The 144179-nt window shown below is 38.7% G+C and overlaps 1 protein-coding gene across 1 annotated transcript; it reads right to left on the bottom strand.

Moving 5' to 3' along the window:
- Positions 1-64730: 64730 nt before the first annotated feature.
- ZNF804B (zinc finger protein 804B) lies at positions 64731-139410 on the bottom strand. Its single transcript, XM_037386419.1, has 4 exons — positions 139306-139410; positions 101134-101277; positions 74876-75006; positions 64731-72100 (listed from the first exon to the last, which is right to left on the bottom strand). Exons 1-4 carry the CDS (start codon positions 139312-139314, stop codon positions 68410-68412), a joined length of 3975 nt encoding a protein of 1324 aa, XP_037242316.1. The 5' UTR covers positions 139315-139410; the 3' UTR covers positions 64731-68409.
- Between the last annotated feature and the right edge of the window lie 4769 nt (positions 139411-144179).

Raw genomic sequence — 144179 nt, 5'->3', positions numbered from 1 at the left:
AGTAGTAACAGTTCTGGTTACTCACGGGGAGCACAGTCGCTCACCAGGCAGGTAAGGAAGCAGGGGAGGAGGATGGGCAGAGGCAGAAGGAATCTGGTGAACGTGTGTGAAGTTGTTTAACACTTTATTCCTTACAGCTACCACCCCACCCCTCTGCCCAAAGTAGTGCTACTCCAGCAGGCTCAGCAAGAACAAGGTGTCTCTGACCCTGCAGCTTCCCTAGTCCAGCCTGGCATCCTTTGTAGCCTCTTTAGTTCATCATTCCCCATATTGGAATAAAAGTCCTATAGAGAACATGTAAGCAAATACATGAACACAGATGGATGTAGATCCCCTCTGCTGCCTGCCCCTGGGGTCAGCAGCCAGCTTCTGGCAGAGGTGAGGCAGATATCTAAGGACAGGAGCATCTGCAAGCATTGCAGCCTGTTTGCAAGAGGATGCCTGTATCCCTCCAATGTAGGTTGCCTTGAGGCCAGAGGGGTTTTTTAAGCTTACACAGGTTTTTCCTAGACTTATTTGCATTGTTTTAGCTGTATATCAAGGGCAGTAACATGTATTTGCTATTAAAATCACCTGACTCATACCAGAATCATTCTTACTTGGGCTAAGTAGTGACTTACCCACCAGTTATTTAAGAAAATGATTTTCAGGACAGCATGCTATTCAGAAAACATGCCTCATTCTATCTGGAATTCATTCAGTTTCTTCTGGGACCTAGAAAGAAATCATCGTTTTTCCATTCTTTCCTTTTTTTTTTTCTTCAGAACTTCCAGTGTTGTGTTTGAGGCATATGTGTTACAATTCCACAAGGCTTAACAGAATCTCTTCAGTGATGTTTCCTTCTAATAGAGACTGTTCAGTAACAAAATATGTATCTCATTCAGTATAAATGGCAGAGATAACAGGTGACATTTGTATCCATTCAATTAAAAAAATAACATTTAACATGCAGTGGTTTTTGTTTCTCTATTTGGTGTTAGAATAATGCTTTATTAGTCTACCATCAAACTCTTACCTTTTAATGTTTTCCCCTCCATGTACTTTACAAATAAACATAACATAGCTCTACTTATGTAATCTTCTCCTTCTCCCATGAGAAAGCAACAAACTGATACTTTTATTTATTTTTTTACACAGGCTGAGGATTTTAAATGGCTACTGGCAGGAAGTATCTGAGGATCTCTGCTACTGCACTGAAATCTAAGGAGAGCTCTGCAGACAGGAATTTTCTCAGGTTTCAACCTCTTTTGATTTTGCTAGGGAAGAGATTCTAAAAAGGACAAGATGCAAAGTAAATTATCCTCAGGCCATACTGCCATTTTTGGAAGAGTGTAAAAAAAGATGTGGTCAGCTGCTGATCTTGGACCCAAACCCTTCACTGAGAAGGGAAAGGTATTCCCAGAGAGAACTGTCGCATCCAGTACAAGCCAAACCTGGGATTTTTCCTGAGAAGGCCTGATTTCTGGGAGGAAAAATCCCACGGAAGTGAGTAAAATTTGCGTCAAAGGGCTAGTGGTTTGGTTGACATCTTGCAGGGACTGGCTGTGGGACAACAGATTGTATCACGAGAGACCTGAAAACTGTTTCCACGTGATTTAATGTCTTGCAAAAATAATTGATTAACCATAGAAAAGGCATAGGGTATTGCTCTGTATTAACTGTTTGGCTTATGCCAGTGTTAGAATGAAATGGGAGATAGCTGCAAAACATATCCACAGACCCTTGCCTAAATATTTGCATTTCTGTGGTCCTTCTCTGCATGTAACTGTTGATAAACAGAATCAAACTCTGGGGACGGCTGGCTCTTACATTGAAGCGGGATGAGTAATTTATAAGACTTTGGTGTCTGTTCTTATGAGATCTATGTCAGAATTAATTGCTTTAATTGCTAAACCAACATACTGCTAGCTCCTCTGGTGACTGTAAAGGCAATTTTCTAGTCCTACAGGTGATCACGTTGTGACTGATCCACTGGGATAAGCGAAGAACATAAGGCTTTTCAAAAACATTTGTTCGCTATATTATGTTGCAACGCCTGTCACGAGTATATGGTCATTCACACAAACTCCTCGCAAACTCTAGCAGCAAACCATCCTAAGACTATTTTCTTTATGCCACTCCTTTCCTACGTGCGTGTATCAAGTAAATGTTAGCTGCCCTTGCTACTGCTAATGAATAAGGTACAGAATTTTCAAGACATCACTGGGAAATGGAGTGCATGAGTTCTTTTCTTCCTTTGGCTAAGAAAGCTATAGATGCTGTCTTTCTTTAATAAATATATAGGTAGATAAATAAATAAATAAAAAGTAGTAGCAGCAGGATCCTGAACAGTTCTGCACAAGTAATCTGACTTGACATTTTGTAGCTCGTGCAGTGTCTTTTAGCTCAGTGACCTTTGCTGGAAAAGTGGAGAAAAAAGGAGAGGTGGGGCCTGATCCAGTACCCACAGAGGGCAAATTAGAGCTTTCTTTTATTTCCTATATGTTTTGACTGGGGCCACATCTAGAGATGTAAATGGGAATGCAGGACTTCATGTCAGCCTGACTTTATGAAGTGCATGACAACTTAGAGAGATCAGCCTGACTCCAAAAGAGTCTAACCACAAAAAAAAAAAAAAATCTATTATCACAGCTAATGTCAGGGAGGGAAACAACTCTGAGAAAGTGCACATAGAGGAGGAACCAAAATGTCCTTCATGGATGTGCACTGAGATTCAACAACATAAGCAAGAAACGAGTTTGGCCTGAGTTAGTGAACAAATCGAAATTCTCCTGTCTAGAAAGGAAAATCTTTACAATTCTCAAGACACAGACCCATAAATCACTCCCTTGTAAGTGTTATTGTTTTCTCAAATTACTTAATAAAGGAGGTTTATTACTATGCTGACATACTATGCAGTATGTCAATATCCATGGGTTAGTATTTCCTGCTCTATATACTGGTCCAGTAAAGTAAGAGTTAGATGTGAATGGAAGTCAGTGTTCTCTGTTTAAAATGTATGATTCAGTAAAGTGAGACCCAGCTGATCTGGCTGCTGTGTGTTGACAAATAGTTGTTCTCATGAAGCAGGTGAACTGAGCAGGCTGTACTTTTCATAAAAATTAAAGAGCCCCTGTCTGGCATCATGGATAGCTGGAAATGCTGCTTTGGTTTCCACATCTGGGTGTACAGTTACATCTACTGCTATTACTTGCTGTTTTGTGGAGAGGGCCCCTTGGGATTCTCCGTTGTCTCTTACGATGCAGCTAGCCAGTGCTTTGGCATGTATGCCTCCAACTGTACATAACTCCTGCAAATGAGTGCGAAAAAGTGCGGGGCTTGTAAGACGGTGCAAAAGATTTTAATTTGCTTTCTCTGACAACTTTAACTACCAGAAGATGCAGATGGCTTTACCGTTGCTCCAAAGCAGATCCAGTGACAGTAATGGCCTTTGATGACACTGTTGCTGGTGACCCAGTCCTGTTTGGTGCTGGTGACTTGCGTGCTCTTCTAAATACTTTCAACTTCCATGGAAACTAGAGAGAATCGATGTATTAAAGTCTAGATAATTTAAATTTCCTTGTATTCATTAAGGGAAGACATTATTTTAAACTAAACTAAAAGCATTTGTTCAGTGCAAGAAAATTTTAGTTTGTATTATAGACAGCAACAGTGGATCCTCATGCAAATTTGAGTGCAAACCTCATATTAACTGTATGTCTTGTTTAAACACTCTGGAAAGGCAAATTTTGTCTAAGTTGCACTTGCTCTGCTTTTCCCACCTCTATGGTATCTAATGAAGTGTTTGAATTGCAGCTGACCTGAGGAGAGAAAATCTTTCTCTGTCCACATGCCACTTCCCTTGACTCTCACCACAGATAATATTTTCCTTCATCACCTGGTTTAACTGGTCACATTACTGCTCTGTAGCCTCCTCCTGTAAAATGCCCTGAGTCATTTTAGAACCAGCCTTTCTCAGTGTTCTTTTGTTTCTTAATTAAAAAATAGCCAAACAGTCCAACCTGAAACCATTTTGGAGAAAATGTAGATAGAAACCATATGGAAAATTATAGTGGGAGACTTGAGGTTAGGAAAATGCTGTTGGTAACAAGTGTTATCCTGTATAACCTGGATCTTCTGCATTCAGGATGGTTTACTGTCTGTGTCCTCAGGAAAATTGTCCCTCAGCAATGCCCCTACAGGAATTAGCATAAATTAGCATGTTCCTTTAGATATATTCCTGTCTCAAAAGTGAATTTAACACTTGCAAAAGGACATGGATCAACAGCTCTTGGATCCAAGCCTATACATTTCTGAAAGAAATACAGGATCCATGAACCAGAGGTGCCAGCTTCTTGCTTTCCTAAGAAATCACTCTACGAAAGAGGAATCAGTCCTGAGGGTGGGAGGGAATGTTGCCCTTGCCCACTGAGATCCAATCTTCTCTTGACACCCTCATTAATAAAAATGAAGCATCGCCCACTGCACCATGGCTACAGCTGTCAGTTATCACCAGAGATGTTTTTCCTACCCAGGATTACCATTCCTCCCTTATATATTAGTAGTAGCATACTTTTGTGCGATACTAGCTAAAGAATCAATTTAATCCATTTTAGCACAGCCTAAAATATTACCAATATCTGCTGTAAAAATTCAGAGGAGAGAAAGTATGAACTCTTCCTTACAGCTTCTCTTTCAGTATCTTCAATTCCTGGCCTCATTGTGGTCACAGGAATCTATTTAAATGTAGCTCACCTACAGAGAAGATTGCTCTGTCCATAGTAAGTACACTTTGCTGTTCAATTGGTAGTTTCCATCAGATTACCCTTTTTTCTACTCTTAAAGTGGTTGTGGATATTTTGGGTTTGGTGTTTTTTTTTTTGTTGTTTGTTTGTTTTGTTTGCTTGTTTATTTTGGGTTTTTTTGGGGTTTTTTTTGTTTGGTTTGATTGTTTGGGTTTCTTTTTTTGGTTTAACCACTTGGACCAGAGCTTTATAGCCACATCAGAAGCTTTAGGGAAAACACCTTTTCCAGCTTGCAGCACCGTATAACTTTACACCTGGTTACATGGTAAACCACGTGTTTTACATGTAAACCTCATATATATATTATTTTTATTTTTATTTTTTTCCACAGTTTCCTTAGGCAGTCAGATTTGATGCTCTTTATACAGAAGGCTTTTTACTACTTGGCTTTGGGATTTTCGTATCAGCTGTTATTAAAATGGTGTGGAAAATTGCACAGACAAATGTCTGCCTTGGATAATTGTCTGGTTGCCATATCACTGAGCACTTAAAGGCTTCAAAGTGTTTATTTTTATAACACCCCTGTGGGATGGGGGAGTGTTGTAATGCCATTTGTGAGGTGTGGGGCTGCAGAAGAAGCAAGCTGCATGTCTGCTGGTGGGGGACATTGCTCCACAGCATGGCCCCTGTGTGTTTGGCAGCCTGGCTGGAGCACACTACGCCTTTCATTCAGCCAGTGTGATAGGGTTTTCTTCCCACAAAAGGAACAAACCAATCTATTTTAATTCCTGCATTGTATAGTCCTGGGATGTGGCCAACATGTATGCCCAAGCCTGGGAGCTCTGCAGCAATCCCATGTCTACCAGTTTGCATGTGGTTTAAGTGACTTGCTGAAGATGATACAGGAAATGTGAAGCAAAGTAAGTAGACCATGAGCTATGGGCACGTGATTCAGACTGAGATGCACTACAGTATCACAGATGCCTGTGTGGAGTTGACAGGTACAACACGAAGTCTGCAAGAAACCTCATCCTTTCTGGTGCAGCAGCTGGAGGCAAGTGTCAAGTAGTTATTTAGCAAATTCATTCTAACCTAGGATTCAGTTAGGTCCAGTTGGAAAGCTTTGAGATGTTTAGGTTTCATCTGCCCTACACCATCAAGTAGCCGATGAATAGGTATAGTGTCTTTAATAGCATGATACCATTCAAACCCAAACTGAAATGTTCCTGCCTGTCTTGTTACTTTAAATGGTGTTCCAGCAGATCTGGAACTCCAGCTAAGGAATTAAAAACCAGTTGCAGAATTAAAAATATTAATAGCACCTGCTTTATCACTACACACACATTGGAGGGAGCTATGAACTTTGACTGGCATCTTCAAGTGTCTGGCACATTACTGCATTTTGCATATTCAGCAATAAACCTCACTGAATCATAGAACAGCCCAGGTTGGAAGGGACCCCAAAAGTCATCTGGTCCAACATTTCCTGGGAAAGGCAGCTTAGATGACATTGTCCAGTGTCTTGTCCAACTGCATCTTGAAAACCTCCAGAGATGGGGACTCTACCATGTCCTTGGGGAGGTTGCTCCAGTGACAAATTGTTCTCAAAAAAGAAAAAATGTATTTCTTATATTGAGATGAAACCTCTCCCAGTGCAACAAGCGTACCTGTTATCCCTTGTCTTCTTTTGTGGGTCCTCATGAAGAGAAAGCCTCTGTCCTCTTTGTAACCACCCGTTAGGTACCAGAAAACTGTGATGAGGTTCCCCCTGAGCCTCCTTTTCCCCAGGGAGAAAAGACCTAATGCCTTCAGTGTTTCCTCATGTTCTCCATCTCCTTGATCATCTTCGTGGCCCTCCTTTGGGCTTTCTCTAGTCTGTCTGCATCTTTTTTGAATTGTGGGGACCAGAACAGGACACAGTACTCCTGGTACAGCCTGACAAGTGCTGGGTAGAGTGGAATGATCACATCTATATCCCTGCTAGTAACACCCCTGCAGATGCAGCCCAGGATCCAATTTGCCTTTGCTGCTGCAGTGGTGCGCTGCTGACTCATGCTCAGCTCGTTGTCCACCAGGACCCCCAGGTCCCTTTCAGCAAGGCTGATCCACACAGATCCTAGCCTGTACTGGGCTCTTTTGTTATCTTGTCCCAGGTGCAAGACTTTATTAATCTTCATAATGTTCTTGCTAGCCCTCCAGGTCATTTTATTCAGCAATAAACTTTTTCACCAGGCTGTCAGTGAGATGCTTATACAAAAGCATCCACATATTTTGTGAAGGCAGAAAAATGCACCCCGTTATCTACTGCTTGAATCTTTCCATTTGTCTTTGCAATGCACTCAGAGCTCCAGGGCATGGTTTTGATAAATAATTAAGGTCTAATCCTGGAAATGTTTTGTGTGTGGAGCTGCCATTTAAATCGATGGGTGTTCTGAGCATAGGGAACTTGCCCTAGTGGGCCCTTAATCTTGCAGTAAACCTGAGAGGCATCTGTTTTGCAACTGAGTGTTTGGTGGAATAATGAAAGCATGTGTACTGAGATTTTATTTTTCATCATTCTTTGCAATGAGGAAGGACACCGCAGTGTTTATATCCAACATCAGTGCAATGTAGGAAACAAGAGTAGGTTTCTGGAGATACTTATCTTCTTCAGTTTATAAAAAAGTCACTCTTGACTATCAATCATTATTAATTTTTTCACCAATTAGTACATGAAAGACATCTCAACAGTCATTAAAATACTTATAATCATCATTGCATTATCTTATGATTCTATGAGTCTGCTTACATTCATATAAGTGATCAGAGTAACTTTTATTTTCTCTGTCAGTAAAAAAGCCAGAGATAAAACGGCGAGAAATTCAAGGCAGCTCTTAAGTATAAATGACTGAGGTAACTAATGAAAAACAAACATGATGGATGGTGTAATAACAGAAGAAAAAGCTTATTGAGAAACACTGGCGTTCTGAAAATTCTGTATGAAAAAAGTGTTTTTCACTGCCAATATCTGAGTGAGTTCTTTGAAATTGCTAGCTATTTTATCATCATTATTATAAGACCTTTTAAAACAAAATAGTAGCTGAGCTTAAAGGTCAAGAACCATAAATAGATGAGACCTTCCTTTAGATATACTGTCTGCATTTGAAACCAAGTTTTTTAGGTGGGTTTTTTTTTGCAATGCAAGTTTGAGTTAATCTCTCCTTTTTTTATCCTGCTTATTTACGAAGCAAAAGATTTTATGTGTCTCAGTGGGCTGAAAGCAGATTATTAAAAAGCCAGATCTATACTATCCTAAACTGAAGTACTGCCTTTGCTTGCTATTTTTTAAAATGTGCTGTGGGGAGTTCTCCATATTTTATTTTTCTCATCACAGAAAAGCTGCAATAATAGTGTGCAGCCCAGCCCCGGCAGCGAGAACCCGCTGTGCGGTGCGGAGCCCAGCAGCCCACCCCAGCAGCCCCACATGGCTGCGGCCAGGTGAGGCACATCTGGGTCCACTGTGCCTGCCTAGGGACTTGGTGTCTGCTTCTGATCTGAGCTCTGTGAAGCGATGGATCAGAGGCTGATACCTGAGTCTTGTTGTTTGTTTGAGACCCACAGTGTGCCCTACTTTGAACATCATTCTTTTCTGCACTGGGTCTGCCTGTCATGGACCACAGACCTGATCCCAGGGATGTGTCCTGTCTTCCTGTCCCGTACCTGGACAGGGCAGCAGCAAAGTCACTCTGGCTCCTCTCTCTCCCGCTCTCCTTAAGGGGAAGCATAGGTGTATGAGCATTTGAACTCTGGGGTGTAAACTGGCTGTTTAATAGCCTTTTTAAAGCTCAGTTTACCTATTTTATCTTCCTTTCCCCTTCTCTTTTCAGTTAGTGAAAGTTAGGGAAAAGCTTGGCAGGGTATGAAATGTTGTAGAATTAAATACTGTGATATATACAAGAATTCTTGTATGAATTCCCTCTTTTTAAATCACTGAAGCCATTCTGCTATAAAAATACTTCTGGTTTGTAAATATTGATAAAACTGTATTTCTAATATGTGAATAGAAGTTTAGTTGGACAAATTAAACAAAATGTCCCTGTGTGAATAAAATTTATTTTCACAGAACACAGTGTTTGAGGCCAGCTTCCATGTAACAGCCTTTTGAAAATCTTCTTTAACTTCAAAGGAGAGCCAGGGAGCAGCAGATACCAAATCCAGAATACATTTTTCCTCTAAATTGTAAGGATGCTGTCCAGATTGCATTCATTAAATTATTTGCATGACTATACGGCTTAATTTTCTTACTTGCTTCCAGATCTGTGCATGGTTGTGATCTGATCCTCACAAACTTATAGACATCACACTTCCAGTCATTCCGCTAAGGGGAATGGGCTTGGTCCTTACAGAACAAGCCAAAGCTTATTGCAGTGAAGTATAACCATGGCTGCTGTGTGATTTCAGTCCTCTGATCTCATTGCTTTCCTGCATAGGGCAAGTACCTGAAGGTTGCTTTAAACTGGGTCAACCACTGGGACACGGGAAGGATTTTCTGGGAGAACTTCTCCAGACTGAAGGTGAGACAGGAACACGGAGGTAGGACTGGATCTTTGCTGTGGAAACAACCTTTCTCACCGGATGACATCCATCATTGGCCGGATCTACCAGATGTAAAATTAGAATAGCTGGGTAGGTTGACAGAACACAATGCAATTCCAGAACCATTGACAGGAAACATGGATATGCCAGTATGCTCTTAAGACAAGGTGACTGGTCTTAATTTATCTTTTTTCTCTTTCTTGTGTTTTTTTTTATAACAAAGAGATGTGATGCTTCTAATTGAAAATGTGCTGAAAAGATTTGGAAATGCTGGCACTCAGAAGGCAGTGGGGCTCCTTTTCCCCAGCCAGCTTTCTCTCCCCTCCCCTTCCCCCTCAAGGATTTTAGCCTGGATGTTTCTGGTCTGGGATGGGGGATGTACTAGAAAATAGGCCAAGCAAAACACAACTGGGCAAAGCTTGCAGCTGGATAATAGGAAGGTTTGAGAAAATGATAAAGCCCATGAAAATCACGCAAATATTGAAATTTTAAATAAAAGCCAACAAAGTCTTTTAGCAAATAGTGAAAGGAAATAATAGTACTGCTGCCTAAGCTGAAATAAGAGAAGAACTTTGTGCTTCACTTTGTGTTATATTAATGTTGCTTTTGGATCAGCAAGAAGCTGAAGGTCTGATTTTTACCCTGAAATGGGTTGTTAATAGTGGAGAATATCAGTTGCAGCCCTGCCTGATGTTAGTGGAATAACTGCTGAGGTGTACACCGTAAGCTACTGGAGAGAAGCAATCTGTACAGGGTAAGCACCAGTGCTTCTGGTTTTAGCTTGATGAAGATCACTAATCTATCTGCTGAATGAAAAGACTTTCAAATTTAAAAGCCCTGAACAGTTCTTGTGTCTTGGACTTGTGGAAAGCTTCCTTTAAAAATGGAAAGTGGCTTTCAATTTTTCATAGATTCTGCTAAGGTAAAAATCCTAAAAGAATGAAATAGAAGTTACAGTACACTTCTCCAGAAGGACACAGGACAATTTGTATTTCTTTTCTAAACCAAGCAGGTGCCAAAGGACAATATTCTTGTTGATATATCACTGTTATTATCTGGTTTGTTATAGAACGTGTCTTTTAAAATTAAAATTATGATGCTATGTTAGCACAAGTAAATTAATTATTGAGATTATCAGTTTCAACTATTGATGAAGGAGTTCTAGTTTTGAGATATGATATGACTTATCATTAAAATTAAGTATTGGAGTATTTTAGCCAAAACAGTGTGTGAGTTTAAACATTAAAAGAAGGGAAGAGGTTTTTTGCTTTGTTGGTTTGACTTTGTTTTCTTCCACTGCCTTCTAAAGGACATGTTTTAATGCAGATTCTTGAAAAAATTCTAAGGCTGTACACACAGAACATGATGCTGTCCTTTGCCCTTAGCTGGGTCTTCAAATACAGCCTGGAACACTACTGTGGTTTTTAAGAGCCACCAGCATGTGGTTTGTTTCAGAAATATGAATAATAGTTTTTCTATTGCTAAATTCAATCTCTTGATTAATAGAAGCCAGCTGGATCAAAAACACAAAAAGGGAAGCAGGCAAATAGCCCTCAGTTTGCTTGACCTTGTCTTCTAAAGATGCCTTAAGCTGTGGGTATCTATATTGAGATTTCTTTCCTGTATGCCAATTCATCTTCCATTTTGTTTTAATTGAACTTTTTAAGTGTTGGTGCAATAGAGCAACCTAATAGCAAAGAGAAAGGTTAATACAGATATTTTGTACATGGTCTATGAGAAATAATCAAATTATTTACAGAAAAGAAACTCAGTTGAATAAAAGATGCTACTTAAACTGTGGGAAAGCAATAAATATCAGCTAGAAAATACAGATAATAGTATCATATTTGCATCTATTGCCTTCATTAATGAAGTACGTCTAGAATCTTATAAATTAAGATCTTTTTGCAGACCATCATTTATCAACTTTCTTCAGCCTTTCTTTCTGCCTGAAATAGGAGTACACTGTATTGGATATGATATTACATAGCAAAAGGAAGAAATTGCAAAAGCTTAAAAGAAAAGATATTTTATGATTAATGGTATGCTGGCCTGACATTCTGAATTAAACGCAATGCTCTATGACACCCCCTCCCCCTTTTTTTTTTAATTTCTTTGTGGTGAAAGTTTTTGTAAATAACATTAATTTCCTGTAATGTGGGTTGAGTAGGAGGTGGAAGAAACTCTTCCATTAAAAGTCATATGTTTTGAGTCTTGCTTTCAGAACTGAAATTACTCAACAACTGTAATGACAATTGAAATCCATTAATGAAGAAATTTCCTGAGACAGCTTCTGTTTACTAGCTGTGGATGGAAAGCATGAACACCTGTGAAATAATTTGGGGTCTGGATTTAATGGCCTGAGCTCACATTACAAAACCATCATCTTGTCTTCTGGTTTTAACATTCATCTATTCTCTTTTTTTCTGATAACATCTTTGGGCTAGCCCTGTGCCAAGAGGCCCTGGAAGTGCCAATTCCCAGGAGCAAGCTCAGGGAATGATTAGAGGAGAGGAAAGCCCAAGGCATTATTTATAGTTAGTCTCACCTTCTCTGCTTTATTGATAAGAAGCTTTATCCAAGACTTTGGATTAAAACTCACACTCCCTAGACATAAATAAATGTCATTTTATTGTTGTTTTTTTTTTTTTTTTTTTGCCAAAGAGCAGTGTAAGGTACCAAACCAGCACGCTCTGACCTGCTGCCTGACCTGCAGCTTGCTGTAACAGTGAGGCCACTGCAATTGCTGCTGTGCTGGCCCTGCTCCCCCTGCCTTACAGGGAGGAGGAGCAGCAGCACAAGGGTTCATCTCCTGCTGTTCCTTGCTGGTTTTGGTGATACCTAGCACCTGCTTATGAATCTCCACCACTTAAGTGCCAGACCTGCACTAAACAGCTATTTGCACTGTGATTGTGCTGCTTTGACCATTGGTATCACTCTCTGGCAAACCTTCTGTCTCTAGGGCGACCTACCACCAAACCTTAAGGGCCTGCTGGTCACCGACTAGCTACAGAGAAACCCAGGAACACCAGGGTCCCAGAGCTCTGGTGTTGCTCTGACGGGATACCACAACTTGCACTCCAGCTCACTCCATCTATTTATGTCTCCTACGTCTTGGGCCAGGCTCCATCAGAACACTGTAGTGCAGTTTTGACTGGGGTTTTGGCATTCTCCTTGAAGAGTGCCAAGCTGCACCTCCAAGAACTCTCTGCACCTTCCAGTCTCAGGCCTTGCTGAAGGAATCCACCACCTACAGAAGGTAAGTCTGCATTGCAGCCTCTCCTTCCTTAGGTACCTCTGAGACAACGGCAGAGGCTTCCTTTTTCCTTGTTCTTATATGATGTGTCTTCCGCAGTAATTTCAGCCTGTGACTTGCAGTATACCTGACTGTCCTCCTCACAGACATTAAAAAAAAAGAAAAAAAAGTGTTGTGTAATGCTCCTGAAGACAGGCCATTTGTCTCTTTGCTCTGCGCAGGTCAGCAGCTTATGAATGTGTGCCAGATCAGTGCAGGCAGTTGTGCTCCAGAGCTCTTTATTTATCCCAGTCACTGACCAGCTGTGTTATACGCATCTTCTTTTGCTAATATGCTTCTTCTCAGCGTGAGAGTCAAGCTTGTTCCTCTAGAAACTGGCAAGAAAAAGAGAAACCAGCTGGCACTGGGGGAGGAGGGGAAACACATCAAATGCCATTTTAGCCTGTGCAATGGCAGTAGTAGATGAAGGGAGTTAAGTAAAACGCTGGAATGACAATGAGGAAAGTTGAGGGGAGGCAGGAAACTAGCAAGAGTTAGAAAACAAGTGGAATGGGGACAGCGATTGGACAGGAGAGGAAGGCAGGACAAAAATATAGGATGTATTAGGACTGAGTGTATAATTAGAGAACAGAGAAATGGCAAATAGGAAAAGTTACAGGTTAAAGAAAAATATTAGAAAACGAAAAGAGACAAAATGGGAGAGTAGGGAAAATGATTAAGTGAGACTAGAATTACTCAGTTCACATTATTCATGGTTCAGTGTATTTTTTTTCTGTTGTCCTGTTGATATTGTAACAGTGCAGTAATTAGTTTTGGAAAGTATTATCTAGGCAGGAATAAAAGAAGCTGTTAACTAATTGCATCAGACAGGACTGAAGAACAGCTTTCTCCAGAACAATACAATTCTGTTGAAATCTAGTGTTTCATGGGACTGCTCTGATGGTAGAATGAGAATGCCTAATGTTTCACTTTGACAGTGTTGAAATATTTATATCAATTTGATCTGATTTACTTAGTAAAGATAACATATTCTCTTTAACATTTTAATACATAAGTTTAAGTGAAAAGAACCAGAGTGCTGAAGTCTGAGATACTTTGATAATATTGAAATGAAACACTTTGTTAATTAATTTAATTCTTCTGAGATGTTTATTAATCTTCAGTTTTTTACTGAACAACATGAAATTTCAGAATTCTTTCTGGAATGTAAGAACTGATTCCAAATAATGTTCAGAAATAACTTTTAATATCTGCTTAGCTAGTTGATTTAAAAATTAGTAAGAGCTCAGTTTCTTAAACACTGGAGTAATAGCTTATAAATCAGAATGAGCTGGCAACAATTCTCTAGTCGAGTCCTTTTTGTAATAAAATGTCACTCAAGCAGTTCTTGTTCTAACAAAAGCCTAGTGCTTATAATGTAATTTAATATGGCAACACCACTATAAATTATGTTACATTGACCCTTGTAATTGCATTCTGTGTTACACATTTGTGCCTTGTTGCCAATCCAAATGGAGTTTCCCTCAATCTTTAGCCACTGTGTTTTGTTCTGGTGTTATCTGTTACGTTGAAAAGTATTCTGTTCTTGATGTCAGTCTTACAGACTGGGACTATGTCATCGTTTAATCTTCCCTTTGTTAAACTAAATAGACTGAGATCCTTGGCTTTTCTGTTATCAATAATTTCAGCTTTCTCCTAAAAGCTGTTCTTGCTATTCTTTCTATTTCATTGGACCTTTTCTGAATTACAGACATCAGAGCACTTGCTATCTTAGTAGCAAATTTCATAATACTCAATATTCTTGTGTCTACATTTGTGAGGTGATGATCAGCCTGTGGGGCTAATTTTGCACTGACAACACTTGCAGCTCAGGTTCAGCTGTTGCCTCCACATCAGCTTCAGATCCTACCTAGATTCCTACTTTTTGTTTACTAATAAAATTATTCACAGACGTTTATTCGTTTTGGTTTTTCTCTGTGATATGAAATTTCAGAATTCCTTGTGTAATAAAAGAACTGATTCCAAATAATCTGAAAAAATAACTTTTAATACCTGCTTAGCTAGTTGATTCAAAAATTTTTGAAAGCCTGGTTTCTTAAACACTGGAGTAATAGATTGTGAGTATGAAAGAGCTGGCTACAGTCTTCTGCTGAATCTTTTATACAGTTAAATGCTTTTATTATATACCAGCATATGATTGTATTTACCTGAACAAAATCTCCCATTTGATGCCTGTTTCTCCAGTCTCTCTTCATATTTAATGATAGAAAATTCCACTTGATTTTTCTTCCATCCAGACAGACGTATTTGAATATGTCTAAGCAAGCTGTTTCCCCCATTCTTTAAACGCCTTAAGTTTCTGCACAATCGTCCAGTCTTCATCAGACAAAGCCTTTCTGACTTCATAGCTGACACTGCTCTGAGCAGAAGATTGGAGCAGATGTCCTACTGTGGTCCCTTCCAGCCTATACAATCTTATAATGCTATGATTTTCTTCCTAGTAAGCAGAAGAAAAGAACAAATTGCCTCCTACAGCCTTCATGCCTGATAGTAATTCACAACTATACTTTGACATCAACTCATCAGGTTTTAATCCATTTAATGTTTGGCCTGTTGATTTTGTATTCCCCTAATTTCTTGATCAAAACATTTGCATGATACCAAATCACATGCCCTAGAGAGGCTTTAGATATCATTGCTGTTCATTCTACCAGCCAAATTTATAATCTCATCAAAACCTCTCAAGATGCACCAGCCTTCCTAACAGTGAGCTTTTAAACAGAGTCATAGATGACTAAAATTAATGTTTTAGCAGAGCCAGTAGAGAACTCAAGAGACTTATCTTGGATTTATTGAGTGGTTAATGGTTCTTTCTCATTCCACTCTGTAACATCCCCAAATTATGCTTTAAGTCTTTGCCATGAGAACAGCAATTTGAAAGATGATGGCAAAATGACCAAGCTTATTTTTCAACAGTCTCTTTCTCTTTCTTACTGCCATCTAGTTTTTGGGTTCATAAGCAGCAAAAAAGCTGTTGTTCCTTGTATTACATTTAAAAAAAAACAACATTACTTGTCCTCTACTGAGATAATGAACTCTGGCTGATTGAAATAAAAAACCCCTTCCTTTCACCTTCTGAAAAAGGGCAGGGTCTGAGAGAGTTTTTGTTTCAATAGTTTGACTTGCTCATGAAAAACATTTGTAAATGACTGTTATATAAGTGCTCAAAGCTTATTTTATGCATTACAATGCTATTTTTTTTATTAATATATAACCTACAGTTATATTTTAAATAAATCAGTTACCTGTATTACTTAGTCAGACTCACCAATTGTGTTTTATGCAGAATATTCAGTCTGCTAAATTGCACTGATATGATATACCATTACAGTTGTGTAAGAACATCATAAAAAGATCACAAGGAAAACAAGAAAGAAATGTGGGAGGAGAGCTGAAAAAGGAGAGCACAATTTGCATCTGGGTAAGAGAAAATGATTATAAAATGATAGCTAACTCTTACTCAAGTCCTGGATAAATGAGGATGAGTTTAGAAGGCTTTTGTTACTGTGAGGGCAGCAGTCTAGGGGGATGTTCCATCTTATCTGTTGGCAATGCAGCAGGGGACTACAAGAAAAAGCTATGAGATTTACATGTAGCAGGAGAAAGAGACATCTCAGAGCTGAATTACTGATCCTCACCTGCCATACTCCTGGCAACTATCTGTCTGTTAATAAGCCTCTGCATGGAGTCCATCGCCCTACCATTAGCTGCCTTAAAGACTGCAGTTTGCTAATGCATTCCCTCTGCACTCAAAAGGCAGAGGCACAGGTACCTGTGCAACTTAATTTCCACCCATTTTAGAAAGTACTGGATGTGTCAGTCACCCTTTGCTGTCAAGGGAGTCTAGACTTAGATTAGATTCTTGACGCTTCTGACTTCAGGTAACCTATATAAGTGCATCTATGGTAAGATTGGCTGTGTTGACAAATGAAAGTTAGACCCAAGTAGGAAATTACTGTTGGCAGTCTGTGACAATTATATCCGTGTTTTTCTGACACTGACTGATACTTTAGCCATGACACGTTAAGCAGCACAGAAGAAATGGCACAGCTATGCACGAGGATACGCGTGATTTGTTTCTCAAACGCGGCTTCCCCAAAGTTTCTGGTTGTACGAGGATGTGCACCATAGGACATCAAACACACTCCTTTCTCTGTGTGGTTGTTCAGATGAAATACAAGCCAAAGAGCAGGCTAAATGGTTCTGATACAACATAACAAAGCACTGCGCATTAAGTGATTATGGTATGTTTGTCTGCCTGACTGCCTAAGGAGAATAACTCAGCATGGGTCAGACCCTCAGCTGACACAGTGGTGCGGATCCACTGAAACAGAAAGGAGGCTGTAACTATAAATATTTTGCCAGTTCCGAGTAACTGAGATGAAAAATAATATAGCAGAGGCTCTCCTCTACTAATTCATTCTTCTTTCTGCATGTACCACCTCTAGTGAACTCCAGGCATATTTAATTATGTTACCATATGCTGCCCTTCTCAATAGACATTCTTTTAATAACTCAAGATTGTTCATGAATAATTTAAGACTGGTGGGGTGGGGTGGGTGAAGCAGAGAAGGTTGGTTTTTTGCTTGTCTTCAAGCAAGCCCCTCAGCAGTCTCGAGAGCCACTCTTCACCAGCGATGCTCATTGCTTCATATCTAGTCCTGTTCCTACCCCCTCCCTCAACACACCTCTCTGTTTTAAAGTTGCTGTCAAAACAGTTTGAAGCAGGCTGCAAACAGCAGGTAGGGGCTATCGTGCCTTCTTTACCAAATTAAATTGTGGATCACAATCTTATCTAGCTTTATGCTTTTTCTGTGGTCAACAGTAGAAGAGTTTAGGTCAAAAGCAAGATGGTTTAGGACAGGGGTCCTCAAACTACGTCCCGCGGGCTGGATGCGGCCCCCCAGGGTCCTCAATCCGGCCCCTGGTATTTACAGAACACCCCCCCCCCCCCCCCCCCCCCCCAGGGGCTGGGGGGGGGGAACCAAGCAGCCGCAGATGACTGCCTGACACTGCGTCTGCGCGCCAGCCCCCTGGTTAAAAAGTTTGAGTACCCCTGGTTTAGGAGGACAGTTTATCCCACCCTCCCTCAGGTGTCTAAGACCAGTACAATGGGTTAAGGTGAGTCTATCTGAAATCATGAAAAAAGCCAAGGTGATCAGCTTGGATTAGGCAAGGTTTGGATTTTAGGAACAATCAAAAGGAAATAAAGTAGAAGGGGAAAAGTTGTTCTAATTTAAAAAAAATAAAATTAAATGTTTAGAAGTGTTGATTTGTTGCAATAATCCTGGCCCGATACAACTGCTACAATGACACCTAAACTAGAACCCTAACCTGCAGGTGGGTAAGTGTGGATGAGCAGAATCCCAGAACAACTGACTTAAAACAAGCAGCGCAATTAGTACCACGGGCTCTGGCCTGCCTCTGCAGAAGTATATATGCTTTGATAGGCTGTGTTTTAGAAACAAAATTTCTTAGTCAGCTCAGCAGTTTTTCAGCTCAAGTCTCGCTGGCTGAAGAGGCCAGGAGCAGAAAAGTTTTATTTGTGATTCAATAAATGACTAGATGCATGGAGGTTCATACATCTATAGACAAAGGTGGTGACATTTCTATTTAACTGCTGGTGTTTGGGGTAACATTGAGGATGCGTAATTGGCAGGTGTAGCAGAAAACAGCCAGCTCTTTTTTCCAAAGTCAGGATAACTGCTGTGCCTAATGCCTGATGATTCTTGCTGCAGTAAGGATGAGGGAGTTTTGATAAAAATTTTCTGTTGGAGGTTGGGAAATATTCTACTGCCTTAAATCAGACAGAAGATAAGGAGCTACCTCTAGAAAAAGAATACAGTTGTTTTACCAATAAGGAAACAGATTTATTTTGGAAGGAACAGTAAATGAGATTTTTTTTTTATCTCAGTTCTTTGAGGTTCCGAGATATTTTGCCTGGTTTTATTTTTAAATGCTTCCTCATGTTGCAATGTCAGTGGGGAGTGTGTTTTGTTCTTTCAATTTTGCTGAGTTCGCATGATGCCGCTCCTTTTACTAATGCTGTAATGTCAGCTCAACTCTATTAATAGCCATTGTGTATTAAACCACTTTGCCACCTGGCATCTTTCTTTCACAGCATCCATTGCTTGCAACAAAGCAGTCAGCTAATTTTTCTCTGTGTCTGGCACAGCAGAAGATTTGGTAGGAGCTGGTCTGACAGAGCAATGATTGATGACCATAATCGTCCCTGTCTGGATGGAAAGTGTATCACCTACCAATTTGTTCTGTTCCTGCCAGCTAGAAAAGCAAACTAACGAAACAGCTGAAATGCCCCTGACATGGCAGCAAACCTTTGCACCAAGTATCAGAATGGTTTGACACCTATTTGCTACCTGAATAAAGAAACCCAAGCTTCTTCATTATTTAGCTACAAACTAGCCAGGTTGTAAGTTAATTTTGCTCTCAAGAGCATCTGAGCAGGCAGGAAATGTAAGCAGACCAAAGGAATTAATCCGGCAGCACTGGAACAGCATGTTCCTCACATCTCGAAATACCAATTCATGTTCGAAGCCTGGGGAAGACACAACTTTAAAACAGGGAGAATACCCTTCAAACTCTTCTGTTCTTCACACTTATTTCATATTCTCAATACATACAGTTTGCCTTGAGACAAACAGTTATAAGGTGACCAAATATTTGAACTTGGAAATAAGAATTTCTCTGTGTTGTCACTCTACAGTTGGAGTATGAGGACAGCAAGATGATGTAGGAAGACAGGACAAGCAACCTCATGAGGCAATTGGGAGAATTATTACTGCAGTCCTGTGCAAATAAAAACATACTGGAGTCACTGTAAGGTTCCTCAGCAGCTGAAGTGTCTCTATTCTGCAAGGACCAAAGCTGATAATTTCTCACCCTGTTATCAAAGAGCAGCACCACATTCAAGGGGCTGCAGGTTCGCTATCAATGTTGCAAGCTCTCATGATTTTATCAAGAATTTTCTCATACTCAGCGGTCTTCTAAAAACTTCTGAAGCCAAGTGATAACATGCCAGTCTCGAATTTAATTTTCACTGTCACAATGTTTTTATTCCTTCTGACTGGGAAAAGAGTTTGAAATTGGGAGTCCTGAAGGACTGATGGTAGCTGTTTTAATTGTTGGTTGTTTTAAAGAACATCTCATAATACCTTCAAAGGTGACTTGCAGTTTTGTTTAGTCCCTAGCTTTAAATGCTTCCTTTTGACAGTTCCAGGTGAGGTGAGGTGTGTCAGATGAACAGCATTATGGGCACTTTGCCCAGGGAGGAAACACATCTGTGGAAAGAGTAGCTGCACAGAATACATAAAAATCAGTGTTCCTTTTGAAATCTAAACATGGCTGCATTTAGTTTGGGATGGCTTTTGAAGGTCAAATGGGTTCATGAGCACTGACAAAAACTAAAACATAAAAAAAAACCCTTATAGTTTTTGTATAATATAACTTACAATGACTGTTTCAGAAGATTAAAGTGTAGCACTAGGTCTGGTAGTATACTGTGTTCATGTACCTTGTTCAGTGAAAATTTACTTGCATAAGCTCTTATTTTCCTTTTTATATTTGGGGGTGACCTATTTCAAATTAAAGTCTTCCATAGATGCTGCATAACATATTGCAAATCCCCCATGCTGTGACAGTCTGGACAGTTCCCAGGCACTGTGCAGGTTTTCCTGTCAAAGCAGCAAGATTTTATGGTCTTTTCCAGTGAAGGTTCTTGAAGCCATTGAACACAGATACATTCTCTGTCCAGGAAATTTGCTACAGGATAACCTATTTTCTCTGAAGCAGAGAGACATCTTCAAAATCTGTCTTTCTTTATCCAGCTGATCCATTTTAATTCTACCCTTTTGCAGAAATTTCTTCCTGTTACTGGACTGATTTGGGTTATTTGCATTGTTGATCACCTGGGATTGTACTGCCATTTAGACTTCATGCTTACTTTTTTATTGATTATTTTGTGAAGCTGGAAAAAGTACTTCACTATTTAGAGATATTTCCTGCAATCCTTGTTGATTCTTGTTCAAGACAAGGAGTAACTATGAACTGTCCTGCTGCTTTTTATCTGGTGGAGGAACCATTACCTTAATGCACAGATTCTAGCCAGGTATGCCAGTCCAACAGAAAATTCTTGCAGCACAAAGTGCAAAGTTGTGTGGAAATTATTTTTGTCACCCTTATTCTCTGTGTTTGCTTGCTTTTCTTTTGTATCTTTTTTTCCAGTCTGTTTTTTGGCCATGGTCCTGAGGTCATCTCGTTTTCTTTGCTGCAGGATGCTGCTTCACCTTTGGCTTCTTTTCCAGAATCCTTTCATGATTTCTTTTCCTAAAACAAATTTGTTCAAGGAATGTAATGAAATCTAGTTTTGTTGAATTCTCTCCTGTTTCAGGTGATGATTGTGTTGCTTTAAGAATGGAGCCAGGGCTCCATGTAAAAGTAGATATTAGCTATGTAGACATTTCCCTCTCAAATTTGATTTTCAAGGAATTCACAGGGTGATAACAGACCCGAGCCCAAACTGGAAAGGAAATACATACATAGAAACTTAGGGTCCTCAACAACGCCTGTAGCCTCCTCCTACATGGCTGTTCGAACCAACGCTCAGAATTACGAAGCCCCTGCTCAGGCTGCCAGCCCTGTAGGTGGGTTTCAGTGGCTGGGCTGTTCTGAGTGGCTGCCTTGTGGACTGTGACTGCCTGAGTCATTTGGGGATGTTTGGAAGCAGGGCAACAAGAAAGAGTATACTAACCAGTACTGAGTGAATTGTAAGTTTTAAAATGAGGCAAAAGAAGGGATGGATCCCTGCCCAAACCCATGGGTGAATGCCTTTCTGTCCCAACTGCAGGCAGATTTTTCTCTGCTGTTGGGAATAGGAAGTACACTCATCTTGTTTTTGAAATAAACTAACCAACCAGCCTGACACAACCAAGCACTTGGCACTTCAGAAAATGGCAGGCAACTGAGACAGGCTTTTGCAATGGGAAATGTCCAGCCACATGGAGAGAAGCGCTCTCTTTCCTCCCACATGGCCTGGTAACTGAACGAAGCTCTTGTAACTGTTACCTCTGATATCAGCATCCCAGTGAGCTCACCACATGGGAGGGAAGCTGGTGGCCTTCTCATCTGACTTGGATTGCCTAAGTAAAATCTAGGTGTCTGTCCTGAGTTACACAGGCTTCCTCTGTGGTCACCAGTGATACACAGGCACTCCACACCGGGTGAGAGACAGATGATTACACTCAGATAGGTAGCTGTCTGTCTCTGATAACTCTACGGGGAGCAGAGTTAACTAGATTGACTGTCCAGCTTAGACTAGGCAATTAGCTTTTAGCCAGCCCATAACGTTGTGCAATTAATCCTGTATAGAATGTTTAGAGCTGGCCAGTGCAGCCTTGTAGCACAGGAGACACGAGAAAGAGCACTGTTACATTCAAAATGGAATTTACTTTCTTTACATTTGTGTTCTCCTTACATTATGTAAACAGAAGTATAAAGGAATTGCCAATTTATTTTACTTTTTCCTAAGGAATAACTTCAGCTCTGATCATAGTCAAAGAACAGACAAAACTGCAATTTTTTTGCTGATTGCATGTTTTTGCCTTTGCAAACTCACACCTCCAGTAAGCTCAAATCAGCACCACCCTTTGTCTTCATAAGACTAAATATTTGCTGTGATGTTAGAAAAATAACTAAGTAAATTAGACCTACAATGCTATTTGGGGACACCTGTCGTGATATAATACATGTTTGTACGTGTTTCTGGTAAGTAAAAACATAATGGATTTGCTTGAAGTCACTCTATGTGCAGTTTGCAGCTGACACAAAGCTTACTTGCATTGTTTATTGATTGTTACCAAAACAACACTGAAGAACAACATTTTGCACTGTTTACTTTATGTTTGATACTGCTGTACATGGTATGTCACCGACTATTTGTACAATTCAACGTGGCACGTATGACGAGCTGTGAGGAAACTGGGAAAAAAAATGAATCCACCTCAGGCTGAGTTAAACAGATAAGAGTAGGTTTGTTTTTTTCGAGTTGAATTCCAGTCAGAATAGGGTCATATTGTGGTTTACTGATGCTGAATCCTTTTGACTGAATAACATATTTTTAACATGACTGAAGGGAGCCACACCTTGCAAAACATAGCAGTTTATCTTCATATTCCCAAATTATGGTTTAAAGGATAACAGGTAGAAATAGTTGATGCTGGGTGAAACACACAGGCTGTCTCCAGGAGGCAAGAGGACTTATGAAGCCCAGTGCAAAGGTCTTTCAATACATGGCTTGCTGCATGCTGTCTCAGAAATAAGCTCAGCTAGCTCACATGGGTTGGAGGCTCTGGCTCCTCCTGTAGCTCTGCTGCGCCTTCACTAGTGACACTGAACTTGAAGTCCAGCAGGGCACAACCTTTGTCTGCAAGCCCCTCAGGTGACTGGTGCTTTCTTGACAAGACTACCAGCATGCTATGTTGTGGCTTGGGACAGGATGCAACAAAACCTAAACATTTGCAGGTTCTTTCAAACAAATGAGATTTTTAAGTTGAAGACGTAGCTTTTAAATTATTGTGTTTTTGAAATTAAACAACAGTGTTTGTGAGACCAAGGGAGTCTTAGAATCTTTGGGATGTTCAATTTTCCATAAGAAAATAGCAGATTTGAGGAACAGTTTGCTTAGAAAAATTTTTTAGTCCAGGACATAAGAATAATTCCAAAAATATCTTCAATCTTCTAGGGGAAAGTGGATTTTTCTCTGAAATTTTGACAAATCGCACATATACATGAGTTTCTGTATACGTTTGCATTTCCTCCATGAGCTCTGTTCTTCTCTGCAGTCATTCACAGGCACAGATTTACAGTTTGGGCAAGGGTGAGTTCATCTTCCAATAACTGGCCTAGCATGTACTCTTCCTTATTGCTCTGATTTCAGCGAAGTGGCCGTAGTTCCCCTACATCTAGTTCACAGTGGTTTCTGTCCCCATCTTCAGGCTGTGGGACTGCAGCTCATCGAACAATATCTTTTGATGGGGACAGGTTCTTTCATCAATTCTTCTTTGATAGAAGAGCTAGACAGGGTCAGGGCTGGCAATACCTTTTTTTGCTAGTTTTTAGAAATCCTGTTCTGGGAGGATCTGTGGAGTTCCCAGAAGGCTGCCTGTGTTCATGCCATACTGATTTAGTTAAAGGAAGATAAAACCATTTCACTTTATAAGTGTAAGGAGCTTTAAAGGTCTATCATATTAATTTCAAATATTTCTATGTTTTTACCTATTTTGCCTTATTTTTCTTTGTTTTTCATTTCCTTGATGTGTCCAGGTGAATATAATATCAAAACCTCTCTTCATACTGTGATGTTTTCTGCAGTCTCACTCTGATAAGGAGCTTTGCCTATTGTTGCACACCTACAGCACTGACTTAGTTTTGGATAAACAGTTGGTTCCTTCTTATCACCCCTTTTGAACTAAAGCTAATGAAATATAGTTGAGCCTACCTGTATATGTGAAAGTCCATTATTCACACCTGCAGATGCATTTTTTTCCTCTCCTACATGCTTAGATTGTTGTTTTCTTCAGACTATGGAAAGGACAATAAGGAGTTATGACACCCCAGGGCAGGGGTAGCTTCATGTAGCAGAAGTCAAAACTGAGAGCCATGGAATTTAGATTAGAAGCTTTTACAGAGGTGAGGAATTTCCCTTTTCTTAACACTGGGATAAATTTATTTAAAAGAAAAATTCTAATAATATTGTAGTACTGTTAATTTCTGGGACAGTTTTATTATGTCAAAGGATAATCTATTTTGGTTTCTACTCAGTTACAGTTGATGAATAGAGTAATAAAACACCCATCCTTGCCTAAACATGAGTAAATCTGATCCTTCCTGAACTGATATAGCCCATCTGTTAAAGACTGTCTTGCTCAAGGTGTATCAGTAGTATGTAAGGTTTCTGCTACTTTTTAGCATTTAAACTGTATCACCAAGAAATATAAGCAATATCTGAGCAAACAGTTATTTCTTAAAATATTCTAGCTACTGACTCTCTTGATCAAGTGAAGAATTGCTCTTCCACTTTTCACATTATTGCACTCTTCATTTGACTACTAGTGGGTGGATATTTCAAACAGAATCTTTTTGATTATGAGAGTGTAGGTGATATATTATTTTCTCATTTCCAAATAATCTCCCCATTAGAGAAAGTGTGAGTGGTAAATGACGAGTTTCTCCTTCGGGTGTCCGCTGTGTACATACAGCAAGTTTCCCAGGCAATGCTCATTGGTATTTGTAAATGATCTGTTCTCCATCTGAGAGCTTTAAGTACTGGATGCAGCTGCTCATGCTTTGCCCCATTTGTAAATAGTTTTAAATATGCATGATCATTTCTGACAGATTGCTTTACTTGCAGGATTTATGATTTTTTTGACTTCTCTCTTATAATAATTCACCACAGCGTTTCCTGCACCTTCCTTTCCAAATAAACAGAAAAGCAGCACATTACGAGAGCCAGGATTTTAGAACGAACAGTCGGAAAGTGTAAAATCATGGAATGTCAGTAATTCTTATGTTTAGACTACTAATCACTTACCCCCCAGGAGTACTTTCCCCTCTCCTCCTTATTCAATATGCCATATGTCAGCAATTAACAGTGAGTCAAATTACAGCTCAACACTGTTTTGCTCATGCAGTTAGTGGAGTAGGCAAGAACCAAACTTAATCCAACAAATATTCATAAGTGTAATGCAAAGGGCAAATGGAAATTGGCTACAAAATTATAGATGGTGAAATGTCAATGTTATAAATTATTTTAGCTTCAGCATTCTGGGAGGCAAGGAGGAGTTTAGTATATAATAAAAGTTTTCTAAAATTCTTTGTGTTTTGACAAAAATCTGTGAATATATTTGAGACCCAAAAAGCACTGACTGGAATTGGGACCCCATATAGTGCTGATGACATTCGTATGAAATTCAGACAGATGACTCCGAAGACATGGTCCATTTTGACCTTCACGGTGCCACGTTCAAGGCATGGTACGCTGAATGTGACATACAGAAGAGAGGCAGGGGATAACCAGGGTTATATATGCTTGTTTCTAATGTAAAGGACAGGTGCAGACTGCTGTAGCTGCATGAGAACAGCTCAGACCACAAGAGAGTTCTGCTGGACTCCGTCCAAGGAGCAGGTCCCACCTCACTCCAGTTCAGGATTTCCTAGCGGTTTCCGAGTTCTCTGCAGATTTTTCAAATGTGTGTGCGCGTGTTCCTGTGTGCATTAAATCATTTCTCTTGGACTGTTCAAAAGCTGAAAGATGAAGTGTCACAGTGCAACTAATGCTGGAATGATTTAGAGAAGTAGTGATAACAATGAGCACTAGTGATAGGCATAGGAGTTCCCAGCAGAAGCTTAGTATTTTATGTGATTACTCAGTTTTACACAAAATTCAGAATTAAAAGAATATTAGTCATTATTCTTCCCATCTTAATTTCAGAAAGCCTAATCTTTACCGAATCAATATTTATTACTGTAGCTTGTTATCATCAAAGTAAAATGTGACTCATGACCCTTACAGAGTAGATTTTGATTTTTTTTATGTCTCTCAAAGCTTCTCTTTGGACTGAGATTTTCCTCTATTATTTGACATGTTATATAATTGACATTCGTAAGAAAAAAACCTGACAAGCCAAGAAATACTGTAAATGCATTTCAAGCTTATCTATGGCTGGTCCATCTACAATCTTTTACAGAAGATTATATTTCAGCCTCTCTGCTTATTTTGTCTTCAGGAACTAGGACCAATACTATATTTTCTAATATGAACTTATTTCCAGGTCACCAGCTTGGTTTCTTAGATAGCAATCTAAGAACCATCACATAGATAACATCACGTTCATCAAGTGTTATCTCAAGTTTTTTCAATTTATTTATAAACCACTTACAATCCTAAGTGAGTGATTTTATACATTTCATCCATTGTATTCTGAATTATATCTAACTTTGTATTTCTATCTCCCAAATTTTCAGTAAGTATATTTCCTATGCCTGAATCCATTAAAAGAAATAAAGAAACAAGATTAGAAAAAAAAGCATATAGCTGTACATGTTTAAGAAGCTCTCCACGTATAATTTTTCAAAACTGATGAGATGTAATATTTTGGATACAGTAGCATTTGCGGGACTATTTTCTGATACAACTGGATCTCCTGCGGATATATGATACTCTTAAAATCTGCATTTACATCCCAGTTGTGATCAGAGCCAGTGTGTTAACTTGCTGTATTTATTTGAACATTTACTAACAAATACCATCTTTTCACTAGTAGACATTGTGATTTACAGTTTCACTGCTAGGCATTCTGCACCCAGGTCCTGTCAGGTTTTCACAATGTTGGCAGAACGTGTCTATCATACTTCTATATGCAGCTTTAACTTGTGTACGGTATGTCCTCTGATAGTGTCTAGAAGTTTCTGTTACAGTAAAGGTCACTGTTAGATGCTGCACTAACCAAAAGCCAAAGGACAAGATCCTCTCCTAAAGCCATTCTTTCCTGGTTTAAGGCAACAGGTGGGTGCAAAAGAGAGCTGGGAGGATCAAGGAGCAGATAATATAGAAAGGATGGCAGGCAGCACTCCCTGTTTATCAGACATCCAGCTGTTTTCAAGTCTTGTAAGCATCATTCAAAGGACAGTTTCAGGGAATGATTTGAGAGAACAAAGTAATTTTGTGGATGTTTGTAGGGAGCTCAAAGGTGCCAAAAAACTTTCTAAGTGTAGGATGGAACTGGCTGACTGGCAATGGGGGTTGACATTGCAGTGGTTGGTGGATGGAACTGAGGAGTAAGATAAAGCTAAGTAAAGCTGAGTTATTTTTAGTGCAGAATGAGTAGAAGGTAGGTCATTAGAGAATGGCTACAAGATGGGACAATAACCGAAGTAGTGGGTTAAAATGAGCTCTTTTGCTACATTGTTTTATATTAGTTTATAACTGTATTTCAGCTACAGGTGTCTTGAAAGAGTGAGCCATTAAGATTTAGAAAAAGTTTTGGTGTAAAGTTGTAAGGAAAGGGTGAAGAAAAGAAAACGACCAGGTTATCTGTCAATAGCAAGATGAAAGTGCTGTCAAAAGAAAGAAGTAAGGCCAGGAGGCTTTTGGAGAGAAAGTTAAATATTTGGATTCCTTGTCAGCAGATACCTGGATGGTTTGGAGCGATAGCTCATCTGGACACAGGGGTCACTTCTTAAGCAAAAAAACAGACCTGTAATGGATCTTTCTCCTGTCTTTTCACCCCACAGAGCTGGATAGAGAAAAGCACAGTCTTAGGAATAACACATTGAGGAAATGATTAAAGGAGCTGAAGGAACTTGAGGACATGTACAGGTGGAAGAAACTGTAAGAGGATCAAGTGCTTTGGGGAGGTTTATAGTCATCACTACCTACAGTCAGACAGACAGAAAGAAATAGGAATAGAACAATAGAACATTAATAACTTCTTCCTAGCCAAAGCCAGTCTTAATATTCTTAAAAAAACCAAAAGAACCACACACACCAAACCCACCAAAATCCAGCAACATTTTAGCAAGTAATATGCATTGGAAATATTTTGGAGATGGAATGTCCATTCCCAAGGCATCACGTGAATGAACAGAGGCACAGACAGGTGCTACTATAGATTAAATCAATGAGGGTGAAAAAAACCACAGGAGAGAAAACTATTAGAGGTGGTAGAAATCACAGAATTCAGTCTGCAGGTCAGAGGAAATGGAGCCAGCAGGGAAATGCAGTGGAAGAAGAAATAGTGAATGAGAAATGAATGAGTAGCAGGCAGACATGATTTAAGAAAACAAAATAAAACAACTAGAAATACATGAATAAAGAAGAACTTTGTAATAAATTAATCATGTGAGATGCAGTTAAGTGAAAAAGGGTGAACATCCAGGGAGAATAATAATTTTTGTGGTTTGTATTTCAGAAGGGAAATCAAACAAGATTGTGTTGGCTTTATCCTTTCTTCTTCCCTCTCTTCCTCTCTCCCTCCTCTCTCATTTAGCATTTCTCCTTGCCTTTTTCCACTTCCTCATGAAATTCCATTTTCTAGCCAACCTTATCATGTGATTCAATGAAAATACAGTCCCTACATATAATCTCAGGCTGGAAGAAGTAGAAGCTTAGTGATGAGTGAGCTACTGACATTTGAAGACAACTGAATAACTCAGTCCTACAGAAGCAGCTTCAACTGAAAGTTACAACTTTATATATCAAACAGATTTAAGGTAAAAAGTTGTATTAATATGAGAACTGCCAACAGTAATTTGATTCCTTCTTGCTGCCGATTAGGAACAAATATGAAAACATTCTAAAATACAAAATGAGCTCTTTTTTGGTGAGAGAATAGCAATTACATCTCATCAAGGCACCTTAACAGAAAATGTTTCCTGCATTGTTTTCTCCTTTCGAGACTGAAGACTGGGATATATCTTTCCACATTGGTGTTTTTGATGCAGGTGATTTGTCTCCCTGGGCACTTTGAACACCACCTGCTTGGGCTTAAAAAAAAAGAAAAGAAAAGATTTTGGGAATGATTAGGATTCTATTGTGCTTTCTTTTAGAACAGGGAAGTTGAAAAGTTTAACTGACAAAGTATTTAATCATTACATATTCATAGACATCTTTCAAGCTTTAAAACTGCCATAATAGAGAAATGATAATTCAAGGCCCATCAGAGGAACCTATTTTTGATCTATAGTGCTTCACTTTTTCTTTTTTTGTCCCCCCTTACACCCCTGATCTTAATGATCTCAAATGAAAGTAGTCAGAAGATTGCTTTTAAATTTGGTATCAACTTGTTAACCACAGGGATATACAACAGAAGATAAACAGAAACATATTTTCTGTGCATGATAAAAAGCCACTTTGCTAAACTGCCTCTGCTCTACATGAACTTCATGAGTTTCATGAAATTCAACAAAGAGGAATGTCAAGTTTTGCACATGGGAAGGAATAAACCCACACACCAGTTCTGGCTGGGGCCAGCCACCTGAAAAGCAGCTTTGTGGAAGAGGCCCCAGGGGTCCTGGCGGGACATAAAGTTGAACATGAGCAAGTAACATGCCTTTGCATCAAAGAAAGCCAACAGCCTCCTGGGCTGCATTAGGAAAAGCATCACTAGCAGTCAAGGAAGGTGATCCTTCCCATCTGCTCAGCACTGGTGAAACACACCTGGAGTGCTGGCTCCAGTTCTGGACTACTCAGTACCAGAAAGACACGGACACACCGGAACAAGTTCAGCAAAGGGTTGCCGAGATGATCAAGCGACTGGAGCATCTGACATATGAGAAGAAGGTGAGAGGTCAGGGACTGTTCAGCATGGCAAAGAGGAGAGAAGAAAAGGCTCAGGGGGGTCTTAACAATCTGTATAAATACCTGATGGAGGACCATAAAGAAGACAAAGACAAGCTCTTCTCAGTGGTGCCCAGTGACAGGACAAGAGGCAACAGTCACAAACTGAAACAAAGCAGAATGGTGAAATAGAAGACGAAACATTTTTGACTGTGAAGATGATCAAACACTGGCACATGCTTCCCAGAGAAGCAGGAGAGTCTCCATTCTTAGACATATTCAAAACCTGTCTGGACACAATCCTGGGCAACCAGCTCCAGTTGAAACTACTTGAGCAGAGGGTTGTACTAGTCAGTCTCCAGAGACACCTTCTAACCTCAACCGTTCTGTGCTTCTATGATTTCATGTTGTATTTTCTTTTAATAAAATACACAAAGCTTTCTCCCAATAAACATCTGGTTTTCTGGATGGGCATGTGTTTAAATTGTAATTCAAGAAGCTGTATCATGTGTCTGGAGAAAAGGTCCTTTCATTGGGTAAAAATAAATACCAGCTTTGGCTGCAGACCTGATATATGAACCTTGATTCGTGAGATGCTTTTGAGCATCTTTCGTGAGAAGATTTGAGAGACTGGATTTCGTTCAGATAAAGAGGGAAAACATACAGCAATAAGGAAGCTTACAAGTTTTCATAAGATATAAATTTTTGCAATAAGTCCATTGCAGAGGTGGAGTCAGGGAAAAGTAGGGCAAAGAAAGCCCTTATAAAGCTGACATTAATGGTTGTTGCTGTACTTAACATTCTGGTAAAGAAACTGATCTCTGTACAAAAAATGTGAAACTGTATATGGGTAGCTTATTCCATAGAAATATCTAAAACTGTAACCTTTTTCTGTGTGCTTTTCAGAGAGAGCTGGGTTTTTTTTTCCTCCTAGAGAGTTTACAGGTTTCTTTTAAACTAAAATCGTTTCCCTCAGCCTCACTATTAAAAGAACTTGTGATACATAATACACTACTAAGGCACTTGAACTGATTGTATGAGGAAGCTTAGTAAATAAAACACTGTTTAACTGAGGAACTGTCTCCATTTTTCACATTAAAGTTCTTCAGGTACCTGTGTATGCTCAGAACTAACACAGTCCTGTCATGACTCAGTGATTAATACATATCTTGGAAATGTTAAGATCAATAAAACCAGCACTTTTAGAGCACATGTATCAGATCAGACCACTCTAGTAAGAATGAGGTGACCCTTACATGTTTTAAAGATGTATTTATGGCAATTAGCAATTAAAGGCCTGCTTGAGCTTGAATTAGTACTTAGAACATTGTTTTCAAGAGGCACTAATGACCTTAACTTCTGCGAATTTGTTTTATGCACTTTGAAACAGTTTATCCTACTAGCCCCTGTGAAATTCTGTGGCAATTCGCTGGCAATGAGTTCCTAATTTAGATAAGAACTATATTTTTAATATGAATCTATTATAAATGTGCTATCCAATGATTTCACAATGGCTGATTTCTGTTGCAGCACTCTCCAAACTACCAAGCTGCAGCAAGGTCTTTTACCACCTCATACCAACACACTCTTCATGCCAGTCCCTCTGCTGCCTTCTCTTCTTGCCTCATCCCAGGCATGCATTCTCTCTTCTCTTGCTTCATCCTCAGCTGCTCCCTCTTCATTGGCTCTCAACCCCTTAACAGAACCAGCCACAGCTGCACCTTATCTACATTGGCCAACCCACCGCTGTCTATTATCAATGCTAATTAACCCAGCTTCATTCCTCCACACTCCCCCCCCCCCTTTTTTTTTTTTTAACATTTCATACCTCATGTTTTTACCAACCATCACAAACCTTTTAGAAAAACTTTTCATACAATTTGGATAACTTGTCCCTGAACTCATATTCCTTCTTCACTTTTATCTTGGGCTTTTCATCTTCTGCAAGTTGTTCACCTTTCTTCTTATCTACTTTCTTAGCATCTGGGATTTTGATTTCTTCAGAGGGCAGTTCTGATGAACTTATAGTGCCTTGCCCTTTCATCTCTTGGGTCTCACTAGACAGTAACCTGAGGAAGCTTTCAGCAGCAACAGATCTAGAATACAGCACTAACATCATTCTGTGTTCTGAAAAACTTCTTAACATCTTTGTGCTCACCCATTTCTTCTTTACTTGGAGACACCTTCAACAAGCACATAAACGCTGGCAAAAATACCACCAGGCTGAGCAGCAGCATCGCTCACAGTACCGCACTGCTCCCACTCCTTCCCCCAGCACTGTCTAGCCAGACCAGCTCTGGACCCACAGCCGCTGTGGGCTGCTACCACATCTGGCCGTATACTCCACTGCTATTGCCTGTTACTCTCAGTCTCTTAGCTCCACAGCAGTCAGGCTTCCTTCTCTTTGATCCCAATGGCTCACCTTTACCGGTGCCTGAGCCAGATCCCCAGGCTTTTCCCACCTATCTCAACATGGTCTAGATCACAGGCTATCCCCACCTGCCTCTGCTACATTAGGTCACTACCATTAGTATTCAAAACTTCAAACATCCCTTAGCACAGCCATCACCGCTATCACTGCTCATTACACTCAGCCTCATAATCTGAAGGTCCTCACATGGGGCACCAGTTGTCATGGCACTCTCCAAACCATCCAGCTGCAACAAGGTCTTCTACCATCTCATACCAACACAATCTTCATGCCAGTCCCTCTGCTGCCTTCTCTTCTTGCCTCATCCCAGGCATGCATTCTCTCTTCTTTTGCTTCTTCCTCGGCTGCTCCCTCTTCGTTGGCTCTCAACCACTTAACAGAACCAGCCACAGCTGCACCTTATCTACATCGGCCAACCCACCGCCCCTGAAGCCAGCCCACAGCTGTATATTGTCAATGCTAATTAACCCAGCTTCATTCCTCTACAGATTTCTGTTTCTTCCAGGTACTCTGAGAAACAATAAATGTCCTCCCTAAAATTCCTAATTTTATCAAGCAACATCATATCCCCTTCACTGGCTTTTTAAAGCCATTTACAGTCTCATCAAGTCTGGAATGTATTCCACATATCTGATAGCGTTTGTTGTCTTTCTCTGTCCTTTTCTAACTCCACTATAAAGTTTTTAAAAAAGGTTTGCCAAGAACTTCATGCAACATTTAAGATGTAGGCACATTGTGTATTTATGCAGTAACATGATGCTTTTTGTTTCATTCTCTATGCATTTCTTAATCATTCCTACTCTTCTATTTACCAGCCACTGAGCATGTAATTAATGAGGGTAGATTTCAGAAAACAAAAATTTTAGGATTTATTTTGTGACTAGTAATAGCTAATTTAGAGGCCAGCCTTGTGCAAACAAGGTTATTTCACACTGGAGATACCAGTTAATAAATCTGCTGATAAACTCAGACAACCCTTCACAGGCTCTGATGATCAACTCATACAGCCCAAGTTTCAGACTAGACCTGTGTTCTAATTTCTCTTCATTTACTTATTTTCTACTGTTAAAAATAATCTATGAAAGGACCTTCCCAATTTCTCTATGGAAATATAGTTACTTTACACCTTCTTGTAGGATTCAGAATGTGAGAAATGATCATGTTTTTTCTTTGCCAGAGGAAGGTCAAACCCAGATTTCCCATTCCTCAGAGGAAGTATGTTAAAGTACAAGACTGTGTCTTAAGTCAGTCTCATTTTGCATGAAATTGCTAAAGGTTTTTCACATCCAAAACCACTGCCTAAGTAAGAACCAAGGTGACCATGAGTCCAAGATGCTAGGGCAAGAAACTGCAGTTGTGCGAGATACACAAATAAGTGCTTGCATTTCTGTTTTACAGTCATTTTGTAAAAAGCAACAATCATAGAAAAGGAATGACTGGAGAAGAAAGCTTTATCTGGCAGGTTAGAAAGTTTCTCCCTCCTCCTTTCTTCTTTGGCTTCCTACCTTGCTCTCTTGGACTGAGTATCTCCTCTCTATTTCCTATGTGGAATTCTAATTTTCCCTTCCTTGTGTTTCTTTGAATAATACTAGTTTTGTTGTCCTTAACTGGCTCATTCTTACTAGTCTTAGACTTCTTTAAAAAAAATCACATTTTTAAAGAAGGATAGTAAAATTGCAGAAATCAAGTGTCATTAGAAGATTCTGTTGTACAGAATCTCATCAACCTTCAAGCGTTTGGTCTGTTATTTCATTTTCATGAAGACTGTGCTCATGATTACATGTGGGGCAAATCTGGAAGATAGAATGCTTCCTCTAAGCTGTCTTCCTTACGCCAGCTTTGGTGTAGAGGAATGAAGCTGGGTTAATTAGCATTGATAAGAGACAACTGTGGGCTGGCTTCAAGGGCGGTGGGTTGGCTGATGTAGATAAGGTGCAGCTGTGGCTGGTTCTGTTAAGATGTTGGGCAGCTAACAAAGAGAGAGCAGCCGAGGAAGAAGCAAGAGGAGAGAGAACACATGTCCTGGGTGAGATGAGACGAGACAAGGAGGAGGCAGCAGAGGGACTGGCATGAAGAGTGTGCTGGTATGAGGTGGTAAAACACCTTGTTGCAGCTGGATAGTTTGGAGAGTGCTGTGACACTTTGGTGGTACTTGCAGTCACAGGGGCACAGAACTGGGTGTGTCCTTATTGCTATCAACATTTGCAGAGTACCATCCAGTTCCTTGCTAGAATGACAGCAAATGGTCATGAAAGAATTTGGCTGGAAACTGATAGGATGCTTTTACCTATTATTACACTCAGGTTTTAGATGAGGTATCTAATGGGAGAGGAGGAGCTAAATCTGTTTTTTAAGAATAAACTTCACAACATTTTGAGATAGGAAACATGAAATGGGTCTAGTGAAAGTAGGGGACTGAATTAATTGGGTTTGGATGCAGAGCATAGGCACCTTTGAGTCGATCATCTCACTCAGAAAATGAAGTACCAGGGAGTACACCATATGGATGACTGTAGCACACATAGGAAACATATCTTTTCATTACTGAAATACCTTCTGTCAGCACCGAGGTCAAAGCCTTACGAACCTTTTCTTGTGAAAGATGTATTTTGATTCTTTTTCCTTATGAGAGTTTATGCTCCAGTCACTTAGGAGACTTTACATACTGGAGACAGCTGCAGTACCTGATGACATTAATCCTGCTGTACTGTTCTATTCCCAGTGGTATGAGCAATGGATTGTCTGCTGAGATTTCAGATTGAGATGTAGTGACATGTGTTACTTCTGTGACTGCAGTGACCCAGTGAGCAGTAACAAAAGGATTTTCCAGTTACAAGCATTTTGACGTATTTCAGTTTGCAGAAGTAATTTAGAGAAATGCAGCAGCCAGTTAATTGAGCTATCCCACTTTGTTATTGAGATAATAAACTAATTTTTATTAATAAGCTGTTATTTTGCAATATAAGATTAAAAAATGCATAATGTGCTGATTCATTTGATGCATCATGTGAAGGCATCTTGACATTAGTAAGAAAAATTTCTCCTTTTTCTTCCTATATGACCAAATAGCTTGTCATAAAGCTTTGTTGAAAAAAATTGTTGTAAATTTTGTAATGTCCCTATAGAAAAAAAAGTCACAAAATGTTTGAATGTATGTAACAACTGAAGGACAGATGAGAGCATAGACCATCTAGGCTGGCATTCTGTCTCCAATAATGACCAATACCAGATGCTTCAGAGCAGATGAATGAACATATTGGACAATCAAAGAAGAGAAATGTTTTTGCTGAGTAGGTTTCTCCCTAACCTTACACAATTTTTATTGGCTTTGTCTCACAGTGGGAAATTTATATATCCATTCAGTTCTTTTGGTGGTTTTTTTTTTTGTCAGTGTAAGTGAATTATCTTTCCATCTGTGGAAACATTCTAGTCTTTGGGAGATCTTGATAACCTTAAAATCTTAATGCTGTATATGGCAAGAAGTCAGACAGGCCAATTGTTTGCATAGGTCAGTTTTGTTCTGTGGGGAGGAAAAAAAGAAGCATTCTTCCTAGCAGCATTTCCAATTTGGTTTGGCTCCATCCCCATTAACTTTAAATTGTATGGAACATTTTTGAAAAACTCATGAGAAAACTAGCTTTGAAATTAGTATTTTGGTACAAGTATGTTCTCTTTTTTTTTTTTTTTCAGGAAAGTGAATGATTCTGTATATTTTCAGTGTTTTCCAGTCTAGCAAAGTAAGTGTTTTAGTGTTTTGTGAGTGTCTAGTATAATTACTCAGGTCCATTGCTTCAATAGGTTAGGATAAAATGAAGTATTTTCCCTTGAAATCTTGCCTGACAGTTTCTGCTGGTGTTAACCACATTGTAAAAACCTTTCTGTGGAATATTTTTTGGAACTACATTTTCGTGACACTTGAGTTATAGGTATCACTCTGTTCAATTTACCTCTCCGAAGTCTGACAGATCACCAGCATCATCCTGGCTTCAAGTCATTTAAAGTATGCAAACTGGTTTTGTTCTCTTCTGTAAAAAAAATACTAAAAGGAGGGGCTGGCAGATGTGGTTGTTTCAATTCATGATCATCCTGATACATGTACTGCCTTACCTAGCTTTATATGGGTGTGTAGCTTGAAATGTCAATTGTACAGAGAGGACCAGTCAAGGAAGGAATTTGTACAGCTCCACTCTGATAATTGCTGACAGAGTGGCTTGAAGGACACTCATAGCTTTGGCTACACAACCTCACCTGTTTTTCCAATGTACAGATAGAATCTCTTAACAAAAATGCTGAATTTCACAGGGTAGAAGCCTAGGAGCTTTTTCTGTCCTGGGTAATTCAAAAACTAATATATTTTCTGTCCTACTGCCTGCTAATGCAATTAAATAAGTTCTTTCTTTGTTCTTAGTTTGATTCCAAGTTTCATCCTTCATATGATCTTTGATTGCTTTTTCAATAGATTTTATTTGCCAAAGTACAATTCTGTTATGGAAGCAGAAAATAGTGAAAATCGCCTGCAACATATGCATGGCCCTACTCAGCTGAGCAGAGCCCAGGCTCCTAGTAAAAACTTGCCCTGCGGATGATCTCTTTCTGTTGTAAAGGACACTGTGCAGTGACACCCAGAGAGGACTGTGGCAGGAAGAGTAACTATTTTTTTGGATTGGTTTACATCAGATTGTTAAAAGTCTGTAGGGCTTCTGGGCATGATGAGATGAGTATTTTGGCAAATGAAGGACTCAGCAGGTGTAAATCAGCACACAGCTCACTCCAGCTGACAACGTAGTATAACTACTCTAGCACTATATGGGGGAACTAATTTCCCTTGGAGTAATGATTGTGTTTCCATGCATAAATACTACAACTCAGAAAATTTGAAACCTTTAAAAGCATCATTCCTTGGGACTAAGTCCTCAGATAACCTGCCCAATCACACAGCACTATCAGAGGCAGAGGTAGAAGGGAGCCTCTGCTTGACCAGAGTTCCAGTTCACGGTGAAATCAAAGCAGAAGACCTGCTGGATGAAAGTCAGCTTTCTGTTACATTTACTCTTGTATCTCCTGCACACTTCTGCTGAATCATAGGGGCTTTTACTTATACCCCAGGAGTCACTCACGCAGTATTTTGGAAAAAATCCTTTTCACAAGCAAGGGAATGTTTGGAAATACTATACTGTCATAAACCAGAGGCGAAGTTTCAACAGGGACTTCAAATGCATGCTTATTACCCTATGTACAGTTTAAAGCATAATATTGTTATATATTTTTTTCTGAAAGCTGATGAGTATTTGATTTTTTTTTTCCTTGTTTATCATTTTACTGCTGCTTGGGTTGAAAGTCTGTTACTTCCTTCAAAGCTATTCAAATTCATGATTTTATGACATGCTTTACTTCATAGGGCCTCTTTTTACTAGTTTCCTAACACAATCCTCCTAGAATCAGTCTGATGAAAAACTTCTTGGATATAACTTTCCAAGAAGTAGTTTTCTGGTTTATCAAATTGAAACAAAAGTACAAGTGAAATAATAATAACAAATAAAAGCTTACACAATAAAATTAAATAAAACTAATCCCCAAAGCAATATAAGTGCAGCCTAAGTGAAGGGATTTAATCACAGTTACTTTGCTTGTATTTCTATTAGATCTACCCAGATTCTTACAAGCAATACACTGACAAACTTAGGGGTGTTTGGATGGAGGAAAGCTCAGCTGAAGCATCCAGACACACTCTGTGTGGAACAGCTTGGAGATACTAATTTCCCAAGAGTGGTTGGGATAAAACCTCCTCGCAGAAATGAGCTCAAAGCCTGTTGCCTCATCAGTGCTGTCACTTCTCTCCTTCCCCCTCTCATCATCCCTTAACCAAAGCTTAGGAACATTATATTCAGGTGTGATAACGTCACAACCACCATTTGATGAACGCTTGTGAAATCTATTCTCTTCAAACAAACCATGTCCACCCAGAAATTGTATGCATGTGAATAAGATATAACCTTCTGGTCATTCAAGTACACCACGAGTATTTTGTCCCAGAAGGAGGTCAGATAACCACATGGTCAGTGGTTTCCATCCTTTCTTGTCATGCACTTTATAGCTAGACAGAAGCAGTGACAGTTGGGACAAGGAAGAGGTTGCACAGAGATGTTGTGCTGTCTGTCTACAGAGGTTTTCAAGACTGGACTGGATAAACCCAGAGCGGCCTGGTCTGATCTCATACCTGACCCTGCTTTGAGCAGGAGTTTGAACTAGAGGCCTCCTTATAGCCCCTTCCAGCTTGAATTATCTGGTGATCTTGTGAAACTGCCCCAACCATAGGTAGCTCAAGGATTCCTTTATTTGCCAACCTGACAGCCACAGATGTTGCCTTGGCAGTGCTCCCACTGGCCTGTGAATGTGAAGGGGAGCCCAGCTGTGCAGTTTGCGGTTGTGAGGGACAGTCTGGAAGGACAACCCCATCATCAGGGCAGGAGGAACCATGGCAGCTCTGTGTGGTACCTGGGAAGCAAAGAGACTCCGTAGCACCTATGGTTGTGTGCCTTTGCTTTGTTCTCATCTATTTGCTTAGCACAACATTTCTCTTTACTTATTTGAGAACCTTTCACCTGCATTGTATGCATTATTTGACAGACTACAATAAAGGGAATGTTTTATTGACCACTTGAGAGCACTTGAGGCCTGAAATGGAGGGCAGAAGGCTATTAAACTTAATTCATGTTTACTGTAACAACAACATTTTCAGCTGTTTTTTTAACTGTATTTCTCTGAACCATCAGCACCAGGGCACCCCTAAGAAAAGGTCTTTAAAAATACTTCTATTCTGAGTGGACTCTGAAGAGTTTTGCATTGTTCCTTGCCAGCTTTCTTGCAGTGCCCAGTGACCAAGCTTATCCTTGAAAACATGGGTGGTCTCTTGGAAGATAATGCCTCACTATAGACTCTGCACATTCTGAGTTCATCCCAGGAGGAAGACTGGCTTTTTACATATTTCAGTTATACCATTAGGGGTGCATAGAAAGAGGCTCTGCCATTGCTTTGGCCAGATGAGGGGGAAAAAAAGGCCCACAACACAAAAAGATTTTCTTTGCTTTTCCTGAGTAATTGATGCTTTCGACAAAAGGTGACAGGACAATCTGGCATCTGGTAGTGGCTAACAAAGTAAGTTGGCTATAAGGCCTGAGGGCAAATGTGGGAGATGATTGCTTGAGGTGGAAAAGAAATACGACTTTGGAAAGGGGTCGAAGACTTAAGTGTCTTAGGTGAGCCAAAAGCAGAGATTTAAATAATAGAAGTACTTGGGTACTAGGCAATCTTGCCAAAGTAGGCACAGAAGGCCTCATTCATAGCCTTTCTTCCCTGCTGTCTCTAGCGATGGGCCAGGCAGGGGCTTGGCAGCGTCCAGCCTGGATGGATCACTTGGACTGTCAGGATAACCTTCTCCTTTGCATGGACTGGTAAATACACAGCAAGCCATGATGAGCCTGACAACATTTTCTAACCTGGTATCAGCCTCAGCTTCTTGATGAAAACCTAATAAAGCAAAGCTACTAAAGAGGTCTGGTGGGAATAATGGACGCAGGTGAACCCCTAAGGGCAGGAATTCATATGTTTACATATGAATCATACAACCCAACTGTAGAGGAATGAAGGCAGTGGGTTGATTAGCATTGATAACATGCAGCTGTGGCCTTGCCTGAGAGGCAGTGGGTTGGTTGACATGGATGATGTGCAGCTGTAGCTTGCTCCTGCTAAGTGGTTACAAAGCCCTGAGGATCGTGGCAGAGGGGGTTAGATGGAGGAGGAACAGTGTGGGCTGACCTCTGGAGGAAGGAGCTACAGCACAGATGACAGAATCTGACCAACGGTAAAGCCTTGTTGCAGCCTGCTAGGTTGTTTGTGCTGCAACAGTTGGTGCCCTGTGTGAGGCTGGCTGAGTTGGACTCCAACTACAACACCCAACAGCTCCATTTACCATGGCATCAAAAGTGATTATGCATCATAATAAGTTCATATTATAGCTGATGATGATGATGAATGAAGCATGTGAATAAGTGCTGTGCCAGCAGCGTATTGGTTTCCCTGCATGGAGAGCACCTGTGAGGCCCCTCAGGTGCTTAACCTTTTGGTCAAAAGCATGGGAGACATGGGAGGGGAGGCCCAGCTTGGGAAGAGGACAAGCAGATGAAACACATGATCCAGGAAACGTGATAACCCAGAAGCAAAACTAGACATATTTTGGATGTTTGACTTCTCCAGAGAGAACACCGATTTTCTTTAGAAAGAAAAGGAAAAAGTGTTTCCCTTGGATATAATTTTGTCAAAACACTTTTCAGTCAGCCCATCACAGGTGTGAGACCTCAGTTTGCTGTTATGCTTTCTTATTACAAAGAATGGTGGAAAACCAGCTTCTCTTCCACAAGAATATTGAAGCGTTTGAGGTACTGTTTCATTTCAAAACAGAGTAATTGCTGTTTTTCACAAGATGGAATAACATGCTTCAGGAACGTATAGCATCTCCTCTTTCTGCCAGGTCTTCAGGCTGCTGGCATTGCTGCTAGTCAGAGCCCACCTCTAGGAAGGACAAAACAAATTCCCAGTAAATGCCCAGACTCCCAGAAAGGCTGAATGAGTGATGGGAAGCCCCACCTGTTCCCCTTTCTGGGCAGGGAAAACCCTGTGTCCAGGAGTACCCGGTAGTCCTGAAGTCAGGTGAGTGGCTTTGGGGCTGTGGGCTTGGGACCACTCAGCGATGACACAGCTAAAGAGCACCTGGCAGCTCTGAGCCTCTCAGCCTTGTTTCTGGGATGGGCTCGGTACCAACCTGCCTCAGAGCCCCCCAGCAAGTAGGGGAGGGACAGGAAGCCCACTAGTGAGGCAGGACATGATGCTGCCTGACCAGCACCTACATCTTCACTGACCAGTGCATACAGGATAAGCCATCAGGCTGGCAATGGCATTTCTGAGCTAAGAAACTTTGATTTTGTCAGAATGTTTATGGCTTTCTTTCCCCACTGATATTATTAAAAGAGAGATGTGGAAGCTTATGATGGAACTTTGTCAAAGCATTATTAAAGGATTTCATTTTTTCAAGGAAAATAATTTCCAAAAGGATGGACTTATTTTTGTCACATAGTAATCATTCACCAGCACTGAGGGTATATCTATATGGTAACATGCAGGACTGTGTGGAAGCTGTTACTGAAACCAGTATAGTCCCATTACAGGGGAAGTCTACCTGGCTAATTGTCAGTTTACTTACATGCACATGGGCAAGACGGTGTGCTTCATGCACACTCTGTGTAGAGAGCTCCTGTGTGGCTCTGGCCAAGAACAATTTCTAAGATATTAGCTGAGGGAAGAGAGAGAGTGAGGCTGAACAGTTTAACCACAGGGCATCACAGATTGTACAAGGATGCATTTTTTCCCAATGGAGTGAGAGGAATTTCAATGGCTCCCTAAGACAAGAGTGGAAAACAGCCCATATGGACTTTATACCACATTGTGTCAGGTTGGAGGAAGCAGAAACTGGGAAAAATGATGGGTTTGTCATCTTCTTCATCACTTGCAGCTTGTCATCCTTTAGCTGTGAAGTTCTCATTTCTGTGACCTTTTGCCCAAGGAGTTTTAATCAGCTGACATGGTTAGCTGCTGTGGCTTAAGCAGGTATGCCTGTGTCTTTAATAATGCAGGGCAGGTTTGTATTGGCATGGGGGAGAGAAGGACTTCTATGTGTAATTCCTTATTCCAGAGGATTTTAAAGAAAATGAGGTTCCATGAATTAGGCTAGATTATCACCATAAAGTTTGCAGCAAAGCTATGGACAATCCTGACTTTTGAGAATGGTTCCAAGAAAAAAACTGCAGTAATTTCTAGTGTGCATAATGGCAGAGTGTACTACAGAGTCCTTCAAGGGATACTTGTGTGAGAAGGTGCTGATAGTAAATGTGCCAGTTTCTTCCAGAGAGATGTTCCTGTCAATAACAGGTGCTGCTGCTAGCAAATTTCATTTCTTTTTTTCCCCATCAAACACAAACCAGAAAACGTGTAAACTATAGCTAGACAGAAGCAGTGACTTCTATTAGGAGAGTACTCAGGTTAGCTAACTCCCACACCCAAGATTGTTCTGGAAGGCTTACATTTCTGACAATGTGAATCTTAATGGATTTGGTTGCTGAAATCGAAGTAAAGGTAAAGCAAGTTTTCTTATCAGCAACAGCAGTAGATGATAAAGGTCTGAAAAACATGAAGGCTGAAACTGTGTACACTAAAATCAGCAAAAGCCTTCACTCATTTCACTTCTACAGGCCATCCTACTAACATTGCATCTGTCAAAATATTACATTTCTTGCAGAAAATATTAATTACAAAATAAGCAAGCACAAATAAATCTGGAAGCATATAATTAAAGTTGTGGTCTATTTCTTTACTGATGTAATTTTAATTTCTCATTCTTACTCCTAACTAACAAGTAACCTCTCAGTTTTAATCTCTTTAACTTTGGTCTTTTTACTCCAAAATGGAAATAGTTCTGTAGCTGTATGCAGCTGGTATACATGTTATCAGATGTGTATTAACTTTCTTCAGATAGCTATAAATCAAAATACCTGAGAGCTCTGTATTTTTTCACATAATGCGATTTATTATGGGCAGGGAAAAAGAAATGATATAGAGAGAATCCATGTTGGATTCCCAACAGGGTGTTATAACTTTCATACCAGTGTATATAATTCACTGGAAATTTTTATTTTTCTGTGCTGGAAAGCAGCCAGAACTTGTATGCTTTGTTGAATAATGTGCTCTGATTCTATACTTTCAATGTATGATTTCTGGTGAAAAGAATGAGCGTTTGCCATTGGTATGCCAGAAATATAAAACCCATGTTCATGTGTGGGGAAGATAATGGAGGAGAACTCGGAGAACAAACCTGAGACTTTGGGGAACAGAAATGGAGGAAGGGGGGAAGCTCATGGTAGGGAAGGAGAAGCTGGATGGTGAGCGGTGGCAGGGTGAGAAGGCAAAGCGAAGCGGTGGAGCAGGAGTGGCTCAGCAGGGGCCAGGGCAGAGCTCTGAGCCAGGTCCCAGAGAGGAAGGGGCAGGGCAGCAGGGACTGGACTTGGTGGCAGATGTGCAATGGTCTATGCCCACTTGTACGGGGTCTAAATGTGTCATTAGAGGCCTCAGCATAACACATCTGGTGTCCTGACATTCCTTTCCCTCTGAGGGCTAGCTGTTCTCACCTTCACACTGATACAGCTGGGCAGGAATTTGTTTGTCTATGGCATACCAAAGCTGGTGTTATTTCTCTGGTTATGACATAGTAAATCTTGCCCTTAAGTAAAAGGTCTTAATAAGGGAAAACCTTTAATCCGGTGTGGCACTGTTTTTTTGAAGGGATAAAAAGATGCTCTTCCTATACAAAGTATGTATTTTTATGTATTTCTGTCCGCCTGGCATTGGAAACAGTGAAATTGCATGCAGGCACGAACACTCATGGCCATTTTCTCCTGCCATTAATAGGGGACTGGAAATCTTGGGTCTGTGGGAAAATTAGTTAGCTGAAGAAACATTCTGGTAAGAAGGCTTTGAGAGCAAACTGGCATGAATCATTGCTGCTGCAACCTTCCCACAGCATAAAAAGGACTTTTTTCCATCCAGAACATATATTTTTTAACAAAAGTCCCTAATGGGAAGTTGGGAAATAGGAAGCTGGGAAGCAGACTCAGTCACCATTCTCTGCATGCAGTTTCATGTTTTTGTGGTTATTCCACTTGCATTTGCTGTCTTGCAAAGAAAATATATACCTCCCTAGTGACAACTAATGGAGATTCTCCATTTAGCCCAGTTGGGAAGTTTCAGTGCTTCAGGAGCTAATGATCGCAAGTTAGCTCTACTGAGTGCAGCTTAGCAGGTTATTTTTTCATTGTCTATAGAGAGTCTGGATCATTACAGAAGCATGAACCACTGTATAATGCTAGCTAATAATTGATTTTTCTGTTCATTTGAGGGGAAAAAATAGACTCAAAGAGACTATAAAACTTCCTGATTTTTATTCTTCTGAAACAACCCCTCCCACCAAACATTTAATCTTACAGGAGATTATTAACTGATTATGGAGAGAGAAGAGCATTCAAAAATAGCCTAAAGGAATCACAAGATTCAAAAGGTGGGGTGGCTGGTGACAAAAAGTGAACCTTAAAGTACCTGCTATAGGTGGTCAAGGAGACTTGAGCTGCAGAAATGGTAGCAAGGGTAGAAGCGTGTCTATTTGTTTGGTGGCTCAGTGATAAAGCCACAGTGTGCAGAAGTAGAAGACGGCGATTCACCGGCCTCTCAGAAAGGCTGAATCAACACCAGCTGCCTGCAGCGGCATTGGAGGGCTCTGCTCAGTGCGTACAGGGCAGATCACAGCATAGTGCCAGAAGCTGGGAACTCGGATTAAAAGGTACTCTGCCCTGCTCAAAGCAAGGGTTTAAGCAAAACATTCATTAATTTTTAATACTTTTCAAAGAAACTGGTTAAATTAAGAAAAAAAGTGGAAAGTCAGAGGTATAATGGGTCCTAACTTGAACAGTGGGGGTTTGGGAATCTGTTGAGACCTCTCTAAACCCGGAGTTCTGAGTGATTTAAAGACAGTGAACACAGCTATTGGCTATCATTGACAGATTAAACCGTTTAAATGTCATGGGAAGGTATTCTGAAAAAATTTAATTCAGGAATGGGATAGAATATGAGTTATTGAAGTCTTTGTTTTGAGGAAACAAAACATCATGGGCAGAACATGACTTCTTTTGTGTTTAAATTAGAAAATATCAAGAAAAGTTAGAAAAAACTTAGAACAAACCACATTTCGCATTATTTTGTTTTAAACATATTGTAACATTTGATGTTATATTGTAAAATGTTTCAGGTTTGAGAAAATATTATTTTCCAATGAAAAAATTAATCTAACAAAAATGTTTGCAAGTTATTTATTAAATAAGGCTTAAATGAAGAGAATAAGCCTTTATGCCTCTTTCTTCATGAGAGGAAAACAGAACATAAAAGAAGGTAATCACTATACTCTATTTATCATATGTAACCAAAAACATAGTGTTTACACTAGAGTATGTAGGAATAGTTAGTGTCCATAACAAAAATAGATACTGACCAAAACAATTAAAAAAGTTTTTTAGTCAGTAAATCATTTTGTGTAACTTCACCTGAGAGGAATTGAATCAAGGGATAGTTTAGAACTGGCTGCTCATTGCTAATTTGTTTGACAGGCTGCATCCAAATTTGGTTTTAGTTTCTATTCTCACATGACAAAACCTTGTTTCTGAATTTTTGATTCCATTTGTGTAAAATAATTTGGTTGCGTACTGCCTGTTTATCTCAATAAAGCAATGAAGGTTGCTGATCAGGGTGGGTTATGAAGAGTCTCTGCTGACAGAGTAATTTTTCATATTGAACAGCCATTTGGGGGGAAAAAAAGGAAAGAGAAAAAGCAACTTTAATGGCTTGCAATGTAACTAGAATTCCCTGTTCCTTTGCTAGTTTATAGTTGGTAAATAGCTTCCAGAAACTCATTCCCTTTGGTCTAATTCCATTGCTTCTCTAGCTAATAAAAACGTTTGCCGAAACAGCAGAGGTTGTAATCCCTGCTCTCTTAGTTCTTCACTTGATGCTGTCTCTTACAGTTCCTAATATTTGTAATTATAGCAGAATTGTTTGTGTTTCAATAGTTAAAGATTTTTTTATTGTTATTTTGATAGCATAATCATTTTCCAAGGTTTACAGTGTGGCTGTCCACCTTTCCTCACACTGGAATATTGGCCCCATAACTTCTAAATGGGGTTTAGAATGAATAGGTTACTTTTCATTTTATATTGCTGGTTAGAGCTAGCTGATCACATGCTTTTAGTACAACTTCATATATAGTTATATTTTTATCTGTAAAGAAGGCTCAGATCTGTCCCGTGGAGCACTCTTCTGACAGCTGGGGTTTGGGCAGAGCATGATTCCCTCCAAGCCCTATCCGTTAGCTCTTTGCAGAGAGAGCAGATGAAAGATCTGCACGAGCTAATGATACCTAGGTTAAATATTTCCCCATAGTAGTAGGAAAACCTTCTGTTCACTTGGATACCTTCCTGCCTGTGAGCTCCAGATCTGTCCCCAGACTTATCTTTTCTGGTGCACAACTGGATATGAATATGTGTACTTTTTTTAATCTCCTGTCCTCTCCCATCTTAAGAACCTTATAACAATAGTCATGATGTCTCCTAAACAGACTTTTCTGTCTTGCCTGATTATTTTCTCACAATATTTCTCTCAGTGTCTTTCAGCTGAAAGACGTTTTGTTTTTCCCAGTTCGAAGAAAAGATTCCAGGTCTGTGATATGCCTTTCTTACATAGCACAAGTAATTGCTCATTTTCACAGAGGTTCAGCTGATATTTGCTGCTGTGGGATTCCTTGACACCACCTACTAGCACCACCACCACCGCCATTACTTTTAATGTTATTGTGCAATTAAAATATTATTTGCAGTTTCCCAGCTAAACTTTTTAGCCATTGTTTTATACCACTGTCACAGCAGTGGTCTTGAATCCCTGACTGACCCACCATTTTTTTTCATACCTACTGTCATTTCTCCCTTTGTTAGCACATCAAAGGCAGAGACTCCTTTTTAAATAACTTTTCTGACACATGGTAGGCCAGTATTTGAAGAGATTATAGAGGTTCTTAAAATGCAGTTTGATCTATAGGACTGTGCTTGACAATCCTTATGTTCTTTGAGATTTATTAATATTTTCATTTTCTATTTGATTGCCTTCATTGGATATTCCAACTGACCATATTGAAATGCATTCTCACAAATCAAAGAAAGCAAGAAAAATAAAGCTGCTGTGTGCCCACTGCAACAGAACAGGAGTTAAGGATGGGATGAGACCTATCCTAGATTTAGGAATGTAACTAATGGCCTATTGGATTAGACCTTGATCCACCCTTAAGAGCGCTCTACCTCCAACAGCTGCACAAGGAGATTTATTCTAGATATGTCATGAGAGTCTGGCCACTATGTGGTACCTTCCCCTTGCACTCCACCAACTTCTAATTTAAAGGGAAAAAAAAACAACCCCCAAAAAAACAAAAAAACAAAAAAAAAAAAAAAGAAAAAAAGCAGAACTTTTCACTTTCCAGACTGCTGTGAGTGTTAAATTTTACATTGCTGGAGTTATAAAAACAGCAAACCCCACCATCATTCCTGTAGCTCTACTCCAGAGCATGTCTTTTATGTGAAACCACAAAGTTAAAATAAGGAAAGCACTGAAAGCAAAATAAAATGCTTTTGAATACTTAGCATTTTTCTACATAATCTTCAATATTGCTTAATGTTTCAAAACTTCCCTTTATGACATTGCATCTAATCATGAGCATCGTTGACTGGAAAATTATTATTTTCAGATTCGCTGACAGTGTCGTCAGTGCCTGAACTTTGCCGCCTTCAATATGTAGCAAAAGCAATTGAAGGGGCTTTGTGAGTCTTGGTAAATATATTCTATTCTCTCCCGGCATACATTAGCTGCTTCAGAAAAGTTATTACTTGTCTGTGCCTTTGCTGACAGTACCTAGGGGCCTTATCCTGGTCAGGCTCTGCTGCAGTACATGATTTTGGCTTCACTCTGTACCTGCAGCTCTCAGTAAGATGCCTGCGCTGGTTTTCAGTGGTGCAAAATTTCTATGCATACCTCCCTGTGTCACTGGCACACCTTAAACCATGCTGTTTCAGATTATGTCTGTACAAATAACCAGTGAGAAACCTGAGAAGCCATGGGCCGGAGAACTTGCTTCATAAAAGATGGGTGATATAGACAGGCAGGAGTGGGAATTTTACCATACACCAGTCAGCTGGATGTGCTGTGGTTAAAAATCCTTATTTTAAACATGTTCCATATTGGGATTTTGTATTGACAACTTGAACAAAACATTTGTCTTTCTCAGCCTTTCCAGAGTTTCAGGCCTCCTGCAGATTTCCTTGCTTGCTGGCGGGAGAGTGGAAGCTGCCTGATGTTGACTCAGTTTGCAAATTTCAAATAGCTGGTGACTCAAAAGACAAGCTATTCACACCCCCATACTAAAACTCTACCCTTTCCAATGATAATATCTGTAAACTGAAGTGAGATAGCATATTTATACCATTCCAGAAAAAAGTTTGATATCTTCTGTTACCCAGTTGTCTTTGGAAGAATCATTATTTGGCTAATACTAGCTGTACCTTAGAAGAGTCTATTTTTCAAATATTTTATCTGATGAATTTCAAAGGCTGCCTCATAAGTTATCTGATGATTTTCCTTGATCATATCACAGCTTGGTGGAATCTGTGTTGCAAAAAGAAGTCATGTATGGAGAACCAAAGGGATGCTCGCTTAGAAAGTATAAATCCTTTCCCCAATTTTCTAGCTAGAGGAAGAACAAATATCCCTGATTATCACCTATGTGAAACGAAGAGCTTGGCCTGTGGAGGGCAAGAGAAAGGCAAGACAATTACAGCTCCATTTTGAATCAAAATACTTGCTTTTTTAGCTTTAGTCTTCTGATACTGTCATATTTTTATTGAATTAAAACTCAGAAAAGAATGAGGCAAGGAAGACTTCTAAAGTGGGTGACAACTATGTTAGATCCACAATGAAGAACCACCTGTTCTTGACCTCACATGGTGGAGATCCATGGCTTCCAAGTTTTGGAGTCATCTGGGTAAGAAAGAGGTAAGAAAGAATAGTAGAGTACAGGGAAAATAATAAATATGTGCTTTCTTGATTGTGTTAAACTACTGCAATTGTCACCTAGTTAAACCAATTTTCTAGTGTTGTATTTGTGTTTTCACAATGTCTAGGACATTGAGAAATGCCATTTAACTTTAATAAATTCATAATTTTATTGTGCTCTGCAGCAAGTCTTAACTGACTCTTCGAGATTCCTCGTCAGTTCCCTATGGATGATTATTTGGCTGGCTGTTATCTACTCTCAGTCCATACTGAATTTTAAAACAATAAAAATCGTACAAGGTTGGCAAGTCTTTTATAAGGGAAGTATTTCTATAATCAGGGTTAACTCAATAGACATACTGCCCATCCTTATTAATTCTCATGCTTACTCCGAAGCATGATTCAGCATCATACTATAGGAGCAAACTACAAGAATTTAAACAGCACTCCATCAATCTGTAGAAGAAAGTGACATAAGCCAATATAGCTGTGTGTACAGTAGATAAAACTAACCATCTCTGGAGATTTCTATTTAGGGAAACAATTATGTGCACTGAATAACCCTATACTTCCACAAAGCCTTTAGAGAAAACTTGCTGTTAGTTTGGAGGACAGGCTCTGGTGAAGGCTATTGCCATCAAATTTAGCTTGTCACTGTATTGATTAAGGTGAGATTATTTTTGCCCTTGATGTCAGATTTTTTATATTATAAAAATCTTTAGTACAGCACATAGTGTCTGTAGAAGAAAGTGATTCCCAGCCCCCACCCCCAGATCATTTCCATCCTGTTTATAAAAGGTGGTGGTCTGCATTTTTGCTATGCTTGAAAATACAGTGAACAAAATCAGAAATAAGAGCATGTCTAAATGCCTATCTTAGCTGAGAAGGGAGACTGGGAAGCTGACAATTACTAACCTGACCATAATAGGCTCGCTTAGTCTGCAATTTCCTTTGTGGGTTTAGTGTCTCACATAATCATTGCAGATAATATCAAATACTAATTAGCATTTGAGCAGATTTGGGGTTAATTTTCATCTCACATATATTGATATAGCTCTATTGACTATAATAATGCATTCATTCATATCAGTTGACTGGCAATTTCTCTTCTCTGTATTTGCTGTCACCGCCATCAACGTACTTCGGAGTGGGAAAAGGTAAGGGAAGAACTGCAACTAAAGCAGTAGGTAAAGAGGAAAAAAATACTTTAAAAGCATAATGGCAACCTGTCCCCTCAACCTCAATCAAAGATCTGGCAGTTGCAGGAACCTGATTAGCAGTGATACGAGGAAAATACAGCTGTCCGTTCCTGGTCTGCAGGTGTTGCAGTAGGTAATCTATTGTCAGACAGCCAGTGTTTTGAATGAAAGTAATCATCTCCTGTAGGGGAAAAAAAAAAAAAAAAAAAAGAAAAAAAAAGTGTTATCCATGTTGTTATAATAGCAATTTCCCATCTGTAAAAAGCTGGACACTTGGAGAATACCATTATAACACTGAGTTTCTGACTCCATGGTTATTAGATTTCCCTTTTTTTGCTTCCACTTGATGTCCGGTGCCTTCCACGTTATCTAGTTAATTCCATCTTCAGATGCCACGTACTTCGAGTGTTTCAGCTCCTGAGCACACTAGACAAGACACCTGGCCTTTGAGCAGACTGTTACAGTGAAGTGAGAGAACCTGCTCTGTTACCCCGGTGGCGGTGAGCCCTGAAGTGACAGTGCTCAGTCTGTCATAGCCCAGAGGACAGAGCATCAGTGCAGTAGAAAAGAGGAAGTTTTCACGAAAACCAAACTGATCTAAAACTGAATGAATGAGGGTTAGTCATACATGAAATATGTTGTACCTGGCAACTTCAGAAACAACATCTTGGAAAGCTAGAAGGCAACAGCATGTAGCAAATGTGCCACTTAGGTTCATTTCCAGGTAGCTGTCTGTATATGTAATTCTTTAGTCTCAAGCTTGCAGGCAGCACACCTCTAGCCGTTTAGGGTAGAAAGGCTCACTGGACATTTACTCTCTGTACTTCCACCCCCTCTTGCAGCATTGTGTGAAATTAACTGGAGGTGTGAGCAGCCACTGTGTCTAGAAGACCACATGCCTCTCGTCCTTGCCACAGCCATAAAAAGTAATGAAGGATTCAATGAAAAGTAATGCAATGATAGTAAAAGTCAGGAGACAGTCTACACATCATGGAATCGTTTCTTTCTGTCTTCCTTTATTTCACTAGGTTATTAATGCTATAGCTGAAAGGTGACCACCAAAATACCATTAACTATTTCAATGGTGAATAAAGCATCAAAACCCAGGAAGTTAATGAGTATTGCGAAGATTTGCAAAGTCCATTCTCTTTTAATATATCCAAGGCTTTAGAGGATAACTTACTCATTGGCCTTGTTTTACTCTGATTTGTACTATCCAGATACGTTCATCAGGTGATGGATGGTCACTGCTTCTTTGTGGTGTGGTTATTTACACAGTTTTCACTGTATCTGTGTTCCCTATTGAGAGTAAAACTCCATCTGTGAGAAACAGATACATAATGCAATAAAGGGCAGGTATTTTTGATACTTGTAAGTTCCAGCTGATTTTATTGATCCCAGCCTTGACCTCCATCTTGGCTGTGTACTTTGTCTCAAGAATATAATTACAGCTTTATTTCTGGAAGTCTCATTCCAAAGTGATCTTCCCACACACACACTTGACGTAATTACTTAAAAGGTAATTTGGTATTTCAGGTTGTCCTTAGAGTCTTTGCTAGGTACCCCCATAACCCCCACAGATTCTTCTGTAAAAAAATAATTGTCCTAAAAGTACATCCTGCAACATTTTGGCTTTGTCTAAATATTTGCTTGTGTTTCTTAGTAGTGGAATATTGTAGATGTTTAGTAATAACAAATATTTGCTTCATTAGGAAGGAGACGGCACATCTCTATGGCTCAATGGCATATTAATAATGATTCTTCTAATGATTCCTGGTGTAACAGTACATGTTGTAGTTTTACTTCTGTAATACCTACACATCAGCAAAAGTGCTAATAATTATCTAGCTTGGTTAACTGAGACAGGTAAACTGTACTACTCAGAATGAACAACAGTCTGTGTGGTTGTTTTTAATAGCCATATAATAGAAATAAACCTTTTTCTTTCCTGACATGTAATATGATTGCTCCTGGTAGGTTTGATCTGTTATCTAGGAATGTCTACTGTAAATGTCCAGTTCTTCAGAGCAGTTTTCAAGTGAATTCTTAAACTACCTTTTGAGTCAATACCTTAAACTACCCCTCCAAATGGAGAAATAACTGATTCAGAAATCAAGAGATAGCATTTTCATTTTCCTTCAGCGTGACCAAAGGGGTTGTAGGAACTGTGTTGCCACTGTCCACTGAAGTAGAAGAGACAGCTCTGACCTGTGTACTATGGCCATATCCCAGAAAGTCTTGCAGCTTTGGCCAGATTCCTGTGAATTCGGTCTGTGGCATTTTGTTCTGTAATAAGCCGTTTTCTAGGAAACAGGAAAACTGTATGAACACAAACATACAGAAAGCTGTCAAAGTGACCATCCACATTCAAAGACAGATGTTGGTGGGACCTTGAAGAGATATTTTCTCACTGATTTTCTTAATACTCTTTTCCTCACTACCTTCAAGGCTATGCTACATATGTGTAAAATTAAACATTCTGTGATTACTGCATGCTTGTCTGAAGCACTATCAGTGAGCCTAAATAAAAATGCCAGCTTGAATCATATTATGTGGTGCCATCCTACAGGTACAGCACACTTCAGTGTGACACAGAACAGCTCAATGCACTGCTATACTAGCTAAATAAGGAAACAGAAACAACCCATAATTTCATACAATGTACCATTGGTGGGAAAGGAATTACAACAGAAAAAATATTTTTATTACTCCTCTTTTTCAAGAAATAAGTTTTTATTTTGTCTCTCTGCTCATCCTTTTGTTTTAAGGGATATACCCCACCCAGTGAATTGTTTTTTCCAGGAGATGGTAGAATGGATCAGAATAAACTGAAAGCAGCAAGATTATCCTCCCATCTATCAAATCAAGAGTGCAGGTATGAGAAAAGCAGAAGCCCCAAACTAGGGTGGTGTGGCTGGGTGGGCTGCTGATGCAAGACAAGAAATGGGACGCCTGAGTGTCCAGACACCAGTGCTTGATAGGAGTTCCTGTGATCTTTCTACTACCATGCCAGGCATCTTCTTGCTTATATACACCACTGCCTTTGCAATACCTGGTTGTCTGTTCCATTGCTACAGCCATGAAGATGTCTCTAGAGAAGACAGTTTAATCCTTGAGAGACCTTGTGTCTGGTGTCATACTCTTTTGGTGGAAAAGAGAATGAAAAGACATAGCAAAATGTAATAAGGTAGTGGAATCAGAAGTAAGGGAGAGATGGTTCAGAGTTTAAAATAGAAGACAGGGACACTGAGATCAGGAAAATGGGATAAAATCAGGTTTTACAGCTGAAATAATGGAAGGGATTGTTTCCTTGAACAAAGTTGCTTACTTAAAACCCCATAGACTGTTAATTTTAACTTTCAGTGCATTTGTATGTGTTAGGTTTAAAAAAATATAAGAAGTGCCTTGGGTGAAACTTCAGTTCATATGTAAAATCTGAAACTATGAAAGGAAGTCAGAAGTACCATCAAGACATTACCTCTGTGAAGTGTTTACATTTCTATTCTCTGCTGCTTGGGAGCCATCCTCAGTAGTTCACAGAACATAACAAAATCTCAACTCAAACCATTCTATGATTCTATGATTATACAAAAACAATTACGTGATAGCCCTGTGCCATTCATTTGAGCCCAATTCCATGCAGTAAACCTAGGGATTATATTACCAGTCTTGGTCTTCCACAGATCTCAGAGTATTGATATTTTGAGGAAATGAACCTGAGGTCCTGTGTTTTGAAATGGGTTAACAGGATAATTTCCAGGTTCCTAATGCAGAGACATGTAAATATGCTGATTTCTAAAGAAATGTTCAAGCAATAGGTGTGTAACAGAGTCCATGTAATTTCCCTGAAATTACACTTGTGACTCCGGAGAATGTAAGCACTCACAAATTTCACTGTTCACAGTATACATATGTATATTAATATATATGTATGTGTGTGTATATATATATATGTTCACAGAGGTATCTGTGTCAGGGACCTTAAAGACCATGTAGTTGCAACCCCTCTGCTGTGGGCAGGGACACCTTCCACTAGGCCAAGTTGCTCAAAGCCCCATCCAGCCTGGCCTTGAACATTTTCAGGGATGTGGCATCCATAACTTCTTTGGGTAACCTGTTCCAGTGTCTCACTACCCTTAAAGTAAAGAATTTCTTCCAAATATTTAATCTAAATCTATCCTCTTTTAGTTTAAAACCATAGCCCCTTGTCCTGTTGCTACAGGCCTTACTAAAAAGTCTGTCCCTATCTTTCTTATAAGCCACCTTTAAGGACTGAAAGGAAAGTTTTAAGGACTACAATGGGAAAGAGCAGTTTTGTATACAATGAACGCCCTGCATTTCCTCTGTACATTTCCAGCAGTACAAGTCCTTATTTGGAGATATATAGATGGCTCTGTGGTGTAATATATTCTCTGAGCACATTTCAATGAATTGTTGGGTCCTAATGGGAGCTACCTGAGAAATTGTAATCTTCAGGCACTAACTGTAATGGCTCGGCAGTTTATGCTTTGAAGATATCTACAGATAACTGCTATACCCAACCACTGGCATAATGCGTCCCCTGTATAGTATATGAAGGTTCTCTCCACCATCACCACCGTCTACTACAGTTGTAATCAGTTTATAAGCAGCTCTGTAGGTTGCTTAAATGGCTTTTTATTACACCAGTGTCACAGTTTAAAGGTTAAACCTCTATATAGCTCTCAGAGTAACATTTTCAAGTCAGAAAATGAGACTGAATGAGTCCATGCAGTAGAAAGTCTGTACAGAAAGAATAGCATCTCCCATAAAGCACAGACTTTATGGCAACCAGCCCTGATGTTGGAATTCCCATGGAAGAGCCATGGGAATCTATGTGGATGTGAGAGCTGTCCTGCCCTTAGATAGTGTCTCCATGCTCATTTAAGCACATCTTAAATTAAAAAAAAAAACAACAACAAAAACAAACAAAAAACTAAACAAACCCCCAAAACATTAAAGAGGGTTAAAATGAGCCATCTTTCTTTTGAAGGGCAATTTGCTTTCATAGTCTGCTTGATTATCCCCATGCTTTGTTTTTCTCAGCTGGGCCAGGCTCATCCTTTAAAGCCTTTTCCCATGCAAGCAGAGCACTGCAGGTGCCCATCTTAGAACATTCCTCTTGTTGGCTGCAGCCTAGGAGCTTTCCCTAGCTTCCCCTGCCGCTGCGTGATCTCACTCCCAGGCCTTCTGCTCCCTTGGGGCCTGCCTGTGCCTTCACATTTCTAAAACCATCTATTCCCCAGCGAAGGTTATGAGACATCATAGCAGGTCTTTGTTTCTCTTTATTCCCTGGGGTCTGAAATACGTCAGAAAGAGTACAGAGTTGACCAACTTGAATCAATAAGTGTCCTTTGCAGTGCTGTTTGGACCATGGATTTCTTCTGCATTGATGATTCATGAAAGAAGACCATGATACATCACTGTGTTAGGTCTATTTATGAATATCATGTTATGGCACATCTTTTGCTCAAAGTTTGTAGCAGATGCTTTAATGGTTTGTCAGAGAGTAAAGACCCTGATCTGAATAATATTATTTTCTGTGGTAATTGCATCTTATCAAAAGGAGACTCTTTGAATGCTCTCTTTTCTGCCTGTCATTTTCTTTCTGTGGTTATCGTTTTATCTACATTTCTTACGACAGATTTTTTTGGACTTGCATGAAGGATAGTCCCACACATTTCTTTGACAAAACCGTTTGAAATGTTCCATTGCTGCATCTTTCATTCATCTCTTGCAGCTAAAGCTGATGAAAACCAGATATTGTATTTACTGTTTATGTGGCATACAGGATACTAATGACTGACTGTTTAATACCAGCTAAGAGCAAACTAGCACTGAAAGTCAACCAATCTGATGATGAGGAAAGTATCTCTCTGCATAGGGAGAAAGAAGAGAAATGTAAAACTTAAAAGCAAGAAATTAATCTAGAACTGTGTGCAAACATATGTGAGAACTTAATTGAATTATCATTTGAGCTGAGTGAAAAATTTGAAGAAAATAACCTATTTAAATTTATCCTTTTTCATTTCATAGACTGGTCATGAGCTGCTTAAAAATATACTTGTAATCATGTATTATTCAAAAAATATTTTGGTGAATAATCCTAGACAACTCCTGTAAAGCACGGGAGCTAAACCTGCCCGTATTTGAAATGTCAGCCCTCTTTTGACTTCACTCAGGGCAGGCAATTAACAGGCATCTCTCTAGAAATAGCTGAAAATAAAGGTCTGTTTTGGTTTCCACCTTGTTTTTTTCATCTGCTCCTTAAGCAGAAGTAGTACCTCTATCATGATGAATCGGTTTAGCTGTAATGATTCCAGCTTTGAATTTCAAAAACCTTTCAAATGTTCAAAACATAGCAATACGTATCTTACACTGATGTTTGAACTCTAAAATGTATCTCGTGCTGCCATGTAAGCATGTGGCAGGAGGATTCTTGCACGCTGCATGTAATGAGTTGATCTTGCATCATTTCCATAACACAGAGCGCTTTCATTAGCAGATCTGGCCACGCAATGTGTCGTGTGAGCACTGGGGTGTATCTGTCACACATATACAGGAGGCACGACTGTGCTTTGGCTTCTGGTCTGGAAAACTCTAAGCACGGGGTTATGAAGGTAGAGAGAAGCAGACACAAATACCGGGGCAGCTTGTTGGCCATTGTGCCTTTCAGTCTTTGCACAGTGGCAGGGGTGTATGGTAATGTACCACTGAGCTTCTGGAGCCCACTGGTCTTGCTGACCAAGCTTATAAGAAGCCAGTAGCACAGAATCAGAGAGCGTAAAGTTGAGCCAGCATTTGACCCAATGTTAAGTTTCTCCCTAAGTACCTACACGCTTAGACCTGAAAATTGTTCAGCAGGAGTGTTAGACAGTGATTTTATTCTTGGATTTGTGAAGGCCAAAGAAATTCTAAGGAAAAGTTAAGTGTTTTTCTAACAGGAACTGACAGACAGGACTGTGATATGATTTTCATGTAATGCTTTTAGTTTTCCAAGCTGCCAAGGAGACTTTCTCAGCCTGAACCTGTCTGATCATGCTGATCATGTCTGTATCCACTCTAAGTTTCTAAAGCCAATTTCCTGACAAATCCTTGAGAAATCTTCCAAAAAAAAATCAAGTTACATATTAACCCATGTATTCTAACCTAAAGGTCAAAAAGCCTTTCAAATGTATTGCCCACAATGGGAATTAAGTGGCTAAATCTCTCTGCTGCACTTTGAAAATATACCCTTAGCAATAGTCCTACTCTTTCTCTGCTTCCAACTGCAGATGAGTGAACTTAGAAAGAAAAGATGAGAACATCTTTAATCCAAGAACATCTTTAATCCAAGTATTTATTGAATTAGCAACAGGGGAAAAAACTATATCATTCTCAGTGTTCATTTTGCAAGGTTTGCCAGCACCAGGATGATCCAATCGTGCAGAGAGGAAGGATTTGTGTTGCACCGGCAATAGGAATTTTACAGCACAATTAAAGTGTTTATGTATTTTACAGTTTTAGAAGGATTTTAAGGTTAGCATTAATATATATTTGTGGTATTGAGACACGCTGAGAATTTATAGTTCCTTTTTTATTAAGGAGACACTTTTTGGTTTGGATTTTTTCCCCCCTAAATGTATGTGCTGATTCTGAGTCATGAGCAGTCTATAGTGCCTGGAAATGCTATACCATGAGGCATATTTCTGAGCCTAGAGATTTCAAGAGTGGTCTTTCCAGTAATTATATGAAACATATCTAGACTTATAGCTAGGAGACTGTTTACTGATGCTCTGCAGTGTATTCTCCATATCATCTTCTATGGACTGCTGGTCTACCCAGGTGGAGGAGCTGCTTCTTGTCCTGTGGAACTGCTGCTTTAGCTACCACAAATGTTCTTCTGTGGGGAATTTGGTAATTAATTCCTCATAACTACTAAGATGTCAGTGCTCCAGCAAAGGCATTCTACCTCAGCTTAACTTTGTCAGGAAGAACAAGGTAAAGGTCTCTTTTGAAAGGCACGACAATTTCTTGGGACACTGATGCATCAAACACATTATGAAATACAATGGAAATTATTTTCCTAAATTTTTATTTCCAGTTTTTCACTCCCTGGCTATGTCCTAGAAAAAACATTGCTGTTATCTCTCTAGAAAAAAATGCTAATGTTAAGCATTAACATTTTTTCCACTTAACAGATTTTTAATTCACAATTTAGATTACATTTCACCAAGTGTACAAATTTCTTGAGATTCAAACAGAGCTGTGACTCATTTCCTCTGTTCATAAATCTGAATGAACCAATTTCACCAGGCTGAAGTGTTTCATGCTGTTTGCTTATCCTTGCTCAAGACCAGCCCATAACCTGCTGTTTCAAATGTCCCTGATGCAGGAATGAGTAGATCAAGCAGAGTAAGAACTGGTCAAACACTTACTCAGTAGCTAAATGCATCCTTGTGTACTGTTTGAAACACTGGTACAGTTATTTGTTACTATCTGACCCTCTTTGTCTTAGGACTGGACTGGGAGCAGATATGGAAAAACAAATATTTTTGCAAAAGTTACAGCCTACCATGTGTAAAAAAATCCCACCAGGAATTTTTGTCTTAGTTCTATTGACATCACTATCACAGTGGCTCATCTGAGGTTTTGAGCTTGCAAACCTCTCTAGCTTTATTCATCATGAATCTAACCTTTCCTTGGTGTCCTCTGCATCTTCTGGAATTAACATACCCTTTCCTCCAAGTGTCACAAATCTGACATTGCTCTTCAGACTTTATACATGCCCTCTCTCTTACCTTTATCATTCACAAGCAGACCTTGTGCTCTTGTGCTTCTTTATGCTGTCCCATTTTGGCACACTCACCAGCCCTCAGCATCTGAGAATCTCTTGTGATAAGCTAGTGGGGGCTGGCAACATTGAGATGAAAGAAAAAATTATTTTCAACTCATAAACTCTGATCATAACCCATACTAAGATCCATTATTATACTTCACTCTGACCCATATAATTTCCAATAAAAATCATACAAGAAGTGCTTATTTAATACATTACTTAAGAAAAAAACAAAACAAAACAAAACACCAAAACCAGGGAATTTAGCATTTGAAAGAATAGTCACAGAACAGAACTAAAAGGGGGAGACTCATGGTAGGAAAGCTTATTGCTAAGGATTAAACCCATAATATGTCAGCAGTACATACCAGTCCTGTAATTACAGGTGATATTAATAAAAGCATTAAGTATTTTAAGTCACAGAGACCTTTCAAGAGATTACTAGCAAACTAAAAACTAGACCAAGGATGATCATCTCACTTAATTGATGGGTGGTGGTGGTGGTGGTGTGTGTGTTCCCAGCCATTTTCCTCAAGTGTTGCAGGGAGCGGGAGAGAGAGAAATATAACATGGCTCTGAAAACTCTCCTGTATACTTCAGGTATGTGTTACATGCAATGGATAAGACAAAAAATCCAGTCCTGTGTGAGCAGGAAACTTGTCCCAGCTGACAACTAGCAACTTAACAGATACTGTTAAGTTTTCTCTTAATATGTTTAAAATCTTAAAATTTGGATACCCATTCCTGGATCTGGATGTCTCTATGTGGAACCTAAACTGACAGGATCAACATTTAAGCAGAAGGGACTAGCTGCGTCTCCATCCTCAGGCCCATAGGTGCTCCAGCCCTCTGAAGAAAGCAAACTCACTTGAAAAACTCACTCTCAAGAAGTCTGGAATATTTTCAGAGAAATACTGACATTAACAGGGAGCAACACTTCTAGTGTTTTCATTTTCTTGGATGAAGGTAGGACTTTCCACTTCATAGCAAGCGGACCACTGACAGATAAGCATTTCCTCAGCAATTTACACTTCCTAAGCATGAGGGACAGGGGTGGAAAAGACTGTTTTGGGAACTCTGTAGTATTTCACCTGCGACGATATGCAACAGTTGATTAAAGATGTTTCATACCTGTTTCATAAAGATGTTTCATACATCTTTCCTTTGATTTACACACAGAATTCTATCTCGGGGTATAAGTTTCTGTTAGACGCAGTTGTGTGCCCTTAAGAAGACACACGGCTCCTTCCCATTGTGCACACACATAGCTATTTCTGTTCAGTTCTGTGGGGTTTCTCTCTGGGGCTGGCAGAGAACAGTTAGCCCATAAAAAGAAAGCAAATTATAATTCAATTATTTTTGTATTGAACATATTGCTTTATATAGAAATACTTGGTTTACAGCTGTCTGAGACTAACATTCCATTCACAATGATTTATTTATTAATGTTGCTGATTTGCACACATACACCATTTGGAGTACACAGAACAGATTTATATATAAAACTGATAATTACATTTAATTCATTGATTTGCAAATAACAAATGTATTTGGTCTAAAAAGTGTATTTGTTCATAAGAATGAAATACTGATTTTTGTGTGTAATATAAGTTTTAGATGTGCACTTGAGTAGAGGCAGCAGAACTGCTTACACTGCTTAGTGGAAGTCTATCAAGCTTTTCAACCTTATCTTTATTTTGAGGGGTTTATAGCTAGGTCATAAAAAATGAGTTTGGGCTGAGTCTTCTTTTAAGACAGTCACATATCTACTGCTTGACATCTCAGTCAAGAGCACTTTTAAGCACATTCACAAAACACATAGGTCACTATTAAGCAGTAGATGCTTAGAATAAATACCCATTACTGTAACTGTAGATTTATTTCTGTCTATAATTTCTGCAATTCACTATTTGGCTTCTTCTGTGTTTTCAGTTAAAGAAAATAATGTGTTTATTAAAGAATAATAAAAAAACATTTTAAAAGTGCTGTGCGCTTTATAGACAAGCAAGGTGTTAAGTTAAGGCTCAGCCTGATGGTCCTGAAGACAGAGAGAGTATTTCCATGACCTGAAATGTTAATGAGTAAATGCCCTTCAGCCCTGGGGCAGAGAAACATTCAAGCACATCACAATGGTGTGTTCCAATCTCGGCAAGGCAGCAGTGCAGTTCACTGACTTGCAGATTCCTATTATCCCCACGCACATTGTTATCATTGTGCCTAGTGTCTAGAAAGAGGAAGAGGCAATGAGCTGCATTCCAAGCAATTCTTTATATTTCTGTATAAAGTTTATATTAAGATGCCTGCTTTGCATAATAAGGTTATGCAGTGAAGTGAAATACTTCCCACCAGGCTGTAGGCTGGTGTTGCAGGAGGACACAAGTACTCAAACATCACCTCTGGAGAAAATTGGCCTGTTATGTTTCCAGCCTCCCTTTCTGTGTTGTTCTCTCTCTTTTCCTGTCCTGGCTCAGTCTCATTCCCCTCTTTGGCTCTGCTGATGTGACTGATTGAGGGAGTAAACAGTGAAACAGAACACAGGAGGGAGAGGGAGAGGGAAGGGAAGGGAAGGAAAGGAAAATGGAAAAGGGAAGCGAAGCGAAGCGAAGCGAAGCGAAGAGAAGAGAAGAGAAGAGAAGAGAAGAGAAGAGAAGAGAAGAGAAGAGAAGAGAAGAGAAGAGAAGAGAAGCAGCAAAAAACGCTGCAATGTGGGGGTTGAAACCAATGCCTGGTTGTTGAGGAGGGGATGGAAAATCTTTAAATTAGCCTTGTGTGCCTGGATCCTGAGTGGGTTGTTTGCAACCAGGTAAACTATTAGATTACTTCTGGATGCAGGAGTTGAATGCACCATTAGCAAGTTTGCCGATGATACCAAACGAGGAGTGCTGTTGTCTTGAGGGACAGGAGGCCTTGCAGAGGGATCTAGATAGATTGGAGCATTGGGCTATGATTAATGGGACGAAATTTAATAAGTCCAAATGCTGGATTCTGCACCTAGGATGGAGTAATGCCGGGCACAAGTATAAACTGGGGGAGAAGTGGCTGGAGATGGGCTGTGCAGAGAGGGACCCGGGGGCCTGGCTGGCAGCTGGGTGTCAGTCACCGGTGTGCCCTGGCAGCCGAGGGGCAGCCTGCGCCCCGGGGGCAGCGCACAGAGCGCAGCCAGCCCTCAGAGGTGCTGGTCCCGCTGCCTTCAGCCTTGGCGCGGCCTCACCTGGAGCGCTGTGCGCAGCTCGGGGCCCACGGTTTGCCAGGGGTGTGAAGGACCTTGAATGTGTCCGGAGGAGCGTGTGAAAGGGCTGGGAAGAATGTCCTGTGAGGAGCAGCTGTCTAGTGTGCAGGAAAGGGGGCTGAGGGGCAACGCCATCGCTCACTACAGCTTCCTGGGGAGGAGAGGGGAGAGAGAAATGTTGAGATTTTCTCCCTGGGATCCAGTGAGAGGATGCGAGGGAATGGTTCAAAGCTGCACCAGGGGAGGTTTAGACTGGGACATTAGGAAGCATTTCTTTACTGAGAGGGTGGTCAGACACTGGAACAGGCTTCCTAGAGAGGTGGTCGATGCCCCAAGCCTGTCACTGTTTAAAAGACATTTGAAGAATGCCCTTAATAATGTGCTTTAACTTGGTCAGCCCTGAATTGGTCAGGCAGCTGGACTAGATGATCGCTGTAGGTCCCTTGCAACTGAAAAAGTCTAGTCTAGCCTATTTTGCAATCATATTCATTCTGTGTTCTGCCTGGCTGGGTGATAACACTGCCTAGCCTGTGCCCACCAGCAGGATGCACGTTAGCTGCAGTACTCAGCACTGTGATGGAAGAAGCTCTGAAAGCTCACCTGACTTAAAGGAAGCCTTCAGAGGTTGAGCATTTGAGAAGACACTGGGGGAAATAGGATCTCTAAGAGCAGCCCAGTTCACCATTTGAGATCCTGTGGAGTGGAGGCAATGACTGGATCTTCCTACGGCTGGACACTGCACTGAGACAGTATTTTAACTGGTGGAAATGAAATGTCTTGAAGCTAAACTTAGGCATAAATAGCTACAAATATGGTCTTCTTTTCTTTTACACTGTCTCTAATATCTGCTTTGTTGGGCTTTCTTTTTTAAGTTAAATAAAATGTATTTCCTCCAAAAAGTCGCTCCATCTGGTGATAAGAGACATTTCAAGTCTGGCAAAACATTTGTTTCTCATTCTCAAGGAAGTAAAAGTCCTAAATGTAGGTTTGGCCTGAACAGATACATTGTGGTATTAAAAAAAAAAAAAAAAAAAAAAAAAAAAGAAAGAAAAAGGAAAGAGAAAAAAAAATCAGCTTATACTCAACTGTTAAACAGATCTGGAATTCAAGCTTTAAGAAGGGGGAATTAGTAGCTAGCTTTAGGAATAGGAAGGTGTGGGCAACTTAATTTCATCACATATTACATCCTAGTCAGAACAGTAACACTGTTCAACAGCAAACGGGTGAGATCTGATCTCAACTAGAAGCCTACTATAGCTAATAGTTAATGGTACAGATACTACTTCGCAGGAGATTTCCTTCAGACTCTCCACTTTTTTTTCTTTAAGTTTGTCCAAGTCTGAATTTTGTTTTTATTGTGAAACAACTTGATGAAGAAACACAATTGAATGGAATTAGATACCCTGTGTCAATTAACGTCTCTGTTGATTTGCTATGATTTCAGGATTTTATAGAATGCCTGAGTCATGAGATGTCCCTGCACAGTAGATTAATTTGGTCCCAGAGACTGGCCAAGGTATTTCCAGCTGAACAGATAGACCTAATGGAATATGACCTCTGTCACACCACACCTCAAAAGACAAGAGTGCAGATACCTGTTTTTACATTATTTCAGTCTTTGTGCTCACATGGAGACATGAAACTACTGAAACCATCTACTGATGGCTATAACTAGCCTTACAATTACTGTTAGTATAGCAGCAATGCATGGGACCTCCAAAGCTGAGTACCTATATGACAAAACCCAAAGCCTTGTGCCAGAAAGCTTACAATATAAATGAAAGAAGGATGGAAAAAGATACAATAAAAAGGTAAAAGGGAAAACATGGGGTAAAGAGATACTTATCATGACTAAGATAATTTTTAAAGAAAGGTTAAAAGGTGAATGAATGATACATTTCTGGATCCTACTGTTAGCTTCTTCACCAAAGGGCCTTCTACAAGAGCATTAGGAATCATAGCTCAGAGGCATTATGTGGGGAACCTGGCAAGTGAATTATAAGTGTCATTCTAAATAAACTGATTAGTGCATTAAAATATACAAAAGGATGTTGTTCCATTAAAAGTACTTGCAAAAACCACATAGATAGAATATTTTTTTGTAAGGAATATTTATTTTTAGTTCCATTTAAACAACCCACTTTTGTAACACATACTAAAATCTTTAGGAAACATTCTAAGAAATTTCAGGATTATAGCCACAGGGATGAATTAAATGCATTTCAGTTCTGCAGATTAAAATACAGAATATGTTTGCATCATTCTGCATTTTATTATGTTGCTGCCTTTTGGTATGCTTTACATTAAAAATACATGACTGACACTCTTTATACCAGTAAGCCTTTTTATTGAAAAAAAATATTATTGCATTAAACTACATTCCCAGGAATTCCTTGAATAACCTAAAAAAAAAGCCGTGTTGCATGTACAATAGTGCAATTCACTTAGCTACTGTATAATATAAAACACTTTATACAGAGAATACAAAACAAAATTACTAGTTTACATATTATACTAGCCAGAGTATTATCCAGTTTTAAATATAAACTTAACACTTTTAAAATCAATCTGGTCAAATGCATTTTTATGCAAATCTGCACAACAAATATACATGTTACATGTATTCCAGAAGTGACTCAGTTACAAAATGAAAACAAACAAACAAACAAATTTATCATTGTGTTATTCAGGAAACTTCTGTTATTGGAATATTACAGTGCGGGTGACCTGTTTTGTTGGATTATGTGTCCAGAATATAAAACCAAGCTAAACTAGGTTATTAACTTGGAGTGTATATATCACTGCAACCAGGATACTGTAAGTCTTTTAAAAATCAGTATAAATAAAATCAAAATTGTAGAACGGCTCCATACATCAGGCTCAATTATGCTTTAAATAATAATAAAGGTATGTATTTAAAGTACATTACTGATGAAAATCAAATATGGCAGCAATTAGAGCAAAAATATAATCTCAGCTGTGTTGATAATTTTATTACATTTCTCCAAGAAAATCCCTTCTCAGTATTGGACATTCCCTTTGTTGGTAGTCAATGATTGCTGTTTTGCTATTGTGCTGTTTCTGTTCCTTCTTAATCTCTCTTTTTTCCATCAATACCTCTCAAAATCCTAATTCCCATTATTCCAAGAATTAAATTTAATCCTTATTGTCTATTCATTTGCCTTACCACATCATCCTTGTTGGTATATACAATGATGCATGGACATCCTATGATTCGGTTCCTTCCTAGAATCCCATTGTATTGTGCATACATTAAGGGAAACTTATATAACTATTTTCCATAAATTATCTATGTAGTAGGGTATTGTTAAATTTCGTTTGGTCAGGTTTCTTGCCATAGGACTTTCTACAATATTAACATTGCCTGTAAGAAGCAGGGATACAAAATGTGTGTACACAATAAAGATGAGATTAGTCTGTCATTTCTTCTGTTCCACTTTATTCTGTGTACCTACTTTGGATTCAAATGAACTCTTATATACAATGAGAACAGCTGTTTTTTCTTGAATAGGAATGGAACTGGGCCTATAAATTTAACAGCTTGCAGGGCTGGAAATGCATCTTTTTAGGCTGGCATTAGCCCTGAACTGGTGGTGATGGCTGTGTAGCTCAGTCAGCTGCACAGGTTGACCTGCTCCTTTAAAATGTCCAATTGCAAGTGTTTCTACAGAATTATAACTAATGCTTCCAAGTGGTCCACTGAGTGACGGATCTCCACCCAGGCAAGCAAGTACTAATTTTCAGAAGTAAGTCACATTCAGTAAAATATGTTTGATTCTCAGAAAATAACATTTCACGAGCACAGAAACTATATGTAAATTTAGATCTAATTTTAAAAGATTTTCAACCAAAAATGAAAGGAAGAATTTCAAAACTGTGGAAATGTTTATTTTTAACATCTTCCACAAAGAACATTTCTGACTTCGGTAATTCTGAACCAATTATTTAAATTAAAGACGTTCTCTATAATTAAAACAAGAAAATTAAACCATAAAGATAAGTAACTCCAAAATGGCATGAATCCATTTTGTTAATGTAATTAATAGATCAGCTGTGTATCCAACCAAAAGATATTTGAGGGTACTGGTTTCTCTAACCTTTTTCAATACAAAAATGTTTTGCTTCTGCTCAGTCTCCAGATTTTTTCCTGACAGCTTTTATTTGAGGGCTCAAATGTTAAGTATCAAAAGAAACTAATCTGAAAATACAAAAAAACCCAGTTACAACTTGTAAAGCCTTTTAAAACGTTTGGCATAATACCGGTTTATGCTGAAGCAACTGCTTTTAGAAATTAAAACAATACCATTTTATTGCAATGGATGAATCTAGTTCGATTAAAACTAAGTTAGAAAATTGGTCCTGGGTTGTATTTTAAATACTCAATTGCAATTAGATTTCTCAGTTTCTTCAGATAACTAAATAGAATGGAATAAAATCCTCCAAAGGTTTTTAAATGTGTTTTATATCAATTATGAAGTATACATTAATTGTGCGCTACCTTATTGCAAATGGATTGAAATTATTTCAAATGTTTCTAATCCAAGTAATCAGGCACTGTCTCTTGGACGGTTCACTGTCCAGTTATATTGGGAAGCATGCCTGCAGTCTAACCACAACTATGAACTTAATTTCATGCTAAATATCCCATATTGAATTAGAAAAAATATAGAAATAGTCAAAATGTGCCATTCAAAGAAATCCTGAAGCCCTCACTTATTTCCAGATACACGTATTACTAGCAATTTCTACCACGCATCACCCTGAAAGTTGGATACATGCATTCAAACATTGCAGATTCAGAATTTTGGTTTGTATGCTGAGAGTTTGGGAAGCCATGCGAGAATCTTGACATATTTGTTTAGGTTCAGTATACCTCGAAATGCTGAGAACTGTGGCATGGTTTTCTATGAGGCTTGACCTGGAGAGCCACTTTCCAATTGGAATTTTACTTCTGCATTTTTTTGAATATCAGTGGATTTTTATAGGACCAGGCAATTGTTTGTTTGTGAAAGGGACGAAACATATTTACACATTCTTTGGGCAAGACTCTCCCACACATCAGAGCTCTGTTTGATAGGAAAGAAGTGTTGCAGTCTTGGCCAAGGACTTCTGAGGTTCGAAGACAACACTAGCTGCTTGGCTGCTCTGGACTGCTGTGGGCCACCCCCGACATACCCTATGCTACAGCCACATGCAGGCAATGCCAAAGAACTTGGCTTCTTCCCCTTCTTTCCCTTGCCTTCTTGGATGCTTGGCTCAGGGGGAAAAACAGCAGCCTGCTTGTGCCATCACAGAGGCCCCTACGCTAAGAGATTTTTTTGTTACATACCTGTGGGCAGACTGCAGTCCCTTTACACTGTCTGAGCAACATATCACAGGGATAAGATCACTGAAGTATCCTTGAGATGTTGTTGTGACCCTCTTCTTCCAGAGTTAACTCATCACCCCTCACTCTGAGGCTCCCCAGTTTATTTTGTCCAGGAGGCAGAACCAGGGACTTGTGGTCCCAAACACCTTCTTTTTTGCTCAGTCTGAAAAAACAGACCAAGACCTGTGCTGTTGCATATACACACTCAGAAAAACAAACCTTTGAGGTGTGTCAAGATTGCTCTACCTTAAATTGTGTGGCTTTAAATCACTCATCAGTGTTGACATTCTTGGTCCTGTTGTGTCTGGGTGCTGTGGTCCCATTCCTACTGATAGTCACAGACTTCACTTCAGGCTGTTCTTTCCAAACCTTCTGCAGAATGACACTAGCCGGACCCCGTCCTCCTTGTGATAGTATCATAAAATGCTTTAAACCAGCTTTTACTCACCGATAGGAGAACAAAATCAACATTCATATGCCATCATACAGAATGTGGATTTTAAAATATTTGTTGTTGTGCTCCCAGCCAAACAGTAGATTTCCCCTCAGACACATGATTGAACACTGAATAATTTATTTTATTCAGATTTGGTTTTGGAGCTGTGGTGTAATTATTTGGGCTAGTTTAAATAGCTAGAAACACTGAAAACTTCTTTTATTGTAGGTAACTGTTGGGTCTGGCTAGAGTAAGAATAGTGATGGGGCTCTTGCCCTTGGAATAATGGATGAACTAAAGGAGCTGGATGTATAGCAGAAGGTGTGGCTCCATTCAGGTGCGGTGTAAATATGGCTGGGATATATGCAGTGTGTGGTAGTGCGGGGAAGGTCAGTGGGGAAGGGTGGAGGGGGGCGGTGGACATCAAGTGCAATGGGTGTCCTGTCAGCAAAGCAGGGTGGGTGGGAATGAGGGCTGGTGCTAATGGGGAAAGTGATATGGGGGTGAAATGTGCCTGAGAGAAGGGGTGGAGGTGTGCCAGGGAGAGATGGCTGCCGTGGGGATGTACAGATGCTGAGACAGCAAAGCGTTGCAGCAGTGTGTGGTGGATGGTGGTGACAGTGGCGTGCTGCTGAACAGGGAGGGCAGGAACTGCTGGTGTTGCAGAGAAGGCAGCTGGCCCTGGGGCAGGCAAAACTTTCAGGTGTTTCGCCAGAAGTTGTTTCTGCATATGCTGCTGGGCTTGCAGCTGAAGCAACCTGTATTTGTCTACTTCCTCTGGTGAAAACGTGATAGGCTGCTGCGTTAAAGGAGAGGAGGTGGATTTACTGTACACTTCCAGGTCATTTACTGTGTCATCATACTTCTGCATAGCATTGTCACAAAGAGAGTCCAAACTGCCTTCTGCCCGGTTCGAGTCCATGGTTGCATCATGTAGTTGTTCTTTGGTCTCCGTTGAATTAGTGACAACAGAATATTTATTAGAGGGAAAAGCACCAGGGAAGTCTTTTGGTACTGGGTCACAGCTTTGTATAAAGGGTTGCACTTCACTAATGAAGAGATTGGATTGTTCCTTTATTGCTGTGTTCCTTTTTATGCTCCGGCTCTGATAGCTTGTTCCTATTTGAATGATGTCTTTAAAAAGACAATGATCATAATCAGTGCCTGTTGAAAGAGCAACATTAGTTATCTCTGACGCTTCCAAGTTGTTTTCCTTCCCACTGGTTTCCAATGAACTGATTTCATCATGCCCCATGTCATTTTTACCTATGTTTAGCAGTTTCTCTGGCAAAGGTAACATTGCAATGTCATCTACCGATGATGGAAACTGAAGAGCAAAGTGACTCTGTGAGTGATCCTTTACTTCTATCCCACAAGCATTTGAAAATCTCTCTGAATCATGCATTTGCCCCTGGGTTTTCTTGGACTGCACTCTTTCTAAAAGTAACTTGGCTGTCAGTGACTTTCTTTTTCCACAGATGCCTTTTGCCAGGGTTTCTGAAGAGTAGGCAGCAAAGTTTTTTGCCTGACCACTCATACTCAGAGAGTCGTAATGTGCAGTTTCAGCTTTTCCCGATTTGGTGTTAGAACCTCTTTCTGCATCCTCTTTTGTTTTGTTTCCACAGTTGTCAGCCTCTTTTGAGAAGGATCCTGTACTGCTGCCTCTTGATATTCTGCTACTGGATGATCTTTCACTGCTTCTTGAATCTCTGGTGGAACAACTTTTGGAGCTATGGTAGCTTCTACTTCTACTATGCACTTTTCCAAAATGCCGGTGCCTACGTCGGCTGTGTTTAGATCTGTCTCTGTGTTGTAAAACTTTATGTCTCAAACATCTTTGATATTTAACTGTGCCCCTCTGTGTACAGTTTCTAGTTCTGTGACTTCTACTGTGACAAAGATAATCCTCATCTGTATCATCAGAAGTGAAAATACACTTGTGCTTTCTGTGTTTACATTTGTGCCTTTCAGCTGTCTTCCTCTTTCTTTTACAACAAAAAAGCAAATGATTTCTGCTATGATTGTTTGATGTGGGACTCATGTAGCTTATGCAGCTGCTTGTACTGCTAACTGAAGTGTCAGAATAGCTGGAATGTCTGTCAGAGGAGGACTTTTGAGGAGACGGGAATCTCCAGCATCTTGTGTAACTTCCGCATCCTTCATTTTCTGAATACCTGCTTGTTGAACTGGATTGATAACTAAGGAAACTTCCACTAGAGTCTTTTCCACTGTCACTTATGTCACTGCTGCAGCTGGCCACATCTTGAATGGATCTGCAGTCATTTTGGTTTTCACGTTTTTCTTCAGAATAAATTAAATGACATTTTGCAGCTTTAGACTTTTTAATCCTAGACATAAAAGCAGAAAATGAAATGCTTTCATTTCTAATATTCTGGATTTTTCTTTCACAGCTATGAAAATGATACTTTAAAGGTCTTCTCAGTGTTGTTGTATGAAGACTTTTTTCTGTCATATAATCCTTTTGTGAGACATCAAGGTAAGCAGGCACTTTGGGTATATTTTCATTCAAATAATCTGCAATGCATTTTTGACCATTTTTATTCATTTCTTTCCCTATGTCTGACTCAGCTTTTTGCTTGGCCTTTCTTGGATTTAGGGAAGCTTTCATCTTCTTTGGTTTCAACAACTGATTATCTTGTTCATTTGACATTTGCTTGTGTGTTATTAAACCTGAGGCTTCATTTTCACCTTCAGTCCTATTTATAGAGTGTTCTTTACAGGTGTCTTTGTTTGTTGCATGATGGTTACTGTCTCTGTGATTTAAAGAGAGTCTGAAGTCAAAATACAATGGATTACAGCCATATGAAATACAGGGCTCGGTTTTTGTAAACAAAAGTAATTCTGTGGGCCACTGCAGCGCAGTGGTGCCATCTTTGCTCACTACGTGGAGGAAAGGCAATGCCTGGGGCTTAACCTCTTTAACCGTTGTCTCCCTTGGATGTGTTTCCATATTCCCATTTGTGGTTCCTAAACTCTCCAAAGATCTTTCTCTTTTTACCATCCCAGGACTGTCATTAATGTTTCTTGTGCATGCCAGTTCAGGTGCTGGCTGTCTTGGGAGCTCAGGTAACTGGTCAGGCAGGTGTGCATTGCTGTGCTTGTGGGTGTTCAGCTGTGTACAAAAATTGCTAGCTTGGCATGAAGCTGAAATGAGAGTTTCTAACAATTGCTCAGACTCATTCAATTTGCTCTCTTGCTCTGTTTCTCTAAGTGAACCAGAAAAATCCAAATTTGAAAGCTGTATTTTGACTTTGGAAAATGAAGGATGAGCACTGACCTTTTCTTCTAATTCTCTATCACTACTTTTATCATTTTCCTTTAGCATTTTAGGTTTTGCAGCTGCATGACTTGATGCATTGTTATCCAAATCCATTTGGCCTTGTGTAGCAGGTGGCCCTTTATCCAAGCTTGCTTTCATGTCCTCCTCTAAAAGTGTGCTGGAACGACAGTCCTCAAGAGCTTGCTTTGTTTTATGGTTGGGGGATTCACTACAATCATTTCCTTCCTCAGAGTTCTCACTGAAGACTGATGCCGAGGACTCAAGCCTCAAAGGGACTTTTTTAGAGAATGAGAAAGACACTCCTGCCCTTTGAGAAGTATTGGTGCTATCTGGGAACACTTGTGAGACTTGATTTCCAAGCGCATGGGGTCTTTCAGTAGAGGACTGGTACCTGCTTATGATAAGCTGCTGTTTCTCTAGTACACTGCTGGAGAAACCTTGTCCTTCACTTGTGGCAGTTCTCTGAGAACTGGCTGTGAACTTGCCGCCCTTGTACAGGAAAATACCATCTGATGATTGCTGCTTTTCCACGACTAATCTGGGGGCTTTAAGCAATGGTCCACTCCCAGTGACGCTGTAAGGTATATAAATATAAAAAAAAGAGAAAGCTCTATTAAGTAACCAAGTTAAGGCAGAACTCGCATTTGACAATGGCTGTCTGCTAAAGAAGTGTGTCATTCATGCTGTTATGAGGCAGAACTAAATTTCTAAAGATTCAAAAAGTTAAATGTGCAGTCTAGCCCTGAACTTCTGCTCCTAAATGGGCAAGACAGTCTTTACATACAGAAAATTTTATGATTTGAAGTCAGCACATGAAAGATCTTATTCAGAGTTGTGCCCATATACATCAAGAATAAACAACATTGTCTTTACTCTGAATTTATATCAAGGAGAATCTGGTCTGTGGTAAGTTGTGGTTTTCTGAGAGGCCACTGCAAAGGAAATTGTGCCTTATTCAAAATGAGGCATTTCCACTTGAATCAACTGCAGAATCAAACTCTATCAGATAGAGCAAAGGCAGCATTCTGCTTGCTTGTTGGGGGTTGTATGTACTTTTAAGAGCAGAGTTTTATTTTATCTTTATATTATTTCACAATGAATGACTTTGTGAAATATTCAAAGAGACATTAATGCTGAAACTATCACTAAATATTGGTGGGGAAAAGGAGACAAGGTGGATTTCCATCAATATGGAACTTCAGGGCTCTCATTATCAACCACCATTTGACTGACTCTTACTATACTTTCTCTTTCTGTATTCTACTTTCATTAATAACATTTTTTCTCTTCCCCAGACCTCTCAGATTTTAAATCGGTGGTTTAGATTTTTTGTACTTAAAAAGAAATATCAATAGCAACATGGTTCAGTGATGGATTTGGCAGCCCTGGGTTAATGGTTGGACTTGATGATCTCAAAGGTCTTTTTCAAGCTAAATGACTCTATGATTCTATTCTAAGAAGACCTTAACAAACATGGTAAAACACTGATTTCTTGCAATAAATAATTAAATGAGATCGGAATAACTGTTGCCATTTTCCATTAGAGATGAGACATATACAGCCACCATACACATGTTATTCCAAGCAGTATTTTAAACATGCATTTCATTAGACCAGTTATCTAAATTTGCTATCAATGCAGTACCACAGTACACATACATGAAAAAATCTTGGAACCAGCTTCAGTAAAGAGTTTGATTAAAAATTACAGACATTTTAATTAAATGTAAGTAAATTATGACTGCTAGATCTGCGTAACAGCTATATATAAATAGGCTAGCATGTTTTATAAATGTTACAAAAATGCATTGATCTTCAGCAGTGAGAATGACATAAAGACTCCCTAGAGTAGGGTCAACTCAGAGTATGAGAGTATGTATGCATTTCTGAGAATACATTTGCATTTACCACAAATTTGGCATCAGGAGATACAAATTCACTACTGTACATTAGGAAGAAATTACCTCTCGGAGAAGACATGTAAAAAATCCTTTTCAAAGTCTCCTTGAAACAGCAAAATAAAGCTGTATTTTCAGTTTTTCTGTGCATGAGATTAACAGTAATTTAGTAATTTCGTTGTCAAATTGTATTAGCTTGTTGTAAGGAGCTCTGTTGGAACCTGAGACACTGTACTCGGGGGCAATAGCAATTGTGTGTGTGTGCAGAATTTTACTTAGAAAGGCTGACTTTCTGTCTTGCCCGAGCAACGGGATGCTACCACCCCTCTGCCAAGATCATGGCTCTCAGCCACGCCTGAACCTATTAGTACTTAAAAATAGGAATAGCAAGCATTGTCTTTCCAGGCTCTTTGTAAAGGAGGGAAAAAAAAAAAACAAAAAACCAAAACAAACCTAAAAGCAAACCTGTTTTTTCCCTCCCAGCCTCACTCTGGCTTTCCTATTATCACTGACCTTATCAATCTATCTGAGACTACATCTTCAAGTGTGTGGACATAAAGGCATCTTCCCACAGGCAGTTACATTTCTTTCAGTAGATTTGTATGAAGATGGAGTTGTAACCATAAAAGTGATACATTAGCACTAAACTGTTGTACTGCAGCAGATTACTCAAAAGCAATTACATAGGCCAAAATGAGTGTATAATAAACTCTGAATGTTATTATTTCCAGGGTACAGTAAGCTTGATACGAATTTAAAAGGATGCCAGTTTAATTATCTACTTAACTCGTTACGGTCATAGATTAACATAAACAATTGGTCTGGTGGCAATCTATTCTACTGAAGCATTCAGTGTCATTAAACAAAGGAGATTTCTCAAATGTAATGGTTTATTTGTGTAAACTTTGTACTAATATCTTGATATTCATCAATAGAGCTAACGGTATTGGATAAACTTAACTCGGTTAATTGCTTGTTTTTCATTCACATAATGACACTTTCATTACTCTACTGAGAAACTGTGAGAATAACCTCACTATACTAAAAGTAGTGCAAATGATACACAGACTAACTACAGATGCTTTAAAGGTGTTTTTCCTCTCCCATTCACCTACTATCAAATGATAAGACAGTTACCTATTCAGGTCAGTCTGAATAAGGTAAAATGGTGATATTATAAAACCATCTTCAAATGGCTCAGTTCAGAAGAGATGAGAATAACTGGCTACAGGAAAGAAGAACACAAACCTTCAAATAGCAAGTAATTAATTCATGGGTTTTCAATTTTATGGTTTGCAGAGCAGGAACATTTGGAGTCAGGGACAGCTGAAAACAGGTTACAGTGTACACAATCTCTGTACATTACAGAGTGTAGGAGTAAAAATATGGAGATTTCTTCTGGGACTGAGGAAAGAGGACATTAAAACATAACACAAGTTTTAAATACTTGCCATTCTGACTGCTTCCGTAACTCTGCAAGCTGGTGGAGCCTCTTGAGTGCTTTTTCCTGTTTCTTCTCATCTTTCCATGACTTTGAAGCCACATTTCGAGCAAATTCCCTTTGTTTTAAATCTTTCAATCTCTGTGTGAAAAGAACAAAAAGAGAAGGGATTAAATATGTACACAGCAGATGCATTTCCTCTTGCTCAATTTATTTGCTTTTGGTGAAGTTAGCATGTAAATGGAGAGTAAAAATATACTTAAAATGCTATCATCTTAAAGAGAGATCGAAAATGCTATTTTTGCCTAACAAAATGACATGATTGGGCCATTGCTATTTAGTTGATGTATACCTACATATGAATGATAGCTTTTTAGTTTCTTCTGAATATACAAATCTTCTGTTGTGTACAAATACATACACAAAACCAGACTCCATTTAATGTAGTTGAAATTTTCCTATTTAATTCAGTCAGTAGAAATTCAGTCCGTTGAAATTCAGCCCGCAGGCATACAGTGGAATAAAGCTGAGCTCGTGTGTGTAATGTATTTTATAGATCTCTGTACTTGCACATGTATGCATGGATATATGTGTACTTCTGTGTTGGTTTTCTTGGCTTTTGAAGATGCATTTGTTTTTCAAAAGACAGAACTACTGTCTGAAATATTTGATCAGGAAACACTTTTATGGTTATTTTCACAATTTTTTTAGTTTCCTCAAACATCTACAAATCAGGTAATTCTTGTTGGAGAGAGCAAAATTCTTTGTCTTTATTACATTTTTTATTACGTGGTTTTGCATTGCTGATAGTATAAGGAAAAGTGAAGAACACAGAAACCAAACAGTGTCAAGAACATCCTCTGAAAAAAAGTGGTGCTATCTTGCCTTTGAGTTCACTGTGCTCTCTAGGACTCAGCAGGTCACGTCCAACCTCACAACTTCCCAGTTCAGATCCATGCTTCCGTGCTCCATGACAGAAATGCCTTCCTCCCTTCACTACCTCTACAGTTCCATGGTGTTTGGGGAAGGCAGGTTTATAAGCCAGAAGAGAGCTCTGGTGCATTCAGTCAGATGCCCAAACTGGAAACCTTGAGAACCAGGACTAAGAACTAAACCACTGCATCCACTTGCCCCTTGGTCTGGAGGCAGCCCTGTGCTCTTCTGTGAAATTCAGAACTACAGTATCAACACCAGAAAATACTAAATTTTCCATGGAGCCCATAGAGTTGTTTTTGCAAGCTAGACTTGAAGAAAGGCAGTATCACAGTCATTTTTAAACTGTTGCTCAGCTGCCAGCATCTACGGTTACCTGACTGCCCACCAGCACCTAAAGATCAACATCCTAATTGTTACCATCATCTCATGCTGTTGTTTCCCTGTAGCATGGCCAGACATGCAAACGTGCATCAGTAGGATAAACTGGAGGCTGACCCAGCACTGTAAGCAGCAAAGATCGCTTTTTGCAGCTCAGGTATGTGCAGCAGTCTAGCCATGGCACAGAGGTCTGCACAGGCCAGCAGGCATCCACGTTTGAAAAACAGGGCTGACTCCTCAACTTGTAAGGGTCAAGAGAATGACAAATGCATGAGAGAGAACGGCTTTCTGGAGAGAGGTCTAGATTTTGTCAGTAGATGAAGGCAAAATGAATAGGTGAAAACCACTGTGTGGTTCTTTTATACCATCTAAAGAGATGGCAGCTTTTTTTTTTCTCCAGCTAAAATGAAGTCATCTAGTTAGTGGCAATGACATAATATGACAGAGAGGCATAGAGGAACCCTTGGTGGAAAAAGGCCATGCACGGTTCATGATTACATTCTGTGAAGAGTGTTGGAAAGCTATGGTAGGTATCTCCCACCACTGTCACTTCAGCTTCCTTCAAGTATGGCATTTTTTTAAAAGCCAGGTAACATCTGTGACAGAAAAATACATAAATGCTGGGAGAGTAAGAGCAGAAGTTTCTTGTTTGCTATCAGCCTTCTGGACCCCAAGACACGTGCCTCTGAGCACTGATCTGGAGATTGGCTGGGCTGCCCAAAAATCAGCTGCTCAGGGAGCTTAAGAGTTGGCTCTCAACCACTCTCGTGTCTCTGCACAGGCAAACTCCCTTTGATGAGGGTGAGAAGGCCAGAAAGGCAGTTGCTCAGGGAACTGGTGCACCACCAACCAGCAAGAACCATCCTACCACTTGTTGAAAGTTTAACCGTATTCATCAGAAATATTTACAGTCTGTCAAATCTGTACGTTTCTCTGGAAAGCTTCTCTCAGCGCCAACATCTAGTACTTTACTGAACTAGACTTTGAAACAGGACAGCTGCAAAGTCCTCTTTAAAGCTCTCAGGCTTAAGTTCCTTGGAAATAAATGGTTGCTCCACCACATTTTTAGCTTTTTCTTGCCCCCTTACATGCCTTCCCTCACTGGCCACTCACCCCTTGGCAGGCCAGTCACACAGTGCTCCATTCCCTCAACCTCATTCCCTGCAAAGTAAAATGGATGAATATGTAAGACAAGTTTACCTTTGGACCAAGAAAGAAGCTTTTCAAATAATATGTTAAAGCCAAAACTGTAAAAGAAATCAGAGAATCTTCCCAGAATGAATCCACTTTCTGTCACCTAAGTAATATTTGCAAGAGTGTAGGGTTATTTAAGCAGTACAGATCCTGTCCTCCATAGAAAAACATAGTCAGTCTTGAGTCTTACTAACATCTTCAATGTGAAGAAAGGGCAAAGAAACACATTTGAGAAATGTCCTTTAGTGCTGCTTGCTAGGTTTTAGTTGTCACTGTGAGCTGTTTGGTATCACACATAAAGCATTCATGGGAAAAACACAAACAGTTTCTACCTGTCAGGGAAACAAAGAACCATGTGAAAGCTGGCACTATGGAGTGCAGGTATTGCAAAGCAATGCCGTTTCACTTCTTTGACAGTTAGGATGATAATCAACAAAGCAAATGGACCAACACTAAGAATAGAAGTTCTAGCAGTATTTTTTGCTCTGTAATGGCATACAGCATGTGTCAAGGAAGGAGAAAAGAGCAGAAAAAATGTAGGTAAACATAGCAGAGGACTCATCAACCAGAGATGAAATCCAAGAAATCTAAAGCGGTCTGAGCAGAGAAAGGGCTCTCCCTGCACATCCCCTCATCAAAATAAAAAAAGCTGCACTGCCAGAGCTCCAGTTAGGAATCATAATGAAGTTTGTCAGCAATGTTGGATAGACCATGGGACTGCCTGCTGAACCTGCAAACCCATGGTTTTCTTCACTAATAACCTGTGCCAGACTCCTGACAGGCACACAAATATTTTCCGCAGGTGGTGCACAACAGCATGCACTGAGCAGGTACTTGAATGACAACCCTAAACTCAGCAGGTGCACTTGAAAATTAACATCGCTTTACACAGCAATTGCATTTTTCATGTAATTAGGTACTTAACTGGGCATTCGTATACAGGCACGTGTAATAAATTATGATTTATTTAACAGCAATCTTGTGGTCTGTCCTTCACCTGCTACAAATATAATTGCCATGCAGTTATATTTAAATTTTAGACTCATATTCTATTCTTCCTCTGGGTTTTGTGCACATGTGCATGTGGACATTGCCTTATCTAAAAGTAACCCATCCCTCTTTTATAAACACCCACACAGAATATTAAAAGACTACAAAATAGTATTGATTTTTATGGAAAGATGTACTTATACAACCAGGTCTGAGTCATGTTGGCCTCTCAAAAACTGCTGAATCTGTTCTTTTCCTCCTGAACTCTGGTATGAATCACCAGGAGATTCAAATGAGTTAATGGAGCTGCATCTTCGCTACGTACTTTTGCTAGACATGAAATATCTGTGGCCAAATACCGGTAATTTAGCAATTTCTCCCCATTCTTAATGTTGGGTTGTTTTTTTAAACTTGTTTCTTTATTGTGGTCAGTACTTGCTTTTCACTGACCTATGAGCACTTGTAACATACTCACTGCTGGCTGCATTTGCAGTACTGAGATTCCTTTCTTTCCAGAATTATGATCCTGATTTCTATTCCTCCCTGTGCAGGTGAACATTTCTCTGGATTGCTATTCATCTGGTCAAATTTAGATGCCTATAGTAGTTGCTTTAGATTTTCTTTACAAGCACTGGAAAGAAATAAGCACTTTTAGGGACCTAATCACCTCTTCTTAAAGCAGCTGTCTAAAACAAGAGAGATAAAGTGATCTTTTCATTGTGTACGGAGGGTATTAAGGGCAGCTATCTTATTTATTAAGGGCTGTTCCTCTAAGAGGGTGACACAGCTGACAGCCCAGCTGAAGGGCCTCTGCACAACTGCACGCAGCACAGGCAGCAAACAGGAGGAGCTGGAAGCCACCATGCTGCTAGAAAGCTACAGCCTAGTTGCCATTACTGAAACTTTGTGAGACGAATCCCATGGCTGGAGTGCAGCTATGGATGGCTAGAGGCTGTTCAGAAGTGGTAGGTGAGGAAGCAGAGGTGGAGGGATTGCCCTCTACATCAAGAAATGGATTGAATGTGAAGAGCTAACTCTGAAAAGTAGCCGTGAGCACATTGAAAGCTTATGGGTAAGAATTAGAAACCAAGGGAACAAAGGGAACCTTGGGGTTGTTGGCTCCTACAGGCTGTCTGATCAAGGAGAGCCTATTGACAAAATCTTCTTGTTCCAGCTAGAGGAGGCATTGCACTCACAGGCTGTTGCCCTGCTGGGGGACTTCAACCACCTCAACATCTGCTGGAAAAGTAGCATGGTGAGCTGTAGGCAATCCAGGAAGTTCCTGAAATGTGTTGAGGATAAATTCTTAAGTCAGGTAATAGACAGCCTTACCAGAAGGGATGCGATACTGGACCTGTTGGTAACCAACACAAGTAACCTAATCGGTGATGTCAAGATGGGGGGCTGCCTGGGCTGCAGTGATCGTGCCCTGGTGGAGTTCACATTCCTGAGGGGTATGGGTCGAGTGAAGAGTAAAGTCAGGATCCTGAATTTTAGGAAAGCAAACTTCCAGCTGTTCAAGGAGTTAGTCAATAGGACCCCCTGGGAAGCTACCCTCAGGGACAAGGGAGGAGAACTGAGCTGGAAGATCTTTAAGGATGCTTTCCACAGAATGCAAGAGCTCTTGAATCCCCAAGTGTAAGAAATCAGGAAAGGAGGCTGACATGGTTGAATCAAGACCTGTTGGTCAAACTCAAGGGCAAGAAGGAAATGCACAGCAGTGGAAGCAGGTACAGGTATTCTGGGAAGAGTATAGGGATGATGCCCAGTTGTATATGGTTGGGGTCAGGAAGGCCAAGGCACAGCTGGAGCTGAACTTAGCAAGAGATGCAAAGAATAACAAGGATTTTTACAGGTATTTCAGCCAGAAAAGGAAAGTCAAAGAAATTATATTGCCCCCATGATGAACAAGACTGGCAAATTGGTAATAATGGACGAGGAGAAGGCTGAGGTACTCAATAATTTTGACTCAGTCTTTGCTGGCAACCTCTCTTCCTACACCTCTTGAGTGGATGGACCGCAAGACAGGGACTGAGAGAGCAAAGTTTCTCCCACTGTAAGAGAAATACAGGTTTGTGACCACCTGAGCAACGTGAACACGCATATCTCATAGAATCACAGAACCATAGAATAATTTAGGTTGGACAAGACCTTTAAGGTCATGAAGCCCAACCATTAACCCAGGACTGCCAAGTCTGTCACCAAACCATGTCCCTAAGTGCCACATCTACATATTTTTTGAACACCTCCAGGGATGGTGATTCCATTACATCCCTGAGCAGCCTGTTTTAATGCTTGACCACCTGTTCAGTGATGTGTCCTAATATCCAACCTAAACCTCCCCTGATGCAACTTGAGGCTGTTTCCTCTTGTCCTGTCACTTGTTATCTGGGAGAAGAGACCAACACCCACCTCACCACAACCTCCTTTCAGGCAGCTGTAGAGAGCATTAAGGTCCCCCCTGAGTCTCCTTTTCTCCAGGATAAACGCCCCCAGTTCCCTCAGCCGCTCCTCATAAGCCTTGTGCTCCAGACACTTCACCAGTTTCGTTGCCCTTCTCTGGACACGCTCCAGCACCTCAACGTCCCTCTTAAAATGAGGGACCCAAAACTGAACACAACATTCAAGGTGCGGCCTCACCAGTGCTGAGTACAGGGGCACAGTCACTCCCCCAGCCCTGCTGGCCACACTGTTTCTGACACCAGCCAGGATGCTGCTGGCCCCCTTGGCCACCTGGGCACACTGCTGGCCCATGTGCAGCCGGCACATGTCAACCAGCACCCCCAGGTCCTTTCCCACCAGGCACTTTCCAGCCATTTTCCCCAGCCTGTAGCACTGTGTGGGGTTGTTGTGCCCCCAGTGCAGGACCCAGCACTGAGCCTTGTTGAGCCTCATACAACTGGCCTCAGCCCATTGGTCCAGCCTGTCCAGATCCCCCTGCAGAGCTTGACTATAGAACCTGATGAGATGCATCCCAGAGTCCCCCAGAGGGAATTAGCTGATGTAGTTGCCAAGCCACTTTCCATGGTATTTTAAAAGTCATGGCAGTCAGATAAAGTCTCTAGTGACTGGAAAAAGGGAAACATAGCATCCATTTTTTGAAAAGGGTAGAAAAGAGGACCCTCAGAGCTACCAACTTGTCAGCCTCACCTCTGTGCCTGGGAAGATCATGAAACAAATCCTTCTAGAAGCCATACTAAGACACATAGAGGAGAGGGAGGTGATTCAACACAGCCAGCATGGCTTCACCAAGGGCAAGTTCTGCCAGAACAACTTAATGACCTTCTATGATGGAGTGACTACATCAGTGGAGAAGGAAGAGCTACAGATGTTGTCTATGTGGGCTTCTGTAAGGTCTTTGACATGGTCCACCACAACATCCTTCTTTCTAGATTGGAGAAATATGGATTTGGTGGGTGGACTGTTCAGTGGATAAGGAATTGTTTGGATGGTCCCATCGAGAGGGTAGTGGTCGATGACTCAATGTGCAGATGGAAACTGGTGACAAGTGGAGTCCTTCAGGGGTTTGTATTGGGACCAGTACTGTTTAATATCTTCATTAATGACATAGTGAGATCGAGTGTAACCTCAGCAAGTTTGCAGATACCAGTCTGAGGCACCTGAGGGACTGGATGCAATCCAGAGGGACCTGGACAAGCTCAAGATGTGGGCCCGTGTGAACCTCATGAGGCTCAACGAGACCAAGTGCAAGGTCCTGTAGCTGGGTTGGGGCAATCCCAAGCACAAACATAGGCTGGGCAGAGAACTGATTGACAGCAGCCCTGCAAAGGACTTGGGGGTACTGGTGGATGGAAAGTCAGACACTTGCATTCCAGAAAGCCAATTGAATCCTGGGGTCCATCAAGAGAAGTGTGCCTAGTAAGTCATGGGAGGTGTTTCTATGCCTCTGTTCTGCTCTCATGTACTGCATCCAGCTCTGAGTCCTCAGCACAGGAAGGACATGGACCTGTTGGAGTGGGTCCAGAGGAGCGCCATGAAAAAGATCAAAGGGATGGAACACGTCTCCTACGAGAAAAGGTTGGGAGAGTTGGGGCTGTTCATCCTGGAAAAGAGAAGGCTTTGGAGAGGCCTTATTGCAGGCTTTTGGTATTTAAAGGGGACTTATAAGAAAGATGAAGATAAACTTTTTAGCAAGGCTTGCTGAGATAGGAAAAGGGGTAATGGTTTTAATCCAGAAGAGGGTATATTTAGACTAGATATAAGGAAGACATTTTTTACAATGAGGATGGTGAAACAGTGAAACAGGCTGTCCACTGAGGTGCTAGATGCCCATCCCTGGAAACATTCAAGGTCAGACTGGATGGAGCTCTGAGCAACCTGATCTAGTTAAAGATGGCCCTGCTCATTGCAGGGGGGAGCTGGACTAGATAACTTTTAAAGTTCCCTTCCAAGCCAAATCCTTCTATGATTCTATCTCATATGTAGACTTTTGATAGAGGAAATTGGTGCTATTTGTACATATTTATTGCTATAGATAATATCCATGTCTACAGGTTGCTTAAGAGTATTTTGAATTAGTGCAATTTTGGCACATGTAATAGAAAGCTGAAGAAGACATCTGGGCTTTTTTTATAAATAATCGCCAAGAATACAGAGAAGGTTTTCATAATCTGCATTTCTCTGCCAGATTTGCGGCTACTCATTCTCCAGGCGGTCTCTGGCTTCAGGAGCCACTTTTTCTATATTGCTCTCTCATTCACTGTCTCACAGTCTGAGGACCATGAGAACACAGTACTGAGGGAGAGCTTTACTTCTCATTTTGAGCATTCTGCCAGGGGTCATGCTCATCCCATCATATAGGCCTAACAAGGGTTCTCAGTATAACTGCTTTAGACTCTGGAGGAAGTAACTGCTGCTGCAAGTATACTGAGAAGCAAATCTTTTTTCTTATTCACAGTAGTGTAACTGCATTGATGTAAATAGAAGGCAGCTTTGGGGGAAAACATAATTTTGCATGCATTAAGTTAGAAAATGGCAGGTTATTATGAATTAAAGGATTTTTTCCACTTACATTTAGACTTTTTTTCCCCACAGTCTCATTCACAATGCATCCTCCAAAATATTCATCATTCTGTAATGCATTTGCAGCCGCAGGTAAAAATATAGTATATACCTCTTCTTTCTTCAGTCAGCATTAGGTATACATCTTCTGTCGTATTTAGAGAGCCTTGTCTGAATCTAAGTCCATGGACTAATGTGAGTGTTTGAGTGCCTGATAGGCTTTAGAGATTGATTTCTACTATGCTGAAAAGCTCCTTAAGTTCTAAACAAATTCACCATAGAAGGGTTAAATAAGGAAAAAAAGGAAAGTGAATTTCAGTAATTATTTTCTTGCCTGTAACCCTAACACTGGAACCAATTACGTTGTTTGTGAAATGAATTCACACAAACCATCAAAAGAGAATGATAGTTACTAGAGAACATAATTTAGACTTTATGTCTGAAACTTATGGTATTAGCTCTCTAAGTAAAGGGGAGGAAACAGCAGCAAAGGGATTTCCTTCTACTATGGTAAACAAATTCCCCAAAATACATACAGGAATTAAACATGAGATACAAAACTCAAGAACTGGCTGATAAATTTTCATTTATCAGGCTGCCCAGGAAAGTGGTTGAGTCACCAGCCCTGGAGGTATTTAAAGGACATGTAGATGTGGCACTTAGGGCCACAGTTTAGTTGTGGACTTGGCAGTGCTAGGTTAACAGTTGGACTCAGTGATCTTAAAGGTCTTTTCCAACCCAAATGATTCTATGGTTTTAAATAGCTACAGATCACTTTGAAGTGTGTGATACTAATAATTTTTTGGAGTAGCTTATATTATAGTCAATCTTAACAGATTCAATATTGTTAGCAGGAGTGAATGGGAAGACAGAAAGAAAATATCCTGATATGATTAGGTTAGGGAATGAGATGATAGCAGGAGAGGGGAAAAATTAGTCCTCAGACATGCACTACAGAATTCGTCTTAGAGAATGAGATGCTGATCACAGATCCAACCAGAAAGATAAATTACAGGTGACTGTTTGGAGGGTTTGTTTCTGCATGTCTTCATAGAAACTCGTGTTAAATCTGTATAGAAAGATGGTCTGATCTAGTGTAATGGGTCTTCATGCCGGAAGTATCAAGACCTACTAGTGTGCACCTGTGTATTTTCTGTGGGAGCTTCTTATTGTTCAACCAGATCTGCAAGTATTTTTGCTAATTAAACTGATTTCAGCCATTGCTGGATGAAAGTACATCCATTTGTACTGCTCATGAGGTTCCCCAAGTAAAGTTAAAACAGATGGTTTTCATGGGGGCCATTTCTGTAGAGGATAGAACAGGCACTTTGTGGCAGCAACTCACTCATCTGAAGGCCTGAGCTATTTGTGGATCCAGCATATGCTCCACTTGACCACCCATGTTTATATCAGTTCGAATGAACTTACTGTCATATGCTTCAACAAGCCGACTGCACACTGTATAATTTGATTAGACATATTCCGTGCCACTTTGGAATACAGAGTAATCCACCTAGTAAAAGCAACACACTTGAATGATAAGAAACTTGGGGCAGGGACTGTATCTTCACTGCACATCCACGTATGACCTTGCTCGTCAGGGTGTTGGGTTTGCTTTCTTAACCAGAGAAAAAACATCCTCTCATATATTTTATTTGTTTTTCCTTCTGATTTAAACAGCTTAAAGCAAAGAAAGGGGTATTACAGACCCTGTGCAAGACTATTGCCTTTCAAAACTTTCAGTACTTCTTGTAATCTTCTTCAAAAAGTATATAAGCCTTTTCCCCATCTTTTTTAATCCTGTCTCACCACTTTTTTTTTTTTTCTTTGTTCTAACCGTAGCAGGTGGAATACAAAATCACCTACATATTCAGGAAAAGAGCAGGAGTCTGGATTGTCCAAGAATTCAACAGGTGAGTCCAAAGCCTCACCTCAAACTTTCTTCAATGCAGTCTTCAGACTTTCAGGGTAACAAAAATGACAGTAAAAATGACCATACGTAGATTTCATGCAGCACTTTAGATAGACAGATCTCAGGCTTCTTGTGAAACAGGTATCTTTACGATGATATCATTTTAGAAATAAAGAAATGAAGGTAAAAAGAGATGGAGTGACTTCTGAAAAGAGCATGGAGGAGGCTAAATCAGCACATACATATATATATTTATCTCATTAACTCTTTGTAAGCTCATTGAAACAAAAGAAAGATGCCAGACATCTGAATCAAGCCTAAATTTGATTTACCTGTACAACCAGTTGATTCTTGATAAATACAGTAGTGCTGAGGGAACAACAATAAATCATAAAGGATAAATCTGTTACAAACTATTGTGCTATGTGCATAGGGTTACACAAAGGACAGTTGAATCAGCAGACTGAAGTGCTGTACCAGAGAACAAGTTCATCACTAAAAAAAGTTATTTTAATATGCACTGGAGGTGTTGTTTATAGGTACCACTCAGATGCACTTTAGATGAAAATGTATGGTCAGAGCAAACAGCGAAAAATAATATGTGCATTAAGGATATTAAAGGCAGCTATATGCAGAAGCCTCATCAAATATCTCAAGGAAGTGGAATATTGGTGGGTTTTTGTTCTAATAGGATGTAATAGCTATCAATAAAAAGCACTTTTGGTTGTTTGGTTTGGGGTTTTAGGGGCTGGGTTTTTTTGGTTTTTTTTCCAGTCAAGATCAAAATATTCTCTCTCTTGCATTTGCTTAAAGTAGACTGATCTGTTCTGGAGTAGGAGAGTTAAAGGTAACCAGGAATCTAGCAACCTACAACAAAATGCCTGCTCAAAGTAAAACAGGTTTAATAAGTGACTTTTCCTTGCGGTTTTTGTCAATAAGAAAAGGCCACAAATAACTTTTGTAATCACCTGATCAAAATTTTTCAATAACACAAGACAAGGGACATCCTGATTCGCTATGTTTTAACAGATAAATTGATAAAATCAAGTTACTTTGACAAGATCTATTTTACATAAACAACATTAAATTAATTACATTACTGTTCTTTAATACTTCACAGAGTCCTGTATCAGTCATGCCAGTATTTTCCCTGGCACTAATGTCAGGATGACAGATTTTCTTGTTTATTCTTTTTAAATCCTAGCATGGCATTTTCTAGCTTCTAGCTTGATGCATCTTCCTCTAGTGCTCTGAGAGTTATTAAAAATCAACATTAACGATTAGGACAGTTTATAGCCATCTCTTTCCTTATACTTCAAAAGGTAGTCCCCTGAACCTGCTGGTACAAAAATATTTAACTCTAGATTACGTTGTTTAATATCCTTTTTAGCTATTGGTAGAGTGGTACTTCACAGTCGTCATAAACAGCATAGATGTGACTAAATCATCTGGGTTTGCTCCAAGTATAGAACAGAAATCTGTGTCGAGTAGTCCTTTTTACATCACTGCTAACAAGTAATTCATTTCTATTTGGAGCAGAAGATTCTTTATGTTCTCAATATACTCTCAGAAACCTTTTTGCCCTCACCTCTGATGACTAAAGATTTTCTTTTTGCCCCTTTTTACTTTCTCCATCACCTTTTCCAATTTTTTCACTTCTGATTTATGATCTTTACCAGCCATTTTTTCTTTCTCTCCTTTATTATAAATTTAAGACACAGAGCACTGACTTTCTTTCTAAATGAGATTAGCTGTTTATAACCTGCTTGGTCTTTTTCAGCTGTGGGATTTGGGTTCTTAAACCATCTGCCAAGTGCTCTTCAAAATTTCCTAGGTCTCTCTCATACCTTTCCATTTGAATTCATCCTCCCAGTCCATTTTGGCAAGCTCATTCACCTTTATGAAACTAGATTCCTTTAAAGAAGTGTGTGTAACAGTTTGTTATTTATACAAACACATGCAAATATTTTCTTTACATTTACTAAATACAATCATTTGGCTTTTTTAATTTCCTGCACGCCTATGTTGATCACCATAATGCTAATAACATATAGATTCAAGATCAGCTTTTTGGAGACCCACAATGTGGATGAAGTATTTTTGTGCTATTCTTGACAGAAGGGAGGCCCATGGAGGCAGCAAATTCAGATGGATGATCTGTTAATTTTAATTTCTTCATGCATGGGATTGGACTAGTGGTTTATGTTCCAGTCTATGGTTTATTTACAGGAGGAGATGAACAGATGTCCCATTTTTTTCAAAGGGTAATTCACTCCTGCAATAGCCTGGTTTAGCCTTTGATTATCTGAGACAGTCTTCTGAGAACACATCTCAGTAAATTATACTGATTAAAATAAGGTATTTCGATTACATGTTTTTTCTTTTATTTAATTCTTTCCCAAATTTGTCTCACATCATTATTATGTATTCTGTGTGCTGCCTCTTTTGACTTTAGTGTCCTTTCTTCCCTCTACTTGACTTACTCATCTCTCTTCCCAGTTCAGCAGCATTTCCCTCTGAAACAGCAAAAGTGATAAGGTGCTTCCTAAGCAAATTCAGTGTGTCATGGAAAAAGACGACCAAACTGCAGAGGGAATGATGTCCTAATTTTCCGGTTTATAAAGGCCAAGATATTCTGGCTTATCCACTACCCTTTTTATTGCCATGTGCTTATAACATTATTTATTTGCAATTTGTTGTTTGTATTGTGTCCTCTTGAACGTACTGTTGTTGCAACCTGCAGTGTCTGAGGCTTTTACTAAGAGAGGGAGCTAAAAGCAAGCATGTGGTCAAGAGATGTAGTTCAGCCCACTGGTGCGTAACATATCACTGAGCTGCAACTTGACATCCTTCCATTGGAAAAGGGGTGGAAATGAGCCTTGTGCACTTTTATAAGAGCAATCCCAAACTACTTCTCCCTTTGCATGCTGAGGAGCTAAGGGAGTAACATTTAATGTCCCACTCTCCCCTCTTACCCAGCTCCAGACTATGTCTGTTTGTATTAACTCTTACACCAAATGATGCTATAAACACACATCTAGTTTTTCACATAGATGTGGACATTTTTAATATTATAAAGCTGTTCTATCACTCACTACTTCTGAAATACTTTATGTCACTTGTCAAGTTCTTTCCTGTCACTTGACACAAAAAACCTTTTAAGCAAGCTTTGCTCTACTACTCCTTCCCAGAAAACTTTTATTCCTGTAAAAGTTGCTCTTTTATTTATGCCATGGTTTCTTATTCCAGCAATCCATACTTTTCTACACCCCTGAATTATAATTATTTCTTGCAAAAAAAAAAAAGAAAGATTGTGAGTTTATGTGCTCAAATGGAACAACAATCCTCTTAAAATATGCACCAACACAGAAACAATGTGGTGATAGTGACTTTATATTCTTCGGACCAGGTGAGTTAATACTGTAAATTATTCTGGAGACAAGGAGAAGTAGGGCAACTAGATCATACATTATCATTTTAATTCCTGAAGAAATATTGCATTGTTTTTCCAAGTATTATTGGTTTAAATTTTAGAAGGAACTTGTGCAAAAATAAATAAGGAATAATGAAGTGTTAATTTCCTATAAATTTCTGTAACAATTATTGTACACTTGTCACATGCCACATATTCAGATTTACTAGGCTACGACTTGCTGTTTTGGATGTGTACAGGTCCAATTTATGACTATTTTCAAATTGCAGGCAAGAATCTTCATTTTCTTTTTAAACCAAACATAGGGACATTATGCTGTGCTAAATTTCAAGATGGAAAGGAAAACCAGAATCTGACATGGGCTATTGAGAGCCACAATTATGTCAATGAATTGAATGCTTGGTGTAACCCAGCCTCAAATGATAGAAAAGTAATGCAGAACTCAGAAAAGATGGTCATTAGGAGCTGATGAGAAGTCTGAATTTTACTTTGAAGTAAAGAACAAGATGATTTTAATCTGAATATTCTGGGTTCCTCTTAAAAGGTGAAAATTACATTCTACCTCTTGGGTAATGTTTTTGTATACAAATACTGGTAACTATGTTATTTAAGAAATTGTGTTGTTTTACCCTTAAACATGATATCACTGTACGCAATAATTTCTCAATTATGATTTGATATTCACACAAGCAGATCGTTATCTGAGACTGGAGATCCGGGGCAGTTCAGAATACAAGCAATAGGTTATATTGCTTCTGCTGGATATGATTTAGTTTAGTACCTTGCCAAATCCCACAGATGCTAAATGGAAAGTGTAAATAGAGAGCAAAGTATTTAAGTGTCTGTTTTGAAGGAAGCAGGCCTTAAGAATCCATCAACATGTTAAGGGCTGAAAACAAGCAAAGAAACACTAACTACAAACATAAAGCATCCCACAGGGTTCCAGGTTATTTTTCATCAATACCTCTATACTTACACACCTGTTTAAAGAACCAGAATTTCTGCTCTGCAGGAATTTTGACATTTGGTTTTCTTTACCTTTTAGTCTTAGTGGGAGGGGTAACATTTTGAAAACTTATTAAAAAAATGAAAATTTCAAGGGCTTCCAAGTGACTTGATGTCAATGCATCTAAATAGCAATGAGACATAATGCCTTAAAAGTTATAATTTTCATCATTTATCTCAGAAATAGTGAATATGCGTGCATATGCTACAATTAATATTTTACAAGTATTTTTAAATAATACACAAGTAATTGTAGAAGTATTTTTTTTAAAGTAACACTGTCGAAGCAAAGCATTTCAATCTTTATGAACCATTTCAACCTGTCTGAAACTAAATTATGTAAACCTTTTGAACAAAAGATGGTTTTCATCTTCTCACCTTCCTGCAAAACCATTCTACTCCAAAAATAATTACTCTAAAATTCTACTCTACCTCATTCTACTCTAAAATTTCCTGATAAACAAGTGTTTAGTTGTCAGTTTGGGGTTTTTTTTTTGTTCAGGAAACATTTGGTTTTTACTGTCCCAACACCTGTGATAATATATTTTTTTGGTATTCACATGACCATCGTCTATATTTCTCTAGATACTCTCTTGCGATTTAATCTGAGAAGGTGTTTAAGGAGCCCTCATATTTTTAATAGCTCCTGGTGGAGGCTAATTATTAAGAAATTGAAAAAGCTGTGAAATGATAATTAGTCTGGGTTACCTCCTTTCTTTTTCCTTAGAGACATGTTAAAAGATGTTAATTAATGCTTTTAACTAAGTAAGGATAATAAATGACTAATCTCACTATTTTTATTGCTGTCTTGGTGATGCACAGATATATTTCTGGTTTGCTTTTAAATATTTGTTTCTGCTATGAATGCCCCTTAAAGATGTACAAGGCACATTGCACAGTTCCTCAAACACAAGCATAGTTGATTAGCAGGACTTTAAAGCTCCACAGGAATCAATTGCTCAGCTACATTCCTGCACGTTAATTACTGCATGGAAGGTGCAGACAGTCAAAAATGAACAGAACTATAACAGAAGCAGATTCTAGACAGGTGTTCATAGGGCCTGATATACTTTGTGGATGCCAACGGGATTACAAGAATTATTTTTCCAGAGGAGGGAAAGATATGAGCAAGACAGCACTGTTCAAAAGTTATGCAGAAGCTGACAGAAACACAATTTTTCTGTGAACATTTGGGGTTACAAAATTTTAGTAGCAAAGCTCATTGCCCAGTATTTCCAAAAAGCTGACTATGGCACAAAATTGCCCCAGATAAAACATGTACAGCTGTGTTGTAACCTGCACAACAGGTTCCCTAATCTGGCTGAACAGTCCCTTACTCTACACAGCCTTCGCAAATATGAATTGAAGTACTTGGGAACAGACAGTAATCAAAGACAAACACAGCATCTGGCAGTGCTTTGTCCCTATCACCTCACTATGGATGCAAGACCAGTTATTCCAGATACTGATTTATCAACAACAACAAAAAAAAAACCCAAATCCCAAACCCAATCAACCAAACAACAAAACCCCATAAAACAACCAACCAAACCTCCCCCACCAAAAAAACCAACCCAACATAAAAAAAAACAAAACCCAAAAAAAGTGGAAATATGTGACCTATAAGCAACAGTACCTATGTTTGCCAGTCTTGAAGCTGGCACATGAAATATAATGTAAATCTGTATTCAGTCTTGCCTGGTTCTTATTAGTTCATGGTGAATAAACATTTTTGCATGAATGGTAACATTTTACATAGAAGCAGGCAGAAAACAAGCTGTATATTCTGTTTCTTCTGTCCACATTACTGGCTTTTAAAAAGTGGAAAAAACAACTGGATACAAACATTTAACAAGAGGACAGCAGTGCCCAATATAATTTATCTTGTTCATTAAACGATACAGGCACAATTCCAGTCTGACTGCCCTAAAGGTTAACTGAAAAGGAGAATAATAATCTAAACATAAATATTTAGGTTCTCCATAGCTATCCCATTTTCTTAAGTAGTATCTTATGTACTACATGTACTAGGATTTCAGAACTGAGAACCAATGTTGATTTTAATCACTCCTTTTTACTCAGTCTGAAAACCAAGTACGGCTGGCTCAAAACCAATTTTTATTTAAATGGAATGTTTCAGAAAGTCTTGTGTTTAAAAATTTATTTGGTTTAAATTGTAATTGCTCTGTTAAATCAGCCATAACAGAATGTTTTAATTAATTCGGTTTTGAGAATTTTTTTCTTATCCATATTTGAAAAGGAAGCAAAGTTTGAAATAATGGGAAATTATTTGAACCAGAGATGCTGAGTTTCAACCAGAATTACTGCAGCTTTTGTCCAAATATAATTAAATAAGAATAAGTTTCTTCATGTTCTGGGTGGGGAGTTTTACAACATTAAACTCTAGAACATATTTTCAGGCAGAATTTCATACTTGTTAGCTGTTTGGCACAATCATTTTTACAAATCTAATCCTTCAGATTCCTTTCTTATTTGAATAAACCATCCATTCCACTGCATCACCCATTCCTCCCGTTTGAAAAATCAGTTGTAAAACTTCAGTAATTAAAAAGTATATCCTTTGAGAAGAATGGAAAGGACAATAATGCAGGCATTAATGAAGAGCACTTCCTCCAACTGACATTCTGATTATTACTATGTCTTAAATGCCAAGATCTGATAATATACCTCTGTAATTCCTTACGTAATGAAATGCTTAAGAAATATCTTACAGTCCTTGGACCATCATTAACAGCTATGAAATTAGGTGTCCCATGGGGTTTTTTTCCAATTTAAAGAGGGTTAAATTGCTAATTTACATGCTAATAAGCATTCATTCTAAAGAACACCAAAAGTAATTCCATGGCATCTAGCATTTAACAATTTAGCTTATCAAGACATTACATTTAAAAGAAGCTCTGCATTATTTGCAAGAAGTTTTTTTGAGGGCTAATGATGAAAGGAATCTTATTATTCTAAGCAACATGTAATTTAAAAAGGATGAATTCTGCCAATTTATTTACTTTATCACTGAATAATAAGAAAGCAGCAAAGCATTGGTAGGGCAGCAGGTTCAGCAGTTCTTAATAAGGCCCACTGATCTGCACAGATTGGTAAGTTTACATTAAAGAACTGTTTCTGGTGACATTTCTTTGGAATCTGTTGCCTCGAGTCATGCCCAATCACCAGTGTGCTCAGTGGTATTTGATAATGCTGTTTTTGCTGCTCCATAGCTACTCTGGTACATGCACTGGCTGTAGTGTGCATTTAAAACATCTCTGTGTAGCAAAGCTATAAATACAAGCCTCCCCTCATAACATTTAAGAAAATATTGCATGATATTATGAACTAAGCATTCACTTTAAGATAATTTCAAACTGGCAAAATAACTGTTCTAGTAGGTACAGTGATGCCACAGAGTTATCATATTGTTTACATCCTGCTTTTGCTCATATGTTGTGCACTACTCCTTTGCTTAAATGCTGATGTCATCCTTTATTGCTTTATGTTACCTTTATTTACATTAGTTTCTGTAATGTGACACAACATGATTGTCTGTTTCACTGAACTGCTAGTATAGAATTTCAAAGATATTGGATTGTAGGTATTTTGAAGCACAGCGGCTGTGATGCAAACATGCTTTTAGAAAGGCAGGATTTCTCTACTTCTAAATAAAAGAAAGAAGGATTCAGGCCAAGAAATTTTGCTCTTATATTACCTTTCAGTGGTAAAACATGAAATTGCATATGAGCAAAAGCATTACACGTTTCATTACTTTTTTTTCAGACCCCAGCCATTTTTTATGTTGTGTAAGTCCTTCGAATTATTTTCAATACAACATTTTGTGCCAACATAATATCTGTCTGTTAAATCACAGTTAAACCACGACACTGTGGTACTCTTGTTAACAGAATTAGAGTTGTGAAATGTGATTTTCATATAGCCTATCTGGTTGATTCACTCAGTTCCTGAGCTCTAAGTGGTATGGCTTAGACATTGGTGGCTCTAAGGGCCGACATTGACAGTCTCCTCCTATGCTTTATCCTGATATTTTCCCTTATTTATGGATTATTTCTTGAGGCTTTTCCTCTTGTAACTTAGTTTTCTCCCTCTTTTGTACACACCTTTCATTGTCTTCTAATTTCAGAGTGATACTTCCAGGCCCTTTTGTTCTGGCAATTTCTGTCTCTCTGTCCATTACACCTATTCCCATAATTACTTCATAAACCAACTTCTTCTCCTTCTGTTTCCCCCTCATTTCACACGATCAGTTCTTTTGTAGCCAACAGCTTCATCTGCTGCACAAGATAAATTCATTCCTCAAGTACAGTCCATCTTCAGTACTAAGTCAGGGAGCTTTCCTTAGGGGAAACCACATGCAACCTGAGACTAAAGATTTTATTAAAAAGCAGATACATAAAAGTATCTGATTAAGTTGTCCAAACTGTATTTATTCTGGTGCCTAATCACTTCCTTATTCTTGACTTTGAAAATACTATATATTTTTACTGTAATTTACTGAAACTTGGTATCCAGAAAGAAAATTTCGGCCCAATCTGTGGGAGCAACAGAAACCTGGGTCTTAAAATATAAAGTGCTTGGGAACCTTAATTATAAGCATCACAGACAGTTCTGTACCTAACAATCCAGCAGAAACCATGGGGTAATCCAGTTTGTAATCAAAAGTAATTTAGGAACAAAAGAGATGAGTAAAAATGAATCCACAAGAGCAAATTCAGAAAGAATAAGAACTTTTTAAGTTAATTATGGAAAAGGCAGTGTAAGGAAATGAAAACTATTCAGCAAGAGATTGTCAAAAACCTGCACTTCAGGAACAGTTACAGTTGGAGTGGAAGTAATTCTTGGGAGTATGAACAAGGACACACTGCAAAATCAGTATGTGTAATGAAAAGCTAAGAAAGTGTGAAGCTATAACAGAAATTAGAGAATGTAATACGTGGCATAAGCATAAATAACAATAAGAAAATCACTAGTTTCAGAATGAGCAAGAGAACAGTGTGTCTTTAAGGCAAAAAGATACTGAATCATAGGGTAGGTTATAGAAATGGATTCTTGCTTTTAGCTTTGGTTTTCACATGAAAAAAACCAAGACTTATGCCAGAAATATAAAGAGTATACTGTTTCCAAGAGAAGAGAAAGATGTACTTTAAAGAAAAGAGCAGGGAAAATTGCATTGGAATGTGTATTGTTGAAAAATGAATAAAATAACAGTTAAGAATTCTTCAGCACCAAAAATGCAAAAAATCAAGCAAAAATATATATTGTCATAAAACAGAAGTGTCTGACGAGGGGTATACAGTCATAGATGATCTTTCTAAATAATTGTCTAATGGTAATAGTTAAGACAAACTGGTAATAGATTTGCCTAAAACTAAAAATAAATGGACATTTCACTGAAATGAAAGAATAATTTGTGGAAAAAATTGAGAAACTGTTGACATATTAAATCATATTTTCAGTATTATGATTTATAAATCAATCGTAAAAAAAATGTAAACCAGCTCAGTATCCTTCATTTTATGCATTTGAATATTTTAATTTATTTTTGTGGGGCTGCTTATAGCCATACATCTTAAAAAGTTCACAATTGTTTTCAGGACGGGGCCTGAGTGCACACACATAACAGCTTGTGTATGTGACAGTTGCTTTTGAGCATAGCGGTCCGTTAGTACTTCAAAATAGGAGGACAATAATTACCACAGATTCAAAATTCTTCTATCCCTTCCACTTATAAACCAGCGGTTTGAGGGACTCTAGCATCACATTACTGTTTTGCTTGACTTCTTTTATCTTTAATACAATTCTAGTTTGGGCTTTCTTACTAGGGATGTGACGACTGTGAAAATTTTATTAAAAGTATGCATGTATTATTTAGCAAGCATCAAACCAAGGTGATTTTTGTGAGGTTACAGGAGCAGAATGCTGATGACTGCAGACAGCACCTCTCACTAACTGAGAGCAAGGAATGCTGAGGTCTTTTGCCCTTCAGGTTATTTTCTAAGGAGGCCACAGAGTACAGACCTCACGTGCAAAACCTGGCCCTAAAAAGCAGGTTGTTCTTAATGGCCAGTGTCCTGATGCAGAGAGACAGAAGCAGGGTGTGCAGGGCAGGACATTAGCCTTGTCCATGTGGGATTACAAGAGGGACAGTGGGTCCACCTATATATCAAGTTAAAAAAGCAGAGACAACACAAGCACACATAGTAGTGGATCTTCATGCTGGTTTAGCCCTTTCTGTTTGATTAGTGTGCTCTTACAGCTAAGTATATGATATTTTGTCCAGAAGAATGTTTCTTGGTGTTGCTGTGTTTGCGTAATTTCCCAGATCCCAAGGTGAATTCTTTCAGATATTGCCAAACCAGTTTCCTTAGAGCCAAAATACAGGACTTAACTTTCCTCCAGTAAAAATGCAGATACTGGAAAAAACAGCGTTCAGCTAAAGATGAATGAACAAAATCTCAGCATTACACTCATTCTTGGATCTTTCTGTGTGTTCACTTATCTGTGCATTTTCTAGGTGGTGGAGGCAACGCTAGCTAAAAATGCAAGCATATTTGTTAGCTTTGATGTTTAACAGGAACTAAATCTCTGCCTGAATTAAGAGTTTAAATCCACAAGCACCATAAAGGCTTAACGGCAAGTGCCCACAGCTGTACACAGTAAATCAGACTTTCGTGCAAAAAATACACCAAAGTGCTAGTATGCATGGATTTAAATACTAAGATACAGTAGGTGAACCAGTGTAGACAAAGTTCTGTTCACCTGCTTATACAGTGCTGACTCCTTCAAGAACATGAAAATTTAGAAATTCTTTTTTCTCATATGAGAGCATGTGGCGTATTTAACTGTATGGCTAAATTTTGACAACAAAATGAAAAGACCTGTTTTGTCATCAGAAACCCCAAGATGGCAATACAGTCTTGTTTTTCTTTGCTGCTTATTTCTATCATTATCATCACAATTACTATATTGCGGTACATGGAACAGATTTGTGATTTTCTCCTTTGCTGACATCTAAAAGCCTTGCTGATTGCTAAGGATTATTTATACAAAAACTGAAAGCTCCAACTACTTCGACATTAACTGAATGGATGAATGCTATGCATGACCTGGAGGTATTAAAAGATTCCATTTAATAATGTTAACCAAATAGACATCTCTGCTCAAGTTTGGCTTCCTTTTATAGATGCACATGACTTAACAACCCTGTTAAAAAAAAAAATTATGCTTCCATATTATTTGCAGCTTAGCATGCAACATACATCCACATATATCACATTTTAAGGCAGCACCCTATATTGATTATCTATATACTAGTCACTTTTGAGTGACTTCACACTAGGACCCTTATCCTTTTCAGTATTCAGATAGTTTTGGCAGAGCTAAGGTAATCAGTTCTGATGCAGTTAACTTTTGTTGCAGAGAACACAGCAAGTGATAGCAAGCATCGCTCACCTTGATGCTTGATGATAGACACAGCAGATTTATCAAATGTGCTACTGCCTGTGACTGCTGCCGAGGACTTTATAAAGTCATAGATTCCATAGCAAAGGAAAAACACAAAGGAGAAAAGATGCTGATTTCAAGTGAGTTAGCTAGTATGTGCTCTGCCAATGAGACATGTATGCACAGGGCTATACAGTGATGAAAGATTAGGTGCTCCCAGGAAAGTCACCCACACTCCCGCCCCAGCCTTGTTAAGTATCAGGCTTAACAACAGAGAGCTCATGTATAGCTGGGTGGGAGTGCAGCTTTTCACTCAAACAGATTTTCTGAGTTCACTTTTCCAGCCTTGCACTGAAAGAAATTAATTTCCAATAACAGGTAATATCAATGAAAAACTATTATAGAGTAGCGTGTCAGGAAAGATGTTGGCAACATGAATTAAGACTAATGCTGTCAAGACAACCAAAGAAAATAAGAGCTGCTTAACGCTCAGACAATATTACTCAAAAATATATAAATCATATTAGCCCCCTCCAGGGTCATTAGAAGGGTGTTAGAAGATAATGAAGATATAGGTAGGGGAGCTCTTTGATGTTCTGTCAAAGTTGTCTTTGTATGCATATGTGTTTTTATAGATATATATGTATGAAATGCATGTAGCGTGCAGAAGGAGAGTCTCTCTGAGTATATTGCTTTAGAATAACCTAACAGAGCAGAAAGACCAGTTATGCTAACAAGGCCAGACTGTCATCATAACATTTTACAGTCCTCTGAGGACAGGGAAGGCAATGGCTGATATACCAACTGCTAAGTCCAAGGCTCAATACTTTCTGCTTTAACAAATGGTTGAAATCATAGATCAGAAAATGGATCACAAAATTAATTTTATAAAACCATAATATTGGGAGATTAGAGTCATAATTCTTTGAATCAAATCTGTTTCCTCTGGAAGAGAAACAAAAGACTTACAACAAAGTACTCAGCTCAGTATCCTTTTTTCTGCCTTTATATCTTCTCTAAACAGCATCGCTACTTTAATATACATTTTGAAGTAGTAGCATTTAGATGGGAAATCACGTGGGAGGAGTACAGTGTATTGTTACTGAGATGTAAAGAGTCCCTTGTTTTAATTTACTCTCCATTAGAATGCTGCTTAGAACATATCCGTGCAAATGACTAAAGGAACCCTCAAATTCCTGCTGGGAAATAGAAAACATACCTTAGGAGAAAGAAGCTTTTCTGGTGGCTGCTATCCTTCCCAGAACAAACATTTTGAAACTAAGCTAACTGATTCCACAGGAAACCATAAATTAACTTGTTTTCTTTGAAGATTTCTCTGATAAAAGTAAGAATAAAGGCTCTTCTGTGACCGGCTATAAAAGTCAGTGAAAAGGGCACTCCTACACGATTTTCCTAGAGGCAAACTAATGCTGCTCCCAGACTTGGCTGAGCAGTCGAGAAGCGAGCGGGGAGAAGAGCCTGAATTACTCTGTCACATCAGGAGGGTGGCTAGCTAATCCTGCGCTAACCGAGCTTCTGAACTACGTCTGAAAGGGCAGGACAGGCTCAGCTTCTGCTGCCAGTTGATATTCTGAGTGTGCCATGCATTTCCATGCAAAGCCTTAGTTCCCAGTGCTATGTCTGGCAGCTTTTAAAGCACTAAATTTACTTAAAATTTAAAAACAGTTTTATTGCTTAAACATTCCCTTCTATAACAGAAAGCTGCCAAAACCTCCTCTCCTCTGGAACCCAATCATAGATGGTGCTGCATCAAGCAGGCTGGTTTTATTTCACATAAACTGCTCTTTGCAGGGGGAGTGTATGAAGAGGGAAGGGCACAAATGAATCCATTTGAGTTCAGATGCACTTCTGATGAGTTAAAAAAAACAGCTGAAGGGTGAAAAAATTATTTGTGTAGCAAATGGGGATTTGTAGGGATTAGAGTCACATGTTTAGGATCTGGAAAAGCATTTGTTTTGTATTATTATAACCATTTTTATGGATTAATTAACGGAATGGTGCTGTGAGGAATTGCTTTTGATTTAATACTAAATACATTAGATGAATCTAATTTGGAGTTTGGTAATTTCGTTTGGAGTGATGGGCCAAAAATGTCCCATTAATAGCCATGGATAGCTGAGTCTGGGCTGCTTGAATTCAGCAGGATGGTTCAGCATGATGTGTAGGCACACACCCACTGTTAATGCAGTGCTGTGATAGATGCACACAGAAAATTCCAGACTGATTTACATCCTTTATAATACTGTGAAAGACAATACGATTACTTGCAGTGAAATCAGGAATTTTGCCTTCAGCACTTCAGTTTGTTTTACTCAAAATTTATTGTCTCTAGTTCTTTGTCAGAAATACCTGCAACTTCTAAATGCTTCACTTATTTGTAAGGTAGCATGTGACCCTCAAGCACCCAGAAGTGTGATCACCCACCTAGAAGACACTAATACTCAGGCCACTTGAGTGCACGCAATACATGAGAACCATATAATGCAAGCACTAGTAGAAACACAGGAAAAAGAGATACATCTATGGAACCTAGTTACATGTTCTAGCTTCGTACATGTCAGATGAGAAGATATGATCTATCACACCAGAGGCTTAGAAATGCTTGTTCCTGAGCTTTGCGAGCCATTTTCTTCGAATTCTGAAGTGTTTAGGTGAATTAATTGCATTTTCCTTCCATAATGCCAACTGAAATACGGATTTTGCTAAAACAGGAGGAAAACTGGGATGCAGGAGGGAAAGGCACCTGTGAGGCCCCAGCTTAAATACTGTGTTTAATTTTGGGCCCCTCACTCCAAGAAAGACACGGAGTGCTGGAGCGTGTCCAAAGAAGAGCAACGAAGCTGGTGAAGGGTCTGGAGCACAAGCCTTATGAGGAGCGGCTGAGGGAACTGGGGGTGTTTAGCCTGGAGAGGAGGAGACTCAGGGGGGACCTTACCGCTCTCTACCTGAAAGGAGATTGTAGGCAGGTGGGCGTTGGTTTCTTCTCCTATGTAAAAAGCAATAAGAACAAGAGAAAATGGCCTCAAGTTGCATCAGGGGAGGTTTAGACTAGATATTAGGAAAAAATTCTTCACCGAAAGGGTGGTCAAACACTGAAACAGGCTGCCCACCGTCGTGGCGGAATCACCATCCCTGGAGGGCTTAAAAGATGCATGGATGCAATGCTTTGGGACATCGTTTAGTGGTGGAAAGGGCAATGCTAGATTAGTGGTTGGACTTGATGACCTTAAAGCTCTTTCCCAACATAAATGATTCTATTATCCTATGATTATAGGCATATAGAGGTATAATATACCTACCATGTATAGACCTGATAATATTGATACAAAACCAATGACAAAAAATTAGCATTTATTATCTTTTCTCAGGAATCTAATATCTTGTTCAATAATAGTCATTATTTTATATTATGTTCTGCATACAAGACAAAATGTATTCCACTCTGAAAAATGTTATGAGACACAATTTCAAGTTCAGAAACATATGCTTTTTTAAAAAAAACACCTGTTTTTCTGTCCTTGAAACAGCATGACCAGCTTGAACAGCATGGTCATATGCCTTCTGCATCCAAAAGAGGAACCTGGCCCTTTGAGGAAGTGATCCTTCCCCCTCCCTCTAATTTATAAGTAATTCCACAATTAAATATATACAATTCAGTATGAATATTGGTATTGAACACCTATCTAAAATCATAGATAGAGATCTTTCGGCCAGAGTGGCTTAAAGGAAATTGTGGTGAAGATTAAAGCAATGAATATTTAACATTTTATTTTAATGAAAAACAGCATGTTAAAATTTAAAACATCAAGTGATGAATTGTCTTCTACTTCAGTGAATTCAGAAACCTCCCACAATCAATGAGGAAGGAAGATGGACTGCCGTAGCATGCATGGTTATTTGTCAGGTTTACCTGCTTGTGAGCATGGTCATAAGAATTGATGTGGTTGTCAAATTCCTGGTGTTTGTGGTACTGCTTGTCACACAGTTCACAGTAGAAGTTAGCCTTCACATCCTCCAGAGCCTTGGCTGCAGCTTTCTCCTTCTCAGCATAGTCCTGCAAAGGCAGAAGCAAAGGGAGACACTTACTAGAGATCATGAGCTTCAGCAGCTATTTTTAAATCATTCACATTAAAAACACTACACTGGCTAGGACTGCTAGATCACTGGGCTCCACCCTATACATGCTAAGGAGGTTTCGGTCTTAAACTGGATTTAATAAGATAGTAGCGTTTCTTGAATGATTATTCTTGCTACTTGTTGGAGGTACTCAGTACGAAAAGCAGAGAGGAATGGGGTGCAGAGGAATACCACTGGGACACTGCCCAGCTCCTGGGCAGGGGAGCTGAGCAATGAAGAACACATAAGCCACCAGGGTCAGTCTGTTAACAGCACTCCCAGTTTGCACCAATGTGTGTCTGCTCTTTCAGTACTATTGCTCTGAAGAAAGAAACCAGTTTTAGTCAGATACTAAGGCAGATTTTCTTTTGTGCTCTGCTTTCGGCCTTCTATGAAATACTCAGCAGGGCCAGGCAGCAGCTGGCTATGGCTGGCTGAGAGTTCTCTGGAGCAGAGCCCCCTCAACCAGAGCCTTTTCCATGCCACCTCATCCCTTCCTCCCATCTGCATAAGGGGACACACCACCCAGGACACCAAAACTGAATGGAATTGTCACCCCCTCAACCACAAACCGCAATCACTGATAAGAGTACTTGTCCATGTCCAGGCTTAGGCAAACACAGCTGAAAACAGGGAGAACACCATCAGTTCATACACAGTGCCCCTGCACGTCTCCCTAGTGACTCATGTGGGTGCCCTGGAGAGTCAGGGACGTTGTTTGCAATATATTATATTAGGTAAAAAGAGAAAACTTAAAACACAGGACCCAAAAGTTACTGAGCTCCAAATAATGCACTGAGGCCTGATATTCAAAATTAGCAGTAGCCTTTACCAACCTGTCCTTTTACAAGTCCTTCTTTACATTGTTATTATTACAACGTTTTCTTAGATGTTTCGCATTCAAGTTTAAAGATCAAACTTCTGACATGCAAAACACGAAAAAAAAATGTTGGTAAAAATATTAATTTTATATTCATATTGACAGTTTGATATTACTTGAGTGTATGCAATTTACTGCCAAGGACCAACATAATTCATTGTTTGCTGTATCACTTTACTCACCTGAAGAAATGGGTACTTTCTGCCACCAGTCTCTCCATGCTATGCAGTCAGTGCTGTCTACATGCTTTTGCCACCTTTTGTATGACAAACAGAGAGCACACCAAACCCAGGACATACTGCAGATCTAGGACACCCTGCTCATCACATATCACAGTGCCCAGCATTGCTCCAGGGACCACACCAGGATGGAGGCAAGCTTTTGGGCACAGCAGAACAACAGGAACATACATTTTGAGCCTTTCAGAGAGGGAAGGGCTTTCTTAATGAATGTCACATGTTTTGAGTCTGAGACTTAATCAAGCTGGTTGTCAATGTGACACATGGAGCTTTGGAGAGCTCTGTGCTGTGAGTCCTTCTGCTCTGGCCTGGTCTTTATGCACTCAGGTCAGTGCAAGTAGGTCTTTCTCACAGGGTAGTTTAGAGGCTACTCTTGCTAGTGAGATTAACATCACCTAACTACACTGTCTAGAAGTTAGGTGTATGGTCTAAGGCAGTATCCTAAGTGTAAGAAACAGTAAAATGATAGCTACTGCCAAATGGTTATTAATTCCATATATTTAAAAAATCTGGTTTAGGATGAGATGGAACTCTCCAAAGGTGCAATCTCTCTCTGTTGACCACTGCAAGGCTCTAAATTACTAACCTGGTCTACATCCTTAATTCTTAGATTGCTGAACTCAGAGATAATGAATTCTATATTGCATTTCTTTATATTCAATTCTAAATCTCCCCATGAAACTGGCATGAATTGACCTGATCGAAGACAGGAGGTTAAAGAGGAATTTTGTGCCTGAAATTTTGATATTACATCTTACAGATGATGCCAATGACATGTCAGTGCCTCCCACAGGGCAAACATCCAAATAAATCTCTTCCCTGCATGCATATAGCTCAGGTGGGTTAGCATACTGGGGTACACTCTGACTGGCCAATTGTGAAAACAGGTAGCCTGAGCTAACATTGCTCCACCTGAGAGGCTGCTCAATAATGGTAGTTGCTACTTGATTGTATCAAGTGGAAATATTCTTGCAATCAAATAGTTAAATAGCTTTCATTAGTTATTTAAATCTACAAAGCCTATTAAGAAGTGATACTTTTCAGCTTATGCTACAGACCCATTGTTTTGCTGGCATTAATTATTCACTGGGCCTTTGGTATAATTAAAATGCATAAATTAGAATGTGGATGCAATAGCATTAATTATGCAGAGATGTCTTCCCTGGAAGTCAAGTGTTGGGGGCAATATATTTTTATTCTAAACTGATAAAAATACAAGTTTTGCACTCACTGGAAGCCAGCCAAAGCATAATTGTTTTTTTGGTTGTTTTTGTTGGGTTTTTTCCAGGTTTGAATCGTCAGTTAAATGTTTACAGCCTGCTCCATCTTTGCTTCTGCTGAAGGAGAAGCCTAGTTGTTTGGGGTGAACACACTACATTACTCGCTGTGAAACACAACTGAAACTGCTGCTTGTGAGCATTCCAAACTGCCAACTTTATCTTTCTCAGCAGAAATTAATACAGTTCCCTTAGCATAAAGATGTTTTAAAATAGCAACAAGGCAGCTCCCAGGTGCATCCTAAGATAATCACAACTGCCTCCATTGCCTTATTGCTTAATTATGCTTGTCTACCATGGCAAAAGATATAATTTCCTGCGTGCTTATCGATCAGATGCAGGGAAATTGAATGCTACATCACATACTTTAGAAAGGTCATGGATTTTTCTTCATCTACAAAAGCATAAGAACTGCTAGCACTACAGTAAATTGTGCATAGTCAAATGAATTTTCACATCCAGACTGCTAATATCTCCCTAGGACTATAGAGACCAGTGGTCAATTCTGGCATAATAAATGCCATCACGTGAAAGAAAATCTGTAGAACTACATCTGTAGAAATTGTAGGTATGAACTCCAGAAACCATGGGTTAACCACCTCCTGTGTTGCTGGATGCAGATGGTGTATTGTACGAGGATCAATGAGTACATTTTTTGATGTATGATGATAAATGAATGCATTTTTTCCTAGAAGCCTGCAAAATGGTTCCATATTATAGATTGTAATTACATTCACATCAGTTTGACCTACAGAGGCACATAACTGTAATGACTGGATTAATTTAAAAAGAATACTTCTATTGCATGTTAGGCTGGAAGTATTTTCACTTAGCAGCTACTTTTGCAGTATGCTTCTTATTGTGAAAATGCAATTAATGGTATCTGACATTTCATTTTCTAATATAGGGAGAATCAATGAAAAATCCCATGTAACTGAGTTTTCTAGAATGCTGCCACTGACACCTAGTCAATTAGAAATCATTTATAAAATCCAGAGTCTGTAACAGATATTTAATAGACTGCATGGCCATTAAAGTATGCTGATCTAGACAAAACAATACCACATTGCCTTCCTCAGTAACTGATAGTAAATGTATCTGCTATGTTCACATGGACTAAGGTGAAAAGTAGGTCACTAGATACAGTAAAACTTTCAGTTTTCTACAAACCCATGGATTTCTACAAATACAGTGAAGTAAATGCATTGTGCTTGTAGGTAGAATATAAGAAAAATATAATTAGTGACTTTACTGCTAACTCACATTAATGCAGAGCTCAGTAAGGGACAGACGGCTCTTTCTTTGGGGACAAAAGTAATCAGAGTTGTTAGAGTTTGATAACTTAAATATAATTCCATGAATCAGATTAAATATGAATGCAAGTATTGAATACTGATGCAAATACTGAGGTGCCTCTTGGGGATTCTCAGACTAGAGGTTAAAAGAGAAGTGAGACAAATATAAGCACATGAATAAGCCACAGAATTGTATTCTACATCTAAGAATTTTAAGTACATTTTCATTAGTGATTTGGATGACAAAATGAACTGTGATTATATATGAAATCTATGAATGATACTAATGAACAGCACAGGGCATACAAATGCTTTAGGGACCAGGATTAAGATTCAGAATTACTGTAAGAATCTTGAGATACGGTCTGAAATCAGCAAGATAAAATTCAATAAGATGTGTGTCAAGTGCTGCACTTTGGAGGGGGAAATCGCATTCACCAATACTAAATTGTGAATAGCTGAGTAAACACAAATGCAAGGGAAAAGGTCCAGCAGGTTAGAGTGGAAAAGAAATTAAATGAAAGTCAACAATGAAAGTCAAGGCAAATCACATTCTGACATGTTAATAGTAGTGTTATATGTAAGATGCTGAGGGTAATGATTCCACTTGATTCAGTATTGGTGAAATGTCAGCTGTAAAATACTATTGGGTACCTCTACACCAGCAAATAACTTGGCTCCTGGAACCTGGCCCTCCATCATGCCCACTCCATGTGTGATAGTTCATTCTCAGGCTTTCATTTTGGAGTAAACTTGTTAGTTCTCTTTGAGATAAAAATGAGTGCAGTTCTAGAATATCATTCTGTTCAGGGACCACACTCTACAGGGGGCAAGGACGAGACTTCACAAGGCTCTCCATGCCCTGCATAGTTCCAACAACCATCAAACTGCATCCTCCCAGGCATCCCCATCTCATGGCCTTCTCCAAGGCAAGTAACACTTGCATGCCATAAAAACACACATAGCATCATGCCACAAAAGAACCACCCAGGCAGTTTTAACATAGCCCTCATACTTTTTCAGATAGACTGAAACAAAAAGAAACATAAGTTATATAAATATAATAATTATATAAATAGTGTCCCCAAATTTGAGAAAGATGTAGACGTACTTTGGAGACCCTTGAGCAGGACAGTAGGATAAGAGGTTTGAAAGTGAGTTACATGCTTGAATTAGGCAAACTAGTTTTCAGTCTGTAATTCATATTGTCATTGGGTCATTCCTGTGAGCAATTGTAAATAACATTTTTTAAAGGAAATCTGTAGAACTGCCTGGGCTGGTACAGAAGGTCTCTGGATGGTCAGGACCTGCATGTCAATGGGTAGAGAGTGCAACTGTAGAACTTTAATTTTGAGTGCTCATTCACCACTTCTTGGAATAACTGCACGTAATTTTTATGCCCTTACATCTTTTCTTCTGCAGCTACAGCCTAATAGATTTTAAAAGATCTCTAAAATTCAGCAGGGAGGTGATAGAATGCAGGAAGTAATCAAAGTACTTGTGTGCAGTGTGAAACTTGAGTACCCCACAAATGTCCTGATAGTAAGATATACAACTGAACATCAGGATGGCTGAATTAATGAACTTTACTCTGAATGCTCTCAATTTTCCCCTGGAGAAGACATTTCTGTCTTACCTAAAGTAGGGAAGTTTAGCTTTGGAGAGAATAAAAAGCAAGTGATTTTATTCAGCTGCAATAGCGAGCAATACAGAACACTGTCATTTACCTCACACATGTTCTGCGTTCTCCACCTTGAAAACCCTTTGCGTAGTTTCTACCAGTGTGAGATCTACAGTAAGGAATCAGAGAGTTCTCTATTGCAAAGGATTTTTTTCTTCTTCAAAAGCAGTAAATACTGTGATTCTCAGCTGACTTACCAGAGGGCAGCTCCTAACTTCTGAAAATAAATGTATCTTAATATTTTTCACGCTCAGCCAATTACTGCAGCATTTTCAATTATATGCACTTCCATTTGCTACTAGAGTGATGAGACCTGAGAAGTGCGATGCTTTTAGCAGGTCCTACATGCCCTTCAGAGTACAAACCTGCTGGAACTAATAGGACAGATAGAGAGCTGTAACTTTAAGGAGTCATAAACCTATTCCTAACTTAATTACTATCAAAATCATCAGTTCTGATTGGAACCAGCCTTATAGAACATATGAATTCAAAGGAAAACACGAGCAGGTCTATTCAGACCTTCAGCAAAGCTTTTATATTCTAAGACACATTGCTGCTTCTGGTAATTTTATAACAGACTTGTACTTTGAGATTTTCTAAACACTTTTTCAACATTATAAATGGAGCGTATAAGCACTAAAAATCTTTGCTGTCAATATAGAGGGCTTTTTTTTCCAATATCTTAATGTGATTCAACATTTTTCCCCTCATTTTCAGAAATCAATGGAACTTAGGCAGGTGGATCTATTAGATTTTCTGAAAATGTGATGAAGAGTTCACCTGCAAAGGTAATTAGGTACCTAACAGAAAGTTACATACAAAATTGTACTTGTTCCATTTACTTTTAAAATAAATATATAATAAAGTGATTCTGAGAGTTTAGATCATTTTTCAGTGCAAAGGGATATATTTAAAGAGCTAAAAGGAATTATCTGCTGGTTTTGGCTGGGATAGAGTTCTCTTTATAGTAGCTTAGTTGCCAGCTGGGGTTAAACCATGACAAAGTAACTAGGAAAATGTAATTTCTTTAAGCGAACAAAACTGCCTGGAATGACAGAGTGCAGAAACAAAGAGTTCCTAGGATAAATAACCAGCTCAAAGAGGATATTGGAACTAGAATGGAAATAACATAAATAGGAAAGAAAACTAATCACCAGTCTCAGAAAATTAAGACATAAAGTAGAGATCAGTGATGAGTGGTGTCCCTTGGGGTCTGTATTGGGACCAGTACTATCTAGTATCTTCATCAGGGTCGAGTGCACTGTCAGCAAATTTGCAGATGACACCAAGCTAAGTGGTATGGTTGACACGCCTGAGGGACACAATGCCATTCAGAGGGACCTGGACAAGCTTGAGAAGTGGGCCCTTGTGAACCTCCAAAGGTTCAACAAGGCCAAGTGCAAGGTCCTGTACCTGGGTCATGGCAACCCCTGGCTGAAATAGAAGATGATGAAGGATCTGCTCCCATGTATTAACCAACTAGTGAGATACATACATACATACATACATACATACATACATACACACATACATACATATATACATATATATATATAAAATGAATACAGCAAATGTGGAATTTCCAAAAGAGAGAGGGAAATACACTCAAGTGTAAAGATCAAATGGTACATAAAGCCTTCACTATGTTTAGGCTGGAATCCAGAAGGTTTCTCATCATCAGTGGAACAGACTTAAGAACAATCTTCACATTGAAGTAGGGGGTGTCATTTTAAGATGGAGCATGATATGTTTATGAAGGGGTATATATGATGTGGTTTGGTTGGCTGTACTAATAGAAAACTCATTTGATTTGAAGATTCAGGAAAATCTACAATTATACTAAATCTGTTTAATGATATGTGATGCTGCCTGATTTTTATGCCTGAGTTTCATTGTTAATCTATGTCCTATATTAATACTACAATTATTTTATTATAATTTGAGTTATTAAAGTCTTTCCTAGGTATAAAGTAAATAAGTAATAATTTCCAAATATTAACACTGCCATTAAAAAAAAAAAAAAAAAGCTGTCATTCTGTAACTAGAGCAACAGCCTCAAAAAGATGAAGGGATGTGATGAAAGGATGACCTGAGAGCACAAAGGGTATCAGAACTGTTAGGGATTGTGATGTAGCTGTAAAGGCTGAAAGGATTTCTGGGATAACAGTTGAAATGAATGTGGTTTTATTACTGTTTGGGTTATATTCTTGGCATTTAAAAGCAAATTCTAAAAGCCTCGTGGATAAGACTCAAAAAATAGTTATAGAAGTGTCAGAATGCTTCCAGCTACTCTGCAGATATGGCGACTGGTGTGACTGCTATAAATCTAGACTCCCTAGTAAGGGTTCAGTGAAATTACATTTCATTATTACTATCTTAAATACAGATAGAATAGAATTTTTTTTTTAAGTTCCTGTTATGCAGAAGAAGAAAAAAAATACATGACTCACTTTTTCCTTACAGTCCTGCTTCTCTGCACAAATGTGAGTCCTTCAGTGAATCTGATTGTGACATTATTGTCTGCCTTCTATTTAAAGTCAATACCTTCAATTTGTTCACTATACCATGCTACTTTCTCCTCCTCTCAAGTGATCATTTCTTTTACCTCTTTTCTGACGAGCGAGGTATTATCAATTAATCTGAAGAGTTAGTCCTCCATTTATATCTTACTATTCTCATTTTTTTCCAATTGCAATTTTTAGAGTACAACCCATGTTCCAGCACTGCATTTAATAGATTGTATGAAGTTGTATTTCTTTGACTGACATCTCTTTCCAGATGAAATGTACTTGATATAAGGTCTTTGTACATTTTGACCTAAAACCTTCTTCTGTAGAACACAACACCATTTAACTTATATGCAGTTCTTTCATATTTGAGTTAGCTAAAAGCACTTTACAATAATGATATTGATCATGCAGTAACTGTAAGAAAATACAGCATTTGTTATGAACATAGGAATAGTTATCACACAACTCATCTGTGGCTGTTAGAACCTTTTTTTTTACGAAGTGCCTTTTTCATAAAATATAGGCTAATCATATCAGATAGATTTTTATAGTCTTTAATACAAATAACATTAAACATTTACATCCTCTCTTTTTTAATATTGTTTGACTCTTTCTTTGAAGATACCATAATATTAAAGGCAATTCATGTAGACTAATTCAATTTCATAAATAATGCAATATGATGTCTAATATCAGTGGGTTTCTATTGTGCATAGCAACAGAGAATAGTTGTTAATTTTATGATAAACACTAATAAACTTTTAGTAAATCCAGATCAGTCAATTTATTTTCTTATATTATGTATGTTTGCAATCTACTTGTGAAAAACGTCTTACAGGGTAAGCATCAATCATACATGTGAATTACATCTATACTGCCCACCTTCTTTTAAAACTTGCCCAGAAAGTACTGCATCATCATTGCATTCTGTAGCATTTGATGACATGTTTTTAACCAGAAACCAAGGTATTTCTGCACATTAGCTCTTCATGCATCCCTTTGTGCACTTCTTTTTCAACAGAAGCCCAAAACATTTATTTATGAAAGCTTTGGCTTTCCTCAGCACTGGAGGTTATCCAAGTGAAAAGGAAAGAATCCAAATTGCTCTAAAGTCCAAATGCAAAAAGGAAGGTTATTTACACACAAATATATCCCTCTTCCTCTGCCCCTCCACACATGCATTCAAGTGAGCTGCAAACTTCTAAATACTTTCTTTCTTAACTCTGCAGTTTTGTACCTGCTACAATTCCACTGATCTGAGCTAAAGCAAAAAAAAATATATCCTTTCATTCATCTGCCAAATGAAAGTATAAGATTTGCATTCTGATTGAAAAAATGCATGGGAGGGAGAGAGGAGGTAGGATAGGAAAGGAGGGTGAAAGGAAGGGTGGAATAGAGGGTCGAAGGAAGGAAGGAAGGAAGGAACACTTTTCCTAGCTCTTTAGTCAAATGCTCATGGGTTGAAACCCAGCCTGCAGCACACCTGGCAATTAAAAGTCACCTGTGAGGGTGGTGAGGCACTGGAACGGGTTGCCCAGAGAAGCTGTGGATGCCCCATCCCTGGAAGTGTTCAAGGCCAGGCTGGATGGGGCTTCAAGCAACCTGGTGTAGTGGAAGGTGTCCCTGCCCATGGCAGGGGGGGTGGAACTAGGTGATCTTTAAGGTCCCTTCCAACCAAAACCATTCAATGATTCTATGATTTTACATCTACATACAACTGGGCACTTAACTTGCAAATTAATGGCACCATTAAGGCAATTTCCAAAGTAAAGCTTTCTGCCATCCCATGCTCAAGAGTCCTCATGCAGGAATAATTGCCTGATAGTAACCTCTCCACCCAAAGAGAAAAACTTTCCAAAATTACTTCTGTGTGATGAATGCAAGTCTTAGGAATATGTCCATAAGCAAAAGACAGTAGCAACTGACATACTTAAAGATTTAACATGAATACTTGATTGTTGACTGTAGAAACTTGCTGTTCTCTCACCCAGGGTAAGGACATATTTCTAGAGGGCATGAAGGGCTATCTAAAAATGCTTTCCTACAATGTTCCACCCAATCCTCACCGCTTGGTGACATCCCTTACCTGAAACTGGGTAGCAACAAACCAGAGATACAGTCACCTCCATCTCCAGCCTAGGGTGTAGCACAGTTCAGTGTAGCTGGGGTTAATGGAAGTTTTGCTACTGATTCTAATGGGAGCATAAGATTCAGCTATAACAATCATAATCAGTAGGAAAACAAACCAAACAAAAGAGAAGATAAAATTTAGATCCAGGGAGATTTCCTGAGATTATTAAAATTATTACAAGGGAGGGCGACCATATTCTTGCAGAGGCAGGTTTAAAAAAAACCCATGATGTAGAAAAGAATGCCTGCTTAAAATCAAGGATTACATTTTTTCTGCTGTGATATTTTTGAGTAACAGAGTAATATGGTACCAAATAGATAGCAAACATCTATTGTGCTCTTGAGTTCACCAAACACGATCGTTGGCATTCAAAATAGCATTGTAGAACACAACATCCTATTTAAAATATATATGTCAGTGTCTGGGGCACAAAAAGTCTTAAATAGATATTTTGTTGCACAAATAAAAGACGATCCATCCTCATCTCTCCTCAAACGAATAAACCGTATAACACAGAGCTAATTCTGTCACAAGTATTGGTTGGGAATACATTACCCATATCTAACAAGCACTTCTAGTGATGCTGTGGAGACCTGAGGCTTCCTGAGACAACAACTCAAGCAGCTGATTACCTCTTGATGCTGTGTCACAAGGCCTCCTGGGGTGTCAATTAATTCCATGAATTTACTGAACATAGGGCAACATTAGAGGTTCTTGATTTCAGAAAAATGAGCTAGGCTGGCATCTCTCAACTTGAAAGAATATTGCTGGTTTCACCATCACCTATTATAAATACAAATGGAGAGTTCTCAACTCCAAGAGTACCGTCATTAAATTTCCTGCCTTACTGTGTCACATTTCTTAAGACTGAGTCTTCTTAAAAAACGACTTAATTTAAATCCATTACAAACTCTCTGGATTCTTCTTTATTTTTGAACCGTGATTCTGCACTGAATATTTAGTGATTTTAATGCTACATAAGTGAACAGAATTACTTAACTTTGATTTTAGATAACCTGCTAGCACAACCTCTTGTGTTATAAAACAGTGCACCGTCTTATTAGATAACAGATTTGATGGTGCATTTCCTTAATGAATATGAATACAGGTATGTGAGCTCGCTAACTCTTGATTACAGATGACTCAGTGAAGCAATGATGAGACATTTCCTCCCAGTATTTAAAACCTGCATAGTAAACTGCCTGTTCTTGAATAAAATATAACAAACAAAAAACCTGCTTATAATCACTGGCTTGCTGCTGGCTTCACTGTTTGGTTATGTAACAGTATGTATGAAAGCAGAAGCAAACGAAGAGTAATTTTCATCTGGATGATGCTCTTACTCACGTGGTTTAGTTCTAGGTAGTCCTGCAAGGAGCAGGGAGTTGGACTCGATGATCCTTATGGGCCCCTTACAACTCGAGGTATTCTATGAGTCTATGATTCTAGCAGCAATGTAGCTGTCTAGTACATTGAGACTTCACAGTATGGCTATAGCATGAGAGGGTCTAGGGGACACTCTCTGTTTTGTGTACCATGTATATGCTCATAATCGATGTGAATGTAATTTCTAAACTATTTAATATCTCAGACTGAGTTGCCACTTAGAACATGAATGAACATTTTAACGAAGAGTTAACGTGGATGGGCAGGAAACCCCCCAACTTTGCCAGCAAGTATATTAATAAGCTTAGGGGAGCTATTTTATATGGTGTTCTGTTAATTATTTCCCTTCTGCACAAACTTTCCACTGCCTCAGTCTCTAAACATCATTTCGTATACACCTCATTGACACTTCACTGCTTACATTTTGGTTTAAAGCAACCTATTCTGGTACATTTCCATCACTGGTGATTTTGGTTTACTGCACTTAACTTTCATCCCTGAGCAGCTTTCTGTTACACTGTCAGGAAAGCCCAACAGAAAATTGGCCATTACAAGATTAGATGTCTTAATGTGAAGCTGGATTCTTCTGAGCTGTCTCACCCTAGTATCAACACCTGTCTGACAGGACGTGCACTCTCAGGAGGGCAAGTATTTACAATCGGCCCACACACAGGTGGAGAATAATACAAGTGCACCGTAGAAATGTCTGGGGAATAACATTTTTGTCAGGTCTCATTGCCTGTATCTAGAAAAAATTCTCCTCCTTGTTTTATACAAGTACTATGCCATATGAAATTACTAAAGCAGAAGTTATGACTCAGTTCATTAGGACTATGACTAGACCATTCAGAAGGCGAGTCTATAGCGATTTAAAAACAATCAGGCCTTCTTCTTCATTATGACAGGGGTAACAAGGTGAGAGTCAAACTTCATATTAGCAGCTATTGCTGTCCTGCAAATTGTCTTTTTCCCTGTTTGAGAGGAACATGGTTCTTAAATGCTGGACACTCAACAATATTCAGTGACCTCTATAGAGTAAATTCCAGTTATGAATTCAGTACAAGACTTCTTTTATGCAAAATGACCTATTCTGTTCTAGTAGAATAACTGTGACAAGTTTTGCCAAAATTACTATATATGTTTTATAGAGGGAAATAGAAAAGCAACTATGTCCGTAAGTGATTTATATGGTCATCTCTGTCTTAATCTCCAAGTCTATTTGTCATATGGTTGCATAAGCTTACATTTAATATTCAAAACATCATTCTGAAGCCTGACTAGCTTCTGCACTGGATGCAGTGCTAGGACTTCAGCCTCGCCATACTCAACTTTGCACCACTGAACTTGTATGCACCTTGCTGCATCCAGGAACCCGTAGAGCTGCATTAGGCATCACAGCTGCCCGTTGTGAGCCCAGCATAAATCCAGCATGTTGAATGAGACAGTTAGGAAATACCAAGACAAAAAATGGAGCTTTATGTGTCCTTCCTTCAGGGATTTGGATGCCCTTTCTGAAGTTAAATATCTAAGCAATTCCTCACAAAGTTGTTGGTCCTTCCTACATGTCTGCCCACAGGTGAATTTTCTGATCAAGTTGGGAACATGGCACTGCATTTATTCACGTCGCTTTTCTAATCACTAGGAAGACAGAGTACAATACTATACGCTTCTAGCACTATGGAGAAAGTGAAAGCAAGCAGTGAGATGACATGAGTAAGGTTTGCCTGCAGGTTTGTGGTTGTGCCAGAAATAGCACCCCATGTTCCAGCCTTAGCCCAGTGAACTGCATGAGAAACATCCCCAATAATTCTAGTGAGGGAAGGTATCTAGAAAGCACAGAAAAATACAGCAAAGAAAATGAAGATGGTTGGAAAATAAATAAAAAAAATGACAAGGCACCAGAGAAAAGGAGGAAAGAGAAAACAGAACCATGGAAGATGAAAGAAAGAAAAACTTCATGCTATATTACCTAGGTGACACCCCCAACCCCCCAAGTATATTGATATACATGCTTCAATCTTTCTGTCTGTTCAGTTTATATAGTATGTATCATTCATGTTGTAAAGTACATATAACTATGAAACTATATTATAGTTCCATCTAATATACATATTACTTACATTATATTGTTATACTACTATATCGTTAGTACTGTAGTATAATCAAAATATAAGGCTATATATAATATCAAGTTAATGCTAATATTAATATAATATTGCTAAATATAACATTACCGGTATTGGTTTTACTATATCATTAATATTTTAAATTAATATATATCACATATATTGTAATTACATAACTATAATATAATCTAGAAATATATTGTGTGAAATGGCTACTGATATTTCAAGTCACAATATTCCATTACACAACCAAGCTTCTATGGCAAAAAATTTATGATTAACATTAGTATCCTTCATATAGCATTGTGTCACTGAGGATAGGCCACCTGCATTATGAACTAGAAACAGTGCTCAGATATATAAGTGTGACTTTACAAGAAACAGAAGTTGGCATCACTAAATCTAAATAATGTTGCTACATTATGCTATCCCATAAGGAGAAATAGTGTTACTACTATCTCTGCTACCAACTTGGCTTTGCTAATGAGCTGCATTTTCACAAATCACTTCAAGTAAAGCTATGGTTCCATCACTTCATGCATAGTATTAATATCTTGGAATTTACAGCAAAGTGCAGATTTTACAGGAACAACTATTTTAGATTAGTTTGAATGTACAAAATTATTTTTCTCAAGATTTTTGTTTTTATGGTTAGTGCTGAAAAACATCTTTTTGCAGTTCTTTTTATTTTTACTTAAGATGCCATAAAAGAAGAAGCTACTTACAATAATGAGAGTTTATGACAAGTTACATATTTTAATAATACCCATATTTAACCCTTGTTGCTGTTTCAGATTTTAATTCAGTCTAGTAATGAATATCACAATTTGTCATGCTCCTCAAGATAAATCATGCAGAGGTCAATGAACTGAAGAAATTTCTATAGTAGGTACTTTTTAAAAATTTCTGTTCACAAACTCATACTTAAATCCTGGCAATCCTTATCGCAACTGTTCAAGATGTACTGTTCTAAAACAAGTACTAGCTTGGTTATGCATGCATAATAAACCCCTTTACTGAGTTTGCTTCTCCTTTCCATTTCTTCATTTGCAAATGTAATACACGCTTGCATGCAGAATAGGATAATGAAATTAATGTCACGCTTATATTTCCCATAAACAAAAAGGAGTCTGGATACAATAAAATAATGTAAAACTAAAGTGACAAAGCAAACAAGATATTCATACAACATACACAAGCTCAGCCCATTTCATATATTTCTTTATTCAGAAATTACACTCCTGGTTACAAATTTATCATATCTTGAATAACAACAAAAAAAATCCTTTTCTTTTTTTAACACTGATTGCTCACCAAGACATTTTCTGAAGCTACCTCATTTCTCCTCAGAACCTGCACTTGATAATTAGTTGTATTGCCCTGAAATGTAACCATGTGACACTGGAATCTAATTTTGGATGAAACTCAACCCTGCATAGAAAACCTGCTTATGTTTCTTTGCTCTCCCTTGAGCAAAAATTAGGAGCCTGACTAGCACTGCTAGCACTGTGCACTGCGTTGAATTCCATTTACAACGAGTGTCAGTGTGCAGGTTATGAAGGTTTACGAAGTTACTGGTGGAAGGGCAAGGGCCGCATGTTGTCTGATCGTGCCACAGTTTTAAGTGGAATTTAAGCTTATTTTTCCCTTTATTTGCAAGCAAAACAAGCAGTTGGGAATTCTGAGTTAGTATTCCCATACACATCTGTGGATCCCCATGTTTGCATTCATCCTGCTGTCATTGAAATAAGACTTCAGTCTTCTAGTCTTTTGAGTTGTCAAGAGCTGTTGGGGTTGGTTGGACTCTGGGACCCCAAAAGCTGCTGACATGCTTTTATCAGATTCTAGAACTTAGGGTTTCAGTGTAATCATTACTCTTGTATAACAGCCTCTGTCATCAAAACATTTCAGCCAGGCCACCTCATACGAGACACTCAAGAATCTTAAGGCAAAAGGAAATTAACTGCAGTGCAGAGATGAGAAACTTAAAATAGATAAGTTTGAGGCAATGCATTTTATTTAATGTTTCCTTTACTTACGCTAGAAATAAAAGGCCTCAAGCAGTTCTTCAGAGAGTGTGGCTGTCTCTGTGTTAGTATTTTGGATCAAAGCAGTAGCGAGCTTTTGAAGCAAACCTAAAAGCCTTCTCCACCTCCTGCACATTGTTTTGGTTCATGGAGCAGCTGTGGTGCATGGAGCTAGCTTTCTTTCAAGGGAAACTAGAGGAGAAGCCTGCCCTGGGTGCATGCCAAATGTTCTCCAACCACTAATGGAAACATAAACGTCTCAACTAATGACTTATCCTGCAAACACTTCTGAGCCATATGCATGGTGGGGACATCTGCTCCAAGTGAGCAGCCTAAAACTTGTCCAAAGCAAAATCTCCAAACAGCAAGGTGGCTGTAGGTGTCTCAAACCCAACTGTTTCAGTTCACAGATCCACTCCTGCTATACTGAATTATTTGTTACTGTAGACAAGGCCTGGCTACCTGCTAGTCAGAGCAGACTAGGATCCCCTTTTTGCAACTTCCCCAGTCAGAATTTGTCCCTGTTTCACCTGAACTCAGTAAAGCACAAAGGTTTTGCTACACGACAGTAGGCCAGTTGTCAGCATACTGTATGACATGGCACCTCCTTGGTCGACAGCTGTTTTTTTAGCTTCTCTATATCTTTCTGGGTTTGAGGGTTTTATGTTAAAAATGGGAATGGTAGCTTTCTGAGTTATGTTAATACAAGCTCACTGCATAGCCCACCCACCAGCCTGCATCCAGCCTGCCACCAGGGAGATGGGGTCAAACACAAGGGTTGCTCTGTGCAGAAGCGAAGGACAGTCCATTAGCAATGTGTAGCTTTCAAATAGCAGTGAAAAGAAAGTGAGCTCCCAAAGCTAATTTGCTCCCTCTTGCATCCAAGAAAAGTGTCATCTATAACTTATGTATTAAGGTCACTACGTTTAGGGGCTGATTTTTCTTTTCCATCAAGGAGACACCAAATACAGCTTAGGTTCTATAAACTGAACATTTTGATAACACCACAGTCAGGTCAATTGAAGCAGAACTGGTACAGAAACATTATCAAGCATCATTTCAATAGCATATGGCTTTCTTCCAGGGGTAAAAATATCATTACAATATAGCAAAGCAGTCTATGAACTGGATTAGCTGAACAACTGTTATCGGCACTCAGGAAAATAGTATCAGTGACAGTGACTTCACCTGCCTGAGTGGTTTAAATGTCTTGCCTTTCCATGCTGATAACACCTGGCACCACTTGCAGGCTGAAGAAAGCATGACTTTTTTGATCTAATTATAGAACCATAACAATTTTTGATAGAGAAGAAAATACATACAGTCTAGATGATCTTGTCCGTCTCCCTGTAACTGCGTGACAGTTGCATGCTCACATACCTGAAGTGTATTAGAGTAATACCCTATTTTTTGTTCTTCTGTGCTTTTTATTGGATTTATTGGGTGGATTTTTCGTCTCAGAGCAGCTGAGTTCCAAACAGCAATGCTATTGGAGCCTTTACATAGGGCAAATATTAGTAATTTCTTTTGGCAGAGAAGAATAAGAAGAGGGATGGTATTTTTGGAACTGTTCAGAAGATTTTCCTCTGGGGTTTAATCTCTCCAGCACAGGATGTGTGTACGGAGGAGTACGCTTTGGCTTAGAATGGGCAGGCACTTGCCTGCAGTCCAAAGCTGGCAATCTGGCCTGGAGGCACCAGGAAATGTATACTGCCAGGTGGATTTTGAAGTGATTCAAGACAAAGACTGGTTTAGAGACAGAATACTTATAAACCAAATTATCCTCTTAGTGCTATAACATAGAATTTTAGAATCACAGAATAATAGAATGTTTTGAGTTGGAAGAGACCTTAAAGATCACCTAGTTCCAACCCCTCTGCCAGGGGCAGGGACACATTCCATTAGACCAGGTGTCTCAAAGCCCCATCCAGCCTGGTCTTGAACACTGCCAGCTTCTCTGGGCAACCTGTTCCAGCATCTCACCACACTCATAGTCAAGAGTTTCTTCCTCATATCTAATCTCAATCTACCTTCTTTCAGCCTAAAGCCATTATCCCTTGTCCTATCACTACATGCCGTTTTAAGAAGTCCCTCTCCAGCTTTCTTGTAGGCCCCCTTTAGGTACTGGAAGGCTACTAGAAGGTCCCAGTGGAGCCTTCTCTTCTCCAGGCTGAACAAGCCCAACTCTCTAAACCTGTCTTCACAGGTGAAGTGCTCCAACCTCCTCACCATCTTTGTGGCCCTCCTCTGGACTTACTCCAACAGATCCATGTCCTTCTTATATATCCTGTATACAGAATTAACCTAGAGTAAAAAAGGATTTTTTGGGTTTTCTTAAGTTTCCTATCCATCCCTGCAATGCTTTCTTACTTGGGGCAGTGCTGTAGTAGTCAGCTGATTGCCAGTATAGCACTAATTTTACCTTAATTATAGGAATGGACTTTCACTAGCTATGGTTTTGCACAACATCAGTTCTGATGTAAATAATGATGTACCATACATACCATGGGTAGGTGATACGGCATAGAATTGATAAAGCTATAACAACACCTATCTGTTTATAAACAAAAAATACCAATAAAATGACATCATCAGCTTTAAATCGTACCCTCAGATTTATCTGAGGCCACTGAGAAACATACTATGGTACATCATCAGGCTGTACAGTCACCTGCTATGTGTGCACAGCAGTAAGTTTGCACAGTTCCATTAGCTTGCTCAGATTAGGCACAAAAAGATCCGACTACAGATTCAATACCAGGGCACGAAAAGCTAGAAAACAGGTGCTGACCTTCAGCACCCACAGAACATTTCTACACTCCGCTTTCCATCATCATAGAGGGCGTTCTCATTACCAGCTCCAAGAAAAGTTTTCCTAAGAGCAGTGAGCCAGAAATCCCTGCAAGGATGCTCGCTCCCATGGGCTGCCAAAGCACCACATGCAGCTGAGTAACAGAAGATGACTTTAACAAGGTAGTCATACTGAGCACAAACCCATGCAGTCATTAGTGCAGACATTTAGAAAGGTATTCATTTCACCTAAGGACAGGTGTCTAAATGTGCACTGTCTAGGCTCTCCTATTACAGCCAGTCGAGTGCTGGGGTTTGGTTCTGCTGCCCACACACATCCAGCGTTACCCGATATGTACTTAGTACTGCTCTGTAAGAGCATCAATCTGCTATAGATACTATCTCCTACCTATGCGCTAGCTTTAACCTTAGATGCTGACAAGGGCAGTTGCATCTAATGCCTTGTCAGCTGAGCAAGTGGGCTGGGAGAGAAGGTTCAGCCAAACTTGAGATCTACTTTGGAGCAACATGAGCTGTTCTCTACACTAAATGGCCTGTGCTGCTCAGAATTTTGAGTGCCTTTTGAGATGTCTGTGGTTATCAAGACATCCACACAGGGCTTCTGATGCAGTGGACCCCACTTTACATGTTTTTAGAAGAGGCACCTGGACAGCAGGTGGAATATCCTTGGGTGTTGGAAATGTCACTAAGTGAGGAAACTCAGGCAGGTGAATCCTGTCAATAGTTCATGTCTAGACATGTAAACTTAGATGTTTCAGTCTGGATATGAGTCTCATCTTGGAATATGAATTAAGTGTTTACAGCTAAGGGAAAAACTGAAATCTTTTCAAATCTTTTCTGTTGACACCTATAACGGACAAGGGAAATAGATCAGCCTTGTCAGATTAGGACATTAATTTGGAGAAATTTATTTTTTTGACTTCCAAGCTTTAATCACTTCAAAACCTGTTCTAGGTTAGGTTGGCGGAGCTTGTATCCCCAGTAAAGCATGTTAGTAAAAACTTCCCACTTTAAAGCTAGGAAAAACTTTCCACTGTCCTGTCAACTTCACTGACTATCCACTGAAAAGAAAAAAATATTTTTTTAAAAAAATTCTAATTTTCAGGTCATTTATTACTCTGTATTTTCCAGAATTAGTGGAAACCAAGCATCTCTTCACAGGGGGGATGTCCCTTAACCATCCTTCTCATTAGGGATGATGGAACTGCCAACCAATGAGTGAGGAACGATGCTTATTCTGCAGTTGTTCCACCACATGTAATTCTCTTTTATATTCGATTAAAAGGAAAGTGACCAGTGTGACCCTTATCAGTGTTCAAATCCTTCCTGTGAAAACCTGCTTCTGTAAGTTATTTTTCACCATAAAGTAAAAAAAGCCACAACTCCTTCTTTAATACAGGGGAGTAGGGGTTTGTAATATGCTATGACAGTACAATAAGTGGTGTTAGAAAGACAGTCTTCAGATTATTTTTGTCTGTAGGGATAAATTTGTTTGTGTAGCTACACTCCAGCCACAGGGTATTTTGGTTAAAAGAAGAGAATGGACTTTTAACAAATAATAGTTTCTGCTGCTATTTCATAAAGATCTGTTGGACTGTTCGGGGGATGCCAGAGTTCAATGTGTGGTAGATAACCTCACAGCATACCTGCATTTTTTCCCTATGAGTACTTGCAAGCACTGCAGAAATGAAGATAGTGATTGCACTTTAAGTAGGCAATTTTCAGTTACTATGTACAATAACCTAGATAAAATCAATTTCATATGCATTACTCCTTAAGAAGTCTACACAGACCACTGAAGTCTTAGCCACCTTGACTGTAAGACTGCTCAAAATTACATTACCAAATTTTATAATAATAAGAAAAAAAGGTGTGGATTTTGTTCTTTTGTGTGTTTGGGGGTTTTTTTGTTTGTTTTTCGGGGTTTTTTTTATTCTATTCTCACTAAAATAGTGTTAAATATTTTGTTGAAACACCAAAAGGGTTTCTCTTTTTTTCATACAGACTGATGGAGAACACAAAAAGATGAGTCTACTTCTGAAAATTCAAAATGTTAGGAAAATAGATTTCCCTCCAATACTGTAAAGATCAGTATTAGACAAGCTGTCTCTAGTACTCTCTAACTTTATATGGGTGTGATCAGAATAAGAGTAACCTCTCCTTCCTAAAACCTCTAACCAAAAGGAAACATTCTGTTCCATGGAGTCAAAAACAGAGAAACCTGAAGATGTCTTTGTCCAGTGGTTTCAACAGGGGCGTACATTAAGAATTCAGGCTTGCAAGCTGTGAGGTTACATTGGCTTCAACATTTGTAAAATTGGTTCCCCAAAAGGAACTAAACACTGACAAACCTTTTGTCTGAGCCTTTCTGTGGTCTCTGGCAAATACAGTTCTAGCTAGCTTTTACAATTATTCATTAGCTGTGCTAATTTGCTGAGCCCAAGATTCATTTCTAGTAGCTATAGAAACACTACATATACACATTCATAGAACGTCAGAAAAATTATGTAAAACACCACAAATGAATACCAGGAGGTAAGAACAAAATTTCAGTGTAAAAAGCTCTGTTGAGGACAAAAAAGGGTAAATGCCACACCCTGAGGAAAAAAAGGTACAGTTAGGAAACATAATGTAATTCAATGATAAAATAGGTAGAGAATTATTGAATATGGAGAGAATACAAATAATCTAATTTTTAAAATGAAATGTGCCAGAAGGACCAAAGAAATGGACTGTTACTGACTCAGTCATTTCATTAAACTTCTGAATGTTTTCAGGCTTTTTAATTTAATCCTTTGTGATCCTTTCAAGCCGGAATTTTTCTACCTTTCTCATGAGGTTTCATTTTTCCCTCAGGATGATCCCAAGATGGGAATATTCTGTCACTGCATTCTGACTGGGGCAGTTCTTCAGAGGCTTTTCTACAGCACTTCGTTACTTTTATGCCTTAATTTTTGTACTTTCTTAATAGTTCACAGCTCTCTTTAGTGGAAGTGAGCTACTTTGTGTAAAAGCATATTTTCAACAGCAGAGTGAAAAAGTGGCATGCAGCTTGGGAAAGCTCTGTGAAGAACCTGTTCCAATTTCTAGTTCATAAGTAAGGTAGACTTAATTGTAAAAACATATGTGAAAGAAAAAAGAAGAATTCATCCAGGCTGCTGACAGCGTGTTCCCTATCTCCCCTACATCACTGGATTGCCCATTACACTGATGGGAGGTTAGAGGGAGGGAAAGACTCACTGATCTTGCTGGTAAAAGACTTTTGTATTTGTAGGACTGTATTTGCTATTGCATAAATTACATGAAGATCATCTTGATCCAAAGACTGCACTTAAAAATGCTCTTATTTCAGAAGAAAAACATACGATTTGCAATAGCTCTTCTGTTGTGTGGGATTTGGTCTCAGAGTTACTATGAATGTTTCCGGCACTGTCTTTGATGTGCTTCACTGTTTATAGTGCCGAGGAAAAAGACAGGTGAGATAGGAACTAATGGAGAGACAGGATCAATAAACCGAATGCTTCTGTGTTGCTACATTTTTCAAAATAGGACTGCCCATACTACATACCAGACCATCGCTGTTGGTTTTAGTATAAAATACATGATAAAACAAGGTGATGGCTATTGTTTGTTACTCTACAACCTTAGAACATACTGAAAATACCTGAATTAGAGCACATACAGAGGCACTGAAGTACATGTCTGCTGACAGGCAGACTAGATTGTTTGGTTTTGAGCAAATAAAGTTTACAAAACTTCCAGCATTTCCTGACTATATTTTTTTCTGAGTTACAATATTTGCCTTCAAAAAAATACAATGCCGAATCATATATTATCCTGTCTGTTCCACAATGCTCAGCAAACTCACAAGGTGCACATCTGAACCCAGATGAATGACCAAGTGGGAGAGTGTTAAGAAGAAGGAAATAATTTCCAAAGCCAAAATGTGACCTAAACACCAGTATGCCTGTTACAGTGTACTGTAAACAGTACACTGTTGCTGGTGTACCAGAGGAACCAGCTCCGAGTACGTCCCTGAGAAAAACTAAGGCTGGGTGCACACACAAACTCAGAGTGCTCCTATCATGCTTCTGACATGCCTGTATCCCCTACCTTTTGTGGGCTGCAGAAAGTGATCCCCATTTTAGTGCTCATCTCTAATACCTAAGAAAATGTCGAGTCTTACTGCAATGCTCCACTGCTATTATACATACATGCAATACAATTATAGTTTGTCAGAAGTTTTGGGACATTTAAGTAACACCAGGTCTGAGACAATACTAGGGAAAATGCTCACTGATAAACATAACTTCATTGTCTGCTTCAGAGGCATTCTTAGTCTGCTTCAAGCTGCGCCTTGAACACATTGATACAATCAAAATGGCACAGTGGAAGCTCCTACATGCAAAAACGCTGGACAACACTGTGTGATGCTACTGCTGCATAAGTACAAAGTCAAAACAGAGTAAGTTAAAAGCCTGCTTTCCAGTCAAATAAAAGATAAAAGGCACATGACTGTGGTTGGAAATGGCCGAAGCTGTGTGCTTTCTGATAATATGGCCACACTGGCTCTTTGCATCTTTTTGATTTCAACACTTCAATACTCTCCCGTTCAGGTGCCTCTAGTGTATCCAATATGGAAAATGAAACAGGTCTAGTAAGTCTTATACCTGCTATTACTTCAAAGCCAAATCTTGTCCAAGTACCTACCAGCAGGGAAAAAATGTTGCTATATAAACCATCTTTTTCTCCTGCTACCTTAGCAATCTCTCACCCAGCAATTTTCTGTAATACCTATTACAAAGAATATGCAGAAATGTATGGGTTTGCCAGTGTGTTTATTTATAAATAGATGAATGTTAAGCACTGCCTGTGAAAACAATGGTGTCAAAACAATAAGTGTTACTAAATGGCAAGTAAAGACATTTAACTATATGACTATATTATCAAATTGATTACACCAGCACTCATTATTTGTATGGTTCACTATTTTTAATGAAGTAAAATGTGAAATTCTAGTCTAGTATATTCTTCTGTTATTTAGTCTGTATTTCATAACTTCCCTCTATTTCTGGAGATTTAACATCCAACATATAAATACAAGGTAAAAGAACAAGTATATTTTGAATAATCAGTTGATATCCCATGCCATTGTGCATGTTCTCTTCTTGTCTCCTCAATAGCCACAAAAGAAAGTCACCTCACAGTGTATCCCCAAGCCCAGCACCGTGACAACCAAACTATGCAGGGCACCAAGAAGGGCTCCGAGTGCAGCTCTCAGGGGCTCCAAAGTCTCTACAGAGTGCTAAGGAGGGAGAATCTGAACACACTGCTAAGTACATTGTCTTCATCTTGAAATGCATCCAGTCTTGAATATGATCTTTCTATGTAGCTGTTCCCTCAGCATCTGCTGATCAGTAATGTTGGCTCTACTGACAGCTGTAAACCACAGTGACAGGAATTCTCAGGATGGAGATGATGGGCATAAACATCTGCCCATCCTCGTCCTGAAACTCAGTTATTGCTTTACTATTTGGATGGGCTGGAGTATGTCTATTACTGCATCTGTGCTCGCAGGCAGAAACTCCTTAAGATGACTAATTCAATTGCTTGCAATTTTGCAATTGTGTGAACATACACCAAATTACACCAGGTCCTCAAAAGGAACATTTTATTCTGCTCTCTGATCAACAGCAACCCAGAGACCTCATCTGCTTTTTCCCAGAAACTCAGATACAGCAAAACTAGTACATGCTCTGTTCACACCAGTCAACTGTCTTCATTGACTGTTAGTCTTCATTACCTTTGTTAAATTCCTTATTTCACCTTCCTTCCTTCATAGCTGTGAAAGATAACTGTACTACCCAACACAGTATTATTTTATTATGCTTTTCAGCTTAAAATGAGAACAAATACTACCTAAAACAAATTTCAGCCCTTTCACTGTTTGAACTACTGTTGATAATGTCAGTGAAAGGTAAGTCACGTATTAATCTTAAGTAACCTGACATTTCAGTTTTATTAACCAAACTCCTGTCAATTAAATCACATTTCATCATACTTTACAGATTTCAGGAGCACACAGTGCTCTTAAAATAGCTGTGGAAGTTCAGACTCAGAGAATGTCAATCTGCAAAATGGACATTGCTGTTTCAGGCACTTCTGCTTTATTTACATGTTTGTTCACAGTTTTAAAACAGTGAAGAATTTTAACCAACAAATAAACAAATTTCACTCTGTTTTATCATTTTAAAGACACCTAATCTTATACTTCTGTTTCTCCTCTGTTCCCATCAATAAAGGCTATAATATTTAGAGGAAAAAAACAAGAAAGAAAGACAATGGAAATATTTTTTGTTTATGATTTTCTTAGAGATGAAAGGCCTATCTCAGTTGTATTAAATCCATTGAAAATGGAGTGATTCCTTACATTCTATTTGCTATCAGATACTCTACATTAATCTACCACTTCACTTACAGACCTAACATTAGAAGCTCACCTCATTCTATGTTAATCTACTGCTTTACTTACAGAGCTAACATCTGAAGCTCACCTCTCAGGAGCAATGCTTCATGTTACAGTTTTCTGAAGAGTGTCTAGTGTATTCCTTTTTTTTTTTGGATGTGCATAGCTTTGTGTGTCAAAGTTGCCCAAGCACATAGGAGAGGCACGTTTTAAAAATTCAGCCCCAAGCTTTTAATGCCTCATATCCCCTTATCTAACAGCTTTGAATTACCTTGTGTCACTTGTGTTGCAGGATGTTCTTGAGGATATAACTGATTAAATGGCACAAAATCTAGTAGTGATGGAGCAACTTCAAATTCAAGGTCATTAAATGGATTCTCACAGACTGTCAGGCTTTCTAAAAAATACCCTGAAGGCCAGAACAGATATTCAGTAAGTTTTGAAGCAGTTTCATTTTTTCACTCTTGTTTTGTAATGGAGCTATTGGAGTAGGCCCAGTTAATTATCCTTCAATTATGTAACCATTTCTCCAAAACAAGTTTCAGAGGGTGATATATGATTGTACAAGTCACGAACGAACTGAATTGCTTTAATGGCTTTGGGTATTTATAAATCCATTCCTGTTGCATATTAACAATTACAAAAGAATATACTGAAGATTTTCTCTTTTTGTAACTGAAAGACAAGAAATAATTGTTATTATAATTATGTGGCAAGAAACACATCTGGTTGAATGTTGGCTAACATAGTCTCTGTCCAGTTGAATGAACTTCATGGAATAACTGCTGTCAAAGCTCAACACAGATTATGCTCATGTTTACTTAGGGTCTCAGGAGATCTCATTCTTCCTTGCTTTAAACCCAAAATCTGACCTCATCAGTGTTTTTCTCTTAGTTGTTTGGATTTTAAAATACCTTCACACCTACCTTCAGGATCTCCCATATGTTGCAGGGCAGGTACCTATGAATATCCAGCAAGTCATGAGGTCACTCCACTTTGCTTGGGAAGCCTCTCCCTTGCTGTAAAGCAAAACTAGAAGGTGTTTTGGCTACTAATATAGTATTATCTCACTGTCTGTTCCCCCTTCCCTCCTCCTTTCCCCCCCCTCTCCTTTCTGTCTATATCCATCTGCTGTTCTTTGTATTCTAATTTAAATTACAAAAAATCCAGGGCAGATACCTTCTGGCTGTTTGCATGTTACTCGCCACAGAAGGCTCCAGCTCCAAGCCTAGTAGCCCCAGATGGTACTGTAATACAAATAATAAAGATAATTTCATAATTCCCCAGGGCATGAGCCCTGAACCTCACATGCAGGGTGCACTCCTCTTCCTCAGCACCGATCAAGCTTTTCTGTCAAGAGAAATGCTCTGAGATGACAAGGACTTCACAATATTTTTATGCCCTTTCCTGAATCTACACTTTGCATAATGAGTGACAGACAAGGGTGACTGCAGATTTACATATACATATACATATACACACACAGACACAGATACACATGCACGTACTTTTAGAGGCTCAGGTGTTACAGCAATTTACTACTTCAGTTCACAGATATTCAGCTTCTACACCACCACAGACATTTCTCCATTATCGTAAAATCTGAATCCCTACAAAGCTGTAACTATTAATGTGCACATCTGAACAGAAACTGCTCAGTCCTGACACTAGCCCTCAATGGTACATCTCTACACCCATGGTGAAAATTCACTCCACATATTGCTTTACTACCAGTGAATTGTTATTAATCTTACATGGATAGATTTATTCTGATTCAACCACCTAAAAATTAGATTTGGTCTTAGCCAGGCCTGCTCACTTCAGAATTCCTTTAGAGCCAAAAAATAAACAACTCTCACATGAACAATGGCCCTTGTAAGATAGAGGTCCTAAAGCCGAGGAGATAAAATGTCCTTAATACTGAGGGTCTGGGATGAAAAAAGTAGACACCTGATTTTAGATAACAAAAGTTAAATGAGATTGACTGTTTCTGGGATTCTTGTTTGCCTTGTTTTGTTTCCCCACTAAAGGTGTGTCAGATTCTGTGCCACTATTTCAGCGCTGTTCCTGAATGTCATGTTGTAACGGTGGCCTGTGGGGAGATGATGACTTTTTGTTTACCACACTCTCTAGGGAGATTGTGACTTTTTGTTTACCACTCCATGGCTAAGCTTTATAGATGGCTATCAAAACTGCCTTCTCAGTCAGTGTATTTTATTTTTTTAATGCTGGAAAAGTCTTTTAATTATATTTTAACCCTAGAGCTCAGTAAACCTTCATACTCTTACAACCAGTTCCACAATCTACCAATACTTAATTTTGACCCTCTGTAAGGAATTATATCACCTTCTTTCTATGTGAAAACAACTGTGAAGTTGGTTTTTTTTTTCCCCCAAGTTTTCTACTGATCTTTCTGGATGGTTATATTGTAAAACAGGTCACCTCAACATTTTTGCCCACACTTTGATGTCCATAAATGTTTAATATCAGGACTGCAAAAATGCTCATAATGGATAAAAATTTAATACTCATTTGCTCAATGATAACAAATTTAAACACATAATATGGAAACTTAATGGTCTTTGTAGGTAGAGACTGAGACAAAGCACACCAAACGTCCCCATTTATTCTGGTATATTGCCAGTGTCTTCATAGGTGAGTTCACAGGTAGTGGTACTAAGCAAGGAGGAATAAACCATTCAGGTGAGTATGGCTTTGAGCTGGATATCAAAAAGGTTGTGTAGGCACCATCCTGCATTAGAGAATATAACTTCTTGGTGAAGTAATATATTGTAAAATTAATCAGAAAGAATGAGTAACTTTTTGGAAAACAGGTCTATGAGCACTGGTCCTTTGATTAAATGGTAAAAAAAAATAGATAAATACTATGAAATTGCACTTGTGTAGCAAAGATATTCTTTAAAACAGTATGCATGTTAGGAAGAAGATTATTAATAATTGGAGAGTTGTATAGCTTATTGTTTGCTTTTCTTGAAGTTGTTCATAAATGGCTGTTTGATCATCCCTTATCATGCTGGAGCAAATGGAGGATGATTGCAGTGGCAAACTCATTTGCAAAGTCTAAAATTCCAGGGATGTTTAATGTTTAACTAATAATGAGCTGGAATGAGCTTGTCATCAGGGTATTTTGCATCAATTACATGTAAATGCCCATTTTCCATTGAAAAATCTAATCAATATTTGCATATTTGAGAACAACGTGCATGAAAGCTTAGAAATTAATGAGCAGGTTGGCCAAAACCATAGCTCCGGTATGTTAGCAAAGCAATACATTCTCTAGCAGAATGAATAGCTTCTCTGAAACCAACTAAAACCTAGAGTAAGTATTTTTTAATAGCTCCCTATACCCAGTAGCTTTAGGAAAAAGAGCCTGATACCAAGACACTGTTTTAAATAAATATTTAATCCATGTCAATAACTGCAGATATTTTTCTCTGTAGAATTCTCAACAGGGAAAAATTCTACATTGATTCTCTTATTTATTACCACAAGTAGTTTGTCTATTGCCATAGCCCAAAGTTTCAATTCTGTGGGTTTGGTTTTAGTAGTGTTTTGTGTTTCTGACATTATTATTTTACTAAGGTTTTGAAACTTCTCATGACAAGTGTTTACCAAACTGGCAACACTCTTTCTATTTCCTTATATAATCTGTACTTTATGCAACTGCCAAATCAAATTAGATGAACAAATATTTTGTTTGTAAGTATTAAATGACACATTGAAGAGCAAGTCAAATAGTAAATAAAAACAGACATTTTTTGCCAGTTTGTGATGCCAGGCTTTAATCACAACATCATAAACACATTGCTTCTTAATATAGTAATAATACTAATTATTAATTGTTTATATTGCAGTAGTACTCAAGACTCTTAACCAAAATCTGGCATAAACACAGAAGAACAGTGTGTTCTTGCACAGGAAAGCTTAGGTAGGTTTTGTGAAGAAAGAATGATGCCTACAGAAACTTGTTCCTAATGAGGAGAATTTGAGAAATAAATGACTTTTTAGGTCTTTCTCTAGACACAAATTTGTGCCCAAATGTAGTCAGCTAAAGTTCAGTCCAGCCTATCATTCTTCCATATTTGTTCTGCAAATTTGTAGGCAAAGAACATTTTCAAGGATAAATAAGTGAAGATAAATTTGGTCTATGCAAAGAGTAAATTTCAGTGAAATTTCCCATAACAGATATGATATGAAAATTATTACTATCTTCATTGAATTATTCTAAAAGAAAAATATTCGATTTCACTGACTTTTCCAATGCTAATTATATAATGGCATTTTTTTTAAGCAATCATAAAAAAGTTAAAACGTTAGCCAAGTACTTAAGAAGATCCCTGGGAAAAGAGAGCTTCTCATTAATTTTATACAGTCCTTCCAGTAACTAAGTGAGAGACATACTTTTGCAACTTCATAGCCACAGACTAAGATTGCATATGACAGGTGGTCTGAACTCCATTTTTTGGCATAGAGCACATAAGCATTTCACAAATCATAGTTCTCTATTGCTCATAGAACTTAACACACACAAAAATGCAACTGTAGGTATATACCTGCATAAAGCAGAAAGAATCAAAATAGCAGCTAAGAACACAGTATAAAGTGTTTCTGAAACAGAAAAAAAAATTCATTCTCCATTTAGAAGACTCTTTGGCTCTGTTTCACACTTTTTAGTACAGCCATTTGGGACATGTTCATTATTCTGCTTCTTTAACATCGGAGAGGGGTATTCTATTAAAAATATACACCATGGTGCTGAGTGATTCTGTGTCTGTATCTCTCGTCTGATATTGCCCATTGCTCTGTGATTGAATTCAAGTGCATTCTTTTCTGAGTTGAAATGAAAAGGATGATCTCGTCTCACCTATCTAAGAAACTGATGGTGCTCTTAGACCACAAGCCATGACTATAATTGGTTATCGTTTTAGTATAAGGTTAAAATTCAAGCTTATCATATATAGCAAAGATTTATTTTTAATTGAGAATAATTTTTTTTTTTTGTGGATCTAATATAAGTTTATAAATGGTTTTGCAACTACTGTTACAAATAAACCTACATGGTATACTGCATATACAAAAAGATATAAAAAGTCTCCCTTCCTCAGAATTATACTGCACACTACCAAAATACATTAGTGAAAGATCAAAGCATAAAGGATAAGAAAAGAAATATATCAATGGATTCAAAGATTTCCTGTCATATTGTTCATTTCCTGTGAAACCTTAATTGATGATACTATTAGAAACATTATGTTTAGGTTACGTGGTCTGTAAAAGTTATAATTTATTAATTTGTAAACTGGGGAATCAATAATAACAAAAATATATATTATGGTAATTATTAAAAAATATAATTACTTAATGGTTGAGTGTATACCAAAATACTAAAAAGCTGGTTTTATGTACAAAGAATTTGAAAAAAAACCTCTGTAAACTGTAGCAAAACAGCTAACACTTCTTACCTAGGATTTTTTTTGGCATAAAAATTCTCATATTAAATATGTCACTACCATATGAAGATGGATTAGTACACAGAGCACGCTAAGCAACCCAATATTATTTATACATTGTAATTGTCATAAAAATCTACTAGGTAATACACATGTAACCATCACATTTTTTCATGTCTCTACATAATTCAAAAGATCCCTAATGATTTCTTTAGGCTAAAATGTGAATTGAAAATTCTTCATTTTTTTTTTTTGGTCTAAAAACATCCATCTTCTTTTTTTGCATGGAATCTCAGTTTTTGAAAGTGAAAAATAAGGTCACAGGTAGAACCATCACCCACCCAGTGGACAGGGACTAGAAGTAAAGGAAAGGAAGAACTGCTAATGTTCTAGAAATGTCCTTCTGCAATAAAGCTAAAGCACCCTAACATGGTGGCATCAGGAGCCTCTTGCACTGGGCAATTCAAGAGATATATACTACCTACTTACAAGAGATTTCCTTGTCTGATGAGGGCCTCCAAGATGGTCAGGATGGAGCCCTTGCCCTGTAAGAAACTGAAGGGCTATGGTTTGGTCATGATGGGAAAGCAATAGCTTTGGAGGGACCTAACAGCAGTACTTACAAGGGTTCATCAGGAAGAAGGAGAAGAGCTCATCACAGAGGTTCAGGATGGGAGGATGAAAGACAGTGTATATAAGGTGAAAGAAGGTGAGTTCAGACTCAATATAGGGAAAAACTTTTTCCCAATAAGAACTATCAAACAATCACAGAGGTTGCCCAGGGAGGCTGCATGTTCTATATCCTTGGCATTTTCAATACTAGACTGGACAAAGCCCTGAACAACCTGGTCAGAGCTCACAGTGGGCCCTGCCTGAGAAAGAGGTTGGACTAGAGACCTCCTGAGGTCTCTTCCATGCAGAATAATTCCGTGGTCCCATGATTCTATGATGTCAGCCTTCAGACACACAAATTAGAAACAATATGAAATTTATAAAATATAAACCACCTCAAAACTCATATAAATATTTAGATTCTACATATCATGTACCGACTTTCTTAACTGCCACTTCAGGGCATCTTAGGCTTTGTTTCTTTGCCTAACACAGCTGTGGCATTAAGCAGATGTATTATGTAGACTTTATTATCTGACATTTTTATACATTCAATGAAACATTATTCTAAATATAAAAGACAATTAAACTTCAAAGAAAATGATTTACAAGAGAGAAACAAATGTAGTTAGATAGATATATGGATAAATAAAAGAAAGTTTATATCAGTTAGAAGCATGGACTGTATATAATATGGATCTTTGTCTTCTTTATGGCCTACATAAAGTTAAGTTTGTTTGGGTGTCTTAGCTGTGTATTTGCATATACTGACATTTTAGATTTTTTAACTGCTGGTTTTATATAATAATTTGTTTGTATGTATTTCAAACTACATTGCTATACCACTTTTTCTTCTAGATTTGAAATACAGATTTCAGCTCTTCCATTTAAATTATTCTAAAAGCTAAGCAAGAAGTTATCGTGGTAGTTATTGTTTTACGCATTTGCTTGTGAACAGAAGGTTGTAAGAGGCCAACAAGCATTTGGTACAATTGTGAAATTCTTATACAGTGCATCTGTCTCAACTGTTAACGATATGAGATTGGTACAGCAGAGACTGCTGAAAAGGAGCATATTGACTGCTTAGCTCTGCTGTCAAATGAGTACAATGCAAAACATTATAATGAATGCAATTACAGTGATTGTGGTTGAACAAGAAACTTTTGAGAGATTCTATTTATTGCAAATGCTTTAACAAGAGCAGTTTGAATGAGCCAAAACACAGATATTTTTCCTTAAATTGCTTTCTATGTTCCTGGTTTTAATAGATTTTATTTTAGAAAGTCCTGTCAAGTGGGGTGGTGATGACTTCCATACAGAATGGCAACTATGCTTTCATGTGATAAAGCCATAAACAATTTATTCAGTTTATCTCAAGTCAGTGTTCTGTCAATAACTCCTCTTTCATCATCCCACTTTTCAACAAGATTATTTTGACAGTGGATTTAAAAATATTTATTTATTTAATGTAAAACTAAACAGTATGTTTATGCAGTACAATGTAAGCCAAAATGATAATGTAAAACTAATTATAACAGGTCCAACTCCTTAGCAATTGGAGGAAAACGGACAGTTCTAAAACCATTTAACATTTGACTTTGTATTGTGAACACTTCTAACTTACTAGAATATAATATGAATAATGAGTTAATGTATCCACCTGCATTACACTGAGGGTTCAGAACTGAAAAATAGCTCTACATGAGTTTCCCTGTCTATGTAGTAAAGACAAAACCAATTTTTTTTTAGAATTTAAATGAGAAAACTATAAAGAAAGAATAGATATTTTTTTTTCCTTTGTATGTTTTCCATGTCTATACATGTAAAAAACTGGCTTTAGCTAAGAAATGTTTGGTTAACATGGAATACTTTCCTAAAAATCTTGATAAAAAATTAACTAAACAAGCCACTATACTAAATTTATTGTCTTCTCTAACCAAAGCTGTTTCAAGGGAAGCAAGATGGCTTCCCACCACAAGTATTCTATTGATAGGAGTACCAGGAGAAAAACATATCCCACCAGTCTTATTTCCTTTGCACTGGCAACCACAAAGAAAAGCTGCAGATCTGTAGTGATAGGATAAGCAGGACAGGGTAAGTTTGCTTCTGTAAAAGACCAAGGAAGAGAACAACATCTGTGGAGGCAGATACTTTAGGTATTGGCATATCTTGACAGTGCTCTTCCCACAGGGGTTTTTACGTTATTTTGCTTAGAATTGAAATTGGATGATGGTTTTGTGGAATATCCCACCACCCTTGTTGAATACTGACATATCACCAGTACTCCTTCAGCTTTCTAGAATATCCCTCATCATCCAACACCTATGTAAATATTTCATAGGTCCATTTAAGACCAATGACTTCTAGAAATATGTGTACTAAGCCTGGTCATTTGAAAAAGACACATATTTTTGTGGATTACAGTGTGGATACTTTATTTGTGTTTAGATTAATAATGTTAAAGGAACAGATAGCACTTTGTCATCTCACTTCCATTACCTTCATGCTCACCATATTCGTTTTATGCAAATAGGTTTTGATTATTGATGATCTGGACGAGGGGATCGAATGCACCCTCAGTCAGTTTGCAGTCAACACCAAGCTGGGGAGGAGTGTTGATCTGCTGGAGGGCAGGAGGCTCTGCAGGGAGGTCTGGGCAGGCCGGGCTGATGGGTCGAGGCCAGTTGTAGGAGCTTCAGCGAGGAGAAGTGGCGGGTCCTGCACTGGGGTCACAATAACCCCACGCAGCACTACAGGCTTGGGGAAAAGTGGCTGGAAAGCTGCCTGGCAGAAAAGGACATTAGGGTGTTAGTCCACTGCTGGTGCACATGAGCCAGCAGTGTGCCCAGGTGGCCAAAAAGGCCAGCAGCATCCTGGCTGGTGTCAGGAAGAGTGAGGCCAGCAGGGCTGGGGGAGTGACTGTCCCCCTGTACTCAGCAGTGGTGAGGCCGCACCTTGAACACTGTGTTCAGCTTTGGGCCCCTCACACCAAGGGGGACGTTGAGGTGCTGGAGCGTGTCCAGAGAAGGGCAACGAAGCTGGTGAAGGGTCTGGAGCACAAGGCTTATGAGGAGCGGCTGAGGGAACTGGGGGTGTTTAGCCCAGAGAAAAGGAGGCTCAGGGCAGACCTTATCACTACTCTATATAGGTATCTGTTGCTTCACCAAGTAACAAGTGACAGGACAAGAGGAAACGGCCTCCAGTTGTGCCAGGGGAGGTTTAGATTGAATATTAGGAAAAATTTCTTTACTGAAAGGGCAGTCAAGCATTTGTTTTATCAGGCTGCCCAGGGAGGTGGTGGAAACACCATCCCTGGAAGCATTTAAAAAATGCATAGATGTGGTGCTTAGGGACATGGTTTGGTGATGGTCTCCGCAGTCGTGGCCTTGATGACCTTAAAGGTCTTTTCCAACCTAAATGATTCTATAATTATATTTGGCCTCTCTGCATCATTTTATACATATATATAAATTTCAAATATGTTTAAAATGTGATCTTTTTATTACTTATAGGATATAAACTTTGACAAAATTTATTTCATTCATAATGTATTTTTTGAAGCTCATAGGCTGTAGCTCAACAGACCACCTTTTCTCCTGTATTTTTAATCTTAAGTACTCTGCGTTTTATACTCCCATGTTTATTGTTATTATCAAATATTTTTTCAAATTATTAATTAAAATTGTTAATTTTTGTACTCTTCCACTTTGCCCCCATTGCTTTTCATTGACAATTGCTGTTTTTTGTATTGCCACTGAGCTGCCACTGACTTTTAGAAATAGATGTTCTTTTCAGGAAGGCAATGCAGCTTTCTGTCTATTCCATAAATCCTTTCTCATATCCACTTCCACTTAAAATTTTCTGTGTACCTTTTGGCTCTTAGTCAGAATTTTCTGTTAATTTTACTTGAGTTTTGAAAGCTAGCTTTTCTGAAGCACTAAATATACATCTAGCTGGTTGGAACTATCTTTCTTTCTGAGCATAATCATATCATTATCACTGATGTCTAGGCCACCACTTAGTTCCACTGAAGGGATTAGTTAATTTTTACTTATTAGAATATGATACTGAGATGAACTTTAACATTCTAACAGTGAAATGCACTCATATATCCTATCTTGTGAGGCTAGAAAGAAAAGCAGTATTTCTTGCTTGCCTCCCCTAAAAAAAATTAAATCTGTCTACTACTTATGATAAAATGGGGGCCAAGGACCAACTCTGAGTTTGCACAGAATAGTGTGCATATTGTACCTATTTTTAGTTGAATATTATTTGTTGAATACATTATTTAGAAAATGTTGCTGGTTTTCAATGAATAATTTATTCAATTTTGTTGCTATCTTAGCCCAACTTTAATTATATCCCATAGTGCAGTGCTGAAGCAAAAAGAGATGAAAAAGATAAGCTCAACTATTGCTAGGATATCTAGAGACTTAGGGCATTAAATATCATCAGTCTAAGCTGAAGTTAAAATCCTGCTGTCTTCAACTTCCACATATTTTCTCTTATTACTTCTTCTAAGTTCTTTTATTTTAGTCTTTCTCTGATTTTCCCCCCTCCCTCCCCGCTTTCTGTCAATTTTTGCCTCCATTTCTCTACCCAGTATATTCTAAATGTCCATACTGTCTTTCCTGTCTCTTTTGTATTTCACCACTCATCTACCTCTGTTAACGAGCCCTCACTTATTGATATAGAATAAGGGTAGTCCAGCAGACCTCTTGAGAGTGAATGCATCTTTCATAAAACACTTCTAAATTTATGAATTTTCCTCTGCTGATTCAGCTCAGTGGAGTAAATCTACACTATTTCTGGGAGCAATTTTATTGCCTTGTAGGTTTCTGGTAAGCGTTTACAGTTCTATGACCACTGTATTTTAATAGGTCCCACGTGAAACCATCATCTGCTCTTGCCTATCCTTTAAGTCAGTCTAGAATAATACTATAATAAATTTGCTGAGTTTGTTTGGCAACATCCACAAATGCAAATTCATAGAGGAGAGAAAGAGATATGAATCAATACAGATCTATGCACCAGTCTTTAAGCGAGCTATAAAGACAATTACGCTTGAACTAAGTATAGAAGACAGGAGAGGCTACTTCCATCCAAGTCAAGTAGTAATCTATGTAAGTGCTGACATATTGGAATTGGAAAACAGTTTAGACATTGGGTACAATGTTGGAAATCATTAAAAATTACAAGATATTGGGAATGCCTGCGAACCGGTATAATCTCTCCATTCCTCAGAGTGCCATTATATAGACTTCTCTGTAATATACTAATGCTGATGTGAACCATTTTGCTGTAGCTACCCAAAAAAAGGAAAATCAGATGACAAGAGCCTGGGCACCAAGTACAGTGTTCTGAAAATACCCATATTTGAAGGGTTTTCAAAAAGTGCAAAAGTTGCTACTATCAAAAACATCTTTGCATATCTTGTACTTGTTCTCAATGATTTGCACGGGACAGAATTTTCAAAGTGAGCTTTGTCTGTGCTGGAAAGATTTCATACTGGATTCTCCTTATGCAGAAATAGTATGGGAGGACTCAGATGGATTTCCTTCCCAACTGGGCTTCCTGGGGACTATAGGAATGCAAATAATAATAATAGTAATTATATAAGAGCTAGAAAACCTAAAGGATGTCCCGTGGTGGTTCCAGAAGAAAATCATAGAGGTTATTGTTCTGGAGCCTCTACCTCTGATTAGAACATTTAAATATAGTTGCATCTGGAACTTCAACAAAAGGCCAGTCTTTTGTGGCAGCAACAGCAGCACATAATTCACCAAGCTTTAACGTCTGCAATTTAATACCGTGGAACTCGGAAGAACAAAGGTCACAGTCAGGTATCTGTTACATGCTTAAGGTCTACTAATCGTGCAGCATATGAAAGTGTGTCTCAAAGAAAAGTTTAATTGACTAAAATAAAACAAATATTTAATTTCCCCCCCTCTGATTAAACAGTTAATTGCAAGAACAGTGAGCATAAGCGAACATACATGTACATAGGAATATATACATATCAAGAGACACAGCATTTTTCTTCTACGCTACTTAACATTGTAATAGATTTAAGCAACACGAGGTAGATAAGTAGCCCTCTTCAAGAAAATGCTGATTAACACTACCAACTCACAGTCCCCCAAATATAACAGATCTTTTTTCTTTATGGAAAACACTTTTAAAAAGTCCTCTGCATTTCTGTTTACAGTGCTGAAAACCTTACCTAGTGATATAATACATTATCAGCATGTCTGTGCTTCTTCATCAAGAATTTTTTGACAATAAATATAAGTACAAATGTTCTTTGAAAACTGCAGCCTATTTTAGCAAGTATCTATAGAAAAGAGAGGAATGAAATTGTTACACTAGAATTATTTTAAAAGGAAAAATGTATTAATTTAGGTAGCTCTTTTCCATATACCTTCCTCATTTCCTAGCTTGTAGGAAAGATTAACTCATTGTTATAAATAGATAAGTCATGCTCTAGGGCACTTTCCAAAAACACATCATAAAATGTTGCCTATTATAATTATGACATCTGTTCGGCAGCAGAGTATTATATAGTTCAATACCAATAGCATGGCTTGGTGTCACAGCTGGACTTGTATCACAGATCTAATCAATACTGTATTAATGGATTCTCTATAATAGTTTATTGTATGGTACATTGCTTCTCTCAGCCTAAAAAGACAAATATTCTTGTCCACCCAAGCATTATTATATATGCAACCAGAATAATTTTTAAATAATATAATTGAAAAAGTAATCATGACCTGCCCAACATATGTTCCACAATTATTTAACAAGGTTTTCTTCCATTAAATGGTATTATCTTTAAAATTATTAGCAATTTATCAGACTTCTCAGTAACATGGAAAAAATACAGTACCTTGAACACTACATTTTCCAAAGATAAGTAAATGAAGCATAAAGGCCTAAATATCACGCATCCTTCAGCTCTACAGCTGTAGCTGAGAACACAAGATAGCAACAAATCCACTTTAATAGCTGCATTATGAGACCTCGGGTAAGTTTTTGAGTAATATTCAAGTACCTGTATCATCTGTTAGGAAAACTGCAGTGCAGGCATGTAGCTTTTAAACCGCAGCTGAAGAGCAGGACAGAAAATTGTAACAGACCTTTTGTAGCTCCCTCACCAACTGGCTGTTGAATTTTCTAGGTAGATTAAGTCATGGAAGATTAAGACAGAAGCTTTGCTCAGAGTACCTACCAGGCAAGAGAAAGCAAAATACAGCACTCCATTTACAATAATGTACTATGTAAAACCAGAAAAGCTGATTGGCAAAGCAATCATCTTAAAAATGTCCCTGAAGACTATAAATATAACACTATTATATTTTATACTGGAGCTTCGTGGTATGACGACAACCCATTAACTCAATCAGAATAACGACAGGAGGGCCATCAGAATGATAAAGCTGTTCTAATGAAATGCAGACAAAGATTAAAAAGAATTAAAAGTGACAAGTAAAATCCATTAAAAGACAGCCTTTAGCTACTGTAATCAAAGGATTATTACTTACCTTGTCAATTAACAGCTGTGTGTCTATTTTTTCATGCAACACAAAAGACTGTGCCAAGTGTCAAAAAATCATTATTAACAAGAGGACTTTATTTTTAATTTATTTGGCTTGTGCATGTACATTACAAGACCTCCAAATGAATCGTGTACACAATTTTAGAAGCTGTAACACACAATTAACCACAGTGTTCTGTGCTATTATTGCCTTTAAAACTATGTCTTACTGGAGAATGAAAGTAATCCAAACGGAATCAACTGCAAGTGTATTAATCAATGCCTTTAACGTCTGTCTTTGTCTGACATTAGAAATCCACATGCAAAAATGTTCTATGTTTTTCCCTCATTGCAGCTCTTTTGCCTACACTTTGCCACAATATTTCACATAACAGGAGATTCCACTAATGCTAGATTCTGGGAACTGAAAAGGCAAAGTAATTTCCAATTCATTAACCTTGAAGATAATTCAAAGTAGAAAATAAAAAAGAGAACGTGCAACTTCTGAAACACAACAAGCAAACTTGTGCCTTTGTTTGGAAAAGGAAAGTGTCCCCCATGAGTAACAATTCAGTGCAGATTACTTTGCACAAACATAGAAAATTTCATTACAAATTCTTTTACAATTAATATTAAACAATTAATACAATTAATAATACCAATAATGCTACTAGAAGAGAGTGGAAGAGGTCACAGTAAAAATGCTTTCCTTCTTTTTTAGGTGTTTATAATATGTGACCATCACCTGTATTGTTCCCATTATCTTTAGCAAATTGTCTCTATTTTGTGCTGCTTCCAGCAGCTCTAAGTGCTTTCAGCATGGGGAAAATTAAGTTATAACTCCATGCTTACACACCCATGCCCTTTACTCAGATAAATTATTCCTACAGGTCAAGTTTCAGTTTTCAGTCATTCATCCACATTTGTTCAGCACCACAACTGTAAGCAGCTGAATGGCTGAGCTGCTTAAACTTCTGTTAATGCATTTCTGAAACAAGCAAAATAATTTTTACTATTCTGTAGAGACTGAGAGAAAATTAAGACAGAATAACATGTCAAGTGCATCCATTTCAATCTAGCCAGATGAAACAATAGTAACAATGAACAAAACATCACTCAAAACCACATTATACTATCTAAATAAATGTTAGGATACTTTGTTTTCCCAGTACTTATAATTTCCATACCTGTGCCACTCCAGGTTATATTGAGACAAAGCTAAAAGATGTCTCAGCAATCCTGACTGCAACACTAATGACATGCTTTTGATGTTTTGTTTCATTCTCCAGTTCTTGAAATTTCAGATGTTGGTAGAGAACGTATGCATTTGTGAGATATTTGAAAGTGTGGAAAAGATGGATGGGCTATCAAAGGCATAAATACAGAATGAAATTAATGAAAGACTGGACTATTCCATTAATGGAAGTGTGTTGCCAGTTTCTGTGACAAAGGAGGCTATTCAACTTCTAGTTGTTAAATATTTCGCTGATCACAAAAAAGTCAGTTCACTAACAAGTGTTGCTGTTTTGCTGTTTAACACTATTAGGAATGGAACTTTCCACCCAACAGGGTCATAACCAAATGAGAAGTCTCCAGATGTACCTGGAAACCTCCTCAAGTCTTTTGTGTTGAGTGGGAAAACACACCGGGCAGTTCACATGTGGGTGCCCTTAGCCAGACTCTGGGTTAGAAAAAATAATTCTGTCAAAAAGTGCTATACAAAATCTTTTTCAGTATCTTTTCAGACAGACAGCAGGTCTGGTGTGCAAATACTGAAATGTGAAAGTTTTCTGTGTTCCAGTGTTAGATATATGAATTACGTTTTCAAGTTACTAATACCTCTTATCTTCAAGAAACTCATCGATGGAAACAAGCTCATCCCTCCATACATAATATATGCTTTTACCAAAATCTGTAACCAAAACGTAAACTAACCAACTAAATAAATCATAATGTCTGGTGATAAATCTTATGGATCTCTATGCCATCGTAAAAATTTCCGTATTATTGTGTGATGAACATCATAGCTCAGAGGATTCATATTTTTTTAGGTTTAGCAATCTAAAAGTTTGGATAACAAGTCTCAGACAGTATTAAATCAGTTAGAGTGATAGATACAACCAGAAAGCAATTCTTTCTACTGCTCCTTAATCTTTGCTTTGGGCGGGACAACAATGATGTCATGCCACCACAAGCCCAAGAGATACAGAGCTTTGTAAAATCAAAGTCTAGTCCTTAAGGCTATGAAGTAAGATGTCTACAAACCTTTACAAACAAAATTCAAATGTTGCAGTCCAACTGCTGATTAGCTACCAACACAGACACTGTGAAAATAAAGCACAAGAAGTAGTCTATTAAAACTTGTCAAACTGTCAAAATTCTATATTTAGTGCAGGAGTTGAACAAAGATCTTGAGCAGATACAATTATGAAAGATTGCTGGATTTGAAGATACCTTTCCAAAATTCCTAAGAATGTAGAGAAATATTCTGGCTGTCAAATAGTATTACAAATCAAGAAGATATGTAATGTATACAAGAGTAAAATTAATAGAGATTTTTTTTTTTTTATCTTGAGACAAAGATAACAAAAATTAAGCCAATCCTTCATCAGCATTTGTAAGAAGTTAGCTGAAGGGTTAGTTGGGTGACTTCTTCCAATGATCTCTGAAAAGTTGTATGGATACCTCAAGTACTGTTTATCTCTTTCCACAATTGCTTTGGGTGTGTTTTTTATTAACCTCCTATGTAAAAGTAAACTATAAGGTACATAAATAGCTATCCAAAGAAAACTATCCCATAAAACATCTGGTGAGAAATTCATAAGGATTTTTCATGCATGATTTTTTTTTTTAAATAAATGAGAAATGTTCATTTTTTCTTAAACAAAAGTTATTGAAAAACACCTTAGGATCTAGTGTGTTCATTATACTATCCTTGCAAATTATATAGTGTAAAAATTTGCATTTGTCAGCAAAATAACAATGAGAAATGTTTTTATTTGGAAAGAATTTACTAAATTGGATTGATCCTTGTAAATGAAAAAGAGCACAAGTTTCTCAAGGGCTGACAGACTACATTTAGAATTATGCATAACCACATCAATCACAAGATTGATCGTTGCTAATGTGAGAGATATCTGAAAGATCAAATATTTTCATTCAGTGCAAATTCGCTTGCTAAAGGGAATATAGGAATGACATTTACACCATCCAGGTAATTTTTGTCAAACAGCACTAAGTAACATTGTATTTTTTTCATGCAAAACTATGTTTATAAGACCCAGTACAGGCAAGAACCCCAATATTTTATTACTAAATCTTACAAATATGTTGCAGTTTGTCAGTAAGTCAAAACATTAAATTTTAGGTAAATCAATAGGTCAAATGCTCCATCTGCCCTGTATATTTGTCATTTAAAGAACTATTGAAAGGAAATATTTATTGCATGGAAACAGGTGATGCAATCCTGCTTCTTTACATAGTATTTAAATGCAGGATGGGGATTTGTCAGTTGAGAATTTTAGAGAAAGCATCTGTGGGATACTAGAAATAAACTTATTTTTGGTAAAACACCTAATAAATGCTTTCTATAATATCATATGAACAAAAAAGCTTTTTTTTAACCCTTAGCATCTCCCATCAAGGAATGAAAATCAAAAAAAAGAAACCTGGCATTTTTATGAATTATTATTTTCTCCCACTTCATCTAAGGAGCAAAGGGAATGAAGGAACAATACATCTTCAAGAAAGATTCCTGAAGGAGTTCTGTCTTTTATTCTCACTTTAATCACATCATCTGTGTCTAATACTACCAGTAGGCAGTGTTGTATTTTCTCCTGTTTGCCTGTATAGGATCTCCAAAATTCTCCATGCCCAGAGTTGTTCAAAGTGTTCTGCTTGCTCTGTTCTTGGATAGGAGTTATTTTCTGTGGCTCACTGATTCCACCATACAATGCCATGACCTTTGGCAAGCTTTTTTCTTCCCTTTGAGTCTATTCTCACAGCTACTTTCCAGAGGTCTGTTCATAGTCTTTTCAGACTGCCTAGAGGAGCTTGTTCATCTGCGGTCAAATCTCTGGAGACAAACCCAGTCAGCACAGTTCTGGTAAGAAACATATCCCTTACTTGAGGGACATAATGTTTCACAGACAAGTATTACGGAGTTTTCCATACGCTACATGGAGCAAGTAGATAGGACAGTATCAAAGATGTAAGTTCCAGTAGCTTCTGGAGATACTTTTGTAGAATGAAAAATCTTTGTGGCTTCTGTCTTTCATATCTACATATGTCAACTTTTCCTGGCACCTCCGACTTTCCTTCAAAACAGTGGCAAGGATAAGCTGTTCTCAATCAGTGGTAAAATAATGTGTAATTGTACTAAACTGTGGAAT

This window comes from Falco rusticolus, chromosome 4, assembly GCF_015220075.1.
Source record: "Falco rusticolus isolate bFalRus1 chromosome 4, bFalRus1.pri, whole genome shotgun sequence".
In the NCBI taxonomy this organism is placed as follows: domain Eukaryota; kingdom Metazoa; phylum Chordata; class Aves; order Falconiformes; family Falconidae; genus Falco; species Falco rusticolus.
Note: the sequence above shows the minus strand (reverse complement) of the source record. Positions and strands in the feature narration are given on the sequence as shown.

Excerpts from the sequence above, each read along its gene's own strand:
- ZNF804B (XM_037386419.1), bottom strand. Across the intron at positions 75,007-101,133 it reads ATGACCATGCTCACAAGCAG|AGATTGAAAGATTTAAAACA; the intron begins GTAAACCTGACA and ends CTTTTCACACAG. Across the intron at positions 72,101-74,875 it reads TTACGGAAGCAGTCAGAATG|CGTCACTGGGAGTGGACCAT; the intron begins GCAAGTATTTAA and ends TATACCTTACAG.